Source organism: Amphiura filiformis, chromosome 17 (genome assembly GCF_039555335.1).
Source record: "Amphiura filiformis chromosome 17, Afil_fr2py, whole genome shotgun sequence".
In the NCBI taxonomy this organism is placed as follows: domain Eukaryota; kingdom Metazoa; phylum Echinodermata; class Ophiuroidea; order Amphilepidida; family Amphiuridae; genus Amphiura; species Amphiura filiformis.
Window position 1 is genome coordinate 43,600,845 of NC_092644.1, and position 144,179 is coordinate 43,745,023.

Genomic DNA, 144,179 nt, shown 5'->3' on the forward strand with positions numbered 1-144,179 from the left:
GTTTGCTAGTACCCTAACCATATATACTTGACCCTAATCATCGTCATAACCACCACCCTAAAATCTACCCTAACCCTTACCCTTACCCTAACCCCTTACCCTATAATCATAACTCTGACCCCTACCCTGTAGCGAACCTTATTTTTGGATTAGCAAACCTTATAGCACTCAACGCCTGCACACCGATGTAATACATCATGTTATATGCTATCTTCAATATAGACAGCAATATCAATCATGCAAAGACGCCCGGTTATATATATATCTACAGAGCATAAATGAAACTTGAAAGAAGTACAGTTCTGTACACCTTGGTATGTATTATGTATAGCCTAGGGGAAAGTGGGGTAATACCGGACTGTGGGGAATCCCGGACACACCGATTGCAACTAAACGGAGAAGGGTGGCACTATTATACTACCTTAGGGTATTAGCTACCTCAAGGTGTACCTCACGTGTACTACTACCAGCGCTTTGGGTCTCGTCTTTCTTTGTGAAAATTACGAAAAAACAGAAATTGTCATTTTTGACTTTTTATCTGAAAAGTGATTTATTAGCTGAGTGACAGTTAATGCGACAAGGGACACAGATGAAGTATGGATGAGAATTATGTTTGATACTTGATTGTTAGCTGGATGTATGAATTTTGGTATCTTAAAAATGGATTAGTAGAACAAGCACTGAAAAATTAAGTCGGGACCGTGAGGGGTAATCCCGGACACACATGCGTCTCTATACAGATGGGGTAATGCCGGACACTTGCTATTTCGAAAATATAGACAACAACGACAGCCCCCATAGTTGTATGCTTGAGGTAACAGAAGTACCTAATACATTCTAGGGGATTATCATCCTACTCCACTTTCCCTCTTAGCAGCAATCATTAGTCCGGGATTACCCCGTGTCCGGCATTACCCCATCATTTTTTACCATTTTGTTTTTTTTAATTATAACTTATGAACTATAGATGTTGAGTTATTAAAAACTCGTTACTAGTTAGAGCATTACTCCTACTTTGCATTGATATGATTTTCACTGATGAACTTTATTTAATCTTGTACCTGTGTAGCCTTAACGAAAGGTGCCCGGGATTACCCCACTTTCCCCTATTCTTGTTTACTGACATGTGTGATTTTATCTAGAAATTACACATTTCATTACATTGCATTTTAACACATCAAAATACAAAAAATGTATAATTTCTATCAAATTTGGCCGTGTAACATGGTATATGGGGTTCTGTGGGGTACTTAAATACGTGAATTATGACATCATGTGAAAATTGCCCTGTTGACCTGACAAATATAACGAATTTTGGTTGATTCCATTTAGGTGTAAGTTGGGACATGAAAAACATAACTATGATGTGAAAGCTAAATGAGCCTGATGTCGATCAAAATCAAAATTCAGTTTTCAATTTCATTACATGAGCCATTTTCAGAGCTTTATTTTGCTGAAAACCACATCATAATTAGACTTACAGGTCCAGAGATGTTGCAGGACAATAGTATACAAAAGAAGTTGAACATACGTATTATTGGCAATATCTCAAAATAAACATTCCCGACATCCAAATCATTTTGTGGGATCACATCACAATAGCAAAAAATCAGGTTTTGAAAAATTAACAATTTTATATTATAAGATCGTACATTATGGCTTAAAAGTCCCAATCATTATCTGTTATCTTCAGAAGATAGCAATATTCTTTATTAGATCATCTTGTTGGGCGCAGGGGTGTCTATGAGGTATCGTACATTATGGCTTTAAGTCCCAATCATTATCTGCTATCTTCAGAAGATAGCAATATTCTTTATTAGATATGTTCTTGTTGGGGCGTAGGGGTGTCTGTGAGGTATCGTACATTATGATTTAAGTCCCAATCATTATCTGCTATCTTCAGAAGATAGCAATATTCTTTATTAGATCATCTTGTTGGGCGCAGGGGTGTCTGTGAGGTATCGTACATTATGGCTTTAAGTCCCAACTATTATCTGCTATCTTCAGAAGATAGCAATATTCTTTTAGATATGTTCTTGTTGGGGCAGGGGTGTCTCTGAGGTATCGTACATTATGACTTTAAGTCCCAATCATTATCTGCTATCTTCAGAAGATAGCAATCATCTTGTTGGGCGTAGGGGTGTCTGTGAGGTGTATAACGTGTATGTGGTGGGTGTTGTGTGGGGTTGTAAGGGGTGGGTAGTACGTGTGTGGAAAGGTGTGACTGGTTGTTTTGTATAATTTTATTTTTATTATATCCTCGGTTGCTATTTGTACAGGGTGTATCAAAAATATTGGTAACCATCAGTTTTCAGTGATTATGGACAAGACTGCCACCTCAACATGCAGCATAAAATCTACAAATTTTTGTTAGATTTAATATATCTATTTTGGCCATTCAAAGAGGATCCTAAGAAGCGGCCCTTTCAATAAACGCCAACACCAATGACTACCAATCATTTTGATACAGCCTGTAGTTGCCTTTTACCAACAAATCGGGTTTTTTTCTTCAAATAGTATTATGTTCAGCTGTTAGAAGTTTCTCCTAGTTTTCAACCGAAGTGTTTAACACGTGGGAGCGATTATAAATTATCAATGCATTAGGTATCAGAAATTTACATCAAATTGTAATAACATTTTTATTTATGATTTTATAAAAGTACAATGAATTTATCTGTTATAACAGGAGTAAAATTGCTTCTGTTAGTTCTGACCGCTGATGCTACTGGGCTACAATACTTGCTTGACGATAAAACTGAATGCAAATTCAGAAACCCGTTTAGCTTGTTTTGTATTATTGAAATTGCAGGAATAGCATTATGAATGTTTAAATATAGACATCCCTAGCCCTGCGAATAGATATAAAAAGTACTAAACCGTGCAAAATATTTAAAAAGGTATAAGCGCGCGTCAGTCGGAATGTAAAATGTCGGTACAAATCACAGAGGATGATATGGAATCGGACACGAACCAGAGCAATATGAGTGAAATGGAATCTTTGTTAGAGATAAAGGAAGAAAATAAAGAGAGAGAAGACCAAAAGACAGGATTTAATTTTTTGGATGCGATAAGTGGACTTATGGATCGTGCAGTTGGTAAAAAGGTAAGAGGACCAAAATTGAAATCATGCAAGCATGAAGTCATTGTGCAATCTATTGTGCAATAGATGTTAATTCATCATGGAACTTATTTTCTGAAATATTCACCAAGGTTTTAGACGATTACATACCAAAAATTAAGATCAAAGACTCTTCGGCCCCAGCGTGGATTGACGCAGAAGTTAGGCATCTCCAAAACAAAAAGGAAACTGCGTGGAGGCGTCCTAAAAAATCAAATCTCTCTAGCCACTGGGCCAATTTTCGGAAGTTACGCAATCGTTTGAAAAATTTGCTCTCTATCAAGTTTAATGAGTATATTGATATAGTCTTGGTGAAAGTGTTGTTGATAACACCAAGAGATTCTGGTCATTTCTTAGATCAAAAACAAAATCCAAATCTCTCCCAAAAGTTATCAGCTGGGATAACATCACAGCTACAACAGCTAGAGAAAAAGCTTCTCTTTTTAACAACTACTATTTTTATTCTGTTTTTACTCAACCAACTTCCAACACACAGTTGCCAAAGATACATGGGTTTCAACATCCTTCACTAGGTAATATTCAGATCAACGAATGTGATGTCCTCAAGATCTTGTGCAATTTAAATGTATCCAAAAACCCAGGGTCTTGAAAGAATGCGCTCATGAAATTGTTTTTCCTTTGTGCCACATTTTTAACTTATCTTTGAGTTCAGGTGTTATATGCCTGAGGCCTGGTTAAAAGCCAATGTTGTTCCTGTTTTTAAAAAATCTGACAGGCAACGGGCTGAAAATTATAGACCTGTGTCATTATTGTGTATATGTGGTAAAGTGATGGAGAGAGCTATTTTTGATCAAGTGTTCCCCGCAATTAAAGACCAATTATATCATCTGCAACACAGTTTTATCAAGGGTCGCTCCACTGTGACACAGCTTTTATCCGTTTTTCATGAAGTCAGTTCTACTCTGGACAACGCTGGGCAAGTTGATATGATCTATCTTGATTTCTCGAAAGCTTTTGACAGTGTTTGTCATAGCTTGTTGCTTCACAAATTGCAATCTTTTGGCTTTCATTCTGACCTCCTCAGTTGGTTTCGCGCTTATTGAACAGGGAGGAGGCAGAGGGTTGTTATTGATGGGGTTAATTCCGACTGGCTTCCTGTTGTTTCAGGGGTACCCCAAGGATCAATATTGGGGCCTATGGTTTTTCTTTTATACATTAATGACATGCCCAGTGTTGCCCAGAATTCTTCTTTAGCTTTGTTTGCAGATGACTCTAAATGTTATAAAAACATCTCTGATGTCTCTGATTGTCACATGCTCCAAAGTGATATTGATGCATTATTTAATTGGAGCAAAACTTGGGATCTCCATTTTCATCCCTCTAAATGCCAAATCATATCAATCACCAGACGTAGGAATGCAATTCGTCATGATTATAAAATGAATGGTGCCGTACTAGACCGTGTTAATTCCATCAAAGATCTTGGTCTTGATATTTCCTCATCTTTCACTTGGGATGATCACATTAAGGGATCTAGAATGAGCGTTTATTGCGTTTCGACAGTATTTTTGTGGAACATGAGAGCACCTCAGACCTATCGAATTGCATTCTGAATACGAAGCATGTCTTTCTGATATCAAATAATTTTCATTTTTTGAAAATCACAATATAATACAAATTTTAGGACAAATTATAAAAATTTGATATTTTTCAAATTTTGATATATAACAGTCCTCGAAGTAAATTATATAAATCTAATGATATATTCTTAAAGTGTATGTAGCTGGGAGGAAAAGCCGACGGTCAATTGAAAATTTTGACCTTTCATATTGAAGATATGGATTTTTTTCCCAAAAAGACCTTTTTTATGTGTGTGTTTTTGGAAAAACAATCCATATATTCAATACGAAAGGTCAAAATTTTCAATTGATCGTCGGCTTTTCATCCCACCTACATACACTTTAAGTATAAATCATCAGATTTATAAAGTTTACTTCGAGTACTGTTAAATATCAAAAATATCAATTTTAATGATTTGCCATAAAATGTGTATTAAATTGCGAATTTCAAAAATCAAAATTATTTGATATCAGAAGGACATTCTTCGTATTCAGAATGCAATTCGATATGTCTGATGTGCTCTAATGTCCCACAATAAATACTGCCCAAACGTTCATACCCCAGCCCTTAACAGGGTTGTTAAAAAGTGTAACAAAAAACTTGGTATGATTAAACGCACCATTGGCTTCAATGCCCCTCGTAATGTATCCAGGACTTTGTACTCAGCCTTGGTTCGTAGTGACTTGGAGTATTGCAGTCCCCTCTGGAGTGGTACCTCAAAGCGCAACATCCAGAAAGTTGAGGGGGTCCAGAGAAGGGCAACTAAATTCATTTTAGATTACCCCGAGGCTGAGTACAAAGAAAGGTTAACTGAGCTAACTCTTCTTCCATTAAGTTTTAGAAGAGAATATGTTGATCTCAATATATTTTTCAAGTGCAATCTGGGATTATATGACATCAATCAAGATGATTATGTAGTTTTTAATGGTATTAACAAAGACCGTCCCACCACCAGATTTTCCTCTGATCCTTTGTTGCTGGTAAATCAGCTTTCTAAAACTGAGTGCCACAAGATGGGCTTTTTTCAGCGTATGGTGCCCATTTGGAACCAGCTCCCTAGTATTATCAGATGTACAAATTCTGTTGCTTCATTTAAGCAACAAGTTTTGGAGTTTTACCAGTCCAAATTTGCTCGCACCTTTGATGCAACTTCTGTTTGCACTTGGACCTCATTTTGTAATTGTCCAAATTGCAGGCAAATGTAACTTAACCTGCATTTTTCCCCCCCCCCTTAATTTATATTTCCCTTCCCTTCTTTTTTGGATTTGGTGGGGCGGTCTTAGAGGTGCCTGGCACCTGTTCGCTCCAGCCATTCACTGGACTTTTTAAAACAAATATTGTTCCTTTCATAATATTGTGTAATTTTTGATGTAACTTATGTGCAATATTATATATTTTTGTGTAATTCTGTGCCAGTGATAAAGTGTAAAATAATAAAATAAATAAATAAATAAATAAATAAATAAGTAAATGAAGCGTATGGTAATTTTTTTTTTAAACTATCATTATTGCCATAATAATTATAATTGTAGCATAAAATTGTCATTGTTGTATAAATTTGTTACGTATACACGTTAAATGTAAGATTCCATCTATTCGACTTTTCATAATGATGAAGTCATATCTTAATGGTTGTTGATCCCGGCAATGGTAAACGTACATATCGCATACTGAATATTGGCTCTATAACAAAGGTCAGTGCATTTGGGTCGCCGAATTTCCCGGCCAAAGCTGATGAACAAAAAAATGATGTGAAGATGCTACAAAAGTTTCTCATCAATCTCACTCACATCGGCTCCATGCACGAGCAAAACTTTCATTGATTTATATTTTATACTCGTAAAATGATTTTATCAAAATGAGAGATTGAGATTTTCAAGTGATTTATTTTTCAAATAAGTGATGCGAAACCTCAAAAAAAAATGCGAATTGAAATCGCTTGAAATCAGCCAAAAGAAGTGTGATTTTGTGAATAAAGATTTCAATTAGTCAGTAATGTTCGCGATGAAATCGTAATCTCTACAATTATATTACCAGCGCATGTTACAAAATGTTTGTTTGGGCATTTCTGTACGTTCCAACAAACCAGTATCATGTCGAACGTTGGCACATGCACCTAATCTTAAAAGAACCTAACATTTTTTTGGGAAACATGTATATCTTCAATACGAAAGGTCAACATTTTCAAATGATGAACGTCTTTTCCTCACAGCTCCACACACTTTGAGGTTACCAACTTTTTAAACTGTTGCGATGCGGTAGTTCACATCATCTTGCGAATGTATATAGTGAGCTTTGGCAAAAAATGCATTGATCATTTCATAGTGAGTGTGTAGAAGAATTAAAGTATCGCAAAGTATACTTGTGTAGGTCTTGCGGTTCTTGATTTATGTTGTAAAGAGGACTGGACAGCAACACTTTTGTAAAACGTACATAACTCATTAAAAATTAACAATAAATCAAGCAAGTTTTCAAAGTGCATGATTTGTAGAATGAACTTTTGCACAAAATCAAAGTATTATTTTTCAATAATTTATTGATTTAGATATTAAAAATTTATATTTTGGCTGCTTCGACCAACAATACCGCGTTTACCCTAAAATATAGATTTTTAATAATTTGCCATAAAATGTGTATCTTTTAAGATACACATTACTCCTCTCGGCAAACCAAATAGGTAAATAACCTCAGAATCGGATGAAAGTATGGATCAAATGTTATGCTTGTACAAAATGTACATATTTCTATTGCTGTATGAACTCTGTCGTGGGACATGACAATACAAAAATGCACTTACATTGTGAATTATAAGTATCTGTTTCCCGATCTGTTTGCGATTTCTTATGTTAAGGGGAGTAATTTGAGACCAGTTTCGATGAAATCGGACCATTATTTAATTTTGACCTCTGTGTGTGAAATTTTTGACATTTGACCTATTCGACCTTATAACTCCTGAACTAAAGCACCATAGAAAAATATGACAATTGTGTTTTTTTTATTCTGTGTGATAAGAGGAACAATTTGAGAAACATTACAACATGATGGTTCTATTTTTAAGTTTTTCCCCCTCGTGGGAACCACAGGGGGCATAGAAAAATGGAATCAATCAAATTATTATCATTTCTGGATGCAAAAGAAACGTTGGCTTTACTAATGTAGGAATATAAAATCCCAAACCCATAGCGCCCTGTACTATAAAAGCGAGTGAGTGTTTTTAAAGTAATTAGCGTAATGAAATGTTTTATCGTATGTAGGCCAGCATTATATATATGCTGGCATATATACATCAATGGATTTATCGCAAATAATGAACGCGTGACATACATTTAACCCGAGGTCAATATATAAAAAAATAAATAAATATATAAAAATTGCAGCAAAGTATTAAGATCACCGTGTCGGTCGCTCCTCCAGGAAACATGACCTCGATACCAACTGTTCATTGAAGAAATATTTCCAAATTTGCCGAATTTTGGGGCTACTTTATATAGCAATATAATTAGCAAATTATAGATTGTGTTTTTAACTTTAACATGTGAATCATCATCATGAAGGGACGGAGCAGAAAGAAAATATTATGCACAGTTCAAGAAATCACAATTGATTATATTGATGAGGTGGTGGTTCATCAGGTGAGTTGGAATTATGAAAACTTTTGGGTCTCATAACTGCTAAATTGTTGGTATAACCAGTCTGGTATAACGTAGACCTATATAAAAGTAGGCCTATAGAAATTTATATAGAATGGCAAAATGACGACTCTATAACTGTGACGTCAAATTTTGGTATACAAATGTTGATTGCGTTGGCGAGAAATTGTTAGGCCCTAAACTTCATTTTCATTATATCTTTTAAGTAACCAAGTTACACACTATTGATCTATAGCCAAAAAATTCAGTTACTACTTCCTAAAATTTTATAATGTATATACTTATTTTGTCAACATATGGACTTTAATTTGTGCAAATTTGCATGTACTTTTCATTTTTATTTTGAAGTGTAAGCCGTGAGCGTAGCTATGGTGTTTTAACAATTTGGGTGGAGAAATCCATTTTTTACATTTGTCAAAAAAGAATCATTGTTTACAGATTCCAAAGATTCTGTTAAATTTCTTTTAAACACTGTAATTTTTTGTTTCGATGTTTTGAGTGTTGAGGGAGAAAAATGTAATGTTTGTGCGTATATAGGACCTATCGTTTAGAAGTTATGGGGCACAAAAGGTCACAGGTCGATTTGCTTGTTGTGTGTGGGTCAAAAGTCAAAGTTGCTCCAAATTTTCGTAGAAATTGAAGCATATTGTTCGCCTAGTTTCAGTTTGCACTATCTGTTTAATTAGCATGTTACACAACAAAGAGTCAAAAGATATGTAGGATTTCAAGGCATTCAGTGGAATTTATTTATTTATTTAATTTTATTCATTTGGCAACAAACATCAAAAGCAGAAAATAACATAAAGGAGGCCTCCTAAGCTGCCAGGGAGCACTGAAAAGCACAGGAAAGCACTGTCGCCAAATGGCGCCGCAGTGCCCCCTACTCAGCAAACCTCAAAATAAGTTTATACATAAGTTATATACAATTTAACACAATAGACACTTTTACGCGAGCTTGCCGCTTGATGCTTTTAAGCACATAGTATTTCCAAATAGAACCAGTCTTAAGGGGGTACTACACCCCTGTGGTAAATTTGTGACTATTTTTGCAGTTTTCTCAAAAAATAATAACACACTGGTAACAAAAGTTATGTATATTATTCGGGCAAGGAATCCAATTACTACACTGAAATTTCAGTGACTCAAGACAAGCGGTTCAGTATAAATTATATGATACGAAATGAGGTACATCCTAGCTGTACCTTATTTCTTATCATAAATAACGAACCGCTTGTTTTAGGTCACTGAAATTCCAGTAGTAATTGGATTCCTTGCCCCTAAAATATACATAACTTTTGGTACCAGTGTGTTATTAGTTTTTGAGAAAAATGCAAAAAATAGTCACAAAAGTGTATGGACGTGCTTTCAAAAATTCTTCTTGAAATATATTTTTGCAAGGAAGCCCGGTGAAAGGAAAGCATAGGCCTACATTGCTATCACACTTTTGCTTTACACTCACACCCATCATGACGTATGCGCACCATTATGTGAAAAATGATTGTAATTGTGCTTGTGTGTGACTGTGAGGGCCGGGGGGGGTTGTGTGTGAGGTCGATGTGTGGGATGTGGTGGTGGGATTCAATGGCGTACCGCCCGTCCCGGGAATGTAGGTCTGAATGTAGGGGTGTTGTATGTTTGTTGTGTGTTTGGGTGAATTATTTTGTGAGGAAATCCGGAGAAAGGAAAGACTACATTGCTATCACATTTGCTATACGCTCATCAGTATGATGTAGTAGAAAGTGAATGATGATTAATGCAGGGGGCGTGTGTGTGAAGGAGTGAGTGTGAGTGTTTTGGGTCATGTGTTTCTTATCATAAGACCTATTTTCTGATAAAAATCCCAAAGAAGGAAAGACTACATTAATATCACATTTGCTTTATTCGACTGCTTGGAGCACAAACATGTCAAGTACTTTTACAAATCAGTCACTTGTACACTCTGGACTGTGAACATTAGGAACATGTGCAAATCCAAGGACATTTCTGAAATGTTCCTTCACATCAGACTTTATGTGTACTATATACACAGATGCTTATATAGTGCCAGTATACTACATTTCTGAAATTGGCTTTATATCATGAACATTACAATGCTCACAATGGTTTATGAACATTGTAATGTACAAGTAACTAATTTGAAAAAGCACTTACCCGGTTTGTGCTCCAAGTTGTCGATATATAATTATACAGACATCAGCTAAGGGGTAAGGTGTATTGGTGGTGGTGGTGGTGGGGGGGGCAGGGGCTATTTTAACGTGCCTCACGGTCACGTACGTGACGAGATAAAATATTTGTGCAGTGACAATTAACCATCCGTGTAGATATGCTTTAATAGTAGACAATGGTAGAGCCTTTCTTACGGTCACATTCAGGTAAAAATGTCAATTTTTTATTTTTGAAACGCACTCTACTTCATCAACACTTTTATCTCATTGCACGAACGTGACAGTGAGACACGTTAAATAGCCCTGGGGGGGGCTTTTGTAAATTTGGGACCCCTCTTCCGAAGAAAGTGCCAAGCCCCCTTAGTCCAGGTATAGACCATATTTTACCCTTAACTTGAAATGACAAACACATCATGGATCCTTCAAATTACTTGAAATATAACATCTGTGTTGTTTTCTGTGTAATATAAATAATGAATAAATTAATAAGGAACAACGCGCCGGGAATGCTCCACAACGGAACCTATAAAATTTCTTATTTCAGCAATGTTCTCATAAAGGTGTCAAATACTAGTCAATATTGTTTATAACCTTCATTTTGGAAAACAAAATGCAAATCAATTCAGTTGAGATGGACAGAGAATTACTGTAGTGTACTTGACAGTATCCAGTTTGGTTTAATTAACTATAAGCCTTCTGGATATGGGTCATGTATTAGGTCACTCAATATGAATATATGAGACCGGTCGAGTGCAGATCCGTCGAAACACACTTTTCAATACGGAATAAATGCTAACCTCATCGTGACATCATCCAAGCAGCAAAGTTCATTTCCCATTGAAAAAGCGTTATCAGACGGATCTGCAATCGACTATTCTGATATGCAGGTGGGAAAGATACTTTATTGCACATACGACTCTAAAGAATACTTCAAATCCGAAGCACAAAATTAAAGTCACATATTTCTTACATTTCTTGTATAATAGTCATTTAAGCGCCAATCTGGTTTGAAATGTGTGTGTGTGTGTGGGGTGGGGGTCAAAAGGTGGCTGAAATGAACAAAAAATGGATAATTTTGCCCAAAGGTGGGGGAGACACGTCCCCCTTGCCCCCCTCCCAGAGATTGACGCCCATGATAATAGCCTACATATACCCGCTATTATAGTAATAAGGTTTGCTTGTCAAGTACCCTAACCCTATACTTTACCCTAATCATGGTCATAACCACCACCCTAAAATCTACCTAACCCCTTACCCTAACCATAACTTTGACCCCTACCCTATTGTGAACCTTATTTTTTTCGGATTAGCAAGCCTTAAAGCATTCAGCGCCTGCACACCTATGTATTATTATTATGCTATCTTCAGTAGACAGCAATATAGCGACATGTGGGGTTTTAGCTGTAGTTTAAAGCCATAATGTACCAAATAACAAGGTAACGTGAAAAAAATCACGGGCTCTTTTGGCCGTTTAACATGGGGTTCTACGGGGTACTTAAATAATTATGTAAATTATGACATCGTGTTCAAATTGCCATGTTGACCTGATAAACACAACGTATTTGGCTGGTTCCATTTAGGTGTAAGTTGGTACATGTGTAAACAATGATGTGATAGCTAAATGAGTCTGATGTCGATTAATTTCATTACATGAGCCATTTTCAGAGCTTTATTCTGCTGAAAACCCCATCATAATTAGACGTGCAGATATGCTGAAGGACAATAGTATACAAAAAAGTTGAATATACTATTGTTGGCAATATCTCAAAATAAATATTCCCGACATCCAAATCATTTTGTTTGATCACATCACAATAGCAACAAATCAGGTTTTGAAAAATTAACATATTTAATATAAGATCGTACATTATGGCTTCAAATGAAATCATTATCTGCTATCTTCAGAAGATAGCAATAGTCTTTGGATATGTTCTTGTTGTGGCGTAGGGATGTGTGTGAGGTTATTATGTATGTGGTGGGTGTAGGGATACGTATGTGGAACAGTGGAACTGGTTGTTTTGTATATTACATCTTTGGTTGCTATTTGTACAGGGTGTATCAAATACCCATCAGTTTTCAGTAATTATGGACAAGACTGCCTCATCAACATGAAACATAAGATCAACAATTTTTTGTTAGATTTAAAAATTGATATAAGGTTATAAATCATCAATTTTGGCCATTATAATTTGGAAGAAGCGGGCTTTTCAATAAACACTAAAACCAATAGGTTCCAATCATTTTGATATAGACTGTAGTTGCTTATACCAACAAATCGTTGTTTTTTTTCTTCAAATATTATTATTTTCAGCTGTTAGAAGTTTCTGCTAGTTTTCAACCGGAGTGTTTAACACGTGAGAGCGATTATAAATTATCAATACATTAGGTATCAGAAATTTACATCAAATTGTATTAACGTTTTTGATTTATAATTCTATAATCACAGTGAACTTAAGGTGGTACTACACCTCCTGATAAATTTTGTGACTAATTTTGCATTTTTCTCAAAAATAACTATACACACTGGTAACAAAAGTTCTGTATATGATAGGGGCAAGGAATCCAATTACTTCACTGAAATTTCAGTGATTCAAAACAAGTGGTTCACAATATATGTTAAGAAATGAGGTACATTCTAGCAGTACCTCGTTTCTTATCATAAATAAGGTACCGCATGTCTTGAGTCACTGAAATTCCAGTGTAGTTACTGGGTTCCTTGCCCCTATAATATACATAACCTTTGTTACCAGTGTGGTATTATTTTTTTGAGAAAATGCAAAAAATAGTCACAAATTTATCAAGGGGTGTGGTACCCCCTTAACTATCATTACAGGAGCAAAATTGCTTCTGTTAGTTTTGATCGCTGTAGCCCCGCTGTAGGCTACTGGGCTATAGGATATTTGCTTGACAATAAACTTAATGCAAATGTAAATTACAGAAACCCGCTTAGTTTGTTTTGTATAATTGCAGGTACATCATTATGAATGTTTAATATAGGCATAATACAACCCTAGCCTTGTGAATAGACATAAAAAGTATTATGCATCTTTCAGAATTTTATCACAAGCTAAACCATGCAAAATATTTAAAAGGGTAGTAAAATTTATTATTCAAGCGCGCATCAGTCGGAATGCAAAATGTCGGTACAAAACACAAAGGATGATATGGAATCGGAAACGAACCAGAGCAATATGAATGGAATGGAATCTTTGTTAGAGATAAAGGAAGAAAACAAAGAGAACGAAGACAAAAAGACAGAATTTAATTTTTTGGATGCGATAAGTACTCTTATGGAACGTGCAGTCGGTAAAAAGGTAAGAGGACCAAAAACAAAATCATGCAAGCGTGAAGTAAATGAAGTGTATATGGTAATTATTGTTCTATCATTGCCATAATAATTATAATTGTAGCATAAAATAATAATTTCATATCGTATAATTTTTACGTTGTATTAAGTGTAAGATTCCACCCAAGGATTTCCATTCGTTGTGGCTTTACATAATGATCAAGTCATATCTTATTCGTGGATCCCGGCAATAGTATAAAGTATACACATATCGTAACTTCAGTACTGGATATTGGCTCTAACAAAGGCTATAGTTTGGGTCGCCAAAGTTGATGAAAAATGATTTGAAGATGCTGCAAAGTAAGGTTTCTCGGGAATCTCACTCACATCGGCTCCATACACCGGTAAAACTGTCATTTCACTTTATAAGATAATACCATTTAAGGTTGGATTTTGAAAGATCGGAGATTTTCAAGTGATGCGAAACCTCAACAAAAATGCGAATTGAAATCGTTTGAAATCAGCCAAAAGTAGAGTAATTTTGAATAATGATTTCAATCATTATAATATAATTATATTACTGGTTTTAACACGAATGCTATATTATAGCATTCGTGTTAAAACCAGTAATGTTCGCGATGAAATCGCAAGTATATCTCTACAATTATGTTACAAGCGCGTAGATACGAAAATGTTTGTCTAGGTACGTATGCATGGGCGTATTTTTTTTTTTGGGGGGGCTTTGAGGCGCCAGCCCCCCTGGGGTAAAAGCATGGGGCGGCCAAAATGAAGGGGCGGCGGAAGAAGAAGGGGCGGCAAAAACAGGGGCGGCAAAAACTAAGGGGTGGCAGAAAGAATTAGTAATAAAAAAGGGCGGAAAATTTTGATGAAGCATAGAGTAATTTGAAAAAATGGTACTATACATCAAAATGTGCTGCTTTTTTTGCTCTTCACTTCTGCAAACGAACGAGAAAAAAATTGGGTCAACCTTTTCGGGCTGTTGAGGAAGGGGCGGCAAAATTGAATTTTCTTCAGCCCCCGGGGTTGGGGCGGCCACGGTACGCCACTGGTATGTAACACTTTGAAACAAAACCAGTGAGATATTTTTTATGAGTCATTGGTTAGAACTTTCAGTCAAGTGAGCTCAATCGATAAGGCGTTCGACTATGGTGCGAGCCTGGTTGCGGGTTCGAAACCTGGCGGTGGTTTAGTACGAGCTTGTGGAAAAATTGAGTTAGCTTGAAATTCCCATGGACAAGGAACTTACTGCTAATCGTCTCGTTGTAACCCGTACGAAACTCGGGGCTGATCCTGGTTGCGATGGTCATTTGTGGAATGCCTACGGTGTGCGCCATTGAAGCTGCAAAGTCCATGTGTTGTTGTTAAATGGTTTATGGAATGATATGGGGCCGTAGTGGTCAGCGAAAACCTGTAAAGTATGCTGAGGCTTGTGGATCAACGTAATATATATTTACTGATTTTAATATTGTTGCCGTGTAATTTAAGAAAATTTACTATCACCCAAAGAGCTCCTAGCAAATTGGATTATATCTTCAAGTTCAACATGCCTGCGCGCCAAAACAAACGGGGTGTTAGTTTAAAACTAATAATAGCTAGGCCTATATCAAATCAAAATCTCAAAATGTACAATTTTTACATATTCCGGGTTTTATGGACCGTGTCGCATGTATCTCTGCAGTATGAGCTTTACCATGACATGTGTTGTGAATTCATCGTTGTATCAGCGTTGAAACAACATTAAAGTTCAACCCAAGCTGATATCAACATGTAAATTAGTTGAAATAAGAGCTAATAATCTTGGACAAATAAGGTTGAAATTTTGAAGCTGAAACAACATAATATATCTACGTTGATATTTTGCCGATGAAGTTTCAACCTGATTTCAACCAAATCTGAGTGCGTGCTGGCCCAGTCCGGGCCTTCATTACTCGTTGACTGCCGATAAACGTCCCAATAAATCGGACTTAGTCACCGGTCAGTTCTCATGATAGATTTCCATGGCTAACGATGGTTAACTATGAAAACATGTTAAAGGACATCAAGAAAATTTTCTAAGTTATTTATTTTGAGCTCTTTCGAGTATCGACGAGTAATGGATATATTCTGTAGATTTAGGTTTTGTCTGTGACTGCTAATGTGAGGCCGTCGTAGGTCGTACGGGGCTCAAACTCGGTGGGTGGGTGTAGCTCTGTCCTGGCAAGAAGAAGTTTATGTTCGTTAAGTCATCCGACCCCGGGGCCCCCCCTCCAGGGGTCATTTGAGGTCAAATGACTAAAAACTGTCATATGGGCATGAAACTAGGTCGTACGAGGCTCAAACTCGGTGGGTGGGTGTAGTTCTGTCCTGGCAAGAAGAAGTTTATGTTCGTTAAGTCATCCGACCCCGGGGCCCCCCCCCAGGGGTCATTTGAGGTCAAATGACTAAAAACTGTCATATGGGCATGAAACTAGGTCGTACGGGGCTCAAACTCGGTGGGTGGGTGTAGTTCTGTCCTGGCAAGAAGATGTTTATGTTCGTTAAGTCATCCGACCCCGGAGCCCCCTCCCAGGGGTCATTTGAGGTCAAATGACTAAAAACTGTCATATGGGCATGAAACTAGGTCGTACAGGGGCTCAAACTCGGTGGGTGGGTATAGTTCTGTGCTGGCAAGAAGATGTTTATGTTCGTTAAGTCATCTGACCACGGGTCCCCTCCCAGGGGTCATCTAAGGTAAAATTACTAAAAAGTGTCGTATGGGCATGAAACTTGGTAGGTACAGTCAACATTTAAAGCAACATTTTTTGAAGGTCATTTTGGGGTCATCCAAGGTCATCACGGGTCATCTGAGGTCAAATTAGTAAAAACTCATATATGGGCATGAAACTTGGTAGGTACAGTCAACATTTAGAGTTATAAGTTTAGGTCATTTTGGGGTCATCCAATGTCACCCTGGGGTCATCTGAGGTCAAATTACTAAAAACTGTCATATGGGCATGAAACTTGGTGGGTACAGTCAACATTTAGAGACAAATGTTTGGAAGGTCATTTTGGGGTCGCCAGGGGTCATCTGGGGTCAAATTAGTAAAAATTGTCATATGGGCATGTCACCATCAGCCTGGTAATCGCGCCCAGCCGAGAACCGCCAAATATGGGTAACCGCCTAGTCTATTTTAAAACTGATGCATCAATGACTCACATAGATATAGAAATACTAAATTCGTTCACTATCTATATTTTTACTTCTAGTAGAGCTCCAATCTAAGGGTTAAAGTTATGTTTTAGGTTAGGTTAGGATTTTTTAAAAGTACCCAGTACAGTGAACCTTATGGTACAAATGCGCGCGAAAATTTTAGCATAGGCCTATTGAAACTAAACTGGTGAAATATGGGACAAAAGTGGAATAAATTCGCGCAAAGCGCTAAAAATGGCATTTTGTAGCTATATTATAATGGCCAAATATGAGGTTAATTTTGACACAAACCAATACACAGGCGTCAATATTGGGGGGTGATTATATTGACCATCCCCCTGGCAAAATATTGTGGCATTTATCCCCCCCGATCTACGCCTATGTAATTTAGAGCCCTGTGACTCCATCGGTCTCCCTCTCCTCTCTCCCTCTCCCCCCCTTCCTTCCTTTTTTCTTCCTCCCTTGGCGGAAACTCTAATAGGCACAAAGGACCAATATGCGATACGTAATCTATTTCCTCTTCTTTCTATATCTAACCGCCTACATATTAGTACTGATATATATACGCTGGCGAAATTACGTAATTAATCGGATTAATTAACATACTGAGCAATAGGTGAAAACAATTTTGAACAAATCGTGCTGCACTACAAGCAGGTTACACTCATCACCTGTGTATGTCTGCAATCATAAATTGAATACAATCCTTGTCAATTTGTAGACATGTACTTTTGATTATTTACATAGCTTCTTCTCCAATCACTGTGTAAACATCCATCCAAAAATCTGATTGCTATTATTATATGGATGAATGGACATATCACAAAAGGATTGCTTATCTCAATAGGGCATGTACTTAAGCATTTTTTTTTAACTGACCGGCGTTATTGGGCGTTTTATCGGAGGTCACCGAGTAATGCCGAAGATCAAAATCGATTTTATGTATTGTGTATGTATCATAGGACGCTCGTATTAATTGTCTCTATGCGCTTAAGAATTCAACAATATAAGTAATGGTAGCTCTATTATAATACACATTAATGTTTTAAGCAGATAAAATTCCAAAATATAATACGTTTTCTCCCTTTGCTTGTCACGTGGTAGGCCTATGTTGAAGTTGCGATTATATTTTTAAATACGTTTCAGATGAATAACAACAAGACAAGTGGTCGAGTGGTCTAAGGCGCTAGGCTCATAGAGTACTAAGCGTTGCGCCGTGAGTTCGAACCCCGCCTCTGCCAAACTTTAAAAGAACTAAATTAAAATTTGACTTTTTTAAATTTCATATTTGGGAAATGTGACTTGGAGAATTAATTTATGTATGGTGTGGAGTGGTGTGATAGGGCATGTACTTTAACTGGCCGGCGCGGTCCGGTGACTAAGTCTTTATTGGGCGTTTTATCGGCAGTCAACGAGTAATGTTAATAATAAAATGATAATAAATAATTGAGGCTCGAAAAACGAGGCTCGAAAATTAGTAAAACGAGGCTCGAAAACTGAGGCTCGAAAATTTTACTAACACCCGTCTTAATCCCTTAATTTCTCGAGTCTGCATGCGATTACGTCAAAAATACAATGACGTTTTCTTAATATACCGTATTCTATCATTTTGACATGTTAGCATTCCTGTACAGTATCGGAATGACGAAAAGAGAGCAGATATTTTCCAATCGATATTATAACTCTGGGTATACTGGTAACCCCAGCTGTAGCATATATCGACTCCTTACCCCAGGCTCATCTTATTGACATCAAAGAGAGTACATAATGTATAATTCTCCCAATAACGTGGAATGTGACTTGTTTGTTTGATATCAGTTATTACATATCAATGTTTTTTAATTGAAAATATGCCTAATATAATATAATATAATATAATATAATATAATATAATATAATATAATATAATATAATATAATATAATATAATATAATAAAATATAATATACTGTAATGTATTAGGTAATATCATTATCAGCTAACATTATTCCATTTTCACATCAAAACATCGTCTTGATTTGTTTTATGTTTTTGTGTGTCAAAGCATTGTCTTGTATAAACGTTTTCTTTTCTTGTACCAATGCTATATATACAAAAATATTTACCCAAACAGAAATTTAGATTTTACGACTAATATATAACTATGCTCACTGCATGTTATTAATATTATGTACAATTTTATATACAAAAAATAAACATATTGCTAGATTTTAGTACCTTATAATGTTACTAAGCTAACAGATTGAGATACTGTATGCCTTCCCATTAAAAAAATCATGACATGCATACAATATATACTGTCGACTCAAAGATATGGACGTTGATATGTAGGGCATAAATCGGGGGGGCTACTTTATTTATCGAAACTATTATATTTCCGTCAAGTCAGTCAGAAAGAAAAAAAATGATAGCTTAATTGTATTATGTGATTTGAAAATGCTATCTACTGAAGATAGCACGAGCTTTGTGTGATATAAAAAATGCAATATCTACTAAAGACAGCCCGTGTATGCGTGACTGACACGTTAGTGAATTAATGCTATCTACTGAAGATAGCACGGCTATATCATGATATGGAGGTATACATGATCTATGATAAGGCATGCCGTCTAATGATTGAAATTAACAACAATTCTCGGGAAGCACCTGTCGGCTGTCCCTTTTGAAAAAGTCGGCGAAGCAAATAAATGCTGAAGATTAACGGCTATGGATCTCTAGATGCGTAAAATCGAGTGAGTGTTTTTAAAGCAATTAGTGTAATGAAAAACTTTATCATATGTAAATCAGTATGCTTTGCTTATATCAGTGAATTTATTGCAAATAAATGAACGCGTGACATAAACAGTGAAATTAATACATTTAACCTGAGGTCAATATAAGATAAAAAAATTGTAGCAAATGTATTAAGATCGCCGTGTCTGCCAAGTGTTGGTCGCTTCTGCAGGAAACATAACTTCGATTCCAACCATTGGAAAAAAAAACTTGGCCTAGTTTTGGAGCTAGTTTAGATAGCGAAAGTACTAATTAGCAAATTAGATTGTGCTTTTAACTTTAACCTGCGAATCATTATCATGAAGGGACGGAGCAGAAAGAAAATATTATGCGCAGTTCAAGAAATCACCATTGATCGTATTAATGAGGTGGCTCAGGTGAGTTGTTAATACACTAATACCCATTCGTTTCTGAAATTATTTTAACCAATCAATGAACAAAGAATCTATTTAGATGAAAGCAAATAAACAATATATATAAATTATACTGTGAAGTATATAGATATGCTTTCTTATAATTGCTTTCATACATTTATTTGAGTCTTAAGTTTAACTATACTGATTACTGTCCCTCGGAGATCTAGAGGCAAAACATAAAGTCGCTTACTTTCATGGCCACATGACACCCAACCGGCAAAGACCGATATAAGTCGCGACAGGGCCGGATTTAACTTTTTTTGGGCGTCGGGCCAGTCCAAAATTGGAGGCCCCAAATTCGTGGCCAAGGTTTGGTTTACAAATAGGAGGCCTCACTCTAAAGATCGACAGTGGAGGCGGAAGCATTACAATTCATTTAGAGGGAGAGACAAGCATGTTTGGTTCCGATTTAACTGGGACATTTGTGGCGCGGCGCTTCGCCCAGTTCCGGAGCCCCCCCCACAGTTCCGGAGCCACTGAAGAGCTTTTTTTTTTTTAAAGTAGAACGGAAAGCATATTGTTTATTTTACTTTTTTAGAGCATACAAATGTTTAACTTTATTTTCATCATATCTTTTAACTGCAGCATAGCGCCACCTCCAACAAATCCAGATGTCACATTATCTGATTGAATATCAATTACATGCATGTGTAATTATTGTAGACCAGTGTCAATGGTTAACAAATAATAAATGAACAGGTCCACAGCACGGATTTTGTTCATAGAGGTGCATCAATGAAAACTGTTCAATTGAGTTTTCAAGAAAAATGTTAAAAGCTACAAATGTTATAAACGATTATGTTTCCTTTGTCATAGTTATGAGATTCGCCACGTGGTCACAGAACCGCGCGTCACGTCGAAGAAGAAAGTATCAACTGATACCAAACCGAACTATGTTAAAGTTTAGAATCGAAAGACAAAAACATCTTCTTTTATCCTTTATGAACTGCTGAATGCTGTCTTCAGTAGAAAGTAATAACATGATATGCTATCATCAGTAGAAAGTAATTATATAATATGCTATCTTCAGTAGAAAGTAATAATATAATATGCTATCTTCAATAGAAAGTAATGATAATATAATATGCTATCTTCAATAGAAAGTAATAATATAATATGCTATCTTCAGTAGAAAGTAATAATATAATATGCTATCTTCAATAGAAAGTAATAATATAATAGCTATGCTATCTTCAATAGAAAGTAATAATATAATATGCTATCTTCAGTAGAAAGTAATAATATAATATGCTATCTTCAGTAGAAAGTAATAATATAATATGCTATCTTCAGTAGAAAGTAATAATATAATATGCTATCTTCAATAGAAAGTAATAATATAATATGCTATCTTCAATAGAAAGTAATAATATAATATGCTATCTTCAATAGAAAGTAATAATATAATATGATAATAATAATAATAATAAATAAGCATTTATAATGCGCCATTTATCTAGAAAAATTAAATCTAATCCAAGGCGCAGAAAACAAGATACACGTACAAGTAAACATGAAAACAGAGTTTACAAAAAGTATAGCTGATTAAAACAAATCAGCTATCCAAATTGTTAGCTCAATACAATTTCATACAAAATACATGTACAATCAACATGAAACCAAAGAATCCATAAATACATGTAAAACAAAAATACAGAGCAGTATAAAAGCATGATAAATCAAACACTGACATTATACGCAGCATTGAATAAGAAAGTCTTGAGTCCAGATTTGAACTGATCAACAGAAATTGATTGTCTCAGATTATAGAGAAGCGAGTTCAAAAGTTTTGGTGCAACAGTAGAAAAAGCACGGTCTCCCAGAGAATAATTAGATCGTGGAATTTTTAATAGACATTTGTCTGACGATCTGAGAGTGCGTACAGGTGTGTATGGAACAAGAAGGTCCGTGATGTAAGAAGGTGTAATGTTGTTTAATCCTTTCCATGTGAGAAGAAGAGTTTTAAATACAATTCTTTCACGTACGGGAAGCCAGTGCAGATTCATAAGAATGGGTGTGATGTGATCATATTTGCGAGTGTTTGTCAAAACGCGTGCGGCAGAGTTCTGTACAAGTTGAAGTTTCCTAAGCTGTTGTTCAGTAATTCCATTTAGTAGAACATTTCCATTGTCTAAGCGCGAGGTAATGAAGGCGTGAAGAAGTATTTCGGCAGTATCCTTTGACAGAAGTTTCCTAATACTACATAGGTTGCGGATTTGAAAATAAGCAGATTGACACACTTTTTTAATATGATTATCCATTGACAGTGTAGAATCAAAACACACGCCTAAATTTCGCACACTGGTTGAAGCAGATATAGTTGAGGATCCGATTTGAATACTGTTACGATGAATCTTACTTTGAGAGTTTTTGGAAGATACTATGAGCAATTCAGTTGTGTCATCATTAAGTTTTAGTTTATTTTTGTCATCCATGATCGTATATCAGAAATACAGTTTTCAATACGCTGACGAGCTAAGTCTTCATCTTTGGGTTTGTTATCTTCAATAGAAAGTAATAATATAATATGCTATCTTCAATAGAAAGTAATAACATAATATGCTATCTTCAATAGAAAGTAATAATATAATAAGCTATCTTCAGTAGAAAGTAATAATATAAAATGCTATTTTCAGTAGAAAGTAATAATATAATATGCTATCTTCAATAGAAAGTAATAATATAATATGCTATATTCAGTAGAAAGTAATAATATAATATGCTATATTCAGTAGAAAGTAATAATATAATATGCTATATTCAGTAGAAAGTAATAATATAATATGCTATCTTCAGTAGAAAGTAATAATATAATATGCTATCTTCAGTAGAAAGTAATAATATAATATGCTATCTTCAGTAGAAAGTAATAATATAATATGCTATCTTCAGTAGAAAGTAATAATATAATATGCTATCTTCAGTAGAAAGTAATAATATAATATGCTATATTCAGTAGAAAGTAATAATATAATATGCTATCTTCAATAGAAAGTAATAATATAATATGCTATCTTCAGTAGAAAGTAATAATATAATATGCTATCTTCAGTAGAAAGTAATAATATAATATGCTATCTTCAGTAGAAAGTAATAATATAATATGCTATCTTCAGTAGAAAGTAATAATATAATATGCTATCTTCAGTAGAAAGTAATAATATAATGCTATCTTCAGTAGAAAGTAATAATATAATATGCTATCTTCAGTAGAAAGTAATAATATAATATGCTATCTTCAGTAGAAAGTAATAATATAATGCTATCTTCAGTAGAAAGTAATAATATAATATGCTATCTTCAGTAGAAAGTAATAATATAATATGCTATCTTCAGTAGAAAGTAATAACATAATATGCTATCTTCAGTAGAAAGTAATAATATAATGCTATCTTCAGTAGAAAGTAATAATATAATATGCTATATTCAGTAGAAAGTAATAATATAATATGCTATCTTCAGTAGAAAGTAATAACATAATATGCTATCTTCAGTAGAAAGTAATAATATAATATGCTATCTTCAGTAGAAAGTAATAATATAATATGCTATCTTCAGTAGAAAGTAATAATATAATATGCTATATTCAGTAGAAATTAATAATATAATATGCTATCTTCAGTAGAAAGTAATAATATAATATGCTATATACAGTAGGAAGTAATAACATAATATGCTATCTTCAGTAGAAAGTAATAACATAGTATGCTATATTCAGTAGAAAGTAATAATATAATATGCTATCTTCAGCAGAAAGCAATAATATAATATGCTATCTTCAGTAGAAAGTAATAATATAATATGCTATATACAGTAGGAAGTAATAACATAATATGCTATCTTCAGTAGAAAGTAATAACATAATATGCTATCTTCAGTAGAAAGTAATAATATAATATGCTATCTTCAGCAGAAAGCAATAATATAATATGCTATCTTCAGTAGAAAGTAATAATATAATATGCTATCTTCAGTAGAAAGTAATAATATAATATGATATCTTCAGTAGAAAGTAATAATATAATATGTTATCTTCAGTAAAAAGTAATAATATAATAAGCAATCTTCAATAGAAAGTAATAATATAATATGATATCTTCAGTAGAAAGTAAAAATATAATATGCTATCTTCAGTAGAATGTAATAATATAATATGCTATCTTCAGTAGAAATATAATGCTATCTTCAGTAGAAAGTAATAATATAATATGCTATCTTCAGTAGAAAGTAATAATATAATATGCTATCTTCAGTAGAAAGTAATAATATAATACTCTCTTCAGTAGAAAGTAATAATATAATATGCTATCTTCAGTAGAAAGTAATAATATAATATGCTATAAGATTTTGTCACTTGACCAAAACCAATCAATACCTGGAAGTCAAGTGGAATAATCTCTTCAGTGGCTAAAGAAGACCTGTAGATGCAGGTCGCAAGCTATAGTCTTACTATCTTCAGTAGAAAGTAATAACATAATATGCTATCTTCAGTAGAAAGTAATAACATAATATGCTATCTTCAGTAGAAAGTAATAACATAATATGCTATCTTCGGTAGAAAGTAATAATATAATGCTATCTTCAATAGAAAGTAATAATATAATATGCTATCTTCAATAGAAAGTAATAATATAATATGCTATCTTCAATAGAAAGTAATAATATAATGCTATCTTTGGTATAGAGTAATGATATCTGCATAGACTGCATACAGTATAGAAAGTAATATAAATAATATAACAGTATAAGTATATAGCTTCAGTAGATAGCAATATTGAACATGAATGCTATCTTCAGTTGATATAAGATTGCTATCTTCAGACCCCTTTTCAAGGTCCGGAATGTTAACGCATTCAGTATCTATAGTTGACAAGATATGCTCTGATTTGCTTAATTCTTTAAAAAGCTGCTATCTTTAGTAGATGACAGTAAAAACTACAAAAATGTTGAACACTATCTTCAGCATAAAGCATTTTTATTAGAGAAAATGCATGTTCATATCTCCATAGACAGAGTGCATTAATGTGTTATCTTCAGTAGACATCAGTATACATGTAGGGGGCCTATATGTGCTATCTTCATACAGGAAATATATATAATAATAATAATAATTTTCAACAATTTTCGTTATGAATTTGATGAGTTGGTGATAAATTGATTTCACCTTGAAAATTCCAAATTATAAGCTCTTGTACTAATTTCCCGGAAACACCACAGCCACAAAATAATAATAACCTTATAAACATGAACATTATAATCATATGTTATGCGAGCTGGTGTTTTAGTCATGTTTTATGCCTAATTAAACCATTACCAAATTGATTGACCAAAACCCGTCTAGACTGTCCGTTGAAACTTCAGGTTTCTTTTTACACTGTAAATCAAACACGTTAGGCGTTTGGCCAAATTGTTATTATTATCTTCATATTCATGTACCTTTTTTAAAAAGGTTTCATATTTTGAAACCTATTATTTTACACATCACAATCAAAATTAACACCGTCCCTTTGGTTTAAATTACAAGTTATCACATTTTAAATTTGTATCTAAACGCATCTTAAACATAATGGGTATATGAAGGGTATAAAACGTTTTAATAACATTCAGAAAACATTGTTGAAAACTTGATGCAAAACATTCTAACATAATTGTAAAATATTGTTCAAAAATGTTTTCATGATGTTTACATGACCATTTTATATAACCCGACATCTAAATGTTATTAATACATTCTAATCAAAACCAAAACACGTTTATAACATTTTAAAAACATTTGTGTGTATGTTGGGTTATAACTAGTATTTCATTTTATTACATGACGTCCTTTAGCTATAGCTATAATGAGATTTTTAGTGTACGGTGGTGCCATAATGCAATTGACATCTGATAGTATAATTGACGAGAGATGAGACAAAATATATCACCACCAGTATTTCCATATTGTGGAATTATACATGGCATAGGCCTATTATAATGCTATGCTCTATCATACTTTTGTGTGACATATAAGCGTGGGATTTTATATCTTCGTGTCTGTCATGGATATATTGGTAAGAGTTATTTGTTAATTCTATCACACTGATATTTTAAACTAGGAATGGACAGTTTGTATAATTATATAGGGATTTCGGTAGATTGTACTATTCAGAGATTGTAACGGTTTGAAGGTTATTGTTTGGAAAGTGTTCAAATATAAATATATATGACCTATATAAAGATAATTAAAATACCATGTGAAATGACACTCAATATAGCCAACTCATGGACAACATAAAGTATGTATTATATAATGTGGGGCATATTGTTTTCCTTAATATTAAAATGGCTTTGTATTATATTAGCCCGGGAATATGAGTTATGTTAATTTCGCAACCCGCAAAGCGTGTCACCAATCCGACCAATTGTTGTTATTCATGTATTATATACATCAATTTTAGAACTTTGATCCGTAGTCATGGTAGTGGTGGATGGAGTCCAAATGATTATCTGCAAAAACTTGATACAAACTGATGCAAAATTGCAAATTGCTATCAAGCTGCCCTGGTTGTCAGGTCCATTTGACTTCGTGAAGTGTATACAAAGGGGTATACAACCTGATCTTTTCAGTAACATTAATAAATTACATTTATAAAGCGCATAAAAGAAGTTTCAATGCGCTGCAAATAAAAAGCATAAACATAATTTTTGTTGCCTTTTGGGTTATTCCTTCATGTAATTTTACACGAAATTAGGGTTAGGGTTAAGTTTAGGGTTAGTTTATAGTGTTGGGATTAGGGTTATGATTAGGGCTAGGATTAGGGTTATGATTAGGGTTAGGGTTAGGGTTAGGATTATGATTAGGGTTAGGATTAGCTTACACGAAATAATTACATGAATGATCGACCGCCTTTTGCAAACAAAATTAAAATTAAATGAAAAACATTATAAATAGTGTATTGGGGTTCTAGGTTATGCATATAATTATACAGAAACCCGTGATGTTGATAGCATACAGGGTGTCCCAGATACCGGGCGAATAAGTTTGGATGTAAGACGAGAAATAGACATCAGAATCCAAAACTCAGAACATTAGCGTGTAGCCCATCTTATTCTGCATCTTATACGCCAATTTTACTGGAATCGGTCAGAGGGAATCGGTTGACGGATTGCGAAGAAATGAGCGATTACATAACGCATGTGTCAATTCACTTCATTCCAAGTTTGAAAGAAAGATAATTCAACATAATGCGCATAATTCTTGCAAAACATTTAATTAGGTTTTGTTCAAATTTGAAAACCTGCACGATATTGAAAATGAAAGCTTGCATGTAAGATAATGCTCGGTACTTGTAAATATCTCTTTTCGTTAATGTTGATAAATGTTGCATAAAGAATTAAAGAATTCCAGCGGGCATAAAAAATTTCTCAAGAAATTGTAATGTGCAATATTTTGCAATTTCAAAACAGGTTACTTAACAAACATTATTTTTAAATGCAATTCATCTCAATATAATTATGTTTTATGTTTTAACTATATTTGTGCAATTGTTTTTGGTGTTATTATTTTGAAAAATTGAAAATTTAACTTTGAATTATTCAAAGATTTATGTATATTTTCTTAATGTTCTTTACATCTGTAAGATAATTGTTTTTAAAACGATCTCTTATCATGTTTTGTAATAACCTGTATTGTTCTTTTATATATCTATCTTTTGATCTTGTTTTCATGTTTATTGAAAGTATAGCCGTGTATAAATAAAGTGAATACATAAAGTGAATGAATGAATGAATGAATGAATGAATGAATGAATGAATGAATGAATGAATGAATGAATGAATGAATGAATGAATTCTGTTGTTTTAAAGTTTAGAATACATACTGATTATGCATCAAGTGAGCGGGTTTTTTGTTGCCATCTTTTGCCATTTGTCAGTTACCTTAAGAAATACAGCCATTTATGAATTTCAGGGCAAAAGAGTTGCATTTTTCTTCATTATAGACTTTTTATGCATCTGTGTTTGACAACATTTTTGAAAACTTGATACAAAATATTTTATTAAGTGGATATAAATCGTGTAGTATTGTATTATTGTTATTATTATTAAACGGCATTTATCATGTTTATAAAGCGCCTTTATACTAAGCACTGTACAAAACAAAAATACCTTAAAATTAAAAAAAATATAGAAACACTTAAAACAATCAAAACCACGTAGTATAAAGAGTCATAAACATGTACCAGCATAATGCACTTTTATTAATATTTCAATTAAAATTATTTATATTGTTACAGTACTATTATTGTTGAAGCCAATTATCAAATAATATAATGACTAGAATCTTCTGGGAATTAGTTATGTTTCTCGATGATCTTTGTATGGTGATCTAATCATCTATCCTTATATGATTTTATATTTCTAGAAAAAAATTCTACCGATAGATATCGAGGATGAAAAGGACAGCGGAACAGTGACAGGAGCCATTGGCATGATGGGTTTTGGCTCCATGATGCAGGAACTAGCGAAACCAGCACCAGAAAAAGAGGCAGAAAACCCAGAGAGGCCGAAATTCAAGACAGTAGATGTAGTGGTTGTCGGAGCAGGGTTAGCCGGGCTGAGTGCTGCGTATTATATACACAATGCAGATAGAGGCATTGATATGGTCGTTTTGGAGGCGAAAGGTAATTATAAAGTGGTTAGAGCGTTCGCTGAGCAAGCGAAAGGTCCAGGGTTCAAGTCTCCGTATAGGAAGAGGCAGGTATGTCCGGAGTTTTTTCTCTGGCATGATGCAGTCATGTCTACAGTAGAATTCATCTCGACCTTTGCAGGACTTAAACCCCATTAAAAGCTATTAAACCAAGATAATACTCATTGAAGCAGCTCAACTGATTAAATCAGATCTTCTCTGGTTGTGCACAAGTGTCTGTTTTACATGTGCGACATCGCAATAAAGCTGGTATTATAGCTTCAGTTGGGTAACCGATTATAAAGGAAACGAAAGGAAACAATGGTATGTGTACCTTTGTTCACGAAATGAGACAATGACCTGCTTTTGTTAACCAGCATTCTTCAAAATGAGCAACATAATGATTGTTGACTTAACACGGTTTGGAAATAATTTCTTCATATTTTTGGTGTTATCTGTCGTTTACATATCCTTCCTAAAACACAAAAGTGCGACCTCTCCAAACATCTAAATTAGCTAAAATTTAGGACATGTTACAAAACTATATTTTCTAGAACGTAGCTTGTACCGTTTTTTTGTGGCATCCTTCAGAACGGAGCGGTCCGTTACCAATATAGCTCAATATTTTCGGTCAAATCTCCATTCAATTAACACGGGGAGTTGGCTAGCTATGAGCTAGCTATGCTTTGCCCTCACTCATATTTTACAAAAGTGCGACCATTTCTGAACATCTAACCTAGCTGTAATTTTAGGTCATGTTAGAGAAACATATTTGCTAGAAGTTTGGAGAATAAATTAAATATTGGCTGGTTATTTTTCACACAGTGATGTTAACTAGGCAAGTGTCCATTCTTCCAACATACATCATTTGTACAGGTCGCGCGTCAATGGTGAGAGCACTGTGTATTGTGTATAGGAAAACGGACAGTAACTGCAGTATGGTTTATCTGCATGTTTGTAATTTCATGTTTAATTGTGCTATATATCATTATGCGTGGTTCTTCTTTTCTCTATATAGATATATTATTAAGAATTACGATCAAACATCATTAATTTGATCCTGTACCCTAGCTGGTAATATTTGAATGTTTCTATGTTCCGGTGTTTGTGATTAAATTAGGTTTGTTTCCAAAATACAATTTTCAATTAATCTCAATGAACTTACAATAATCATTCAACGAATTGTCACGTTTTGTCTATAAAATGGCATGATTTAATTGTTTTTTGTTTTCAATTTTCTAACATTTAACTCAATTTGGACCACTTAAAAAAAATCAGCAGTCAGAACTGTTATGACCACATCAAAATTCAATGCAAAATTGGTGTCCTTCTCACTGCACCCAACAACCCCATTTCTATTGTTCCAAACATCATCGATGTATCAGATATGTCGGCTAAATTATTGCTAATCACAAATGGAAGCAAAACAAGCTTTATTGGGCTCAAATTTCATGTAGTCCGTCGAGAAAGTCCAACAACCGGAGGTTTAAAGCGACAAGCATGCGACGCCATCAACTCTTTTACGTCGCTGCTTGTCGCACAGGGATAATTTGGCATTATGTAATTTTTGTAAATCCCGTTTTTTAAAAGTGAAATGAAACTAGGTCAACTATCACGTATCTTTCACGTATACATTACGTAATACAACTCATTAAGAACGCGTTCCACTCCTGTTACAAAGTTAATGGAAGCACCGTATGTTTGGTGATCACATTATAATGAGCTGTGCAATAATTATTACAATTTCTGAACGACGTGACAAAAATGCTTCCCCCCTCTAGGCAGCCTAGACTAGGCTGCCAAAATCGCTTGCCCCCGGCCCCCTCTCGACCTACCAACAAATCTTTGCTCCGGCTTTGCATATGTAAAATTCATCAAACTATGAACGTCAATAGTAAATAAACTAAAATAAATAAATAAATAAATAAATAAATAAATAAATAAATAAATAAATAAATAAATAAATAAATAAATAAATAAATAAATAAATAAATAAATAAATAAATAAATAAATAAATAAATAAATAAATAAATAAATAAATAAATAAATAAATAAATAAATCAATCAATCAATCAATCAATCAGAGCGAAATTAGCTCAATGAAAGATGATAATAATGTTCTCATACGACTGAAAGCAATGCAATAACACATCTCAAACGTATATCAAGTAGCATGGATCATATTAAAAGTATCATATTTTCAAGTTGTTATTATTATGGTGAAATATTATTGCACGATAATCAATCTTTCGTGATCCACAGCCTCATCCCCCCACTTTTTCCAAAAAAAGTTGAGATTTTACACCACTGGATACCTCTGGCTACATAATGTTTATGTACCAAATATTTCTTGCAGATTAATTCGTTTAGCAAAAATATCGCCAAATTTGAATTTCGTTCTGGTGCACCAGAACGAAATTACAACACATTGTCTATGGAGCAGTGAATACACATAATCATGCATAACTCGCAAACGCAAAATCAGAATCCACTGAAATTTTGGGAATAAGCTTTTTTCGTGGCTATCTACCGAAAAATGTCATAAAAAGAGGATGCTAGGATCACGAAATACTCCTTTAACTAGATTGTCAACGAGCTCTCAAGATGTTTATGAAATTGAAATTAAGCCATATCAAACGTATTACATCATGCATTCAATTGATATCAGATTTATTACCAACTGATCAAGTTGATTCATTTCATCATTGTGCAAAATATGATAAACAACATGAAAAAGTAAGCCAGTCAAAGAGTCCTTGATACTTCGAGAATAATATAAATTATAATACTTCGATTTCAGGTCCTACCATGTACCAAACGTGTTAAAGTATGATGCTGGCTCTCTTTAAACACATGATTTAAATATGAAATTTAACGTTGAAGAAGACTGATAAAAATGCAGCATATGAACACACTTTTACCATGATTTTACAAACATACATATTACATTTTTTTTGTACTGCATTGATGAACGGTACGTGGGCCATAACTGTATTGTATGATGTGTATGCACGCAACACTGCAAGTAGAGTACGCTTACCGTTCCTGGGTTAACCGAGATTTTTATTTTTTTAAATTTTATTCATCTGGCAATTAACAACAAAATTGAGACAAAACAACAAATTGGGTCTACTGAGCTGCCGGGGAACACTGAAAGCACAAAAGAGCACTGTCACCACAAGGTGCAGCGCTCCCAACTCAGCAGACCACACACGTACAAATCATATTGGAAAAAAAATACAACAAAAGGCATCAATACAAATTAATCATCATGCTCCATATAGTGAGATTTGAGTTGAGATTTAAAAGTAGACTTGTTACAGGTGAGATATGAGTCTCTGATATCGGATGGAATTGAAGACCATAACACTGGGAAATTAACTAAAAGACAGTTTTTGTAAGCATCTGTTTTAGGAGTGATTGATTGTTTAAAAATTAAAGCTTCATGTCTCGTATTAACACACCACCTGGAAAAAAGAAACGGGATTGGCATTAGTAAGACATGAACAAGCGAATGAAACAGACAAATAAGTCCTTCTAGTTTTCAAAGTTGTGAGATTTAGAGTTCTGAGTCTGTCCTCGTATGATTGATCCCCCCTACATTGACAAAGAATTGACCTAGTAGCACGATGCTGTATTTGTTCCAATTTATCAATATTACATTTCTTGTAAACATTCCAAACAGGCGAGCAGTAATCTAATATTGGCAAAATGAGCGACTGGTAAAGTTTGAGTAGAACATAGGAGTTCTTACTTCCCGCGACAATTCTGGTAAAACCAAGTAATTTATTGCACTTTTTGACAATGTTGTTGACGTGAGAATTCCACGAAAGATCACTGGAGACTGTTACACCCAGGAGACGAAGGTTATCAGTAGTAGCAAGACTAGTATTATTGACGTGGTAGGCAGGAACAGGTTTGTTTTTGCGCCTGCTAATGCACATGACTTGGCATTTAGATGGATTTAATTGAAGAGCGTTATTGTTTGACCACCAGTTTAATTTATCCAGATCAGATTGCAATATAGTAATATCCGTGTCATCTTTAATGATCCTAAAAATGAACGTGTCATCAGCATAAGCGTACATGGGAGACTGAAGATGAAGATGAAGATCAAAAGTGGGCCCAAAGATGGACAACTTTAGTTTATTCGACAAAAATGCTGTGGAGTTAAAATTGGCAAGAAACGCACATTTACTTGTTATCTTTGCCCTAGCTACTAAACTTCATTAATATATTAAATATTATTACAAAATAAGTCATACTACGTACAATATTATACTAATGTATTTTTACGATAAGAGGAACAGCATATTTGGAATTCTTTGAGTGATACCAAATTTGCGTTGTATTGAGAAATTGGTGCTATACGATACTAAGAGAACAGATATTATCTGTGTACTCGAGGGCGCTAATTATTTAAGTAGGTTATTGTGCTAGGTGCTTTTGCATCTATATAGAAGAAATAGAAAATTGTTATGAACATATTTGAAGTTAGTAAATAAAGGATGCGTGAAGACCGTGTTATCTCTAAGATTCCGTAAGAGAGTTGTTGCACTCTTTTTGGAAGTTGCAACTTGAGAATACTGTTCGGCGTCCTACACCTGAATGTCATAGGGATAACTTACTGGGAGAGTTGCTACATGTAAATGTCATCCACAAAAGCTCAAGTTTAACATGTCTTTCAGATCACATTTAGGCCTAGTCAATGATAACTGCATAACATTTTGGAAGATTTATTTACGCGAAACAATTCAAATAAACAGACCAACCCTGCAATTGAAACACACAAAATATATAATAACGTAACTATTTTATATGAAATGGCCGAGTTGATATAGGCCTATACAAAAGGCATCGATATCTAAAACAGTGGCAATTATTATAACATTCATCGCAAGCACCTGTTTATCTTCAAAAATTAATATAAGACCATTAACGTCATCATGACTTTGTGCTTGAAATTGTTTTACCATGTTTACGATAGTTGCATTTTGGATGTTTGTTTGAAAGGAAACAATTCCGGGGAAACAATGCTCACACTTCTTAATTCAGAATTAATCATGAATCACAATTTTAATATACATTAAGAATAAGAATTAGAGTAAGCCAATTGAAAATCTGCAAAAAGTGTTGAAAATTATCACAAAAACCTGAAACTAACATTCTTTTTAAATGATACTCTTGACTGTAGACAGAGTTGGAGGAAGATTACACACAAAAGAAATGAAAGCCAAAGATGGGGTCGAATTCTACGATTTTGGATGGCAATGGGTTAGCAGGTAAATTAACATATACTGAAATTATTGTAATTATTCCACTTCTATTATATATCGTGTTAATTTGTTTAAGATTAAAGATATTGTTGGTTAAAGGATCGGACAGACACTTCTGCACAGTATTTTGTGGGATTTGGGAGACACGCCAAATTGCATTCTGAATACGAGGAATGCCCTTCAGATATCAAATAATTTTGATTTTCGCGATATAATACAAAATTTATGGCAAAATATTAAAAATTGTAGACATTTAACAGTCCTCAGAGTAAACTTAATAAATCTAATGATACATACCACCCCATAAGACCTAAAATTGTATTCTGGGAAAAACTATGTATATCTTCAATACGGAAGGTCAATATTCTCATATCATGGTCGGCTTTGCCTCCCAACTCCCCAGATAAGATAAAATAAGATCAGGTCAGATCAGATCAGATAATAAGATATTAAGATGAAGATAAAGATGAAGATAAGATAAGATCATCAGAGCCATAACATCCGGATGAGGACGCAGTTAGTACTGTGAAAGCGCTCCCGGTAAGCGATCAAATTTTAAGTATAGTGTTGAAGTCAAAGATTCTTCTAATTTAATTTTATACGCGTCTTCATTTTCCTTTACAGCTCACATAAACACATTTGGCAGTTAATTGACAAACTAGAACTGCAAACCTACGAACAAAAAAGAAGGGGCAAAACATTCTTCCAACAAGGTGAAGAAAAAATGGTGCTATTGCCAAGGGACACAAAACCGTTTGGAATGGTCGATAACTATGACTTCAATTCACTGGTGCAAAAAGTAAGATATGGCCTACGAGGTTGCTATTTTATTGCATTAATTGTGACGTGTCATGTCAAAAGGAGACACTTGGGCAGGTTATCAATTTCGAGGTTTTTACATATCTTAAATATATAGAGATATTTTGCTCCACAACGCCGTTTTCTCCAATGAAATGGGACATTCCTAAGCGAAGATATTGAGTTCGTAAGTTATGGTATTATAAAATTGGAATTTGAGATATCGGCCTTTCAAATATTATTGCCAATGTTGAGAGTAGGAATTACCTTGAAAAATGTCTCAAAAAATACAAGATGCCAGTTATATTCCGGTCTGAAACTATCAGACAATATTTTGAACATTAATAACACCATAAATTCGCAACTAAAACCCCAAATAAAAACCCAATAAAAACCCAATAAAAACCCAAATTGTGAACAAATCACCCCGGGCAGATTTTTGGCTATTTCTCCATTTACGATCCTGCCCAAAAGTGTCTCCTTTTGACATGACACGTCACAATTATCTTCATGCACAAAGAGACACAAATAAATCTGTTTTGACATGTAATCATGAAAGAGGTATATGATTTTAATGTTTAAAATATACACTTTATTGTTGCACATCAGTAGGGGTTCATGCAAAGTTTATGTGTTTCTTATCATTAGAATTATTTTGCGGGGAAATCCTGAGAAAGGAAAGACTACATTGCTACAACATTTGCTTTATTGTGACAAACATATCAGTAGGCCTATAGCCTATCACTAGAGTAAATGATGATTGACGTATGTGGGGAGGGGGGGTGAGAGTGTGCGGTAGGCCTATGTGAGGGAGGGTGGGTGCCCAATAACAGGGTTGGGCATATCGTGTTTTTTTTTCATTAGAATGATTTTGTGGGAAATCCCGAAAAAAAAGTACATTACTATCACATTTGTACCATATACATATCAGCATATTAGTACAGAATGGGGGTGTAGGGGTGTGTGTTTTGTGAGTGTGGGTGTTGTCATGATGGTGGGGTTTGTGGTGGGCGTGTGGTAACGTTGGGGTGAACGTATCTCACTCATGTACAAATACATTGTTTAAATGTATGATAACTTTTTACCGCGGGCTTTTGTCGATGTTTACAGCTTGAAGCTCTTCGAAAATCAATCCCTCTTCAAGACCCAACACAGTGTAAAAATGCCAAAGAATTAGACACCATTACACTTCAACACTTTGTTGATGAAAACACGTGGTTTGAAGGTAGGTTTGTTGCAGCAGAAACTGGCGCCATTTTAAGATTAAATTTCTTTTTCTTGCTCACGCAACTTCTTCTTTTTTGCCACAGATGGGAATAAAATAGATTATAGAATTAAAATTCGCAAGCAAGAAGAATACCGTATTCACTCGATAGTTAGCACATGTGCTTACTATCGAGGGCTTTTGAAAACGTGCAAAAACGAAAAAAAATGAACAGCGCCATCCACAAAAGTGACAAAAGTGTAAAGGGTTTGAGCAAATCATCGATACACATAGCTATATACGAACAATTAAACCTACGAATTTGTGTGTGAACTACATTAGCTCAGTTGGTAAAGCGACAGACTTTGAATCATCTTAAGAAGAGCGAACTGAGCAGGAGTTCGAGGCTCGTTATAAACTTTTCTGTTGCTTTATTTTTATTTTGGGGTTTGAGCTTTTCTTGATAAATTTAATCTTTGTTTCTTTATTGTTTTTTATTTGCTTTATTTTGTTTTGTTTTTCTTTTCTTTTCTTTTTCTCCCTTCTTTCTTTTTTATTATTTATTCAAAACATACCTATATACGAACAATTCAAACTGCAAATGTATGTCTGAACCCCATTAGCTCAGTTTGGAAAACGCCGGACTTCGAGACTCGATGAAGTTCAAATCTGTTCAGTATTTCACTATTTAGATTTTTTTTCTCTGCCATGTTTGTTTTACATGTCTTTTTTTTTAAACTACGAATATAGGCCTACATTTGACAATTCTTGAAAGTTTTTTTGTGGGCTTTTTATTTATTTATTTATTTATTTTTACCAAAGGAACAATTAGAGATCAGTTGGATTAAAAGTGGAGTGGTTACATAACTCCTTGGTAACTGGATCACGCACCTTTTTGAAGGCAAATAAATACGCTCATTTCGTTCTAATAGACAAAGTGATAATCGGATTACACGTAACACTTCGCTGGCGAATAATTTCACCCCTACATCCAATTTCATGCATTTCTACACCCATGCATGCTACACCTCAATGGCAGACATAGCTGCTGGGACACAATAGAACAATAAATGGCGTTGAATGCCATAGACTTTGTGTTGCGATCATATCGATCGTGGTGCAGAACTCAAAAGCGTGATCCAGCTGACAGTGATAATCGGATTACACGTAACATTTCCCTTGCGAATTGTTACGCATAGTCGTGCTAAAAGTCGGTCGATACATGTTGAACTCAGCACAGTTCAGAAATACGCTTTGAAAATTCTCGGTCAAATAAAAAACTTTTTTTTTTCAGTAATGTTGAATAAAAAATGTTGAATAAAAACATAGTTCTTGGATATACATTTGAAAAAAATCCCGGTGTTAAAATTAGGCACGAAATTGTTTCCTGTTTGATTTTGATAGGACTCAGCTTTACCTAGACTGCGGAACTTAGTCCTCAATGATAGTCAGTCATTTATCTTTTGGTCGTTATATGACTATCATGATACATCTCCGAGGAGCAATTTCAGACAATTGCTTGGGATTACTGGGGCAGAGGTTAATTGAATCCTTTCATGACCACTGACGCATAGTCAAGTCTGACAAGGACACTCGGCACGAATTGAAAGACCATGTCACTCTCGACAAAAGAATGCATGCATGTCAAAGGTCATACGACACCAATTGGTGTTTGTTATGCTCATCGAAATATGTACAGTAGGTCTATGTCTGGTTCCCTTCATTGTAATGTCCTTCCATACTTCTCCAACCCACTTGGAGCGTGTTTATAGTGAGCCAGATTATGCGTTATTGAGCTGAACTGCCACGCAGTCTATATTTGTTTATGTTTTACTAACCATTGCAAATCTAGACTACGCGGTAGTTTAGCTAAATAACGGAAAGATTGTCTCACTATAAACACGCTCTTGGTGATCAGAATTCGTCTTTGGCTTGCTGTTATGTCATTGTTGGCGTATTTTTGGCCATTTAATCAGGGACTGGAAACAGATTATTGTCAAGCTATTGTTATCAGATTATCTTTTCGACCTTCGATTGTGTGCGAGTTGCCCTGAGTGCGCTATGTTTGAATTTTATTATTTACTCATGTTGCCCTACTAAATATTAAAAAAACATCAAAATATTCCAATATCTTTTTCAAGTTATGTAAAATTGTGTAAAATGTCTATCCTTTGTCGAACACAATTTCTGTGTAGCATGGAAAATCATTTACAACGGATTTTGAAGACAAAATGTGATAATTTTGTGGAGATACAGAATGCTAGAACAAACAAAATCATATTTTTTCTGGAATGTGTACACCGTACGCTTGGTATTCCTACTGATTTCGATACTGAAATAATTCTTAAGATGATGTTCTTTGAAGATTTATGTTGGCAATTCTAGAGTCTGTCATTATAGGCAAACATGTAGGCTCATTTCGCAATGTACAAGACAAACCACGCGCTGTGTTGTAACTGTGCTTGGATTCGTACCAGGGTCTATTGATCAACGTATTATTCATGATTGCTCAACTGAGGATAATTTGTAAACCAGCAACTCGCATGGTACAATGGGTGGAAGCCGTTTACAGTCCCTCCATTATAGAGGCCTTGCATGTGACGTATCATCCCGTAAATATGGCGGACTACTCAAATGCATTCAATAAAAGCATGATTGCAATCTACCGTGACAGTTCGTCTCACACACATAACCCTGCACTACGATCAAATAGGTTGATGACAACATTTGATTGAATGGACTGCACTCCGCTATAACTACGGTGAAGGACACCGGTTCAAATCCTTTGTCTGGAGCCAATCGATAATTTCATGCAGGGCCTCTATACAAGGTCCCTGATTCAATAAAGCACACAATGTAACAGGCACAATTGAATCGGAGCGGGATTTTACTTATTACACAATGAGCGTGTTTATAGTGAGACAATCTTTCCGTTATTTAGCTAAACTACCGCGCAGTCTAGATTTGCAATGGTTAGTAAAACATAAACAAATATAGACTGCGTGGCAGTCCAACTAAATACCGCATAATCTGGCTCACTATAAACACGCTCTTTGTTTTTTATTTTCGTATTGCACAAAATCATAAAAGTATAATGGATAAGGTTAAAATTATAAAATGCAAAAGATTTCTTTGCGGTTAAAAAGCATGTCCATATCACGTTTAAGTCGCAGTTATTGTGTCCTTCTTGATGTAAAACGAAGTCAGTATTTTGAAATAGACTGCGGAACTCAGTCTTCAATGATAGTCATTTGATAGAAGGAACCATCATCAGAGCCTTTGAAAAATATGGAATTTCTGTAGCGTGTAATGGCAAAGAGGACCATGACCACCTCATTTTAACCTTGAGGGCATACCCAACTACATTGTTGAATAAACAGCCCATGACCCCAGTATGAATAGAACAAAAAAAAAAAAGAAGAAAAAGAAAAGAAAAGAAAAACAAAACAAAATAAAGCAAATAAGAAACAATAAAGAAACAAAATGAAAAAAAAAAAAAAAAAAGATAAAATTTATCAAGAAAAGCTCAAACCCCAAAATAAAAATTAATCAACGGAAAAGTTTATAACGAGCCTCGAACTCCTGCTCAGTTCGCTCTTCTTAAGATGATTCAAATTCTGTCGCTTTACCAACTGAGCTAATGTAGTTAACACACAAATTTGTAGGTTTAATTGTTCGTATATAGCTATGTGTATCGATGATTTGCTCAAAACCCTTTACACTTTTGTCACTTTTGTGGATGGCGCTGTTCATTTTTTTTTCGTTTTTGCACGTTTTCAAAAGCCCTCGATAGTAAGCACATGTGCTAACTATCGAGTGAATACGGTATGTTTCTTTAACTCTAAACAATCAATTTAATCCAAGCCTATGTTCTTGATGAATATAAAACAAAATCTTAACCATTTTTGATCAATCAATCTTTCAGATTACAAACTCATAACTCGGCTAGATGCACTATTTCTTGCATTACGTTTTTCTCCCATTTTTAATTGCAGCTCCTCGTCGCTACTTCGAAACGTTAGTATTAATTGCCATGGGTGTATCACCCAGGGAAATGTCATTGTTATTCTTCCTATTTGCTTTGTGTACTGCTGGGGGCTGGGATGCTTTGTTTGGAACAGAGGAAGGATGTGTTAAACAACATAGAATCAAGGTAGGACATGTAATTTACACACGACATATTCCCCCTCCACACCCACTTAGCATCCACTTACCCCAATATCCGCATTCAACGTAACGCATAAAAGAGCACCCCACACTTTTACACACCCAGTCACTCACACACCCCACCCCACGCCTACACATAGCCTAATACTATATATCCAGCAGACACGAATGATAGCACACCACACCAACACACACCACCCCACCCCACCCGTATACACGCATCACAAACGTCTTAACACAGACGCATAAAACAGGCTCATGTCATGCTATTGTAAAGAATCTGAACCAGATAATGTAGTTTTCACATTTCCCGTACTGATATCACATGCATTATGCATTGTAGGAACACACAAACAATAGCACCAATTAATATCATTGTCTATTATAATAATGAATTTAACTAGGCAGTCTGTAACTTTATACCTCAGGGTGGTAGCCAGAGAATCTGTGATATCCTAGCAGGCCATGTTGATCACTCTAAAGTGAAAACTAAAGACCCAGTAGTTAGCATAGACCAAACAGATGAACACTTGGTTAGTGTGAAAACTAGCAGTGGATTTATATACAAGGCGAGTAGAGTAGTTGTCACAATACCTCCAAAATATGCAAGTAAGTATGATATTGAGATATAAAAATATATGTAAAATGTTATTTTAACATTACTATCAAAAAGATGGTATAAAGCATTACCCTCCAAGAATAGTCCTTCAAGGAGGACCACGCTCCATTTAGTACGATAGTCCACGCCGTCAGGCGTGGGTCCTTCTACATTCGACAAATCCTTCCCGGAAAGTCGGGGGAAATGTCAAACTGATTAACCACGCCTACTGACAGCTACTAATGATATTCAGCCAATCCGATATACTGAATATCATCAATAGCTGTCAGTAGGTGTGGCGTGCCTACCTGCTACCAGAACACTAGCTTCTAGCTTGGTATTGACACAAGTATTGCGTAACAAAATTGATTATTAATCCTCTTTAGTTGCATATGTGTTAATGCTATTATAATACTCGGTTTTCTTCTTACCCTCAGTTCACTGACCTGTAGGTTGCACACAATCAGTTCCTTTTGTCATCACTACATTTAATATTGTCCTGGTTAACCACGATTCGTTACTATTTTTGTAGAGGTTGTGCTTGAAATTACTGATTGGCTACAAACAAAGGATTTGAACCGATGTTCTTCACCGTAATCATTGGGCAGTCATGAGTGCAGTACATTCAATCAAATTAATTGTCATCAACCTATTTGATCGTAGTGCATTTGTTATGTGTGTGAGACGAACTGTCTCGGTAGATTGCAATCATGCTTTTGTTTAATGGATTTGAGTAGTCCGCCATATTTACGGTATACGTCATATGCTCAACCTCTATTAATTGTGATAGTTGGCCTATTCGTTTAACATGTTTAAGAAAAATATATAATTGGAGGACACACGCTTCATAAAAACTTTGGGTTTCATTCATTTATTTACTTTAAGGGGTATAATACCATGATTTTCATCCCAATGACATAGTTCAATAACCTCAATTAAATATTCAATAGTGCAAATTTGACCTCAAGTTGCAGAGTACGAGTTTGTGTACCCATATTTTCAAAGGTCATTCAATGAATATACAAATGTATTGGGGTTAAAGAATTGTGTCCTTATTAGATGAGAATGTTGTGGATCCTAGTGTAAGACCATGAAGACCTACCAATTGAGAGACTGATTATAAATTGAGTAGTTGCTTGACTCGATTACTTGATTGATATTTTAACACCAAGATACGGTACATTTAATTACGACACTACAATCATGTAATTTGTTAATAATCATAATTGATCAATTGATCAAACGAATGATTATTAATTGATGCTTGATGAGTAGTTTAATGATTGACTGACTATTAATTCATATCAATCTAATAAGTTATTGTGATTCTATTATATTATTATATTATATTGATTGATAGGATGACCATATCAATTAATTGATTAATCAATTCATTAAATGATTCTGATTGTTTTCTTGATTGTTTGTTGAATACTTTATTGATTGGTTGAATGAACCAACGATTGAGTGATTAATCTAAGAACCCTTGAACTTGAAGAACAGTTTGCATCCATTTTTCGAAAATTGGAGTAACTTTTAATTTTTCACCCCTAGCATGCAAATTGACCTTGGACCTGTCGAGCCTCAAAACTTGGTAACTATATGTCCTACATGCAAATATGTTACACTGTGATCCTTAGACCCAGACAAATAATTTGACATGTTTTTCGTGAATTTGGAGCATGTTTAATTTTTGCCCCCTATATGACTATGAGTATGTAGGGTGTTTGAGGGTCTTTTTTGAGGGTCACGGAGTTCCAAATTGCCGCTTGATGCTTATATCCAAAATGATGCACATTTCCAAAATAGAGCCAGACTAATACATAACACTGATTTTACAAAATAAATCAATATGATATCACGATTTAGGCCTACTCTGGTCTATCGAAACCCAGCTACTTCAAAAGTGTGAAGTGTTTTGATCCATGCAATCTCAAAATCAATCGATTGAGATGACTAGTCCCAGTTACATAACGGATGCGGTTAAATGATGGGCGGGGTTACCAACCATATTTGGAGTTATTACGTTGTCATTAACTGAGTTGGTTCAGGTCACTGCTTATGGTAATTCGAGTGCGCTGCTGGGGGTAGCGAACGAATTTATAAGGACCAACGCCTGACGGCGTTGATTATAGTGCTAAATATTGCGTTGGTCCTGTATGGACTATCCAAGAAGGAAGCTATAGAAATCTAAATCTGTAGACCATGAATGGCTAGCAAACGCTGGTTGTATGTCTCTCATGGTTATCCAGTAAATGGCAAACACACACTAGCTGCAGGTCTGTTGTGGTTAACCAGTGAATGGTAAACACATGCTAATTGCAGGTCTGTTGTGGTTAACCAGTAAATGGTAAGCACATGATAGTTGCAGGTCTATCATGGTTAGACATGCAACTGACATGTACTTACTATATTACTGGTTAACCATGATAGACCTTCAATTAGCATGTGTTTACCATTCACTGGTTAACAGACCTGTAACTTACGTGTGCATACAATTCTCTGCTTAACCGTGATAGACCTGCAACTAACATGTGTTTACCATTCACTGGTTAACCATGATAGACCTGCAATCAGCGTGTGTTTACCGTTATCTGGTTAAGCATGAAAGATTTGCAACTAGCGTGTGTTTACTATTCATTCTTAGTCAGTGGGAGTGGTCTAGTTCGTAGACACATTTCTGATTGGACAATCGCATGATTTCGGGTGCCGTCTATCAGGCCGTAGACGACCCCACGTCATCATGCGTCTTGATAATGCGTAACACGCGTGTCAGAGGTGCGAGTATATATCGCGCTGGTATGCGGAATACGCGAACGCGCTAGCAGTACGCGCAACAGAATACGTGAAGTTGTAAACAAGTTTTGTTCATTTTATAATGAGGGGAGTTTTTATGACGGTAACTTAGTTTTTGCTTAAAAAAATTGTTTACAGTTATTAAAATAATATTTAACTGACTAAGAATGAGAATAAACGATAGGAATTTTTATTTTGCCTATCCTCTACCTATGATAGACGACAGGCAGGTCCAATATTTTTATCGTAGTGGATACCGGCTGCGCCGGCATCCACTACTCAAAATATTGGACCTGCCTGTCGTCTATCACACGGTAGAGGATAGGCAAAATAAAAATTCCTATCGTTTATTCTCTAATTGGTTAACCACAACAGACCTGTAACTAACTTGTGCTTACCATTGCTCTGTTAACATTGATAGACCTGCAACTAATGTACCATTCACTGGTTAACCGTGATAGACGTACAATTAATGTGTGCTTACCATTTTCTGGTTAACCGTGATAGACATGCAACTGGCATGTGCTTACCAGTTTCTGATTAACCATGATAGACCTGCAACTAACGCGTGGTTATCATTTTCTGGTTAACCGTGAGAGACCTACAACTAACGTGTGCTTGCCATTTTCTGGTTAACCATAACAGACTTGCAACTAACGTGTGCTTACCATTCACTGGTTAACCACAACAGACCTAAATTAGCGTGTGCTTACCATTCTCTGGTTAACCATGGCAGACCTGCAACTAACGTGTGCTTACCATTCTCGAACCGTGATAGACCTGCCGCTAGCGTGTGCTTACCATTCACTGGTTAACCACAACAGACCTGCAACTAACGTGTGCTTACCATTCACTGGTTAACCATGACAGACCTGCAACTAACGTGTGCTTACCATTCTCTGGTTAACCGTGATAGACCTGCAACGCTTAAAAACTAAAAGTAATTTAAATTGTTTCATTGTTGTCTCTTTCTTGTTTTTGCACATAACCATTAACATAGGTCGAATTGAGTTTACTCCTCCTATGCCACCAGAACGACAGAACATCCTAGAAAGAATGCCAGCCGGAGGTTGTATGATATTTGTCATCACCTATGAAGAGGTATATCTACAATCAATCAATCAAATCAATCAATCAATCAACTCAATCAGTCAATACAATTTGTTCGTATCGCTAGGCGCTTGTGCTATGAGAAAAAGGATTCGTTCACATGCAACTTTCTGCATAATTATTACTAAATATAGCATTTGAATATAAATCAGCATAAAGACAGTAAAGAAAACAAAATGTTTGTTTGCAGATAAATAATTATTAGGATTGAAGCGGAAACATTAGTGCCATACTTATTTTTCTTCAGTTAAAAACATGAAAACAAAATTGACAAAGACTTGATTCTGTAAATTCATCAAAATTGAATGGAAATGGTGTTCCTGCATACTGTTTTCTCTTACTTCATGAGTTCAAGAAAGTATTTTCATTTCTTTTTGATTGGAAAGGCGTTTTGGAGACGGAAGGGTAAATCGGGTGAGATATTACGAGTTGTTGATGAAGACTTGGCCAAAACAGACAGAAATTCGATACCATTTAGTGCCATTACTGATGCAACGAGTATGGACAACAACCCAGCTATTATGGGATATGTACACGCTCCATTCTGGCTTACAGAACCCGTGAGTAATGGGCAAAGGGGGGGGGGGGGTATCAGTAAAACTTGAAATTTATAGTAATGTGATAAAGATTTCAGTCAAAATTGGCTGAAATACGGTACCACAAGATAGTTACTGAACCAATAGTAGTGATGATGGCCGTTGGGAAGGGGAAGGGAAGTGCAGTAGTGAACGACCTTTGCAGGCTTTTTGAAGTAAAAGGAAAGCTTTTTTTTGGTAAAAATAAGTATTGTTAGGTATGAGAATGATAACACCTTTAAACTGGAAGCAAAAAGGCAATGATTACAACTATCAGCTTTGATTGAATCTTAAGTAGTGAAGTGATGACAGAATTAAAAGTTTAAAATATATCAACAAATGAAAGTCAATGCTGAAAACAAATTTGAATGCCCTTGTTAGAAATGTCATTGAAACATTGAGAAAAGACTTGTATTAATACCTATTAAACAAATTCGGTGCACCTACAACATGAAATTTGACAAGGAGAAGAAGGAGAAGTGTAACTAATCTTTAATAAGCACAGCTCTTTCCAGAGCCATCAGCTGCTTTGTAATTGTAAACAATTGTGTCTATTAACACATGGATTTCTCCTCGAATTCGAAGTATTATAAGGTTACTCAGGTTGAAGTTTTTCTGTATGCAGCCCCTTTAAACCAGTTTGAATGAAATGACAAAATAAAATCATTTAATTTCTGCAGGAATCGGACAGAAGAGATGCCATCCTTGTAGGACTGAAATCGTACTATGGGATCGAAGCTTTGGATTATGTAGAATACAAGGAAGTGGTAAGCACTTTTCTGTTTTAATAATAATTTAGGTGACGTGAACCAGTGAACATAACAAGGTGTAAATCTTATCCAACTGCCGGCTGCCCTGCATTACAGAATAAGCAATCATACAGCAGTTTTGAGAGAGAAGGGAAAGGAATGAAGAATAGGAAGGAAAGCGAGAATAGATGGAGTGCATATGCGCAGATCCTTGGGGATGTGTGATAACTCCCCCGCATATGTTGACAGGGGGATGGTCTATACAATCATCCCCCAATGTGATGCCTCATCATGCCTGTATCATTATGTGGGTTTCTGACCAAACTTATCTCATATTTGGCCATTCTGGCCTCAAAAGTGCCAATTTTTGTGAGCTTTGCGCGAATTTATTCCACTTTTGGATCACATTTTACGTGCGCATTTCTACCATAAACTTATTCTGTTGCCAAAAGGTGCTGGATTCACTATACTTCAAGAATTTTTTTCAACCCATCCCCCCAATGGCAAAAAGAAATCTAAGTCACTGATGGAATGAAAAGAAAGGAGTGAAGTATGTACAGAAGGAACGGGAGGATTGATGAAGGAAGGGATGATGGAAGAGGGAGGAAGGAAGGAGGGTTAGCCACTGGAATTATGTGGAATACCACGAAATAACAACCTCTACCAAGATGTAACTTGTAAAATAAAAAAACAAACACAGTAATGTTAAACTTGCAACATATCATGATCTTGTTTCTTTTCCTTAGGATTGGAGTAACGAACCCTACATCAGTTGCCATCCCAGCTGTGCAATGACTCCTGGTGCCATCACTAATTATTTCCACTCCTTACTGAAAACATTTGACAGGTACGCTAGCCTAAACAGGCTCTCTAACACTTCATACCTCTACTCTCTGCGTAATCCTCATCAAAGGTAAGAGATTGAGTCTATAATGGTTGGCATGACAACCCACATCAACCATGGCAACCAGCACTCATCATCATGAGGCACATCACTTTGTGATCCTTCCATGTGCCTGCAAGGTTTGGATCAATTTTCTCCAGTTTTGTTTTTTCTTCTGTTTTTTTTTCTTCAATTTTTCTTCAGTCCTTAGTTGAACATGTGGTCTGAAGGCAAATTAGATAACATGGAAGAGCACTCTCCATGAATGCTTCAAAAAATTTTGCACTTTTGTAGCAAACTCTGCAGATTCTGTAAGAGTTTTTTTTAAAGGTTGGATGGGAATTTATTTGCTTTTTAATTTTGTGTATTATATAACTCCAGAATATCCTCCTTTGACCTTACATTAGTTATCCCAAACCCCGTCCCAAACCCAAAACTAACCTTAATCCTACCATAAACTTTAACCCTACAACCCTTAAATATAGGGGGCAGAGGGTATTTTGGAGTTATCAATTTGGTTACTGGTACTAAATTGTGGAAATATTTCCTTAACTATTATCATGATTATCACAGCTAAGAGTAACAAACAAGATGTAATGCTAAAATTGACCATTTTTGCAAGCATTAAAATGAACTTGGAACACAAAATTAAAAAGTATGGTATTGAGAGATTTCCCCTTGCATGTTAAAAAATTTATATGATTTGGTTAATTGCAAATAAAAATTTTTATCTCAGTAGTGTACATTTAATCCTGGATGGGTTTTTAAGCCATTTTCTTTTATTCAATTGAATTTCAATCTCTCTTTGAATTTCTCTTGGTATATGGTGAGAATTTTCATTTGGCTCAAAATATTGGTATCACAAAGGCTATACTTTAACAGTTCAATATTGAAACTTCTTTCCCCCATCAGTTTACTCTTTTCCTGAACGACAATCAAATGGTGATGATGTACCATGAGTACTGACTGGTCACCAACATCCCCTGTTTAGTTACACCACTGATTGCACTCTCATGTTAGTCCAAATACTCATTCTGTTAATGATACATACCAACAAAAACATAAATGGGCATACATTTGATTTGAATCTTGCACCTATTCAAACTTCATCAAAACACTACTACCTATTGCAGAAAAATACAGCACTGCTTTTTTGAGATTAAAAAAATATTATCAACTTCTGCTAAATGAAACACAGCTCAATAATAATTAGTCATTTAGTACTAACTGGCAAGAAGTTAAATTTCACTATTTGGTCTTATTTAATACCGGACCCTTCAAAGGGTCAAAAACATGCATTTCTAGGGTGTTTTTCACATGCTGTGGCAATCAGGTCTAAAGACTTGTACAAAGTCTAATTTCAATTTATGCATTCTAAATGCTGGAAAAGATGTGTTTCATTCTTATAACCAATCATTTAATTAAAATAACATACAAAATGAAAATTAGGCCATCTTAATTAAATCCTGTGTCTCAAAGCTTGTGAGAAATTGAAAACCCAATGTGGAATGCGGTGTTTTTTAATGTATTTTTTTTTAAATTTTAATATTTTTATGTGTCAGTACAGGATTTCAGACAAGCATTTTGTGCAAAAAATACCCAATGTTGCAAATGTTGGAATAGCAGATAAAAAAAGTCACTGCTACAAACTATTATTCCTCTCTTTTATTATTTTCGTGTCCAAATTTTGCGGAAAAAAAATAGAAAATTTGAAATCAAATACGAATTTTTAGTTTTATTTTCGCATTTTTGTTAAACAAAATAAAAAGAGATTAAAAAATTGAATTTTCTGATTTTCAAAGAGGACTACGCACATGATTTTACTAATGCGCACGGCAGCTTTGAGACACAGGATTTAATTTAGAGGAAAATTTTAACATATTCTCAAAATTTTGAATGCTTAGACTTATTCCAATGCACTGATTTTTCTGACCCAATTGTCAGAAAACATGCCAAAAATGCATGTTTTTGATTCTTTTTTCAAGAAATTAATAAAATAGTGAACTTTTTCATTTATCTCCAGTTAGTACTAAGTGAACGATTAGGATTGGACTGTTTCATTTGGCAGAACTAGATAATATTTTGTTTAATCCATAAAAATTAGTGCTGTAATTTTTCTGGAATTAGGGTGCAAGGAAGATTTACTTTGTACAATAGTTTTGGTCTAACATCTCTGTTGCATGAATGAACACAAACATTTTCTTTTATTATTATCATCATCTTTTAACCCGGTTTTAACCTCTTCATTTTGCTCCGATTTTGCTGTATTTATCCCTTGATTTTTTCTTTATAGAAATCAGTTTAATATAAAGCAAATACTAATATTTGCTAAAAGTACTAAAATTAAAGAAATTTATAATTGTGCAAGTACATAAAGCATGTGTTTAAAAAAATATATATAACTCAGTTTTCCAGAATACCTTATTATGAGTAAGACATGCAGGCTACACTTTAGTTCTTCCTACAACAAAATATTAGAACTAACTGCAACTCAATGCTTTGATGTCATTAACTCGTATTCTCCCCCTTTTAAAAAAATACAACACGGCCCCTGAAAGAGGGCGCTTGCACAGATGTAAGTTAGAAAAGTGCACCTGTGAAGGCTTATTAGAGGGGGGAACTAATAAGGTTGGATATGGTAGATCTTTTGTGCTGGAAAATTGTCTCTGAAGTATATTGCACTTTGAAAATCAAAATTTTAATTTCAAGCTAAAAACTGAGTCATATTTGTCAGAGCCAATTTGCTGACATCCTGAATGTTGTTATCAAAGCTGACTATTTGATGGTTATTCAAAGTACCTTCTTTCTTTTCCACTTTCAGAGTGCACTGGGCTGGTGCTGAGACTGCATCCATATGGTATGGTCACATGGAAGGGGCGGTATTGTCAGGAAAGAGAGCTGCTAAGGAGGTGATGTCTCATATTAGACCAGACATAGGCATGGACTACATCGACAACATCTAACATGGCTGTCCATTTGACGTCGTAGTGAATGTCATACTTTAGTTACTGGTTCACGCTTGGTTTGCACACCTGTCAGCAAACCATTGACTTTGTGTTGTGATCATTTTGATTGTGGTTCCGAACACAGATAGCGTGAACCAGTTGATCTGGCAATGATCGATTATGACATCATGGCAAATAAAGCTTCAGTGGATGTGTTCATGTTGTGCACACAGGAGGTGTGTAAATATCAGAGGTCCACACCCATTAGAGAAGCAGTGTACAAGTGATTACAGACTTGTGTTGTAAGTCCAATAGAAGGTCCCATTATGAAGACAGATTCTGATCCTTCCAAAACTTGGGAGTCAGTGCTGTTGGATGGAAGGTACTTTACCGTACTTACACATAAATATTATTGTATGTCTTGTGATTGGGGAGAAGGGAGAGTATAATGTGTACAATTTGAGAACTATTTTGCAGTGTTGTTATTAAATATAGCTTCTTCGGTTCAAACATTATTTTTGTATAATATCATATATTTATCTCAGTCTAATTTAAAGGACAGGAGATGGTGGAGGACAAATCACCCATAAATGCCAAAAAGTTTTTTTAGCATTTTGAGACTCCCTAGGTTTATATTGCTTTTCAGCACCTGTTGTTGTTGTTTGTGAAAAAGACCGATGCTGTTACTCTAGATTACACAAAATGGGGTATTCCAATTGAAATCCATACACCCTCTATGGAAGATATGACCTTAATATCCTACACAGGGGATGGAGGATGTAGATTTCAAATGGAGTCATGCATTCATCAGGTAATTCCATTTGAAATTCACACTCCCTGTGTGGAATAGCCCCAACCCAATTTGATGATCTGCCTTAAGAGTGTAACATATATCCATATTTGTATGAAACTCTAATTTAGTACATGTTTAATACCTTAAAAGCTATCTACAAAGAAAGTTTTTATATCTCACCCCACAATTTACTATATTGACATGAAAACTAGACGTTGTTAGAGAAGAGCATAACACAAGATAGTTTGGGTCATCAGGTCACATTCTTCACACTGCATTATTGATTCATCCTAACAAATGTATTTTAAGGGGGCACACAGGATCACTCAAAGTCAGAAATTCTAGACATTGTTTTGTATTGTATCTTTAAAAGTAATGAGGACAAGTACATAAAAGTATACATTTTCAGAAAGGATATAACACAAGGAATCCAACTAGCATGGCAGACTTCTGCAAAATTGAGCACTTTTTGAGAAAAGCGCCAAAATTGATTTTCCATGCCAATTTTTTTCGGTCCGCCATAACAACTTACCCTAAATATCAAAATTGATGAAAATTGCATATTTGTGTTCTAAAGACACAGATCTAGAAAGTGTTTTCTTAATTTTTTTAATTTTTCCTTCGTTTTAAAAATATGGGTCAAAAAAGATCAAAATTTGACTTTTTTTTCAATTTTGACCAAAATTTGGGATATTTTAAGCTATATTTTCAAAACGAAGAAAAAAATCAAAATTTGAGGAACACTTTCTAGATTTGTGTCTTTAGAACACAAATATCTTATTTTCGTCAATTTTGATATTTAGGGTAAGTTGTTATGGCGGACCGAAAAAATTGGCATGGAAAATCAATTTTGGCGCTTTTCTCAAAAAATGCTAATTTTTGCAGAAATCTGCCATGCTAGTTGGATTCCTTGCATCATTTCCTTTCTGAAAATGTATACTTTTATGGCATTATCTTCTTTACTTTTAAAGATACAATACAAAACAATGTCTAAAATTTCCCACTTTGAGTGATGCTGTGTGCCACCTTAATAATATAAAGCAAGTGGTCAGAATCAAAAATCTATAATTGTTAAAATTGTTATTTTTTAACAGCCACCCAAAATTGTCATTTTGTTACACTATTGCTGAAACAGTTACATTTAAAATACTATTTCAAATTGTTACTGCTGTTCACTCTCAAATTTCTGCGGCTGTAAGCTGCTATTTTGGTGCACACAATATCAGATTGCATGGCCACAAGAAAATTGTAAATTTTTGCCAAAATTGGGCCATTTTCTGATCAAAATACATTATTTGGTGCACAAAATGAACACTAATTTCTACATGTATTTGCTATTCAATCACTCACTGGTGTATGTATTTCAGGGGCTATTTTAACGTGCCTCACTGTCACGTTCGTGCAATGAGATAAAAGTGTTGATGAAATAGAGTGCGTTTCAAAAATAAAAAAATTGACATTTTTACCTGAATGTGACTGTAAGAAAGGCTCTACCATTGTCTACTATCAAAGCATATCTACATGGATTGTTAATTGCAACTGTACGAATATTTTATCTCGACACGTACGTGACAGTGAGGCACGTTAAAATAGCCCCTGATGTATTTGATTGTTTTATTCATTTATTTTATACTTTTATAGCCTAAAGCTGTATTAGGAGTGGTTATAAAAACTGATCTCAAATTGATGAGGTCAGTTCCTAGCTAACAAGTACAGTTCATTGCACTACGTGTGATATGACATCTGGACCAATACAATCTATTGGCAATTGTCATCTTATTGGGTGCATGTGTGTGGGTAGAGAGGAGACCAACATCTGAGAGAATGTGGATTGAAGCCATGTCTCATCAGACTACCTTTTTGCATGTTCAGAAATGATTTATGTGACTCACTATACGCCATAGAAGTGACGTCATAATCAGATTAACTACCATAACAATAGATGAATACAATTTTTGAATAGACTGCCCTGCACTACAAGCAGATTTGCACTAATCACCTGTTTATGCCAGCAAACATAGATTGAATACAATACCGCTCTTTTCAAAGATACTTATCTTACAGGTGCGAGTGATCAGCCTTTCTTTGACATCTATGGTTCAATGCATCGGTATCGTGTATTCATTGTATTCATCTATTGCTATGGTAGTTAATCCGATTAACTATGTCACTTCTACGGCGTATATGATCAGTTCGTAACAGACAGGACTCATAACATTGTGGATTGCTATAGAATGGTGAACACACCACTGGGCGCAGTGCCTACGTGAACTGTGCTTTGCGTATTGTGTGACAGACGCATGCTTTTGTGTAATGACACAAAAGTTCAGACTTTATTGACTTATGCAGTAACAAAAACCAAAAATTATTGCCTATTACGAGCTGATCAAAGTATAGCTGAAAATAATAGCCATAAGGCCAAAATAAAAAGGATTGTTTGTTTGTCCTCCACCGACCGACCCTAATCTTTCACTCAGAGGGAGGTTGTGGAATAACCACGGAATAGCCAATATATGACAACACTCAGACCGACAAATTAGCCCTGCGCGTAATACTAGGAGATATTCACCATATTTGATTTTATCACATGGCGACCAAAAACAAAGGTAGCTCCACAGCTTTACTCGACAAAAGCCAAACATCAAACCAAGACTTTGTATCTTAACAAGCACACTTTATCGCATCAATGCATATAAGATTGCAAATATCACACATTAAGAGGTACACTATAATTGCCCTCCATGAGCAGCTCACACACATGACGGAGTATGGACTGTCTTAGTCTATCCACTTTTGTAATATCATGTACCTGCTGTATTAGTAAAAGTGACAAGTTCACCATTTTGGGGTTTCTTTAGATATACATAAAAGAGCACTTCTTTTTTTAAATTTTTGTGGTAGCCGCGGCAAGTGTCAAAAGCACTAAAATGAATGTTCTGTTAAATTGTCACTTTTACAGTAATATTGTATAATTATTTAAAGGTATAAAGAATTTATAAAACTTTCTTTTGCACAAATGTATTTTCACTTTCATAAATATATATTATTACAAACACAAATTATATTAACATTTGTACAATATGTTACATCAGATAATCACATTCAATTATGTTTACAGTACATATATTATTTGTAATATTATTGTAATTATTTGTAATATTTATTCAAATTTGTATGCATTTTTTAAACAAAACTATTATTCACAAGACTGGTGTTTTTTCAAATGGGTTTCATCAAAATTGCTTCCACAAAGAGTACCTTGTAATTGAAATGATACCAATCAAAGAAAAAAGATAACAATCAAAGAAGAGTTTTGAGTTTGCATAGAAAGTAACAGGTACATTCTTAGTCAGTGGGAGTGGTCTAGTTCGTAGACACACAATTTGATTGGACAACCGCATGATTTTGGGTGCCATCTATCAGGCCGTAGACGACCCCACGTCATCATGAGTGTTGATAACGCATAACACGCTTGTAGAGGTGCGCGTAAGTATTACGTTGTATGCGTAGACTATTGCGGAATACCCGCACGCACTAGCAGTACGCGCAACAGAATATGTGAAGTTGTAAACAAGTTTTGTTCATTTTATAAAAAGGGGAGTTTTTATGATGGTGACTTAGTTTTTGATAAAAAAAAAAAAAAAAAAAAACTGATTAAGAATGAGAATAAACGACAGGAATTTTTGTTTTTACTATCATCTACCTATGATAGATGACAGGCAAGTCAAATATTTTTATTGTAGTTGCGCCGGCATCCACTACTCACACGGTAGAGGAGAGTAAAAACAAAAATTCCTATCGTTTATTCTCAACTTGTACATTGGAATTAAGTATAAAACCTTTTTTTTTATAAAGAATGCAACAAATATACTTTCAAATTATTTAAATTAAGGGAATATGTATTCACGTAAAATTAATATTATAGCACACTTTCAGAATTATTCTATCAAGTTATTTCAAATAAAAAATAATTTACTGCCTGGTATATCCATAACTACATTTCATTTACAGCATATGCATAAATTTACATTTTTATGGGGAATTTATGTATGACTTCTACATTTATGCACAACTACAACTGAATGGATAAATGACACAGCTGTGTTACCATGGCAATTTAAAAAGGAATCAGCAGACAGACTCAAATCATAATTTGAGTGCAAGAACACTGTAAATGCACAAATGACCAGTAGCTGCTATCTGCATTATTACAACAAACCAATTTTTTATTCAGAAAAGAAATACATATAAGAGTCACATTTTCCTGTTGCATTTATGCCAAACTTGTGATTCATTGAATGGAATGCAGTTGAGAAAAACAATTTTTGACAAGTACCAAAAACTGAGTATCCTTTGTGCATTTTTGTTTCCCAAAGTAAGGATTTAGAGCACTGTATCTTACTGTTATGAGCATATGCACATTTATTTTACTTGATTCATAGATTAACACCCTTTTTTAATCAATTTAGCTAATTAGTTTTGAAAAATGTTCCCTTTTTTGCATTTCCTGAACCATGTTTCTTCAGCAGAAATTGCCCCATAATTCGTAAAATTTCCGACGAACATGAGTACCCACAAATAGACAGAGTGTGGGGCAGGAGCTATTCCACATACAATGTTCTTGTTCCCACAATGCAAAATGGAAGTGAGGGGTCGTTTATTTGGTCAAAATGTTGCCCAGACCTACATCCAGAACATAAAAACAATGGGCTATTCCAGTTGACATCCATACACCCCCCCGTGGAAGACATGACTTGAATCTTCCACACAAAGGGTGTAGAATTCAAATGGAGTCAACCATTCAGGTAACCCCATTTGAAATCTACACTCCCTGTGTGGAAGATTAAGGTCATGTCTTCCATGGGGGAGTAAATGGAATAACCCAATGCTGAGCCACCATTATGGTATCCTAGTCATTAACTAAAATATTGCACTTTTTAAATAAAATTTTAAAATGTATCCTGTAAAATTATGTTGCCATCTCTCTACAATGAATAACCAAGGGTTACTTGGCATTGTTGACCAAAGTACACAGTCTGCCTATTTATTGTACTTGTATGATAAATTAAAGTAATATTTATTCATTATTAAAGTGCTTACTTGGTCCAGTGTCATCATTACCATTTCTCAAACAAGCTACATGCAAGTGTTAAAACATCATTTTTAGTTCTTGTTGTAAAAATAGTAACAATTATGGGATTTTTTCTTGTGTATGAAATAGGTTAACAAATGCGTATCACTTGTTGCTCGAGAAATTTTACAAAATAATGCACTTGTACTGAGATGTTGATATGTCTAATGCACTCCCCCCTGCAAGGGTTCGTGCATTATTTTTTTACAATTTCACTCACAACAAGTGATACGTATTTATTAACCTATATGTCATGTCTATTTCATAGACATTGCAAATAGCTTGGTAATGTGTAAATTGCTATTTAGCATCAACTGCTTGCATTATGTAGCTTACCTAAATTGGACAAGCTCAGTCATGCAATAATATAAACACATCAAAAGAAATAAGTCCCCCTCTGAACATTTCGTCATAACATTGTAAGGTTTTGTTTTGTACCAATAAAACTACCTTTGAAATAATTTTATGACTGTTTACTAAGTGCTGTGTGAAAATGAGAGATTTCCATGACTTCAGGGCTGAATGAGCCTAAATTGAAGGCAAAAACTGCCCTTTTCAAAAGTCACAAAGTAGGCCTATGCTTGTCACAAAAGTTGATTCATGGCTTGTTACTAATGGAAAACCCCATGTGTTTGAGTGCAGTTTAAAATCCTCATCAAGTGAACATTTACTGTAATGTGTATTGATTCTTGATCATTCAGCCATGCAAATCCCCTTGGTGCAGAGTTCAGCAAAGTGAATTGTAAGATGGCCAGTTCCATTCCTTGTCCCAATACACCTTGCAGTTAACAAGCATAGGCCTACTTTGTGACTTTTGGAAAGGGCAGTTTTTGTCTTCAATTTGGGTTCATTCAGCCATGAAGTCATGGACATCTTTCATTTTCACAAAACACTTAGTAAACAATCATATAATTATTTCTAAGTAAGTTTTATTGGTACAAAGTTTTACTTTACGATGTTATGACAACATTTTCAGAGGGGGACTTATTTCTTTTGATGTGTTTATATACTGACACATTTTTATCCTAAAAATACATTGGTATTGAATCAGCACATCTATTTTGCACAAATCTGAATTTGGATGAATTTATGGTTTTGGTTTGGCAAATCCCTTTAAATACATTTTAATTGGTACATTTTGACCAGGTTTAATACACCCAGTCATGTAGTAAAATTGGAATTGCTATCATTCAAAGATATAATGTTAAGGGATTCTCATGACCAATTTTGATTTCACTATGCATTGGGCTAATTCCATTTAAAATCCACACTACCCCTGTGAAAGATTTTGGAAATAACTCAAACAGGGGGAGTATGATTTGTAAAATAGAATGAACACATTTGGCAGCTCCATTTGAATTTCATACACCCTCTGAAAAAGATTCAACCTGAATCTTCCACTGAGGGAGGGCGAGCTTCAAATGGAGCTGCTAATATGTTCATTCCATTCATTCATTTATTTCCATATATAAAAATATACAACTACATCAAAAATAAAGAAACACAATATGGCGGAAAAGGCAGGAAGGCCAATAAGGAAATTTGAAATTCATACTCCCCTGTTGAAGCTATTTCCAAAATCTTCCACAGGGGTAGTAGGGATTTTAAATGGAATAGCCCATTTTGTTCTATTCACTTGGTATACTTGCTTGTATATGTGGTATTAAATGTAACATAATCTGATCATCAAGCCAAAGGTAGCAATGAAATTGAAATACGAAAAACGCCCAAAAATATTTTGCATTATAGACCATTCCTATGATTGGCACCTCCCTGCCTTTGATGGGGTGAACATTGATATCACATACTATAGGAAAAATATCTAATTCTTGATCACGAGAGCCAACTTGAGTACGCAAAGGTATTTGCGCCAAGCATACTATACGCAAAGACCGACCGGTGCTTATGGAGCAAACACAACTTTTAAGACTTGACCAATCACACGGTCGTTGCTAGGCAAGGTTAAGGTTCTGTCATGTAAGTCGCACGATCGTGTTATTCTATGAAAAGTACACAGACTCAGAAGGTACATCCTCTCATGATTGAGAATTACTTATTTTGCCTGTATAAAACAACAGAAGCGAGGTCAAGAAGGGCATCATGTGATTACAAAATAACCAAATACTCATACGATACCCTTCTTGATCTCATTTTCGCTATCTTATATCATGCGATATTGATGATTAATGTTTACCCCATCAAAGGCAGGAAGGTACCTATTATAGGCATGGTCTATAAGGCTCGGCACATTGCAACCAAGTACGATATACCATTTTCCACCCTGATGTGGCAGTGACGTAAATGCGTTGAAGCAGCAGTTTTGATCCCGCATCTATGCGGCGTCTTTGTACGCCAACGCATTGAGTGAACCCTAGCAATTTGAGGCTGCACTCAATGAAATGCGCAGTGATGTCACTGCCATATCAGGGTGAAAAATGGTATTGAGATGTTTCAGCAATAATATGCTTGAGCTACTGGGCATACTGATCGATATAAATCAATTATCAAAGTTGCTTTCTTTAGCCTGATGGAATCAGATCATGTCACAACTATTTTGCATAATGGAAATTCTTCATATGTGATATGGGGTCCATTTCACTAAGCTTTACGAAGCTTCGTAAGTCTCGAAATCGTTTGTAACTTACGACGAGTCCTAAGTTCCATTTTACTAAACTTACTTATGAATGGTACCCTTTGTAAGTAATAGGCATTTACTACAGGGACCCTTCGTAAAGTTAGGTCTTGTATTGGGTATTTGTAACTTTACAAACTGTTACTTGAGTTACGAAGGGTTAAAAGTTGAGTGAAATGGACACCTGATCAAGCAAAATCCATCAGTATTAGAAATTTTTGATTTTCAGATACAGCCAAACAAAAGAAATAATTTCTTTTGCTGTCTTGTTTTGGAAATACTTCAACTGTTCATATCTTTGGAACTAAATGTTTAACTCCTATGGGGTTTTCTGCAAAATGTAGCTTTGCAAATGCCTTATACAATCACATAGAAAACTGAAAATTAAATATGCTCGACTTCAGACTGATTTTGCTTGATCACTTAATATTGAAATTCATTAACTCAAATTGTATTCTGTTGAAAAATAACCCATTTTCTTTTCAATAAAAGGAGTATCAGTTGCTGATTACAATATTGCATACTGCTTTATTATAAACATTTAAGACTAGATCTGATTCACTAAGGCTATTGTCACAAATCATTTCTTTAAGTTCCATTACGCCAAAAGAAATAATTTTTGATTGTCGTCCATAGCTTTACTAGTGAATGAAAGCTTTATCTGCAGAAATAACATGAAATAGCTGCCAAATGTCCTTTTTTCATCAAGAAAATAATATACTTCCTTGTCCGCCACCACTTTTTCTGGGGTATAGGCACAGACTACTACAGACCATGTATCAACAGTCAAAGTCCCTGTGCATTGTATGCTGTGAATTCTCGAATATTCATGAGGGCCGATTGTTTGATCGTGCCGTGTCTAACAATCATGCGTTGCATGTCAGTTTGCAAATACACGATAGAGCATTGCGTGCCTCCGTAATAGACTTTACAAATATATGGTAATTTCGTAGCAGTTTGCCTGTCGCATTTCATGGAACAATCGGCCCTCATTATTGGGTGATGCTGAGACATTTGACTGTTTATATGTGATGCGATCAAGCAAAATGAGTCTGATGTTGATTAAAATCAAAATTCAGTTTTCAATTTCATTATATGAGCCAATCTCATAGCTTTATTTTGCTGAAACCTCATCATAATTAGACTTATGGTTCCAGAGATATAGCCATTTTAGTGTTGCTCAGAACAATAAAATACAAAGGAAGTTGAATACTATTATTGATTATATCTCAAAATCAATATTCCCACCATCCGACTCATTTTGCTTGATCGCATCACATATATGGTCTGTTATCTTTTTCATCCATGGGTATACGCAGTGGATCGGAATTTGATTGAATACTTCAATTATTGAAGGCAACTTTTGAAAGCTTGTAATATCTTTCTTGCAAATGCCTTATGACCTTTCTTTAATTTACAAAATATTGGAAGAGATATTATATTGCATATTTGAGGACGGACGGATGTATTGGTAATAAATAAATAAGAACAAATGGAATGTATGGTTGTCTTTCGAACAGCTTCCACTCACCACAAATTTGAAGTAAGTAAAATCAAGGCATATACATATCATTGGACGGCATTTTCAAAGTATGAAGAAAGTATTGAACTTTCCAGGCAAGATTTGCATAGTTAAAATGATGAGATGATGGAATATCAGTGCATCTCATGAAAAAGGATTCCAGAGTTCGCCACTCTTGTGTTGTTCATAAGGCGAAAAATAGAGAATCACCAGATTATTTGTCATGTGCCTGACACACTTCCATTTAAAGTAATTGCTTATTTGCACTGCACTGTTACAAATTACATGAGTACACCTTCATAAACCTAAACCTTAACCATAAAGAGGCCAATTATCACTTTGATTTCAGGCATTTGCCAATAAATGTAGGTGGTACTCTAATTTGGTCTCCGAATCAGGACTCTTTGGTCCGTATCCACAATGCAAGTTAGACCAGGACTAAGGTTAGACCTCGTCTGACCATGGAGGTTGGATTCAGGGAGGAATACTTTTACTCTTTTATTTTCCTCCTTTATTCCTAGCAAAGTCCAAAGTTAATATGGAGCCATCTAATAAAATTAAGATGTATTTGCCCTTAGAGTTCCTTCTCCCAAAGTCTAATCTCCATGGTTAGATCAGGTCTAAAGTTAGACCTGGTCTAATTTGTTTTGTGCATACAGACTGTTTAGTCTAATGTCTTTGGTCTCAAGTCATCATTTATTCATGACACCCATTCCAAGACTAAATGTCCTCCATCCTTGTGGCTTGTCATCATCTCCCTTCTTCCATCCTCCTCCTTTGACAGCGTATGGTCTAGCTGGTGGCTGGGGAGCTAATGTAACAGGGGTGCCATTGGAAAGGCTCTTTCTGTCATGGAGAAGTGTCTTGACATGATCAGAAACCTGAAAAGACGAGTGGAATATGGGAAATAAGTCACAGGTTAAAGGGACAATGAGTCATATATTAAAGGATAACACCCTAAATTTATCAAAATTCAGGTTTTGAAATTTTTTGGAACAATCATACATAAGTGGGCAAATCAAACTGAAACCCATACAGTAGGAGTATGAATTTCAAATGGAATGAGCACATTCATTAGGCAGCTCCATTTGAATTTCATACACCCTCTGAGAGAAGATTGAACCCGAATCTTCCACTGAGGGAGGGTGAGTTTCAAATGAAGCTGCTAATGTGTTCATTCTATTTGAAATTCATACTCCCCCTGTGGATGATATTTCCAAAATCTTCTACAAGGGTAGTGTGGATTTTAAATGGAATAGTTTTTTTTTGGAATTTTCAATGGAATCTTATTGATTTCAGAAAGTCCTGACAGTTGTAAATGCTTATGCTATTACACTATCCAACCTATTATTGTTCAGTTATGCTGGTTATTATTCAAGAACCTCTCACCTTTTTCTTGTTTTTTGTGAGCACCTTGTTAAACTGTGTTTCACTCATACACTCCCTTATATCAGGCATGGATGGGTCACGATGGGGAGGAACTCCATCTGAGGCAAAAGCTACATGTTTGGCTGTGCCATTCACCTTTTCATCTCGTTGACCCTCTGTCATTTTGACTCCACCATCCCTATGATATGAAAATTAGATTTTTACTTGAGTTATAAACAATTATTACCATCATCCTGTTTCAATCACAACACACATTGATGCAATTTGGTATATTAAAGCATGTGATGAGTCTTAGAAAATGATTTTTACCTTGCTTAAACTTATTGGGCCAAAATGACACAGACTGACGAACTGGCAACCATGCTCGGGTAACACATGTTTTCTGTGCGGGTGAGAAAATCATCTTTTGGAGATGTCTTATGGCCGTTTTTGGAGAAAATTTCTTTAATTTGACGATGGTATAGTTGAATGGTGGTGTTCAGGAACGCTTTGGGTCGATTTTAGGGTGATGAGTGCTGACACTAAACGGAAAAGAAGGAGAAGAGCCTCGTCGGCGAATGGACATACTCATGATACTGTGAACGCTGCATACCCTAGTGTGCATGTACATGCAAAACAGCTGCAGGACAAGATGGCCGGAGGAAATGAGCTGAGAGAAATAAATCATAAACTGGACAAACTTGACGGCATTATGAAAAAGTTAGATAACATGGATGACAAACTGGACAGTATGGATAAAAGACTGACAGCGCAAGAACAAGAGATAAAAAGAATGCAAGCCCAAGTGGCAGATAAAATTGAAAAACTGTTCAATTTGGAAGACAAAGTTGACAACGCGAGCCCAACATCTGAAATGATAAAAAATCTGACTGATCAAACTGAGGATTTGGCTAACAGACTTAGACGGAATAATATTGTAATGCACAATGTTCCAGAAGGAGCAGAAGGAGAAAATGTATATGACTGTTCTTCGTTTGTTAAGAAATTTCTTGTGGAGCACATGAAAATAGAAGATGCTGGGCAGTGGGAAATTGAAAGAGCCCACAGATCGCCAACAGGTCCCCCAGAATGGGCCGTGATTCGACCAGTGACGGTGAAGTTTCTGAGATACAGGGATAGACTAACAACGCTGAAAGAAGCCCCTCTAGCCCTGAAAGACAACCCTTTTCGTATGGAGGGAAGGCCGGGTGACTTCAATATATATATCTCCGACGATGTGACATTCAAGGTCAGAAAGCAAAGGAGTATACTGGTGAAACTCAAGAAGCAATTGAAGAGCAAGTACCCCAAGAGACGAGCGTTTATCCCAGATGTTGTGCCGCCCGATTCTCCTGCTTGCGAGGACGAGAGCGGAGCCTTAGTACGGATGAGTCCCGGAGACACGCTAGCAGCATCATCATCATCAGATTCAGAATAACTTTGGATTATTTGGAAGGATTTTAAACTTCGCAGTGTTAATTTTTCCAAAGCTGGATTATAATTATAGTTTTTGTTCGATGGATCATACTGACAAGATGCTGTATTTTTGAGAGGAGTCACGGACAAAAGAGACATCTGGATCGCTGGTATGTTAGTGTATTTAAATATTAAATTAAAAGAAATTGACTTTTAAGCGACAATCAGTGTCTTCACTTCGCTTTATTATCTCATTTATAATATGAGATGAGTTACCAGTTATTAATGAACATTATATGGACTCAGTGGAACATATAAACTCTTTTTTGTCATGTGAGTGACATCTGCATATTGTCAGTTGTGTAAAAATTGCATAATGTATGGTAAATGTTGACAATGTTTAAAAGTTGTTCGTTGAAAGCTTTGGTGGAATTTTTCGCCTTGTAATTGAGATTATCACTTGTATGCTATCATCACCAATATCTGAGACCATGGCAAAATGCTCTTTTTAAATTATTGTTTCCTCCAATTTTGGTTTTCTCATTAAGCCCGATATAATACATTTTCTTTTAATTTGAAACGTGTTTGAGGTGAAATCTGATTTCGCCGGTGAGTTTTTATTTCAGCCTTTTTTGCGAGGGTGGTTAGCGAGACTCGCTTTCGAAATTCAGCGAGTCTAATTATCATAAGGATTTGAATTTGGAATTTGAAACGACAATGGACTTGGAAAATATTATGTATACATGTTGTTATCAAAAAGACGTTGCGTGTTGGTTGTTTTTAATTTGGTTGTATATGAATGTGCAGTTGTGTTTATACAGATTACCCAGAGGTTGTAGTGAATGTACATGTACTGGTTTCACCATCAAGTTGATGGGCTGTACAATACTGTGGAATGTAAACAAGGGTGCGAGTGCGCATACGGACACCTGAGTTTGGTATCCAAAATTAACATATTATAATTATGATGTCAACAATGTCTGGAATAACTGATTTGAAAGTTAATTTGATGTCATTAAATGTTAAAGGCATCAGAGGTATAAACAAGCGCAGGAAAGTGCTTCATTGGTTAAGTAAAAAGCAGTCTGATATCATTTTACTACAAGAAACTTATAGTACAAGAGAGTTGGAAAAATACTTTAAAAACAATTGGAATGGTGATGTGTTTCTATCACATGGGACAAATCATAGCAAAGGCGTTGCAATTTTGATAAAGAACAATGTGGAGTTTGAAATTATTTCAATTATACTGACACCGAAGGAAGATACATTATTTTAGACATGAAGGTGAACAATAACCCCATACTTTTGGTTAATGTGTATGCTCCGTGTAGAAATTCTCAGGAGCAAATGCCATTTTATAATAAATTAAAAGACATTCTCTCTGATTTGTACAGTGTTGATAAATGTATTATCTGTGGCGGGATTTTAATGTGATGTTGAATTATCATCTTGACAGAAGCGGGGTAACCTGCACCAAAAAGCCTGTGTTGTTGATGCCGTTTTGAATTTAATGGATCAGTTAAACCTTATTGATATCTGGCGGGTTCGAAACCCAAATCTTAGAAAATATACTTGGCGCCAACGAAATCCTTTAATGCAGAGTAGACTTGATTACTGGTTTATTTCCGAGAACTTACAAGATTGGGTTAAAAAGTGTGATATTTGCCCTGCAATTAATACTGATCATTCTTCAATTCATCTTAATTTGGAACCTAATGATAATAATAATCATGGCCCTTCGTACTGGAAATTTAATGATTCTTTATGTGATGATGTTAAGTTTATTGGTGAGTTAAGAGATAAAAGATCAGAATGGATTGAAAAGTATACTGATGTGACTGATCAAAGAATCCTTTGGGAGTTAATGAAGTATGAGATTCGCTGTTATACACAGTTGTACAGTAAAATTAAAGTTAAAGAAAGAAATTGTAAGGTTAATGACTTGGAAAAGAAGCTCAAACAGGCTGAAGATATACTTAATACCAATCCTAGTGATGAAGCAAATACTAATTGGGAGAAGTTGAAATCTGATCTTGATGATCATTATGAGTATGTAACCCAAGGAGTAGTTAAGATCTAGAGCAGACTGGTTGGAAAAAGGGGAGAAAAATAGTAAGTTCTTTCTCAATCTGGAAAAGTCAAATAAAAGCAAAAGCACCATCAGATGCGTGCTAAGTGAAGACGGTACAGAATGTGTTGATGAAAAGAATATTTTGAATGAGATTAAACATTTTTACTCTACTTTATACTCATCTAAAGAAGTCGATCTTGACTCGCCATCATCTCAACGTTTTTTTAATGATTCAATTCCCAAATTGTCAAATGATGACCAAAAGAGCTGTGAAGGTGAGCTCACGATCGAGGAATGTTATAAAATACTTAGCAGTATGAAAAATGGCAAGTCACCTGGTAATGATGGTCTCACAGTTCTATTTTATAAAACTTTTTGGGTTGAATTTGGATGTTTCCTAGTTGACTGCTTGAATGCAAGTTATAATTTGGGTGAATTAACAAATTCTCAAAAACAAGGTGTCATAACATTAATTTTGAAAAAAAATAAAGACAAACGTAAGGTGGAGAATTATAGACCCATTACTTTGCTTAATGTGGATTTGAAAATTGGGTCAAAAGTCATTGCCGAAAGGATTGCTAAGGTTTCTCCAAAATTAATCGGCTGTAACCAATCTGCTTTTGTCCCTGGTAGATATATTGGGGATGCTGTAAGAACTGTGGCTGATATTTTATATTTTACTAAAGAAAGAGACAGCCATGGAATTTTACTGTGTATAGATTTTGAAAAGGCATATGATTCAATAGATCATAAATTTATGCAACATGTAATGAAAAAGTTTAATTTTGGAAGTTCTATTCAGAAATGGATTGATACTTTTTATAATAATATCACAAGTTGTGTTATGAATAATGGTGTATCGACCGGGTACTTTCCCATTAATCGTGGTCTAAGACAGGGTGATCCCCTGAGCTGTCAGCTCATTAATTTAGCCATTGAAGTCCTCTGTATTCAGATGAATAATAATGAGGACATTGTGGGCATTCAAATCGATCCTAGCGATCGAGGTACACAGGTGAAAATGTCTTGTTATGCAGATGATATGTGTCTATTTGTTAAGGATATTGATTCAGTTAAATGTACTATGAAAGTGTTAAGGGAGTTTCAGTCATGTTCTGGTTTAAAAGTAAATAATAATAAGACGGAAGCAATGTGGATCGGAAGTGTCAGGGATAATAAAAACAAACCGCTGGATGTACAGTGGACTAAGACTGTAAAAATCTTAGGAATTTACTTTGCATATGGCTCAAAATATGCTAAGGTGTCATATTATAGCCATATATTTTGACATCTTTTTTTTAAAATAATAATTATAGAAATGGAATATTTGCTAGTTTAGTGGCAAGTTTAGGTAGTAAAGACATAGCATACACAATTTAAGTAAAATCCTTTCACTCTAAATAATAAAAATAATAAAAATAGCTGTAAAATGCCTATTTTTACACTTTTGTTTGTAACATGCCAAGAGACGCCTTTTTTCAACAGCTTTTAATTTTTTTATGGATCCTTATAGAAATTCATGTGACCTGTTTCCCAAAATGGTGCAGTAAACCAATCAAAAAAACAGAAAGAGGCATTATGAATTATAAGTTAACAGATCAAGAAAAGGATTTAAAAGTTTGCCTTGCGTATGTTACTATTGTCTGTCAAACTTTTGATTGATTTTGAAGTCCCTCAGTTTTTATAAACAAAGACTTGAAGCATAAACTAAAGGGTAAATCTATTGTAAATAACTTCATTTCTCCATATTATAATCAATTTGTAAGTGGCTGCCATCTTTTTTGAACATATAACAATTTTAAAATTTTTCTTGAAATGTCTGTCAAAATATAACATACGCAAGACGGTGCTGTAATTCCTGCTAAACTAGGGTGATACAGCTAATTATGCTACATGACATAGCATTTAGCTCCACCTAGCTTTGTGGCACTATCACTTTGTGAGGAGAAGCTTTTTTTTGACACAATCCATTGTTAAGTGTTGTCTGTCAAACATTTGTACGAAAGTAACATACGCAAGATTTGTATGTGTCTGTCAAAAATAACATACGCCAATTTGTTTAAAAAAATTAAAAATCACTTGATGTTCACATTATGATGATAGTTTAGAGTTTATAAAAGTGTTTTAAAACATGTGATTTATAAACTGCATGTGATCTTTATTCAATTTCCCATCTTGAACTACTGTTTTTGCCAAATTATTATTCTGTATGTTACATTTGACAGACATCTTGCGTATGTTATGGCTTGACAGACACACATATTTTATTTATAACAATTTATCCTCCTTATTGTAATATTTGGACACATTTTTTCCACAATCAGTTGCTGTAGGTCCTACACCTAAATAACCACAAAATACCTTATGTAATACTTTATAAATTTTTATTTGATTGCAGAAAATCATCAAAATTGTGTCTGTCAAATATAACGTGACGCAAGGGCTAGAAAATTAAATTTGTGAAGTAAATGGTCTATAACTTATCTTTCTTTTAGTGTATTATGAACGATATATGTGCATACTATAATTTAAACCTGGTTGGAGACCAAAAGAAAAGAGCTGGAAAAATAATTGTGTGTTACACTTTTATGACACCTTAGCTTATTTTGAGCCATATGAGGAAAAAGAGGTGATAAATCTGAACTACAATGATAGAATAAGATCTCTGGAATGTACATTAAATTTATGGAAACAGAGAGATTTAACAGCAATTGGCAAAATCTTGGTGATTAAAACATTTGGTTTATCAAAACTTCTCTATACTTCAGCAATGATTGGTATGCCATTAAGTATTCAAAAGAAGGTTAATGATATTATTTACAAGTTCATCTGGAATGGCCCAGATAAAATAAAACGGTCTGTTTTGTGTAGAGCATTAGATGAAGGTGGTTTGAAAATGGTTGACTTACAAGCAAAAATCAAAACACAATCTGTTATGTGGCTTAAGAGACTAATTATGCCAAACAAATCTGGTTGGAAAAGTATCTTAATATTTTATCTAAGAAACCTGGGTGGCACAGGTATTCTGGAGTGTAATTTTGATTTTCTAACACTATCAGGAATTATTCCCCATTCTATTTGAATGCATTCAAATTATGGTCAAAGTTTAATTCAGGTGAGCCAAAAAATGCTATCGAGGTTTGCAAACAAGTGATTTGGAATAATAAGCGTATTCTGATTGGTAAAAAGTCGGTGTTTGAGGAAGCAGGCTTCCATACAATTTACGATTTCATTGATGACAAAGGCAATTTTAAGAATTTTGCTAACAGGATGGGTGATAACTATAATAGAATTGATGTGCTTAAATGGTTTGGACTGATTAATGCAATTCCAAAAAGTTGGCGTGACGTGATTCGTAAGGAGGGGACGACCCTTCCAGAGGACTTAGGCATAGTGATCAACTTATCGAGAGGAAGTGTTCCACTTCTGAAACTGAAGTCCAGGGATGTTTATAAGTCATATATTGATAGCATTAAAACTGATCCTGTTAGCCAATTTTCATTAAAAAGAGTTTATAATATGACCGAAGCCGAATGTTGCGAGTTGTATTTAATGCCTTTCAGAGCTACGCTAGATGTGAAATTAAGATGGCTTCAGTACAGAATTACTCATAACATTTTGCCAACTAATGACTGGCTGTGCAAAGTTGGTTTGGTTGACAATGATAAATGTGTCTTTTGTAAAACAGAGAAGGAAACCATTGTACATCTTTTTGGTAGTTGTAATATTGTGAACTCTTTCTGGCAAAGTATTCAGACTTATTTTGATTTCATACCTGAGTTCGATGAATTTAGTAAAGTATTTGGTTTACTGGATACAAATGTTAATTACTGGGCAGGTATTAATCAAATTATGCTCATTGCTAGAAGATATATTTACAAGTGTAGATGTGAGCAGTCTAAGCTATCTTTTAATGGTTTCAAAAATATTGTTGTTGATACCTTGAAGCTTGAACATTTTTGTGCACAAAGAAAATTGAAGTTGGATTTACATTTTAAAAAGTGGGATCCCTTTCTCAGCTTGTTGATAGTGCATGATATCTGGGATATCTCAGTTTGCCCTTATTGCATTTTATGTATACGGTTGAGGTGGTACTGCACCACTGGCCAATTTGATGCCTATTCTTGCATTTTTCTACAAATTTGTTGAGAGGAATGCAAGGATGGTCACGGTTTTGTCAGAAGGTGTGGTACCGCCTTAAATCCTTTATTCCATAAAAGTGTACTAGAATTTGTTTGTTGAAAATTCATATTAATTTCATGACCCCATTTATATGCTTGTCTGGAACTTGTTGTGATGCATTATATCTTGGATATTTTAGTAGCCTTTATTGTATTGTATATTATGTATACCGTTAAGGTGGTGCTGCACCCTGGCTAATTTTGTGCCTATTTTTGCATTTTTTCTACAAATATATTAAGAGGAATGCAAGGCGGGTCACCGGTTTGTAAGGGAGTGTGGTGCCGACTTAAATCCTTAACTCCATAAAAGTGTACTGAATAGAATATTGTATTGTTTTATATTACCCCCTGGAACTTATCTGTATTGTATATTCTTTTGTATATTCTTTTTGTGCTTGTATTATTATTGTACTGTTTTTATTTGCAACGCATGAAATGATTTACAAAAAAAAAAAATGACACAGACATTATAATATAAATGACCCGTTGTTGACGTGTGATTCATCATCAGTATTCGACACGGAATACCCTATGTCGAGAGATCGGTGATCGAAAATGGGATTTACAGGATTAATTTGAAAAAAAGGAACTAAATGGAAGTTAATCCGCATTGTTATCATGATGTTTGTTGATGAATTGGCTGTGGTAAACTTAGACTATGCCATAGTCGAATTTTGATAAAAAATATGTCATTATTAATCATGATGAATGCATTCTGATGTTTATTAGAATTAAATTGTTCAATAGTAAAATGGTCATAAAGAGTTTATATAATTAGATGATCAGTGACAATAAAAGTTATATTGAATGCAACATATCTTGCATAATTATAATTGCTCACTTAATATTGAACAATTCTGATTTTCGAATCTACCAGTTTATTGATCGCGAAAGCCCGAGTAAAAAATCTGACTATGTACTTTGACTTTTAAGCAGAACTTTACCCCAGGACTTTGGTCTCTAAAACACACAATCCAATTTAACCGCAAGTACAAGCATGGTAGTAAGACATGCTAAATGTACGTCCATATACACCACTGAGAGTTTAACTTTCGCGCCAGATCAAACGTGCCGCAAGATTGCTGTGTATGATGTAGTTAATGGTAATATACGTGCCCGGAGGATTTAAACCATAGCGAGATCTGGGCAACCAATCACAAGCCAGATCCATTTAAAGATGCATTACATCATGACCAATTTTAGTTAGGCCAGAAATTGGCCTAACTCTCCATAGAGTCCCGTGTTAAAAATGTTAACCGCATGTCAAAGTAGTCCACTTGGGAAGCTAACAAACAGAGGGAGCCCGGTGACTGAACATATCAGATGTGAAAATCTATCAATTGCACACAAATTAATGCAAATCAGCATTTTATACTTTTTCTATGGTTGTCCATCGGACAACTGCCTTCTTAACTTTTACTTGTCCGATCATTATTTTGGTTGTCCCGGACAATCGGACAACTGCTTAATTCGAACGCTGGACATCATCAAACTTTTGGTTTTCCCCTTAGTTTAACATGTTAGAAAAAAATTCTCGCAATGACATTATTTTTTTGCCTAAGGGTGAAAATTCATGACATTTCTTCTCCTCTTGGTGTTTTTTGTATCCTGTATCTGGGCAATAATTTCTTTTCTTTTTCCAATTGCTTTATTTCGCCATGTGGCAACATTTAAGAGGCAACATGTTTGACAATTAAGGTCTTTTTCTTTCAAAATAAAATAGTTACCTCTGTATTTCTGGCAGTTTGATGGGTGATGCCGTAACTACAGCATTATCTACAGCAATTTTAGCGGTCCTAGCAGCCTTGCTTCTCATGACATCACCTACAGATTTACCAGGGAATAATCTAGGCATCAGAGACAGGATGTCATCATTGGATGGATCAAGATGAAGGGCCATCAGGAGGTCATGTCTTGCATCTGCTTGATTCTGTAGAAGAGATAACATAGGCAATGTTGTAATTGAGCTGAGACTTATCCAAAGTGGTTTATCTACCGAGTCCACAACATTTTGACAGCAATGTCAACCTTTGGACTACCTCAAAACAATATGATAGATTTATAATAGTATATTGTCTTTATAAGGTCCTACAGTGAGAATTCCAATTGAGTGAACACAGCTTTCAACAGCTGTACTCGATCCAAACGCACAACCTTGGATAAAATACTAACCAATCTCAAGAGCGTTGGCATGGTTGGATTCACTTTCCGTGTCACTCACGCACAGTCGCACACGCTGATATGCATCACGCAGTGTACTCAAGTTCTTTAACCCTGATATGCCTATAAACTCATAGAATGACCTTTTTAAGGTCAGTAACTATTTTCATCTATTGCAATTTGGTCGTTCACAGCATCCTGCAAATGGTAGTGAGCTTTAGCAAAAATTGCATTAATTGTTTCATAATGAGGTGTAGAAGGATTCAAACATCACAGATATACATTTGTAGGTATTGTGGTTCTTGAGTTATGTTTGTAAAGAGGGCTGAAACCACATCACTTTTGTAAAATAAAGCAAGTTTTCAAAGTATATGATTTGTAGACCAAACTTCTGCAAAACATCAAGGTGTTATTTTTCAATAATATATTGATTTAGACAATAAAATTTGATCTTTTTGGCTGACACAACGAACAATACTTAGTCGACCTTTAATGTGCGGGTGTTGGTTAGGGGGCTGGCATTTTCTTTGGAAGGGGGATCCCAATATTAACAAAAACTCGGTGTCAATAAAACTGCGACCCCTCCTAATACAACTGCGACCCCTCCCTATTTCGGCAACAAAATTTTTTGCCCCCCCCCCCCCCCCACCACCGATACACCCTACCCTAAACAGGCTAAAATTGTATTGAAAACAGTCTTTTTGAATAAAATAAACACACTATCTGTGGTCATCCTGTGACTCCCTACATTTTGGTCATCAAAAATTTTATGACCTCCCCTATTTTTCTTTCAAAAATTTATGACCCCCTCCCAGTATATTTGGGACCCACCCCCTTCCGAAGAAAATACCAGCCCCCTTAAAACTATTCATTCCACAACAAGAGGTAAACTTTTGAGCCATGATTACTGAATGTGTGTTAATAAACTGCACATTTGGAAATGTTCCAAAATTGCGCATCCAAGTGAGTACCTACCTCTAACATAAATCTCACTTTAGCCCTGTAAATATAGTAAGATCCCTTGCGAGGATTATGTTGTATTGCCACAGTAAACCGAGCCTCAGCTTCCTGGTAACTATGGTCTTCATAATCCAATAAACCAAACTCGCTATGAATAGATGCGATACGTGAACGAATCATCCAATCAGTGGCGTCGATTTCCAAGGCTTGGTGGTAGTCCGCTAACGCGAAGTGTAGCTCGTTAAGACGGAAGAAGCAGTCTGAGTATGAGGCAAGGTAAAGATTAGTGGATTATTTATACATGAATATGTTAAGTTTGTCATGCTTGCAATAAAAAAAAATCTGGTATTTTGTACTAATTAATGCATGGTGTGTAGAATATGGTTTGATTTTCTATATTTGCATTTATACAAATCTTTGCCCCAATCAAGTTGTTAATTTTTTTTTGAAGTTGTTCTTTACTAGGTAAATTGTTATTTCAGTGCATGCTGCATTATTTTCATGTCCTCGTTGCATTTTTGATTTTGTAGTTATTATCCGATTATAGATTTATATTGTCTGATCTGGACCTCTTGGGAGATCAGTACTTATGTATTCAACAAGCTTACTAGAATAAAGAATGAATGAATGAATAAATGAATGAATGAATGAATGATCCCTGCCTAATTGAACTCTCTTATTCAATAAAATAGGCTTAACTGCACAATCCACAGCTTCAAAATAAGAATTGAGACTAAAAGCTGTGATCAAAGATTTTGTTACTGCGTGAGTCAATAAAGTCCCAACTCAGGTTCGCGTAAATTCACATAAGCGTTTGCCAGTCACACATTATGCAACGCACAACTAGCGTGAGCATTGCGACCAACTGTGTGCATGCCATTCTATATCAATACACGGTGTTATGAGTCTTATTTTTTCCGCCTTATATAAACTGAACAAACTTTAGGAGATCAGACTTTGATTTTGATTGGGGAAAGTAGGTCTCTTGGTTACAAATTTAGCACTGAATATAAACAATAGATGGTACAGTGTTTCTTAAAATCAGATATATTTAGTGGTGTAGTAACGGATGCAGAGTAAAATTAAAAATAGAATATTGAAGATTGCTTTTCATTGATTTTCATGATGCCAGTACATATAATTTGTTGAAATGTTTATCTCTGGTCATTTCTTGCAAGATTGTATCTTTTTTCTTTGGGACTTCTCAAACAAAAAGAAAAAAATTTCGGCAAAAAATACTGCCGTTAGATGTACAGAGTTTATTTAGGCGACAAAAAAACCACCATGTTCTACGGGCGAACAGACCTTTCAAACAGGGTCTGCCGGTCAGGTTTTTTTTTCTTCTGGAGGCTAAAATTACCCAAAATTTTACCAAAATCTGACAAATTTGAATATTTTTTGCAAACATATATTCTAAAAATGTTCAAAATGGTTTTACATGATTTTACCAAAATGTAAAAAAAAGTTGAAATAAGTTTTCTTACCTCCCCTATTTATATACAATCCTTTCTCTCTCTTCTCTCCCTTCAATGCCTTATTCAGCAAAATAATAGCTTCCTCATAATGCTTGCCTAGGAAGCATTCCACAGCAAAGTCATTGTATGTAAGCAAGAGTTGACGTTGAGATTCAGTATAGATGTGATCTTGCTCATTATGTTCTGTTTTGTCCAGAGCAAGGAGGTAGTCATCAATGGCTGCATTGTAATCTTGCAGTCTTCGATGTAAGGCTCCTCTGTGTTACAAAAGACAGAAGCAAAACAATGAGACATTTGTACATATTTGAAGTGGTTACATTGTATTTTAGAGAATATTCATTTTCATTTCATTGATACAAAAACTGCTTTTGTATTGTGGAGATACCGACACATCCTCCTATGCATGCATGGATGGACCCTCATTGCTCATTTTCAAAGCTAATCTGACAATAAGGTATATTGCTGATAGCAATTGTTAGGCAAACATGATGCTTGTTGGGAATGAAAAGGGCTCAAAAGCCATCGAATTCATTACCCATAACGGTGAATTTGAGCCCTTTTCATTTTTGACTATCACTAGCTATCACTATATCAGCAATATACCTTATTAACTTATGTTATACATTGTATACATGTTGATAGCATCAAATTGCACTCGCTCATACAATGTGCAGTGCCTTTGGACATGTCACATAGGATTGATTCATTTTCCTTTGAGGTTGATGCATTTATATAATTTTGTTCATAAAAAATGTTATAAAAACAGCAAATAGCACAGGATTTTCCTTGTGTATGAAATTGGGTAAAAACTGCATCTTACTTGTTGCTCAAGATATTGGACAAAATAATATGTACTTGCACTGATATGTTCATGCATCCAATGCACTCACTTCCCTTGCTGGGCTCGTACATAAGATGCATCAATATCTCGACATGCATGCATTGTTTTGTCCAATTTTACTGTAATATGCAGTTTATTAACCTGTAAACAACTGTATTTACTCCTGTCACCAAATTTCTATTTCCTCCACAGAATATCTGACACCCTTAATTCTTATATCTGGTTGACACATAAGCAAGTTAGCCTTTCCCACAGCACATACCTTAACAAATGGTATTCAGCTACAGATGGGTTAGTCTCTATCGCAGTTGTGATTTTATTAAGCGCTTCTTTAAGTTTCCCTTGTAATTGTAGTGAGACACAGTTATTCCTACTTTCTTGAGCTCTTTCCTCCAGTCGTTTCATCAACATCTGTGCTTCCTCTTGGTCTGGGTTGAGGGAGAGGGCATCTTTGAGGTCGTAATAGCACAGTGAAGTCTGCAAGAAAGAATTGATGTTTTCAAATCAAAGTTTTCCAAAGATAGATACCATTTCTTTATGATGACCAGCTTATATTAATATTCCAGGTCATCACACTGCACTGTTGGGTGCACAGCACTTGTGCTACTTGTACGTTGCATAATGTATGTCACTGGTAAGCGCTTATGTGAATTTATGCGTAAGGACGCTTGTGTATGCTTTACTATGCTGCATACACACCTGGTGCATGTTTATTTGATAAACATGTCATTAACGTGATACATTAAGCAGAATTAAAAATAACACAGAAATTTCATCCTGCTTTGCAAGAATCAAGGTTGATTTCTCACAATCATGTTTTGACTGAAATCAAAGGAATCTCAAACTAGCTGTACACTACCCATAAATGTGTTAAATTAAAAAAAAAGTGTCTATGTATCTGTTTCACAAGTCAAAGGCAGCTGTATACCAGGGAGCTACTGATGGTAATAACTGAATTGTCAAAATGTCCTACTTTGATCTGAGCACTTTCTCTTTTGGGTCTGTGATTATCAGATAACATGATTTCCTTGATCATATCCAATACAGCCATCAGCTCTAATGACCATGCCATATAAAAGGTCATTTTCACATTATATAGGCCTGCAATGTGTAAGACTAACTCTTGCTCTTCTTTCATTCTGGCAGCAAAATCTATATACTGACCTACTTTAATGTTCTATTCCAGTTGAAATCCATACACCCCTATGGGACACATAACCTTAATCTCCCAGGGGGGTGTAGATTTCAAATGGAATCACCTGTTCAGGTAACCCCATTTGAAATGCACACTCCCTATGTATGTGACATTAAGGGAATGTCTCCCCCGAGGGTGTATGAATTTCAACAGGAATAGCCCAAATGGTCTAAATATATTTTCTGTATTAAAACCATAGTTTGCTATGAAATACAAGCTGCATAGATACACACAGAATCAAGTTTACAAATACATAAAATATAAACATTACAGCAGCTGTGGCCTACTTTTGTTAATAAATTGGTTCTATATATTTTTATGCTATTAAATGTTCATGTTTGTGTAAAATTTGAGACTAGTTTACTAATCTTGGTGCTAAATGGAATTGTATTTAAAATGTTGAAATAATGTACCATGAAACTGACAGAAATATAAAAATGTTGCAACATTTTCTCATTCTAAACAGAAGGGACCCAGGGTCAGGATTTTGTTTCACAGTGCGAGAATCAATCTTGATTCTTGCAGAATAAATCGCGGGAATCATTTGATTCTCGCAAATCAACTTCTGTGTAAATTACAAACGTTTGCGGGAATCAACTTTGATTCACGCAAATCTGTTTATGTGAATCTTTGCGAGAATCGATTCTCTGATTCGCGCCGAAATTCTGACCCTGGGACCAACTAAAATGTATGACATTGGAGACAGGGATGGCGTTAACTCAGGTTTGGGGTGAATCACTCACCAAAATCACATTTTCCAAGCTTTTTCACTCATTGTGAGAGAAAATCTGTGGGTGATTGGCAAAATATGTTCATTCACTGAGTAGCAGTTAAAATGATAAAAAATTGGTCACTCCATCTCAAAAATATTTTTCACCTCCAAAATTTCATTTTCACCCCCGATATTTGGTTTTCATGCGAGTTTGGTGCCGACTTACATTCCTTAATGCTAACCCTGCTTGGAGGAATAAGTCCTTCCTTAAGGTTCACAAATCGTATACATTCTGAATAAATTCTTCCATTCTCCCATGTTTAAATGTTGGCTGGTCCCTAAGTTGCTACCAACAAGCTCAACAATAAATGTTCAAACACTTTAAAGGCCTAATTAGAAATAGTCCCCCTCCTACCCCTGTCCACTGTTGGAGTGCACTATATGCTCAGCATCACCATCATGTTCTCCGAACATTGATTGGTGGGTAAAGGAGAGAATATGTGGAAGAGGAACAATGAGGTAACACTATTATAATTCTTAGTTTCAAGAGACTCAAATAGTATGTGCAATGTGGTAAGAAGACTGTGCAAATTAAGTTTATAGGTTTTTTTTCTGAAATTACAGGTTCCCTGAAAGTATGCCAATAGAGATCAATTGGGATCAACTTGGAAGACTTTTTTACTTTTACAATTTTTTTTATCTGTGGGATGAGCATTTTAACAAGAATATACCATCTTTTCATCTCTCAAGGAGGTTTCACTTTGGTCAAGATGAAGAATTTTATGAAGATTTACGATTTTGATGTCTGGCGATGACAGATGTGAGATTTTTGTGTGGTGGATTTGGAAAAAAATAGCGGAAAAAGTGAATAATGCGCTAAAAGCGCTCGGTTTACAAATGTTTACTAATGTATGTGGGGGCTTTGAGATGAACTATTAAATTAAGTTGGCTTTAGGTCATTAAAAACACAAGAAATCAAATGGACAATGGGCTGTTGTGAAATCCATGCACCCCTATGGACTATGGATGAAATGACTTCAGGGGGTGTAAATTTCAAATGGAGTCATCCATTCAGGTAAGCCCATTTGAAATTCATGTCCTCCACAGGGGGTGTATGGATTTCAACTGGAATAACCCATTTTGTGGCTACATTATAATACCCATCAACCATCTGAATTACTAGTCGCAACAAAGAGATTAGACCCACCCAAAAGATGAAGGACTCTGCCATGTTTTTGTATCACTCATGGAGGGCAAAAAAAAACCACTACATGCTTAAACCTAAATGTATCACTCAAGTTCAAGATGCATATTATCGTCAGATCATGGCTTTGCAATAAATTGCCAGAGGTACACTATTTTGGTCTCCATGTATGACAAGCCAATGTGGCAGATTGACCATAGCATTACACACGTACAACATTCTGAATCTGTTCTCTTTGGGTCTAATCTCTTTTGAATGGTCCCATGTAATGCCACATCCTGAATAAGCAGTGGTCCCTGGGTTTGTTTACTTACATTCCTGAAGAGTTCATGTAATCTAGCTCTCATGATGTATAAATCAGGATTATCACGTTCCATCTCTAATCTCTTGTTGACTAATGCTAGACATTCACCATGTCTCTGTAAGGCTGCTAAACAGGCAACACTAAGAGCAAAAATAATGTAAATGCAAATGTTAATGTCATTTTGAACTGCTTTGGAATGTTGCAGGTGAAATCGCCACCAAAAATCCAAAATGGTTAGCGGCACAAGGTTTAAGCTTGGAATGGTCCAACAAATGGGCATTCGGTAACATGTCCCACTTTGGTAAAATATACATGAGTCCCTGTGATACAGGCAAACATTAAAAGTACCAACATTGAGCTCTTGTAGGACTGGTTCTTGAATTGAAGCATGGCTACAGGCTTCCTTAGCCATCAGGCTTAAGCCATAATCAGTCCCATACCAGTGCTTACAATTACAAATCGTACATCATCTAAAATAAAAAGATAAATCAATAAAATGGATCCACATTAGTAAAGCTAGTCTGCTGGCTTAGGAAGCCTGACCACTAGCCAAGCTTTGAGAAATTGGACCTTAGTGTATTTTTCAGGAATCAGGAGTAAGCAAAGACACTGGCTGTAACCTGCCATCACCATAGCAAGGGTTTACAGACAAAACTCAAACAAATTGTAACTAAAGGCAAATTGATTTCCAAGAAATCAGACAATCCTTGATCAATTTACAACTCTATCAATTGATCAAGGGTTTCAATGTCAGATTACTCAAGCTTATCCCGAATGTAATTTGAGGTGTATTAACCCGTTCTGTGAGTTACACAAATAAATCTGACATTCACATACAATCCTTTAAATATATTCAAAGAAATGAAATCTGTGTTAAATCTAGTGATTGGTTCAGCAACTATTGAATTACGTTCCTAAATCGTATACTTTTGATTATGCTAACAAGTTGAAATGATTTGAATCTATCGGTGTGTGTACAGTGTCTGAACTTCTTTTTTTTAAATTGAGAATTTTATGATTATATAATGATAAATTAACATCTAAATTAAAAGCATTAAAACAAGTTCATATATGCAAATATTCCCTATATTGTCTTAGTGATCTTAGGATACATTTCTTGTGCTTTTAAATTCTTGGAAAGATTTACCTGATGCACTGCATGAATGCATTACAATGTTATCATAAATGTTTAATGAATGGTTGACTAATCCAATGCTAGTACTCGGGCATTACAAATACTTAACCCCATGAGGACTACCTGCCAATTGGCCAAAATGATATATCAAGGAGGGTATTAATAAGATCATCTGTAAATGCAAGTTTTACCATCAATAGTTTGAAGCCAAGTCATAATTGGCAATTGAAATGAGCATTTCAAGTTATCAACCAATCAGAAATGATGTTAGATGACTAGTAGTGTCCAGTGGGTTAACTTACCTTAAACTTTTGCATTTTGTATACATTTGATGTCAATATGATAGTATGAATGTATTATAACACTCTTTGGAATACTAATGATCTCAAGAACTACTGTACTAACTGTGACATGATCCGGTCCATGGGGGCCAAAGGCGGCAAATTTGAAACTGAGATAAAGGCAAAACTATGGAGTAAAAACAATAGAATACATAAGAAAATACACATCACAAAACCTCATAACTTTAGAACTAAGTATGCTAGATCTTTGGTGTTTTCAGTATATGATAGCCTAATGTTACTACAAATTAATGATTATAGTAACTCAGTTTTCAAAAATGCCTCTTTTGGCCCCCATGGAGCAATCGTGTCACAATTAGACTAGGCATGTTTGCACTGTATTCTCATTTGAGTGTTGATCCTCATGAATACTGTTTTCAAATATTGCTATAATAAGAGCCAAATTTCAACAGTCAACTCATAAAGGGTTAATGATGGGAATAAAGAGATTACGTTTCACATGTCACAATAACTGGTGTCAACTGCTTGATGAATTATTTTTGAGGACAGCATTTTTGAAACAGGATCTACTTTGATACAGCTCAATGGTAAAAGCATCAACAGATAACCTGTTACTATCAGATGTGTGTTAGCAATACTGGTATCCCCTTGGATTTAATACACTACATACTGGATGGTTATATACACTTATATTATAGGTAAGCAAAATTATATTTGATTATTATTATGTTACTAAGTTTACCTTAGAGTTATCCATTTATTGATGAAATTATTTTAACTGATGGGGTTTTCTGTATTTTTGTTACTATGATAATACTTGATAAAATTGTTGAAGCAGCCGACTGTTGTTTTTCTTTCTAAAAAATGCCTAACTGAGAAAATAAGGGGACTTTGGATGAAAGTGTCCTGAATATGAGAAACTTGTAGGAAAATGAGATGTCTTTTAGCAACATTGCATAAACATTTGTGCGCTAAATATTCTACAATATGCCAGTCTAGTCACACTTACTTGCTTACTTTTAAAAATAGTGAGTAACATTTATCACAAGGCACTTTGCAATGAAGACAACTCGCAAGTAACACACTACTTGTAATAAAATCCTACTTGTAAATCATCATTGATAACTCACAAGTAGCTTAAAACCAACCTTGTTCACATGGGCATTACTCACAAGTTTACCAAACTAGTAGACTGACCAATGAGCTTACTATCAAGTTAGCAACATCGTCTGAATGTGCCTAATGTTTATATCAATGTGCAATTTGAATCATTCCCCTGACAACAGCTCTCCTAAACATATAACCCAGGAGAGTAATGTTTAGCACACTTGCAATGTTTAAAACTCAATGATGTTGAATGTATAGGAGAGTTTTCAGGGGAGCAATATAATAGATATCCCTGACAGCTCTCCTAAACACACCCAGGAGAGCAATGAGTAGCTTGCCTGCAAGTTTCAACAGTCCCAGCCTGATGCCTTACCTTCTTGTGTGGTATCCAACTACCTCTGGTCTCATCTCAGAAGCCCTTGAGAACGCTTCCAAAGCCTCCGCAAACAGATTCTGATCAAATAAAGTCTGCCCGTAGAAGTAGTACACAAACGCCAACTTGCTGTAATACTTATCGTTATTAGGATCTAGAACACACGCCCTCTTGAGGTTGAGGATGGCTGATTGAAAATCGCAGATCTGCAGGTAGGATTCTCCGCGAGCTAGATAGTAGGTGACAATTTTTGGGCATAGGTTGATGGCTTTGTCGAAGGCTAAGATGGCTTGGCAATGGTCACCTTGGTCCGCTAGCTTGCAACCTTTCTCAAAGCTGAGGATTAAGGAGTTGGAAAGAAATGATTTAGAAAGGTTAGCATACCACAGATTATAGATGACGCGATGTTATACTTCATTATTGTACAACTCATTTGTACTTCCCGACTTTGGTCAAAATCATGTGGCATGCTAGCAACTGATCTTCATATGTGTGTAGCACCAAATAATTCTGTAGTATATAGATAAAGTGACAGCAATGACTATAAATAATAGTACAGGGTTGCCACAATTCTCTTTTTTTTTAGAAAAGGGCTATTTTATCAGCCTTTTGTGGCCTTCCAGATCTATGCTCCATTGTATTGTTTTGATATAAAAAAATTAAAATTCTTTTTTAATGCTTTTGTTTGTAAGAGTTTGAATTATGGGAATTAAGTGCAAGGTTAAAACATTATGACCTCTTCAATAGTTGTTTACTTGATTCAGAACAAGTCTTTAAAACCTCAGTTCCTCAAATAATCATGATGCACACACATAGATCTACTGGATAAACAACAATGGCAACTACTGTACCAACTGTTTCTTGTCACTTCATCTATTGTTATTTTTTACTATACTAATTACTTACTGTTCTGTAGCCTTTTTAGTTATGACATCTCCCATCGATTCTAGCTCATATGTTGCTTGTCCCCATAAGTCTACAGCTACACTCTGTTTGTTTGATATACTTTTCTTAGCCCTGGCTGTTGCTTCTTCTATCTTCTCTTCACTGACTGCTGTTGTAAATACACTCTCTGCTTCTTCCTCTGCCTTGTCCTGTGTCTGGTAAGAAGATGCATATCAATTCACTTGAAATTAATTAATTAGAGGTATAAAAACAGCAGCATCTAATTTGAGTACAAGCAGATCATGTGTTTTGAATACTTGGGAGTATACAGATTCAAACACATTAAAAAATACATGTCATTACTCGTTGACTGCCGATAAAACGCCCAATAAAGACTTAGTCACCGGACCGCGCCGGCCAGTTAAAGTACATGCCCTATCACACCACTCCACACCATACATAAATTCTCCCAGTCACATTTCCCAGATATGAAATTAAAAAAGCGCCTTAGACCACTCGGCCAGTCGGCCACTTGTCTTGTTGTTATTCATTTGAAACTTATTTAAAAATATAATCGCTACCACGTGACAAGCAAAGACAAAAAACGTATTATATTTTGGAATTTTATCATTAATGTGTATTATAATAGAGCTACCATTATTTATATTGTTGAATTCTCAAGCGCATCATTTCTAATTGGGTTTTTATTCCTAAAGCCCGATACTGACTCCACCTGTACATTTTAATTTCATCGCGGGATGCTGAGATGTTTGAAAAGCATCGCAGCATCGCATACCGCCATGGTGGAGTCAGGATCGGGCTTAATTCAACCACCAGCATCCATGGTTCGATGTAGAGAGTCTTTCCTATTCAGAGGAAATATTGCAATTACACACCTTATTGCCTTTTAACAATAACCAATGACACTAGCACGTAATTCCAGTCAAGCACCAATCTTTAATCCTATTGTTGAAGAGGATAATAAGCTTATACTTATGTATAGCATTCGTAAAAAGCTTAAGTCTTTGTTTGCTTTGGTTAAGTCCTGTTCAAGTGGTGGATTAACCAACAATTAACAATGAGAGTACATTCCTGAACCTCGCTCAGTTGGCGATGATTTGAAGTGACCGCCAATTATGACCATTTGATATTTAATAGGGGCCTACCAGCAATGTTGAAAAAAAGAAATAATGTAGTGCCAAAATAATGTACCCTTTTACGGAAGGAGCAAAGTTTAACAAGTTACAACTCCGCTTCTGCAGTACGAATGTCAGCGGCGAATGTCAGGTTATTATTTCCCAGTCTTGAAAAAAATGCAGGCAGAGGTGGGAATCGATCTCGGTACCTCCCGGTTAAAAAGCACTGTGCAAAACCACTAAGCCAACTAAATATCGCGGAATTAAATCAGTAATAAAAGAAGTAGATTCTTATTTAGCGGCCAAATTGGATAAAAGGGGAAATATTTGTCCCTGCTCTAAAGAAAATATAGGTTAGAAAATTATCAAATAAATTTAAATTAAAAATTGAGACTTTATATTTATTTATTTCACAAGGCGGCATTTTCACAGACAAACACTGTATACGCTAAAAACTTGACCCTCATTACTAGATGATGGCATAGCTCAGTGTTAGAGCATCAGACTGGTAATGTCAATATCGTTGGTTCAAATCCGCCTGCCAGCAATGATTATTATGATTTTAATGCTACGCTACAATTTGTTCAATTTTTTTCATTCATTCATTCATTCATTCATTCATTCATTCATTCATTCATTCATTCATTCATTCATTTTCATTCATTCATTCATTCATTCATTCATTTATTTATTTATTTATTTATTTATTTATTTATTTATTTATTTATTCATTCATTCATTCATTCATTCATTCATTCATTCATTCATTCATTCATTCATTCATTTATTTATTTAAATAATTTGATATATTTGAAAGGGTATTTGAGCAATTTGAACCCACCTAGCTCGAGATACTCTAGCTAAAATACAGGTTTACATTTACTATCTTCCATTATCTTGCTGTATTTCAGCTAGAGCTCCAAACGACAAGCTTCCGGTTTTTTTTGGAGAACAATACTGTTACGTAAGATGAAGAAGAAACCCGCCTCGGAGCCCGCCTCTACTCATTATTTCATTGTACTTATTGCAATTTGCCTGCACACATTACGTAATCAACACAAAGCTTTTGTGAGGATTAGTGAGTGGATAAGAAATTGACAGTGGAGGATACGAAGGACACGCCGATTGTTAGTTGTCAATCATGAATTGCCGCAACGTATTAATATTTTACTGCATGGCATTCCCCAAACACCAAGACAAATTATGCCGTATTTTTCCAAAGATCACCTCATATAAAGTAAGCTGAATGCGATCTGTACTTTTGTAACATTCCGATCGCTTTTGATCACCTATTATCGGCGAATTTGCTTGAAAACACGTGAGTTCATGTTGTGTAAACATAATTAGCATAGACACAAATGAAATTACGATGCAATACAATGCAATTTGAATGCGCAGCAGATCTATAGAAATAACGCTGCCGGTTTTATGCAGAATTAGACCCTGTCTGAACCCACCCCTCCCAAATTGCCAAAACCTATGAGTTTAAATCATACATAATGATCAGTACGTCAATCATGAGTGAACACCGGTTGGTCACTGCATTTATTTGGGAATGGGTAGGCACTGCAGCTTGATTCACCATCCACAACATGATAATGTGTGCACATGCTACATTATATACACTTGTAGGCCTATGTTGTTGTTGGTGTATAAGTAATGGGCCTTGCAATTGAAATGCCTCAAGCTTTTAATCCGATATGCAGATTATCTATTTGTTTTCATGAATTGGAAGACATTCTTTGATGTATTAATGTACTGAGCTCAATGATCTGAAATTACTGGAGTGTGAGGTCAGCATAGTATTTTATTAACAGAAAGTATAGAGGCCCTGCATGAAATTATCGATTGGCTCCAAACAAAGGATTTGAGCCGGTGTCCTTCACCGTAGTTATGGCGGAGTGCAGTCCATTCAATCAAATGTTGTCATCAACCTATTTGATTGCAATCATGCTTTTGTTGAATGCATTTGAGTAGTCCGCCATATTTACGGGATGATATGTCAGATCACATGCAAGGCCTCTATTCTCCAAATTCATTTCCTAATGTATGTGAGAATGATACAATAATGACATGATGAACATAGTCATTGATGCATCAGTTTTAAAATAGACTAGGCGGTTACCATATTTGGCGGTTCTCGGCTGGGCGCGATTACCAAGCTGATGCTTACATGTCTATATGACAGTTTTTACTAATTTGACCTCAGATGACCCCTGGCGACCCCAAAATGACCTTCCAAAAATTTGGCTCTAAATGTTGACTGTACCCACCAAGTTTCATGCCCATACGACAGTTTTTAGTCATTTGACCTCAGATGACCCCTGGGTGACCTTGGATGACCCAAAAATGATCTAAACTTATAACTCTAAATGTTGACTGTACCCACCAAGTTTCATGCCCATATATGAGTTTTTACTAATTTGACTTCAGATGACCCGTGGTGACCTTGGATGACCCCAAAATGACCTTCAAAAAATGTTGTTTTAAATGTTGACTGTACCTACCAAGTTTCATGCCCATACGACACTTTTTAGTAATTTGACCTCAGATGACCCCTGGGAGCGGACCCCGTGTCAGATGACTTTAAAACGAACATAAACATCTTCTTGACAGGACAGAACTACACCCACCCACCGAGTTTGAGCCCCGTCGACCTAGTTTCATGCCCATATGACAGTTTTTAGTCATTTTACCTCAAATGACCCCTGGGAGGGTTCCCCGTTTTCTGATGACTTAACGAACATGAACATCTTCTTACCAGGACAGAACTACACCCACCCACCGAGTTTGAGTCCCGTAGTACCTAGTTTCATGCCCATATGGCAGTTTTTAGTCATTTGACCTCAAATGACCCCTTGGAGGGGGCCCCGGGTCGGATGACTTAACGAACATAAACTTCTTCTTGCCAGGACAGAACTACACCCACCCACCGAGTTTGAGCCCGTGCATTTACCTCGACGGCCTCACATTAGCAGTCACAGACAAAACCTAAATCTACAGAATATATCCATTACTCGTCTCGAAAGAGCTCAAAATAAATAACTTAGACAATTTTCTTGATGTCCTTTAACATGTTTCCATAGTTAACCATCGTTAGCCATGGATATCTATGCTGTAGTACTGACCGGTGACTAAGTCCGATTTATTGGGACGTTTATCGACCATCAACGAGTAATGTAAATGTTGCATATGTGTTGGTCACCAGCATGAATGAACTTACATTCCAATATCTGCTACTGCTACCTTTTTCCCTTACGTTGACTGTGTAAGAATACTACATGTTTAAAGGGGAAAGAGGGCAATGATTTTCCCCTTGAATCTGGGGATTTCTTTGTTATTCTTTTCATAAACATAGACCTGTGTGTGTGTTTTTCCCTTTTTCCCCAACATCTGTGTTGGTCACCAGCACGTGTGAACTTACATTCCAATAAATATTACATACGAAAGTGACTTATTGTATTGTCATGTAGTGTTGGTTATCAAGCTGTATCGATTGCCAACTATATCAGCCATGTTATAATATAACGCACATATGGTGCATGTAGTACTAAGTATTAGGTTGCCATGTCTTGTGACTACTACATCATAATTTAGTGAAGGTTTAATTAAGGTGAACAAAATGGGCTATTCCAGTTGAAATCCATACAACATACAGAAGACATGACCTTAATCTCCCACACAGGAGGTGTAGATATCAAATGGAGTCACAATTTAGGCAGTCCTATTTGAAATTCACACTTCATGTATGGAAGATTAAGGGTATGTCTTTCATATAACAATGTAGGGGGTGTATGGATTTCAATTGGAATAGCCAATGTATACAAAGAGCAGGGCAAGTAAAATATCAAGCTGGGCAAGTGGATTTCTATGTTGACTTGCCCGATGGGTAAGTGGACATTTAAAATTCTGTCAGGCCTGGTCAGGCTAAACTAAGGATGTACAGATTTCAAGGACAAGTTGCTGATGATAAGAATATTGGCTCCTTTGACCTATGGCCCATTTCACAAAGACTTACAATCTATCTTATCATTGATTTAATTGGAGATTACGCTTGTAAGGCTTTGTGAAACAGGGCCCTGGTTGGATCAGATTGTGTCACATCTACCTGTGTCTTACCTTGTTTCCTTCTATGGCCTCCATTTTGATTTCAACTTCTTCCGTGCAATCATCATCATCATCATCTTTATTAATTTCATCTGCAAATGTCACACTCTTATTACTTTCTCCTCGACTCAACAGATTCCTTCTGGATCCCGATTCCTGTCTACTGATCTTCCCACTTTCTGTAACAGACGGAGTAACTGAACGCTGCAAAGCTTTATCATAAAAATCAGGAGTTGGGAAATCACCTGATTCATCGTACACAAATTCTGAAGTTCTTTCACTTTGCCTTGATGTTGCCAGTTCTCTTATGGTAGAAGTTGGGGACTTTGGAAGATCTGTGTCACAATTTGTGTCACCTGATTCTGATTTAACATCATCATCAAAAGTGACAACTTTGTCAGAACCTTTTGTAACGCTTGTTTCAGACTTGGCAGTAATGTCCTCCAAAACGTTATCAGCTTCTGCCTCTACAAGAGTAGTTTCAGTTGGTGGTTCATTTTCAGTTGGCTGTTCATCAGCAGAGTCTTGGACAGCACCCTCTGAGGGTTCTACTGCTTCTGATGGACCACTTCTTTCATTATCTCCAGTGTTCCCTGAAACATTACCCTCGCCAGAGTCTTTTAGTACATTACCTATTGCACCATCTTGTTTAGAATAATTTTCATCGTTCTTACTGGATTGACTAGCATCATTATCATCTGTTTTATCAATGGATTGTCTTACATCATATTCATTTTCATCCTTTCCAGATGTTGATAATCCACTTTGGTCTGGCCTAGGCTCATGTGTCATGTTATTATCAATCACAGATTCAGCCTCAGCACCAGTATGTGTTACACTACCATCTTGTTCAACAGCTGACACTTCTGTTGTATCTTCACCTGATTTCCTAACAGGTTCATTGTCAATACCATCTTGTGACTGTTCACAAGTGGGATCTGTTGTGTCTTTTTCTGCTTCAACAGAGTTTTGCTCTAGCTCATTTTCATTTTTATCACTTGTTTCTACACTTTGTGACATGTCTAATTTGTGAGTGTCTTTGACTATATCTGTTTCTCCCAATGTGGGTGTGGTCACTTGCTCCTGTGTAGCTGGTTCCCTTGCTGTCACTGAAATATCCCCAGATGTCTCTGCTTCATTGGAAGATTCATCTGTTGCCTCTGCTTTACTGAAAGATTCATCTCTTGTCTCTGGTTTATTAGAAGATTCATCTATTGCCTCTGGTTTATTGACAGATCCATCTGTTGTCTCTGGTTTATTAGAAGATTCATCTATTGCCTCTGGTTTATTGACAGATTCATCTGTTGTGTCTGGTTTATTAGAATATTCATTTGTTGCCTCTTGTTTATTGGCAGATTCATCTGTTGTCTCTGGTTTATTGACAGATTCATCTGTTGCCTCTGGTTTATTGGAAGATTCATTTGTTGCCTCTGGTTTATTGGAAGATTCATCTCTTGTCTCTGGTTTATTAGAAGATTCATCTGTTGTCTCTGGTTTATTAGAAGATTCATCTGTTGCCTCTGGTTTATTAGTAGATTCGTCTGTTGTCTCTGGTTTATTGGAAGATTCATTTGTTGCCTCTGGTTTATTGGAAGATTCATTTGTTGCCTCTGGTTTATTGACAGATTCATCTGTTGCCTCTGGTTTATTGACAGATTCATCTGTTGCCTCTAGTTTATTGACAGATTCATCTGTTGCCTCTGGTTTATTAGAAGATTCATCTATTGCCTCTGGTTTATTGACAGATTCATCTGTTGCCTCTGGTTTATTGACAGATTCATCTGTTGCCTCTGGTTCATTGGAAGATTCATTTGTTGCCTCTTGTTTATTGGAAGATTCATCTGTTGCCTCTGGTATATTAGAAGATTCAGCTGGATCTTGAGTTGCTGAAGTTGACAGATCTTTAGAAATGGTCTGGTCTTCCATATCATTTGATGGTACATTGGTAATTTCCGGTTCAGCCATGCTTGTTTTGTTGACAGCATTCCCTGCAATGAAAGCGATATATCAAAGTTTACAATGCAATACAACATTTAAGATTGATTTTGAAGCAGCGCTTTTCCGCCCTGCCCAATTGGGCAGTTACAACACCAGTTTAGTGTGGATGGCCCCCAGTATGAATTCTGACCATCACTTAGCTCGTCAGATTAGTGTATACATAATATGTACAATAATTGTACATGCCTGGCTATTAAGTTTTGAGCTCAAATCAGCATATAACCATTATAGCCACGTGTATCTTATACCGTACTGTATACAAATGATAGTGCATTGAAAATTCTGGGTACACTATATGATAAATCAGATATTTGTGTCGTGCTTGTGAATTGATTCTTTCGGTTTTATGACATATATGTCTAATTCTGGTTCTATTCTGGTGACATGTAACATTGTGTGATGGACAAAACGTGGCAATTTTTACATCATTTTCACTGCTCAAAATGCTTAAATTTATTATAGACCATACATATCTTATCATTAAGTATTATTCTTCCAAATGCAGAGAGGTATACTGTTGCCTGCCAACCTTGCTTATGTCTGTATTAAAAAGGGAATGGGTATTTAATATAGGCTCCTAATGTATAGGGTAATCTACATTCACTGTATATAGCGCCGGAGCTGAACCGAGTGGTATTTTATGGCTCTACGGGAACTTTACGGACATAGGCAGGTAACTGGTATAGAGAATCTACAGTGTCAGAGCTGAGCTGAGCAATTTGGAATACACGCTCCACTTAATATGGATTACCAAGTTGCAGTAACTACATATTCGAACGTTTGAGGACTTGTTCTCATGTTGTGTGAACATTCTGTTTGGCATTTTTTATTGCATTAGGCCAAGTAAAATAATTAACGCGTATAACGTACCCACCTTCACTGATTTTTGGAGATTTTCAAATATTTTTGTTATTTTTCTTATTTGCTCCCTTACTTTAATTCAAATTTGTTTCTAAAATTGTTGTGATAAAAAGACATGTTACTTAAGACTGAAGTTCTTGGTTATCATTTATAAACACATTTCAAACACTTTCTTCAAGCTAGGGGTAAGGCTTTAATATAACATTCAATATTTGTTTATAACTCATAAATAAGTTACCTTGCTTCCACTTACGGTAATTTTATAAATCACCAGAAAAACAAAATAAATTAAAAGATATCTAAATGCATATTTATTTTAGAAGCAAGTACCGCACCTACCAAGCTCGTGCTATACGCTCGCGCGTCTGTCAGCATTGCTATGGTAGCTCCGCGTCTGTGCAATGGAAAAATAAATATTGCACGGACGCGGAGTGCAATAGCCCTTTTTAAATTGCAGCTGGTCGCTAAAAATAGCAGAAATAATCAATAGTAGTTGGCCAATCAAATGACAAGAAATGTTGTACGAGTTATGCAACAATTTAAAAACAAAACAGTATAGTCTCATGATAGTGCAGCTTTTCCATGTGGAAACTGCTGGAACTGCTATCATAATCCCTCTAAAATTCCATGTGCAATTGTCTCACCACAAAAATAAATCTAGTCAAGTGAAGTACATGTAGAGACGACATATTTATGAAGGTTTCCTAGACAAATCATTTAATGTCTATGTAAATATGTAGGGCCTATTGTATTTGGGTCCCATTTTAGGCCAATTTGGTCGACTAGCAAATGTGTCAAAGGCCAATCCAGTACGTTGACCAGGCAAACTTTCAAGGGCAACCCAATTAAGTAGGCTTAAAATATAACCAAGCCAATGTTCAGATTGTTCACCTCTATACCAACAAACTTTACACAGCTCCTAACTTTTAAGTTAAAATATGTTTTCCAGATATTTGGAGCGGCCTTTAACTCAGGTTTGCCTTTCATACTTATTAAATTATGACGATGTTGAGGTATATAGGGTCCTGTCTTTTGGAATTTGCAGGAGAGCTGGAGCCTTCAATCAGGAACCTTTTAGAACATAAATTACAATAGAATGCAAGAAAAGATTAAAGAATGGTCAACTAAAGGATAGAGCTCTAAAATCAATCTCTGCGTAATGTACATGAATCGAATCCATGGGTTCCCTGACTGGGCCTATGACACACATTCGATGGGTGTAGTATATGCACGACAGTCTGTCCTGTAAGCTGCAGTAGTCTCCTCTGCTGTCATTGTGATTCCAGTCACTCCACATAGCATGAGACTGAGTGAAATCAAACCAGCATGACTAGCGTGTTGCGAAGCTGAAGGCGAATGAGAAGTATAAAAAGCAGTGCTTCATGGTTTTTGGTCTTGGATTTTTACACGCATGAGTTAAAAAATTATCTTTGGGTTTTGGTGTAAACTGGCCGGGATTATGAACTTTCAGTTTCCCACACGTTTGAATGAGAATTGGATTGCATAGTTTCCCAATGTTTGGTGAGCATATTTCTCCAATATTTTGAGAAGTTGACGTTGAGTGTTCTTAATTTGTTTGGCAGTAATGTCTTTTGCCGACAGTAAGTTTAAAGTTGTAATTTTGTGTTTTGATCGCAAAGATTGGATATTTTTATTCCCGATTCAAATTCTGAACCCTTTGCAAGGGTGCAGAATTCGGCAGAACTTTGACGATAATTTTGCCTTTTATACATTCGATCCTTAATTTTGTTTCAACCGAGTCTTAAAATTAGCAAGCGCAAAAAATTGGGTACCAATTTTATATACATTGATGATTGATGACAGTTTAAAGAAATTTCTGACTGCGCAAATCATTAAGTGTGTATTTCCCATTGACATCCAAAAATGGCGTATATAAAGCCAGTCCTATACACAGGCACGGCGTATAGGACTAGCTCAAATGTAGGTATCCCAGGTGAATTCAAATTTGCCATCAAACTGCATCATTTTATATATCAAATTAAAGCCCTTGAGTAAAGAAAGCCAACACTGAAAACCTTTTTGTCATAGCACTTTCCGTAGCAAAGTTACATCTTGTCAAAGATTGACTTTCATCAAAAAGATTCTGCTAGCAAAATTCCCCATTTCAGCATTACGGGGGTGTTTCTAGATCTTAGTCTCATGACGATAGCACCTTTTTTAATGGAACTGCTATCAAAATCTCTCTGAAATTCCATGTGCGTAGTCTCTCATCACCAAAAAAATCATATATTTGGGTCAAGTGAAGTATAGACAACATATTTATGAAGGTTTCCTTCTTAAAAAGCTTCTTTTTAATTTCAATGTAAATTTGTATTGCCGGTTTAGGCCATTTTGACTGACTAACAAATGTGTTAACTGAGGTTTCCCTGTGATACCTATCAAATGGCAAGCGAGTCTAGCTATAAACCACTCGACACGACACTGCCCTTATCATCCTTATGAACTATCACCCTCCTGTCTGAGTATTTATAAATTATTAAACTGTGACTGTGTTCAAAATGAAAGTCAAAGTGTAAAGCCTAAAGGTCTGTTCATACCATGCCGCAATTGCATTGCCATTAAGGTGCGTTGCCGACATATCAATTACTTTTTGCTGCAACTCACATGACTCAATCAGACAATGCAAGTTAAAATGTATTTAACTTTTTTGCGTATTGCGATATCGCAATGCAGTATTTGTACTTGTAGTACGATGCAGTGCGGCAACGCACCGCATTGCAAAGCAATTGCTGCGTAGTACTAGCATGAACGGACCTTAACACTACATGTATCACACAGAGTGTAGGCCTATTTAACATTCGTTAAAGTAAGCTTATAAATTTTGTCCATCATGCCATGCCGTGTCATGTCAGTACATTTAAGAGAGATTATTCCACTCACCTCACTGTTACAAATTCACTTGTAAACAGTGTCAGTCTTATACTTTGTTTTCCTATTTCATCAAATGAATGAACTCACTGTGCCCGGTATGCTAAAAAGTAATCAACCTGAAAATCAACCTGAATATCAATTTGGTACTCTGGACGCCGCCATATTTGTTGTCAATTTCCCAGGCAACGCATAGCGCCCTCAAAGACTTATCTCTGACTATTCCCTGCATTTAGTTGTGAAGCAAATACATGCAGCATAATATCATGATTATTAATTTTGATTTTTTTTAACGAGGATAGGCCTACTGTCATTTCGTTAATTTTAGTGGAGAAGTGAAAAATTCCTCATGCAAAATTGTATCACTCTTAAATATAGAGGGTGATGGTGATACCGGACTCTCGCATGTGAATTTTAAAAAAATCGAAGTTTTTGCTAAATGGCAAACCGTAAAATGGTATAACTTTGAGCACTTTTCAGAGTTTTTAAACCACTGCTTCTAAAAAAACCACCCAATTATATTTCTAATTAACTCTTTTTTTATGACATTAGGTTTCCATTCTACAAATGTAAGTTGAAAAAGAATTTTTATTAATTTTGTAAGGGTGCCCTAGAGGTTAAAAATAGCCTGACCAAAGTTACCCCGCATTTGGGGGCAACTTTGGTCAGAGTATTACATTCCATGAATTAAAAAAAAAAGATCTTCGCTGTAGGCCTATTATAGGCCTATGGGCAAGTTGTTGTTTTTTGTGACATTTGACTCCTTGCAAAATTAATCACGCACACATTCTTGCTCACAAATATCGATTTTTATTTTTTCTGAAAAAATGTTAAAAAATGCCCATTTTTGGTCAAAAATCATGAGCGACTATTATTTCTTCCAAACATATTTCTTAACAAATTGACACCAAATATGACTAAAAACAATATTGCTATAGCCTACAAAAATTTGACCATTTAAAAAATATATTTGACCGACCAAAGTTACCCCGCTGACCGAAGTTACCCCATTTTACGGTATGTTCTCATTTCGTTATTATTTCACCATAAACTCGACACGAGAAGATAGATTTAGAGGCTTTGAATGCAATACTAATAGTAAATACAATAACGAAAGACTATAATATACATTGTTTGTAACTAGGCCCATGTCAATATTTTTTAAAGAGCTACACTCCGTCTGCAAGGATTTGCACTCTTTTCATGTCATTTGAAGACAATCTTAAAAGTGGGCTATATATAAACTCTCTTCACGTCCCCATCTTGAAAGTGAGGAAGACGGATGTTTTGTTTTCTTGTTTTTTCAGCAGATTTCACGTAAAATTGACATTGCTAGAAGTTTTCAGTATCTGCCAGGAAAACGACAAGGCCCTTTTAATGATTATAAAATGAACATTCGATTCTGCCCCGCGGCCCGGGATTCAATCCTGATGAGGCCGGGACTGGACACACCACTGCCACAGATTCCAGAATAGGCTTAATGCAGATCATAGGGCCTAAATTTGATTAAAAAAACCCCAAAAGGTATGTTTTGCGATAGTTAAGTTTCAAACTAAATCCTTTAGTTCGACTTGAAGCCTCTTAACAAAAGGACTGTTGTTTATATTACGCCACTGAACTTGGTTTATTCCCTTATCGTAAAACTGTTCGATACCGTAGGCTAAGCTTAGGCCTATAAAGATAGTGGCATGTAGGTCTAGGCTAAACTGGAATACTGCGATTTAGAGGAATATTGTGCTTTGGTTTATATAAATCGTTTTAAAACAATATAAAACAATCATTATTAGGCCTATTATAATAATCATACCAGTTCGTTGAATTCATACCGCAGAGATATTAATGTGATGGTATTCCGCAAGGATCAATATTAGGACCACTATTCTTTACATTTAAGATAGAACACGAATACAACTATATCACTTTTTATTCAGATATTATTCATTCTTATTCAAAGTATATACATATCCATTTTACCACTGAAAATATTCTTACACTTGATGACAGTTTTTTTTGTTATGCTTTATACTATTACCACTACATCGTATGAAAAAGTGTTTTTTTTACCAATGTTTGTTTATGCATGGAGTAGTTTTTCATATATCTATTATAAAAATCTAATCGGGACTTAACCAGTGAAGTCAATTAATCAACAGAGATTTTACCAATAAAGACAATTAGTCAACAGGAATTTAACCAATGAAGACAATTAGTCAACAGGGACTTAACCAATCAAGACAGTTAGTCAACAGGGACGACAATGACGACAATTAGTTATCAGGGACTTAAAAGGGCATTTCGTGATCCACAGCCTCATCCCCCACTTTTCTCAAAAAAAGTTGAGATTTTTATATCACTGGAAACCTCTGGCTACATAATGTTTATGTACAAAATATTTCTTGCAGATTAATTCGTTTAGGAAAGATATCGTGAAATTTGAATTTCGTTCTGGTGCACCAGAACGAAATTACAACGCATTGTCTATGGAGCAGTGTAATACACATAATCATGCATAACTCGCGAACGCAAAATCGGAATCAACTGAAATTTTGGGAATAGCTTTTTTTCGTGGATATCTAATGAAAAATGACATAAATAGAGGATGCTAGGATCACAAAATACTCCTTTAACCGATGAAGACAATTAGTCAACATGGACTTAACCAATGAAGACAATTAGTCAACAGGGAGTTAACCAATTAAGACAGTTAGTCAACAGGGACTTAACCAATGAAGACAATTAGTCATCAGAGACTTAACCGATGAAGACAATTAGTCAGCATAGACTTAACCAATGAAGACAATTAGTCAACATGGACTTAACCAATATCGAAACAAATGTTTATATTGGTGTCAGGCCTTTCAAATTGATACAATAATTAGCCCCCCCCCCAATAATGGCTTTCATTTTAACCGTTATTTGTTAAACTGCGTTTTTTACTTTTTTAGAAATCAAAGAACGTATCAAAAAACTTTTTGTAGATCGCTTTAAAATGGCCCCATCCCTTAAGAAGTAAAAAGATTAAGACTTTCAACTGCACTCACCAGGTTATTTTCCCAAATATTTCAGAACCAACTGGTTCCTTCCTCAGTGGGTGATGGTGTGTGAGATGCTGCTGAAATCAGTGTTTCTAGAAGATCTTCTACTAGAGTTGCCAGTTGGTTTCACTGATTTCAGCAAGCCTAAACTGGAGATATTTCGTACCCCTGCGAGGTGTTGATTTTGGGCTGCGGGTCTCTCCTAATGTGGATCGCATCGCGAATTTTCCTTGTATCGTTCCTGCTGTCCTTTTCCAAAATAGTAACTCCGTCCCAGTCAATATTGTGACCGGACTTGGTATGAGCAGATACAGGAGAATTGGTACTTGGAGCAACTGATTTATGCTCATTAAGTCTGAACTTGAGTTTCCTTCCGGTTTCACCAATGTAAACAGAGCTATACAATCTGTGCGTGGAATGTGGTATATAACTCCTGTTTGATCTTCTTTTTCAGTACGGTCCTTAGGTGCTACCATATTCTTACGCAGCGTGGAGAGGGGTCTAAAGGAGGCAAAAACCTTTTTGTATTTTTTTCATTAATTCCAATGACACTAATCATTCAATGCCAATAAAGAAACATTCTCGTTTCATAGCCAAAATTAGTGGAAAATAATACTATATCCAAAAAAAAAACTGCAGCCCTAGCCACGAATCACTTCGTACCCTAGCAAATATACCCTAGATACCCTGTATAGTACACAAATTCTGAACCCCATTTGCCAACAAATCAAGTTTTTCGTAATTCTTATATACTTTCCGGACGACAGCGTTCATTCATATAATAGTAAATACCATGAATACTGTACTTTCACACATTTTTTAAAATATCACTGTTTTCCGTGTCACAGAGGATAGAGCTATCAGGTTATCCGGGGTTCCGATTTTGTGGCCCAGTTCAAAACCAGGTACCATCTGATTTTGTTTTCAGGATAACATTTTTATTTTATTATTTTTATCAACGGCATCTTTATCATGTTTATAGAGGGTAGCCCAGATCAGCACTGCTTTCCACTGGATGGGGGCCCTCTTTACATATCAAAATACACAGATATTATAGAAATAACATAATTTTACACATTCATTGCAGTATATTGAGATATAATTTGTTTTATCACAGCAAGGTGTTTGATTATCAGGCATGAATGTCCTGTTTATTTAGTATAAATACAGGCCTGTATTATTCAGCACATTCACTTTCATCATCACAGTCGGTTAGGCCTACTATAACTTTCACATTTACATTTACAACTACATCAACATTTACGCCCCGACAAAGGTTTCTTCTTCATGGCACTATAGAAAATTGGGTATTGTTGTTGCTATTTGCATGTTCTTAGTTGCCTTCATTCATGATATTTAGGTCTATTCATTTATAAAATGAATATATTTTCATTGATGTTTTAGTTTTCATTTTCTTTCCCCATAGCTTCAGACGTCAGACGTATTATAATTTTTAGAATAGGGACCTTATGTTAATATTGTGCGTTTATTAATTATATTTTTCGTTTTATTCGTTTTATTCATGGACTACTCCGTAACATGCATGATGACTTCATGAAAGTTTTAAAAAGCCCACACCGCTGCTCACTTTTCGAAACTTGGTCCCTGTTTGAACATCGCGTACAATAAATAAGTATTACGTTTTCAGTAAGATAAAACGTTTTAACATTAGCATCACTGACATTATAGGAGTATCGTTTTCAATCATTAATCAATCAATTAATATTATAAAACATGTATAAGACAATATAGGCCTGTCATGCAAGAGCAAGCAAAATCTATACCCTTGGTTCATTGAAGCATGCAAATTAATATCGCATCTGCACAAAGATAAATAAAACTTCTGCAAATGTTTTTAATTGATTATGATATGCCCCTAAAGTTAAATCATTGCCTTTTACAAATGGGACCAAGTTTCAAAAAGTGAGCAGAGGTGGGGCTTTTTAAAACTTGCTGCTTTCTTCATGTTGTCAACATTTTTGGTGGATTTCAGTATGCTAGTTTTGTTACAATAAGAAAGTAACACGCCAGAGGCGAGCTGTACTTTACTGAAGAGAGAGATAAAATTAGAGATCCCCTAATTTCTTTTCAATGAAATCTAATGTCCGTTTGCGTAAGTTTTCGAGAAGATTTGGTCGCTTTTCTATATCAGCAAACAGAGCACAGAAATCTTCGTGTCCCTCGATACTGGCGTAATCCAAATACGTAAGCCCAGCCTAAAAATAAACAAAATGTAAGCAAAAACAGTCATTATTTCTACACATTGGTTTGTTTTTCTCTGGGCTGTATAAGCTTGTGTATCTTGTTCACTTTGGTTTTTGTAGCACGTAAATTTGCGTCTTGGCAAGCCTTTGGCAATAGTAAATCTTTGAAAAGGTTCATCAGTATTTCTTAGATTCATTAGAAAAGTTCTCATATAAAATCCAAACTTACTATATTTTATAACAGTGATGTTTCACATATTTTCAGGATGTGTTCCCAGTTAAACTGGTCTTAACAGCTGGTCTATCATGTGTATGGTCTTGACTGAACGACGCTATCACCTGATGGCGCCGGCCTTCTAGACCAGCTGATCATAAAGGTGAATGAGTATAGCCCTTCGTCTGCATTTATGGCATTCATGAGTGTCTGTTTAGTGTTGCTGCTTCCTTTAATTCATAATCCCAATTAATCCCAATTAAATAGCAGACGATCTCATCGAAGAAGATCAGATCTTCAATTTACATGACGTGTGTCGTTATTTACAAATGTTCCCATTCAACAAGCATGGGAAAATAGCATGCAACAGATTGGAAGAGGTTATACCTTGAAGACTCGCATTCTGCTTTCGGTTAAGGACATTATGGACTTGCTGGAGTTCGTTCTTACTACCACATATTTTGTATTTAGAGGTCAAATTTACCAACAACGAGGCCAAATCCCATTCTTGGACACTCTGTCAGGAAAGAGAATGGAAGTTTAAAGGTTTACAGAAAAAGACGTACACGGACTAATACCTCAATTATTCCAGTCGCACCATCCAGTGCATCACAAACTCGAAGTAGTGCGAACATTGTTGGATAGAATGTAGAGAGTAGTAACGGAAGAGGAGATAGAAAGATTGTTGCGGACAAAATCAGGAAAGCGTTACAACAATGCGCATATCCCGAATGGGCAGTCAAGAAAGTCAACCGAGATAAAATTACAAAAGCAACGCAGCCTAAACCAAAGAAAAGCAAAGACAAGGCCACCAGCCGAGCATTTACCACTATCCCTACATCCAAGGGGTGATGGGGAAAGTTCAGCAAATCTTTCGCAACCAGAATATCTCAACTAATAGTAAGACCGCATCTTATGCTTGAGAAAGTTGCTGGTCCATCCTAAAGATACAACTGATATTGACAATACAACCGGCTGTGTTTATCAAATCCCTTGTCACAACTGTGATACAACTTAAAGTGGTGAAACGGGAAGACTTTTGGCACTCGACAGAAAGAACACAAAGACGAAGCGGAAAGACTAAACGACAAGATATTAGAAAATAATTAGAATCAAAACAAGCAAAATCCGCCATTGGTTGAAGATGCCGAAACAGTAAGTTTGGATTTAATATGAGGACTTTAGTGACTTGCAAATAGACGGGTCTTCAACAATAGAAAACCTAGCAAGTCATGCCTAACTATAAGATACAAAATCAAAACCGGCTTCAATTGAATAAATGTGGCTTGCATGGAGACATTTATATACTTTGTGTCTTAAAATTTTACGCATATGAGTTTCTGTCTTACTGAGAGGTGTCTCAAACCAGCTTCACAGGACGTGTGTTAGGTAATGTTTTCAGGCAAGACACATGTTCTTAGAGCCAGCACTGGTTATGCCCAAAATCGATGTTTGATATCATACTAATAAACTGCGTATAAAACATTTATGCAAGTGACCTTGAGGACGCAAGGTCACATAAATATCCATGCAAAATTGGTTCTCGGACGTAGCCATATGTTCTATTTTATCGAAGACTTATTCCAAGATACTATGCTAAACTCAATTTTGAACAGTGTATCGTTAGCTTATTATGATTTATGTCCGGGTTTCAATGAAATAATAGGGCCTTTTACTGGACTGCCAATATGATAATCATTCAGGCACTAAATGTATGTATTATTTATCTATCCATACCGCAGACTTCAGGTTCCTCTTTGCACCACCACGAATAAGTTCACAGGAAACTCCACTGAATCCCTTAGAAGCCGCTTCATGCAACGGTGTTCGTCCCTTGAATGGGGTAAAATAAAATGTAATCTTAATTTTGTTTTGTGTACCTGGTACACTCATAGAAATTGTTCGTTGGCATTACTCAGTAAGTTGATGTAAGTCGTTGCGGCAACTTTCCGAGTAATGCCAACGCGTACAATTTTGAGTAGCGCTGGCTCGATATCATTATGTTGGTCTTACTTACTTTATTGAGTTGTTACTACTCAGAAAATGAAACTAGGTTAGCATAATTTTCTAGAGGTGTGCTATAGTATACAAAATTTTGCACTGATTACAAAAATAAATATTTGAATACTGCTAATTGTGCAGAAAATGACCCAATTACGTGAATTAAGTAACAAAGTACCAAATTGGAATAACTCAAAACAATAAGTACCAGTAACTTAATATGAACGAGTTACATCAACTTACATGTTGAGTTACTATAACTCAACTAATTGGTTCTTTGAGCCTTGTTTATTTTTCTAAGTTCCCTGAAGTTGAATTCAGAAGTTGGCATTCCTTAAAAAGTTGACGCAAAGACTTACATCAACTTTTTAAGTAATGCCAACAAAGTTGATTAGTTGACGGAACTTTTGAGCTTCTTCAGCATTTTTTAAGTTCGGATAACTAAAATGAATTTTGTTTTGGCAACTTTTACACTATTTTTGAGTTGTCCAAACTTACTCCTTTTGAATTGCGCCAACAAGGCGAACAAGTCATTTCTATGAGTGTAGTAACCAACATAAGGGAGTGAAAATTAAGAGAGGCGCTACTTCGATCGCAAAAGTGAGGAGAGTGTGTGCTCGGTACCTGCGTAAGAGTCTGTTCGACAAAGTTGATTGTGAATATGTGATGATATGAATGAGCTATAATGTGACGTAGCTACGAAAAGGATGATTGACAGCGACGTATATGGTTCATTGGGCGGAGCCATTATGCCCATATTAGGCTTTATATACTTCATTAATATATTCTTGTTCATTGATTGGTTAAAAGTGGATCACATGACCAAAAATAGTTCTACCATCAGTACTCCTATCCGTAAATAGTACCTCTAAGCCGTAAATAGTATTTTCAATGTCCCGGATGAGCCGTAAATAGTACCTCCAAGCCGTAAATAGTACTTTTGACCATGCCATCCGCGTGCGCGCATTCGATGCGACGGAACAGTTCACGCACGCGAAACTGCCATAGCGTCATTTCGCGCTGCTGTAATTGGTTAGCCCGATTTTAGGCTATTCGATTTTTGAAGGGTAGGTTGTGCTTAAATTAGCCGTGCTGTTCACTCAGGATAGAAGCGGGAGAGTCAAAACGTCAAATAATTTTCTTTTATCAAATCAATGAACAAAGAACATATTAATGAAGTATATAAAACAAATATATACTGCCTTTATTCGAAGTTCTGGTTAAAACTATGGTCCCTCGTTGAGATCAATTAATACTATTTTCCTTCGGGGCTGCGCCCCTCAGGAAAATAGTACTATTGATCTCACCTCGGGCCCATAGTTTTAACCAGAACCTCTCATGGCAGTATATATTTGTATAATGTTATGCAGTCGTCTCGCTCTGCGAACGGTATAACAAAGTGACTGTCAGATCTATTACGGGATGGCAGCAGACAGATTGCAACTGCCCTCTGACCCTCTATGTATGTCACGTACACAGACCGTGACCTGGGTCGACGCGTACAAAGCAGGGGATGCGACTGTGCCACAGGTCTTGTCCTCGGGATCAGTATAGGCAATTTGTACAAAGTACCACTAGCCTGCCTACATGGGCTATATTACGCTACAGATCGATTACAGTTTGGTTCACCTCAAGTTTGGTAGTGACGTATGTGTGTATTTCGCTGGCCGCAGTAGTATCGAATCGGGCGCGTAAAGTTAATCGCGCAAAGCGTACATTCACGCGTACAAGGCCGGGTTGTCGGTACGCTTATGGCGCAACCGCGAAAAAGTATTGACGTCACTACCGAACTTGAAGCGAACCAATGTATAAAGAATAAAAGATAGGATTTTGTCTTTTGCCTATCCAATAAGCTCCAATACCGTGTCATAATTTTTGATAGGTAAATCTGCTTTTTCCAGAAACAAAAATAAAAGTTACTTTTGTGAGGACATCCCCTTGTTTTAAAATGAACGAAACCGTCACGAACATCTAAGACGCTGAATCATTGAAGATCAACAAGCGTGCCGCCGTTGCATGGCGGCGCGGGCACTGTCTTATATCTATTAAGTATCCACTATCGTGTCATATGAAAACCAATCAAATTGCGTGTTTTCTTAACAATACACACCAACTGAATAAGAATTTGGAATATTTTACCTTCGTTTTTGCTGAAGGGGGGGGGGGTGGTTGGTAATAATACATTAAATCATTTTGACGAATAGCAGACAACCGTCTACGACTGACTGCAGAAGACGAGTTACCGATATTTTGCATAATGCCCCAGCATACTTTCCTGCCGCTTGCCGCTGCGGCAAGCGGCAGGGCGTTTCAACCAATGACACGCCTTGATTGTGTCAGTTTGTCTGCAATGCGCGTGCGCCACGCCGCTCAGCGGCAAGCGGCAGGGTAGTATAAAACCAGCTTTAGTCACTAACACCGCGCTCGGTGAATCGGTTAATGTAGGCCTTGTCCTACAGGGGTGTAGTTACGATTATTTATCAATCATGTGTAAATTACCTCCCGGTCTGTCACATTGGCATCGGCACCTCCTTCCAGAAGCACTGCACAGACCTCTTCATGTCCTTCAAAAGCTGCTTCTCTCAAAGGTGTGTAATTATCCTGTGTTCAGAGAAATGAAGCAAAAGCAAGAGTTAGTGTGATCATGGTGATAGAAAGCTATAAAAAAAATTGACGTATTGGACCACTGATATTTCAGAAGTTGTTGAAATACTTTATAGTTTGTGTTTAATTCAGTGAAGAATTTGAAAACTATCATCTTTATTTATTACAGAGGTATTATTGTAGAAAAATGGTCGTATTTGGAAACTTAAGGTCAACCATTAGGAGCCTAGCAGGAGGGAACAAAACATGTGGTTTCTCATTTCTTGCAATACCACAAACATTTAAAGCAATAATGCGTGATTTGCATAAAGAATAGATTCCTATTTGTGTGCATCCATATCAAAACGATGCACTTGTCGGCTGCTACATGTGTCTCATTTCACATAATAACTAGGAATAAATACAAGGCTCATCTCAAGTGGAGGTCACTTCAAATCATCCCCAAGTCACACGGGCTAGGAATACAGAGAATATTCTTTAACCATGTGACTTGGTGATTATAGGAAGTGACCTCCAATTGAGATAAGCCTGGTATTTATTCCTAGCTAATATGTGAAATGAGACACATGTAGCAGTTGACAAGTGCATCGTTTTGATATGGATGTACACATTTAAATGTTAGTTTTCACTGATAGTTACTGATCACATTGTCCCCTTTTAATTTCGAGCCAAACAAATGAGGTAAAACGAAGAAAATTGCTATTTCATTCCAGCACCTACAATGCGTGTATCAGTTCGCTAAACGTAATATTGTCATGAATTTTGGCGTAGTTTACACAACTAGGGGTATAAAACAAATGGTTTTTTTTTATAATTCTAACAATGTGTGTCTCCATTGGTCACTTAACATGATGAAACAATTCCAAAAGTTCGATTTCTTATCAGGGAAATCAACTTTAAATAATTATCAAAGACAAGGCAAATTGGTATTTTCGTATGAAAATTGACTTGAACTCAAAGCCCCTGTACAAACCAATAGGAATTTTACGAGCATGTCCCCTTTGGCAGACGTGAGAAGTGCAATAGATGGAATTGCTCCGATCGAGAGAACTTCGCCGAATTGTTGACCCAACTTTTTTCGCCAGGCTGCTCAAGAAGGGGGGGGGGTCGCTATTAAATAATAAATACTATTTATTACTACTGACTCGCGCCTCCACGAGCTACGCCCATAGTCTACGGCCACAATAATATCAGGTTTTCTATAATGATCGATCAAATCATTGAATATAATGAACAATGAATCAAGTGGTACGGAAGTACAGCGAATGTTGATCGATGCAAGTGGGTTGGGCGATAGTGTGTTGGTCAAAATCACCTTTTACCCGAATGCACAACACAAATACACAGTTTGATTAAGCTAACAAAATCTAAGTCTTGAATTGAAAACAAAGTATGATTGGTACATAACAACAATTGCATAAACATGATAAATACAATAAAATCACACAATCACAGTTTTATCTTAACCAGCGGTTTTCTTGTTGGGGATCCTAGACACACCACTGCCACAGATTCCAGAATAGGCTTAATGCAGATCATAGGGCCTAAATTTGATAAAAAAAAACCCCAAAAGTTATGTTTTGCGATAGTTAAGTTTCAAACTAAATCCTTTAGTTCGACTTGAAGCCTCTTAACAAAAAGACTGTTGTTTATATTACGCCACTGAACTTGGTTTATTCCCTTATCGAAAAACTGTTCGATACCGTAGGCTAAGCCTAGGCCTATAAAGATAGTGGCATGTAGGTCTAGGCTAAACTGGAATACTGCGATTTAGAGGAATATTGTGCTTTGGTTTATATAAATCGTTTTAAAACAATATAAAACAATCATTATTAGGCCAAGTAACAAAAATAACATGTATATCGTCCGGACTTTTTCAAAAATCGGTGAGGGAGGTCCTTATTATTTGTTATTGTGTTATTTTTTTACCATTCATTTCTGTCTAAAATTGCAATTGCAAAGTGTTTGTCAACACATCATCAAATTGGGGAGGCCCCCAGATATTTTTGTTATTTCCCCAAAGCCCTACCCCTAGCTTGAAGAAAGTGTTTGCAATGTGTTTATAAATGATAACCAAGAACTTTTGAACATGTCTTTTCATCACAACAATTTTAGAAATAAAGTAAGGGAGCAAATAGGAAAAATAACAAAAATATTTGAAAATCTCCAAAAATCGGTGAGGGCGGGGACGATATACATGTTATTTTTGTTACTTGGCCTTAGGCCTATTATAATAATCATACCAGTTCGTTGAATTCATACCGCAGAGATATTAATGTGATGGTATTCCGCAAGGATCAATATTAGGACCACTATTCTTTACATTTAAGATAGAACACGAATACAACTATATCACTTTTTATTCAGATATTATTCATTCTTATTCAAAGTATATACATATCTATTTTACCACTGAAAATATTCTTACACTTTTAGATGATGACAGTTTTTTTGTTATGCTTTATACTATTACCACTACATCGTATGAAAAAGTGTTTTTTTTACCAATGTTTGTTTATGCATGGAGTAGTTTTTCATATATCTATAAAAAAATCTAATCGGGACTTAACCAGTGAAGTCAATTAATCAACAGAGATTTTACCAATAAAGACAATTAGTCAACAGGAATTTAACCAATGAAGACAATTAGTCAACAGGGACTTAACCAATCAAGACAGTTAGTCAACAGGGACGACAATGACGACAATTAGTTATCAGGGACTTAAAAGGGCATTTCGTGATCCACAGCCTCATCCCCCCACTTTTCTCAAAACAAGTTGAGATTTTTATATCACTGGAAACCTCTGGCTACATAATGTTTATGTACAAAATATTTCTTGCAGATTAATTCGTTTAGGAAAGATATCGTGAAATTTGAATTTCGTTCTGGTGCACCAGAACGAAATTACAACGCATTGTCTATGGAGCAGTGTAATACACATAATCATGCATAACTCGCGAACGCAAAATCGGAATCAACTGAAATTTTGGGAATAGCTTTTTTCGTGGATATCTAATGAAAATGACATAAATAGAGGATGCTAGGATCACAAAATACTCCTTTAACCGATGAAGACAATTAGTCAACATGGACTTAACCAATGAAGACAATTAGTCAACAGGGAGTTAACCAATTAAGACAGTTAGTCAACAGGGACTTCAGATCTCACACCACCAAATCAGAGTCCCATAGAGATATGTGCTAAATGTGCCTTAAGAAAACGTCATTTTTTCTTCACAGGAGCGACTCAGTTTTAAGCGGCAGCTATGATGGTTGAAATCAGCCCTTGCCTGATCCCTCTGGCTGGGAAAAAATATAGGTTGACCGTCATTATTTTTTACGACTGACCCTCGAAGTCTACGATGTCTAGGAATTGCCTATTTTACAGGCAAAACCATGCCAGTGTTTCTGTAAAGAAAAGGCTGCTTAAAATCATTAAAAGTTATTTGATCTTGCCCATCTGTGGTACACATGCAGGAAATAATATTACTAATCATGACCAATCCAAATTTGGCTAAAATTATGCAAATTTCTGTTCATTTTAATGCTTAAATTGAGAATGCATGGGTTTTTCTAAGAAGTGAAATTAAGGGCGCACAACGATATAATTCTATTTGGTGGTGTGAAATCTGAACCAATGAAGACAATTAGTCATCAGGGACTTAACCGATGAAGACAATTAGTCAGCATAGACTTAACCAATGAAGACAATTAGTCAACATGGACTTAACCAATATCGAAACAAATGTTTATATTGGTGTCAGGCCTTTCAAATTGATACAATAATTAGCCCCCCCCCCAATAATGGCTTTCATTTTAACCGTTATTTGTTAAACTGCGTTTTTTACTTTTTTAGAAATCAAAGAACGTATCAAAAACCTTTTTGTAGATCGCTTTAAAATGGCCCCATCCCTTAAGAAGTAAAAAGATTGAGACTTTCAACTGCACTCACCAGGTTATTTTCCCAAATATTTCAGAACCAACTGGTTCCTTCCTCAGTGGGTGATGGTGTGTGAGATGCTGCTGAAATCAGTGTTTCTAGAAGATCTTCTACTAGAGTTGCCAGTTGGTTTCACTGATTTCAGCAAGCCTAAACTGGAGATAGTTCGTACCCCTGCGAGGTGTTGATTTTGGGCTGCGGGTCTCTCCTAATGTGGATCGCTTCGCGAATTTTCCTTGTATCGTTCCTGCTGTCCTTTTCCAAAATAGTAACTCCGTCCCAGTCAATATTGTGACCGGACTTGGTATGAGCAGATACAGGAGAATTGGCACTTGGAGCAACTGATTTATGCTCATTAAGTCTGAACTTGAGTTTCCTTCCGGTTTCACCAATGTAAACAGAGCTATACAATCTGTGCGTGGAATGTGGTATATAACTCCTGTTTGATCTTCTTTTTCAGTACGGTCCTTAGGTGCTACCATATTCTTACGCAGCGTGGAGAGGGGTCTAAAGGTGGCAAAAACCTTTTTGTATTTTTTTCATTAATTCCAATGACACTAATCATTCAATGCCAATAAAGAAACATTCTCGTTTCATGTCACCCGGTATTTCATAGCCAAAATTAGTGGAAAATAATACTATATCCAAAAATGTTATGACTGCTGCAGCCCTAGCCACGAATCACTTCGTACCCTAGCAAATATACCCTAGATACCCTGTATAGTACACAAATTCTGAACCCCATTTGCCAACAAATCAAGTTTTTCGTAATTCTTATATACTTTCCGGACGACAGCGTCCATTCATATAATAGTAAATACTGTACTTTCACACATTTTTTAAAATATCACAGTTTTCCGTGTCACAGAGGATAGAGCTATCAGGTTATCCGGGGTTCCGATTTTGTGGCCCAGTTCAAAACCAGGTACCATCTGATTTTGTTTTCAGGATAACATTTTTATTTTATTATTTTTATCAACGGCATCTTTATCATGTTTATAGAGGGTAGCCCAGATCAGCACTGCTTTCCCGGACTGCTTTCCACTGGATGGGGGCCCTCGTTACATATCAAAATACACAGATATAGAAATAACATAATTTTACACATTCATTGCAGTATATTGAGATATAATTTGTTTTATCACAGCAAGGTGTTTGATTATCAGGCATGAATGTCCTGTTTATTTAGTATAAATACAGGCCTGTATTATTCAGCACATTCACTTTCATCATCACAGTCGGTTAGGCCTACTATAGCCTAACTTTCACATTTACATTTACAACTACATCAACATTTACGCCCCGACAAAGGTTTCTTCTTCATGGCACTATAGAAAATTGGGTATTGTTGTTGCTATTTGCATGTTCTTAGTTGCCTTCATGATATGTATATTCATGATATTTAGGTCTATTCATTTATAAAATGAATATATTTTCATTGATGTTTTAGTTTTCATTTTCTTTCCCCATAGCTTCAGACGTCAGACGTATTATAATTTTTAGAATAGGGACCTTATGTTAATATTGTGCGTTTATTAATTATATTTTTCGTTTTATTCGTTTTATTCATGGACTACTCCGTAACATGCATGATGACTTCATGAAAGTTTTAAAAGCCCACACCGCTGCTCACTTTTCGAAACTTGGTCCCTGTTTGAACATCGCGTACAATAAATAAGTATTACGTTTTCAGTAAGATAAAACGTTTTAACATTAGCATCACTGACATTATAGGAGTATCGTTTTCAATCATTAATCAATCAATTAATATTATAAAACATGTATAAGACAATATAGGCCTGTCATGCAAGAGCAAGCAAAATCTATACCCTTGGTTCATTGAAGCATGCAAATTAATATCGCATCTGCACAAAGATAAATAAAACTTCTGCAAATGTTTTTAATTGATTATGATATGCCCCTAAAGTTAAATCATTGCCTTTTACAAATGGGACCAAGTTTCAAAAAGTGAGCAGAGGTGGGGCTTTTTAAAACTTGCTGCTTTCTTCATGTTGTCAACGTTTTTTGGTGGATTTCAGTATGCTAGTTTTGTTACAATAAGAAAGTAACACGCCAGAGGCGAGCTGTACTTTACTGAAGAGAGAGATAAAATTAGAGATCCCCTAATTTCTTTTCAATGAAATCTAATGTCCGTTTGCGTAAGTTTTCGAGAAGATTTGGTCGCTTTTCTATATCAGCAAACAGAGCACAGAAATCTTCGTGTCCCTCGATACTGGCGTAATCCAAATACGTAAGCCCATCCTAAAAATAAACAAAATGTAAGCAAAAACAGTCATTATTTCTACACATTGGTTTGTTTTTCTCTGGGCTGTATAAGCTTGTGTATCTTGTTCACTTTGGTTTTTGTAGCACGTAAATTTGCGTCTTGGCAAGCCTTTGGCAATAGTAAATCTTTGAAAAGGTTCATCAGTATTTCTTAGATTCATTAGAAAAGTTCTCATATAAAATCCAAACTTACTATATTTTATAACAGTGATGTTTCACATATTTTCAGGATGTGTTCCCAGTTAAACTGGTCTTAACAGCTGGTCTATCATGTGTATGGTCTTGACTGAACGACGCTATCACCTGATGGCGCCGGCCTTCTAGACCAGCTGATCATAAAGGTGAATGAGTATAGCCCTTCGTCTGCATTTATGGCATTCATGAGTGTCTGTTTAGTGTTGCTGCTTCCTTTAATTCATAATCCCAATTAATCCCAATTAAATAGCAGACGATCTCATCGAAGAAGATCAGATCTTCAATTTACATGACGTGTGTCGTTATTTACAAATGTTCCCATTCAACAAGCATGGGAAAATAGCATGCAACAGATTGGAAGAGGTTATACCTTGAAGACTCGCATTCTGCTTTCGGTTAAGGACATTATGGACTTGCTGGAGTTCGTTCTTACTACCACATATTTTGTATTTAGAGGTCAAATTTACCAACAACGAGGCCAAATCCCATTCTTGGACACTCTGTCAGGAAAGAGAATGGAAGTTTAAAGGTTTACAGAAAAAAGACGTACACGGACTAATACCTCAATTATTCCAGTCGCACCATCCAGTGCATCACAAACTCGAAGTAGTGCGAACATTGTTGGATAGAATGTAGAGAGTAGTAACGGAAGAGGAGATAGAAAGATTGTTGCGGACAAAATCAGGAAAGCGTTACAACAATGCGCATATCCCGAATGGGCAGTCAAGAAAGTCAACCGAGATAAAATTAAAAAAGCAACGCAGCCTAAACCAAAGAAAAGCAAAGACAAGGCCACCAGCCGAGCATTTACCACTATCCCTACATCCAAGGGGTGATGGGGAAAGTTCAGCAAATCTTTCGCAACCAGAATATCTCAACTAATAGTAAGACCGCATCTTATGCTTGAGAAAGTTGCTGGTCCATCCTAAAGATACAACTGATATTGACAATACAACCGGCTGTGTTTATCAAATCCCTTGTCACAACTGTGATACAACTTAAAGTGGTGAAACGGGAAGACTTTTGGCACTCGACAGAAAGAACACAAAGACGAAGCGGAAAGACTAAACGACAAGATATTAGAAAATAATTAGAATCAAAACAAGCAAAATCCGCCATTGGTTGAAGATGCCGAAACAGTAAGTTTGGATTTAATATGAGGACTTTAGTGACTTGCAAATAGACGGGTCTTCAACAATAGAAAACCTAGCAAGTCATGCCTAACTATAAGATACAAAATCAAAACCGGCTTCAATTGAATAAATGTGGCTTGCATGGAGACATTTATATACTTTGTGTCTTAAAATTTTACGCATATGAGTTTCTGTCTTACTGAGAGGTGTCTCAAACCAGCTTCACAGGACGTGTGTTAGGTAATGTTTTCAGGCAAGACACATGTTCTTAGAGCCAGCACTGGTTATGCCCAAAATCGATGTTTGATATCATACTAATAAACTGCGTATAAAACATTTATGCAAGTGACCTTGAGGACGCAAGGTCACATAAATATCCATGCAAAATTGGTTCTCGGACGTAGCCATATGTTCTATTTTATCGAAGACTTATTCCAAGATACTATGCTAAACTCAATTTTGAACAGTGTATCGTTAGCTTATTATGATTTATGTCCGGGTTTCAATGAAATAATAGGGCCTTTTACTGGACTGCCAATATGATAATCATTCAGGCACTAAATGTATGTATTATTTATCTATCCATACCGCAGACTTCAGGTTCCTCTTTGCACCACCACGAATAAGTTCACAGGAAACTCCACTGAATCCCTTAGAAGCCGCTTCATGCAACGGTGTTCGTCCCTTGAATGGGGTAAAATAAAATGTAATCTTAATTTTGTTTTGTGTACCTGGTACACTCATAGAAATTGTTCGTTGGCATTACTCAGTAAGTTGATGTAAGTCGTTGCGGCAACTTTCCGAGTAATGCCAACGCGTACAATTTTGAGTAACGCTGACTCGATATCATTATGTTGGTCGCACTCATTTGCACTTACTTTATTGAGTTGTTACAACTCAGAAAATGAAACTAGGTTAGCATAATTTTCTAGAGGTGTGCTATAGTATACAAAATTTTGCACTGATTACAAAAATAAATATTTGAATACTGCTAATTGTGCAGAAAATGACCCAATTACGTGAATTAAGTAACAAAGTACCAAATTGGAATAACTCAAAACAATAAGTACCAGTAACTTAATATGAACGAGTTACATCAACTTACATGTTGAGTTACTATAACTCAACTAATTGGTTCTTTGAGCCTTGTTTATTTTTCTAAGTTCCCTGAAGTTGAATTCAGAAGTTGGCATTCCTTAAAAAGTTGACGCAAAGACTTACATCAACTTTTTAAGTAATGCCAACAAAGTTGATTAGTTGACGGAACTTTTTGAGCTTCTTCAGCATTTTTAAGTTCGGATAACTAAAATGAATTTTGTTTTGGCAACTTTTACACTATTTTGAGTTGTCCAAACTTACTCCTTTTGAATTGCGCCAACAAGGCGAACAAGTCATTTCTATGAGTGTAGTAACCAACATAAGGGAGTGAAAATTAAGAGAGCGCTACTTCGATCGCAAAAAGTGAGGAGAGTGTGTGCTCGGTACCTGCGTAAGAGTCTGTTCGACAAAGTTGATTGTGAATATGTGATGATATGAATGAGCTATAATGTGACGTAGCTACGAAAAGGATGATTGACAGCGACGTATATGGTTCATTGGGCGGAGCCATTATGCCCATATTAGGCTTTATATACTTCATTAATATATTCTTGTTCATTGATTGGTTAAAAGTGGATCACATGACCAAAAATAGTTCTACCATCAGTACTCCTATCCGTAAATAGTACCTCTAAGCCGTAAATAGTATTTATTTCAATGTCCCGGATGAGCCGTAAATAGTACCTCCAAGCCGTAAATAGTACTTTTGACCATGCCATCCGCGTGCGCGCATTCGATGCGACGGAACAGTTCACGCACGCGAAACTGCCATAGCGTCATTTCGCGCTGCTGTAATTGGTTAGCCCGATTTTAGGCTATTCGATTTTTTGAAGGGTAGGTTGTGCTTAAATTAGCCGTGCTGTTCACTCAGGATAGAAGCGGGAGAGTCAAAACGTCAAATAATTTTCTTTTAACAAATCAATGAACAAAGAACATATTAATGAAGTATATAAAACAAATATATACTGCCTTTATTCGAAGTTCTGGTTAAAACTATGGTCCCTCGTTGAGATCAATTAATACTATTTTCCTTCGGGGCTGCGCCCCTCAGGAAAATAGTACTATTGATCTCACCTCGGGCCCATAGTTTTAACCAGAACCTCTCATGGCAGTATATATTTGTATAATGTTATGCAGTCGTCTCGCTCTGCGAACGGTATAACAAAGTGACTGTCAGATCTATTACGGGATGGCAGCAGACAGATTGCAACTGCCCTCTGACCCTCTATGTATGTCACGTACACAGACCGTGACCTGGGTCGACGCGTACAAAGCAGGGGATGCGACTGTGCCACAGGTCTTGTCCTCGGGATCAGTATAGGCAATTTGTACAAAGTACCACTAGCCTGCCTACATGGGCTATATTACGCTACAGATCGATTACAGTTTGGTTCACCTCAAGTTTGGTAGTGACGTATGTGTGTATTTCGCTGGCCGCAGTAGTATCGAATCGGGCGCGTAAAGTTAATCGCGCAAAGCGTACATTCACGCGTACAAGGCCGGGTTGTCGGTACGCTTATGGCGCAACCGCGAAAAAGTATTGACGTCACTACCGAACTTGAAGCGAACCAATGTATAAAGAATAAAAGATAGGATTTTGTCTTTTGCCTATCCAATAAGCTCCAATACCGTGTCATAATTTTTGATAGGTAAATCTGCTTTTTCCAGAAACAAAAATAAAAGTTACTTTTGTGAGGACATCCCCTTGTTTTAAAATGAACGAAACCGTCACGAACATCTAAGACGCTGAATCATTGAAGATCAACAAGCGTGCCGCCGTTGCATGGCGGCGCGGGCACTGTCTTATATCTATTAAGTATCCACTATCGTGTCATATGAAAACCAATCAAATTGCGTGTTTTCTTAACAATACACACCAACTGAATAAGAATTTGGAATATTTTACCTTCGTTTTTGCTGAAGGGGGGGGGGGTGGTTGGTAATAATACATTAAATCATTTTGACGAATAGCAGACAACCGTCTACGACTGACTGCAGAAGACGAGTTACCGATATTTTGCATAATGCCCCCAGCATACTTTCCTGCCGCTTGCCGCTGCGGCAAGCGGCAGGGCGTTTCAACCAATGACACGCCTTGATTGTGTCAGTTTGTCTGCAATGCGCGTGCGCCACGCCGCTCAGCGGCAAGCGGCAGGGTAGTATAAAACCAGCTTTAGTCACTAACACCGCGCTCGGTGAATCGGTTAATGTAGGCCTTGTCCTACAGGGGTGTAGTTACGATTATTTATCAATCATGTAAAATTACCTCCCGGTCTGTCACATTGGCATCGGCACCTCCTTCCAGAAGCACTGCACAGACCTCTTCATGTCCTTCAAAAGCTGCTTCTCTCAAAGGTGTGTAATTATCCTGTGTTCAGAGAAATGAAGCAAAAGCAAGAGATAGTGTGATCATGGTGATAGAAAGCTATAGAAAAAAATTGACGTATTGGACCACTGATATTTCAGAAGTTGTTGAAATACTTTATAGTTTGTGTTTAATTCAGTGAAGAATTTGAAAACTATCATCTTTATTTATTACAGAGGTATTATTGTAGAAAAATGGTCGTATTTGGAAACTTAAGGTCAACCATTAGGAGCCTAGCAGGAGGGAACAAAACATGTGGTTTCTCATTTCTTGCAATACCACAAACATTTAAAGCAATAATGTGTGATTTGCATAAAGAATAGATTCCTATTTAAATGTTAGTTTTCACTGATAGTTACTGATCACATTGTCCCCTTTTAATTTCGAGCCAAACAAATGAGGTAAAACGAAGAAAATCGCTATTTCATTCCAGCACCTACAATGCGTGTATCAGTTCGCTAAACGTAATATTGTCATGAATTTTGGCGTAGTTTACACAACTAGGGGTATAAAACAAATGGGTATTTTTTTAAATTCTAACAATGTGTGTCTCCATTGGTCACTTAACATGATGAAACAATTCCAAAAGTTCGATTTCTTATCAGGGAAATCAACTTTAAATAATTATCAAAGACAAGGCAAATTGGTATTTTCTGTGCTAAGAAAATTGACTTGAACTCAAAGCCCCTGTACAAACCAATAGGAATTTTACGAGCATGTCCCCTTTGGCAGACGTGAGAAGTGCAATAGATGGAATTGCTCCGATCGAGAGAACTTCGCCGAATTGTTGACCCAACTGTTTTTCGCCATGCTGCTCAAGAAGGGGGGGTTCGCTATTAAATAATAAATACTATTTATTACTACTGACTCGCGCCTCCACGAGCTACGCCCATAGTCTACGGCCACAATAATATCAGGTTTTCTATAATGATCGATCAAATCATTGAATATAATGAACAATGAATCAAGTGGTACGGAAGTACAGCGAATGTTGATCGATGCAAGTGGGTTGGGCGATAGTGTGTTGGTCAAAATCACCTTTTACCCGAATGCACAACACAAATACACTGTTTGATTAAGCTAACAAAATCTAAGTCTTGAATTGAAAACAAAGTATGATTGGTACATAACAACAATTGCATAAATACAATAAAATCACACAATCACAGTTTTATCTTAACCAGCGGTTTTCTTGTTGGGGATCCTAGAGTTCTTGCAATGTTTTGAATGACTGATGTAATAATCCTTATTCACTTGTCCTGCGAAAATCAGCGAAGTCCAGTTTACACTTGCGTTTATAAATATCGTTGTGTATGAAATCCTCACACGAAAATGATGCTGCTTTCTCCAATCGCCTATCTTCTTGCGCTGCTTTCTCCAAAAATATACCTCCTTGCGCTGCTTTTTCCAAATATTTATCTCCTTGCGCTGCTTTCTCCAAAATGGTGTTTCTTTCACAAATCACTCTTTCTCCAGGGAACAGGCTTCTTTAACACTGCTACGCTGTATTTGACAGATGTGTGGTTTTCATAAACCCAGCAAACTCCAGCAATTCGATGGATGAGGAAGAGCACATTAGTGTACTCGAAATCGCTTTCGTTGCTGTATTAAAAATAGCTCAATTTTATTATGTAAACTGGTTAAAATGTACTTCTTTTTTGAAGCACGAAGACCAACACACACATGTGGATTTTTACAATCTCCCATGACATTCTGTCATAATAAAGGCTATTGTAGCCTGTCAGATCTGTATCCAGATGATAATAATTGTAACATTTTCATTAAGTCCGTTTCAATCCGCAGTAGACCCTATATGTCTTACTTTGGTCCATTTTCGTAACTTTGAAATAACCATACTTCCAGCTTGTCGGTGAAAACATCAATCTATCTTCATCGCTCAGAGGCTGTTTTAAATAACACTGTAGGAAACTCATGATCTCCATGGCCACACTCAGTAATAATCTTTGAGTATCCTGATTTTAACTGCTTAACATTATTCATTCTCCTACATCCATTCACATTACAATCATATCGATACAGGTCTGCCAAGATTTACTACCATCATGATGTTTTGTAGCAAATCTTGGATTTCCCAATGTTTTTATAATATAAATTAACATTTCACCTTACATCACTTTCTGTGGGTTTTTCCCGTGATGTCATTCTTTCTTTACAGTCTTGTTATTTCCATCATAGGGGTTTTCCAAAAAATTCTTAATAAACAAACTATTGCATGATTATTATAAATGATTTCATTTGAACAAAACCAAAATGTAACTCACTATTGACGGTTTCGCCTATCATCATGATCATGGTCGGTAGGCATCATCAGAATGATGGTTGCAGATTCTTACTTCCGGTTGAACGTATCCCAGCCGACGAGGGTGTTTTATCAGCCAGGAGAGGATCATACACGTGACTAAGAAAGTGGGCCCCTCGTCTCTGTTTATGACATTCGGGCCTCTTCTCCTGATCCAAATGGATTCTTTGATTCTTCTTGTACTTTCACCGCACTCTTTGCACAAGATCTTAGCATTGTCCCATTGTCCCGCATGGGTATAGTTGGTTTTGGTCTTTGACATCCTAGCCGTTTCTTTTTGGTGCTCATTCAGTCTAGTTTCAAATTTGCGACCCGTCTCCCCCACGTAGGAGTGTTTTTACAGTTAGTGCATGGAATCTCATATACGAAATCGGTGGTGCACTAGTATTTGCTCCCCCAACTTAACTGAGCCACCCGCTTTCCGAACTATTAAAGTGTCTAAAATGGGATTATGCTTTCTTGGTCTTTCTCATATGTGAACTTTATGCTTCCCGTGGGGTCGCTTTGATTGAGGTGGTCGGTGAGATTGTCTACCTGGTCTTTTTTTAACAATCAATTTTTGTCACCGTCATATCTCTTCCAAAGGGTAGGTCTATAATCCAATGGCGCCGAGGCCAGTGCTTGTTGCTCAAGGAATTCTAAATACAGGTTAACCACCGGGGAGACGGGGCTTTCCATAGCTGCACCGAACCGCTGTTTGTATATCTTTCCGCGGATCAAGAAATATGTCGTAATAATTCTATCACATCGGTAGCCGTTAGCATAGTTCTATCTTTCAGAGTCTTATCATCCTCCAGCCGAGATTTAATCACTTCATGCGATTTGTCTATGGGTGTGTTCGCGAATAACGAGACAACATTATGGGGGCCACTAGCCTGGCTGATAAAACACCCTCGTCGGCCGGGATACGTCCAACCGGAAGTAAGGATCAACAACCATCATTCTATTGATATCTACCGACCATGATAGGCGAAACCGTCAATAGTGAGTTACATTTTGGTTTTGTTCAAATGAAATCATTTATAATGTTTAACAACAAATCTGATGAATCTATTTAGTGTATTGCATGATTAGAAAGGTAACTTCCCCTATTTCATGACATAGGATTATACAGGGTACATCACAGTGTGGGATGCGTTGTGTGTTCATCTTCTTATTATTATAAAAATTATTTTGTGAAAAAAATCTCGAAGAAGGAAAGACTAGGCCCTACTTAACAATCATAGTCATCACATTTGCTTTATACTCACATCAGTATAGTTACGTGTAATATAAAAGGAATGATGCTTGATGTACAGGGTGTAATAAAGTATACAGTTTTATAAATGCCACTAGATTAACAAGTATAAGGTAGTTGGTCAAAATGCTATAGTCGACAGCTGACATCTTGTCCTCCCATAACTGTAACCATTAATAATGACTCAGTGGCTATTTTTGCCAGCCGAGTAAAAATGCAGTTGCGGGAAGTCAATTAAAATAAAAGCAATATGAAAATCACATGTTTAACCACTTTCTTTACTGCAGTAATTGACAGTTTTAGTCTTCTACACGGCCACCAGGGCATGGCCACAAATCCTCTGTATGCAAATTTCAGCTCTCCTCAACATGGCATTCACAGGCCACGTCTTATGAGAGACCTCCTGCCTGGGGATGTCAACTTGTGCAATTACGTGTTTTTGGAGTTCATCACGGTCTGCAGTAGGACTTGCAGGTGAACCTTTGATTTCAGATAGCTCCACATCATGAAATCAAGAGGTGTATAAAGATCAGAGATCGTAGGGGCCATTCCACTTGGTGCTTCAAAGCAATCACACGATTTCCAAACAATTCTGCAAGGCGTTCTGTCCATTACTGTAGATAAAAATTCCCTTTAAAAGGGAAGGCCAGCCTCAATGCAGAAGAGGTCTTGTAAATAGCTTGGGTCACCGTGAAAGGCATTTTTAGGATCACGCTTACATCCATGTTACATGACAATCCACCAAACCATTAATGATGAGAACATGCACACTGAAACATGCAGCAACATTAACTCCTATTACTCCTATCAACTCTTTAATTCATTACTCCAATTTGTTCTGTATTTTTGTCTTTTCTGCTTTTTACCCATGCTTATTATTAAAATCAAGAAATACACTGCAGTTGTTAGTTAATTCGCTATGTAAACTCACCTTACATGCACATTTTATTTTAAAATGACTTTATATTAATTCGCAATGTATAGTTTACTATAAAGTAGATAGTGGCAAGCACATGATAAAGGACTGATCACTCACTACAATCTTTACTTTAACACTGTATTTTTCTGAATGTGTTGATTGTTAGTCCGAAACTCCTGCAAAGCTATGGACATGGCATATTACCTACTCTATTCTGTAATAGTCTGTATTGTGTGTTTTCCCAGTCTTCAATCATTTTGTTGAATGTAATTTATGAATCAAATAAAAAGATAGAAAGTGACCTCACTTTAGTTATGTGTCATTTTACAGTATTTATAATTTATAAATAAGTAAGACAATAATTTATTTATTTTCTAAGTGCATGTCAAAATATGGGATATATTGTTCAATACTATAGGCTTGTGCCCAAATATTATAGCTAGCCCCTAAAAACTTTATTTTCCATCGGATTTTTCCCGTTGAAAAGACAAAACTGATGTTTAAGATAGCAATAATATCATCAATAACATTTTGAGTCATTTTATCCATAAAACGACACAGGATATGATAGATAATTACTTTGACTTCAATGTGGTCCATATAATGAAGATTTTGATTCTACAACATTATTAGATCTGTTATCAACATATATCAATTATGCACTCACATGCAACCAAACATGCTATGCTCAGTAGTACACTGATATGAGATATGACCTCGTTGATCACCCCGCTAATTACCTTGTTGACCATGTCATTTTTTTTATATGCTGATTGCTGAACAAGTTTATGTTTATATGTGTAGGCCTAACCTATGATAACTTTTAAGTCATAATTAATTCAAACATAACTTTGGCAATACTCAATCGTTTTCGTTCATTGAAACGGCAAAACATACTTTCGTTTCCTTACAAATCGAATTAGCAGACATCAAAAACATTTCCACCACAAGAAGTAAAAAAAAAAATTAAAAAAGTCATTCCAATACCAATAAAATTAATCTCTTGAGCATACAAACACGATCCCAGAAATAGGTACCAGCCCGATGGGCTGGCGAAAAGTGGTGAAACTATGATTTTCATGTTATTTTAATTGACTTCGTGCAACTGCATTTTGACACGGCTGGCAAAAATAGCCACCGAGTCATTATTAATGGTCACACACCAGTGATGTTACATTTGCGGGATGACAACCTGTTGATTCAGACCAAATACCCCATACTTTTTTTAATCTAGTGGCATTTTTCAAACTGTATACTTTATTTTGATACATCCTGTATAGGAGGGGGTGTGTTGTGTGAGTTTGATGTGGGAAGTGTGTGGGTGTGTCTTGTGCGTTCGTGTTCATGCTTTTCAGTCATAAGAATTTTTTTGTGCAGAAATTACGATCGCATTCATGACATTTCTTTATACAACCAGTATAATCAAGGCAGCGAGTGGGACTCGGGAGTGAATGATGTTTGGTGTGGGAGGGCGTTGGGCAGTGGCGGCGCTACGGGGGGGGCAGTGGGGATTTGCCACGCAAAAATATTTTTCTCCCCCAGTGGCGTAGATTTCTTTTTGACATTGGGGGGATGAATTTGGAAAAAAATCTTGAAGTATAGTCAATCCAGCACCCTTTGGTGAGAGAATTAGTTTGTGATATAAATGCGAAAATTTTGCACTTTTGGGGCTAAAATGGGCAAATATGAGGTTAATTTGGTCAGAAACCCATTATCAGGCGTCAACATTGGGGGGGGGGGGATGATTGTATGGACCCCCATCCCCCGGGATCTACGCCTATGTTCTCCCCCCCCCACTTTTGAGGCAACCCCCCCCCCAAATCACGTAAATTTCCGCTTTTTGCTATTCACGCAAAATTGGCAAATTTTGCCCCCTGAAATTCACTTTGCCCTCCCAATGCCCCTCCCCGAAAAAATATTCCTGGCGCCGCCACTGGGGTTGGGGTCACCTACCTTGGATTTAATATTGAAGCCGGCGCCACCTTTCAGAAGTACACGACATACACCGACAAGTCCTTTGGAGGCTGCGTGATGTAGCGGTGTCCGTCCCTTAATAACAGTTCATATTATCAAGAATACTCTTTGTAAGAATTGTTAGTTTATTAATATCGAGTGTTTTATGGCATTAAATAAACACGTAAATGGCATACCAACCCCCACTCCGGGTACGAGCTTCATAGCGAATTTGGCGTTAACACCATTACCATTTTAAAACTATTACTCTTCTATCAATGTTTTATTCAGAAGTATTATAGAAATTGGTTAAAAAAGGTTCCTGTCCGGCTTAAGTGACTGACAATTATTGGGAAATAGAAGATTTAAGACATGTCTCCATGGTCTGAAACCTGAACTCAAAGTACATTGTGCGATTTTTCCCTTTCATTCTCATACATTTCAATCATGTATCAAGCTTGACTATAAATGTGAATAATAACAGTATGATCAAAATAGTAAAAACAAGCTATTCAACTTAGAAAGGATAGATTTTGATAGCACAGGTCCTTTAAATCGACCTCAATAGTATTTAGAATAAGCAGTATCGGCAAAAGCAGACAAATAAAAGTAAAACAATAGAATGGCACCAACAAAAGTGAAATGACGGAATTACCGACAGTTTTATAGTGCGGAAAGAATACCTCATTATCAACTGCGTTTGGATTTGCTCCGGCATCTAAAAGCACTGAGCACACCTTTTCATGTCCTTCCTGAGCAGCTATGAAAAGCGGGGTGAACTGATTCTGAACAAATCAAAACAAAGAAATATAAATAATATGATATAGTCCTCAGTATAATTGTAAAAATAATTAAATAAAGATACCCAATGATGTATATACTTAAACACCTTGTGAAAGACTATGCTTTAATTACAGTAAATTTTTTTTAATTTTTATAATAGCCTATGCAATGACTCGACAGGACTTATGAAGGTCATTCAAAAAGTTCAACCTCCATCATCACATCTCTGTCATCTTACGTGCCAGAATATTGAAATTACCCATGATTATTTTCTGAAATCTTGATTACACAATAAAAGTTATTTGATTAAAATCTGATTTTTGGTTGTTAAGATGTGTCGGTTAAAGTGAATACAGATTTGGTGCATCGGAAACGGTCTGAAAAGAAAGGCTAATTTTGATTAAAAAGGTTGTCAACGTCTATGTGGAAATCATTACAGATTTATTTTTGAATATGATTAGATTGTTTTGTTTTCGATCAAATAATTAATCAATATCTCATCCTTGCAGATAATACAGTTTTACTGGGTATCATGTCTTTTGTACAGCAAAACCGATACACTGATGACCCTCGTATCTCGACAGTTTGAAATGACTCAACATTCAGAACAAAAGACTCGACTTGACTCAAATATCGAGCTCCAGATGACACTACTCGACTCGAGAATCGAACGCTTGATGGATCGCCTCGAGACTCGAGTTTAATGATTCGACTACAATTGTGGAATAAAAGTAGGCATACTTACACATTTCTTAGCTTCAGTGTTGGCCTTCACTTTGGCTGTAAGAAGCATCGAACAAACGCTATCGAAACCCTTGCAAGCTGCGATATACAAAGGTGTTTCTCCGTCCTGAAATTGTTAATGTAAACTTTAATGTGCATTACATTTTAATCTATTGTCATTTGAAACCAAGGACGTGCTTCAATTTCAATAAATTCATTCAAATTTTGGAAGGATGATTCCTTTGTGTCAAAACCAATGACGTAGAAAAACATAGATCGCTGAGCTCGAGCTGGTACGTTGCCGTTTCATTGACAATCACACACTGAATAAGCCATTATGAAATGAAGGGACCTAACAAAATCAGCATCAAATACAACTAAAATGGAAACTGAATTTACTCTAGCATGTATGGATTAATAAAATTAAATAAATTACTTGTTTTAGCATATTCAACTTTACTGTGTACCATTTTTTTATCAAAAAATTGCTGAATAATAAAGGCAAGCACGCTCCTAAATCTAGTTCATTCGCCCGTTGCCATGCAGCGCTACAGGAACGGCGACTGAAGGCGAAATTTCGTAAAGTGGTAGAGTTGTTTAGCGTGACAACACTGATGAAATACCAGATTCAGGCGTGTTTGCCTTTATAATTCAGCAATTTTTTGATAACGACAATGGTATACTGGGAAATTTAATGCGTTTTAATACATGATTTGTTCAGCTTTGTGATCTATACAGCACCCAAACCGGGACCCAAACCTGCTTCACAGATTCGGCGAGCAGGGCACTCTATCCTTTCTACCTCATTGGTCAAAACAAAATATTTGACATCTGCCATACTTGTGAACTACACGTTGACGTGCATTGTTTTAATAGGTATTCACGTGCTCAAGTTTCATACACCTACAGGAGCTTACAAGGTTATTCTAATATGAGAGAGAAAATAGTGTAGTCTGTACGTTATCAAATATTCTTATTCAATGGGTGCGTCTTGTAAAGAATTCACGTAATTTGATTGGTTTTCTGGTGTATAATTAGAGGTTAATAACTGCGCATCGGTTATTTGGAGGGCATTGTGAAAAATCTAAACATTTTGCCTTTGAACCGAGGAATATCCCGAGGGCGCAGCCCCGAGGGATATTCCGAGGTCCAAAGCAAAATGTTTAGATTTTTCACAATGCCCGACATATAACCGATGCAAAGTTATTAACCTCATTCATAACCGTCACTTTGATCTTTTAACTTTACAAAATAATACAAAATTTTCCTCAAAAGTTTGTAAAAATAAACAATTTTTACATCTTCCCTTTCCCAAAATCGATCAGGCTAAAACAAAACGACCAATAACAAAAGTGCGTATCAGAATCTGTGCAAATATGGTAGCGCGCAATCCAAATACGGCAGCCAGCGCGCGCGCAGTTCGTTGGACGCACAATACGGCGCACGCAGAAATCAATTGTGTGCGACATTGGAACAATTACGCATTTTGCGGTCAATTGTGAGATATTAATGACCTCGATTTGCGTTCGCGTTTTCACAAATAATAAAATATGATTGGATCGCACGCATCGCGTTTATTAATGAGGTTATGAATTAGAGGTTAATAACTGCGCATCGGTTATTTGGAGGGCAAAGTGAAAAATCTAAACATTTTGCCTTTGGAACCGAGGAATATCCCGAGGGGCGCAGCCCCGAGGGATATTCCGAGGTCCAAAGCAAAATGTTTAGATTTTTCACAATGCCCGACATATAACCGATGCAAAGTTATTAACCTCATTCATAACCGTCACTTTGATCTTTTAACTTTACAAAATAACACAACATTTTCCTCAAAAGTTTGTAAAAATAAACAACTCTTACATCTTCCCTTTCCCAAAATCGATCAGGCTAAAACAAAACGACCAATAACAAAAGTGCGTATCAGAATCTGTGCAAATATGGTAGCGCGCAATCCAAATACGGCAGCCAGCACGCGCGCAGTTCGTTGGACGCACAATACGGCGCACGCAGAAGTCAATTGTGTGCGACATTGGAACAATTACGCATTTTGCGGTCAATTGTGAGATATTAATGACCTCGATTTGCGTTCGCGCTGGTTCGCGTTTTCACAGATAATAAAATATGATTGGATCGCACGCATCGCGTTTATTAATGAGGTTATGAATATCTCACAATAGTTGATAGTGATATTAGTCAGGGCGCGCGCCGCCACGCAACGGCGGCACGCTTGTTGCTCCTCAAAGATCTCGCGATAATGCGTTCGCGTAATACACGTGCGAGAACTAAGAACGCGATTCGGCGGTTTAGATGTTCGTGATGGTTTCGTTCATTTAAAACAACGGGGATGTCCTCACAAAAGTAACTTAATTTTGTTTCGAAAAAAGGCAGTTTTTCTCGCAAAAATTACATTAAAACTGAATAAGAATGAGAATAAATGATAGATTTTGTCTTTTGCCTGTCATATCGTGTCATAATGGATGGGCTGGCCAATATTTTTATCGTAGTGGATACCGGCTGCGCCGGCATCCACTACTCAAAATATTGGCCAGCCCATCCATTATGACACGATATTGGATAGGCTGGACAAAATCCTATCATTTATTCTCTAAATTAGAGTAGTGGATGCCGGCGCAGCCGGTATCCACTACGATAAAAATATTGGACCTGCCTGTCGTCTATCATAGGTAGAGGATAGGCAAAATAAAAATTCCTATCGTTTATTCTCATTCTTAGTCAGTTAAATATTATTTTAATAACTGTAAACAATTTTTTAAAGCAAAACTAAGTTACCGTCATAAAACTCCCTCATTATAAAATGAACGAAACTTGTTTACAACTTTACGTATTCTGTTGCGCGTATTGCTAGCGCGTTCGCGTATTCCGCACTAGTCAACGCATCCAGCGCGATACATACGCGCACCTCTACACACGTGTTACGCATTATCAAGACGCATGATGACGTGGGGTCGTCTACGGCCTGATAGACGGCACCCGAAATCATGCGATTGTCCAATCAGAAATGTGTCTACGAACTAGACCACTCCCACTGACTAAGAATGAGCTCTCATTACCGTAAGTTGAGCTTCGATATCTGCACCTTGTTCAAGCAATACCCTACACACAGAGGTGAAGCCATTGCCAGCCGCAATATGCAGTGGTGTCTTATTATTTGTTCTCTTTGTTGCGTTTATGTTGGCATCTGCTTTAAGAAGCATTTCACATATATCAGGGTGGTCATAATCCGCAGCTTGATGAAGTGCTGTTGTTCTATCAACCTCATCACCTGCTTCTGCGTTAACCTCAGCTCTTGCTTTCAGTAAGACCTTGCACACATTGAGGTGACCAGTTTGGCTGGCTATCACCAATGGAGTTGCTTCCTGGCCTGGGCGTGTTCTTGCATTGATGTTAGCTCTTCTTTCAATCAGCACTTGACAAACCTCTGCGTGACCTTTCTGACTGGCGTGGAATAATGGAGTTGCGTCAGCAAAATGTGATTTTGCCTCGATGTCAGCCCCTTCATCAAGTAGCACTTCGCACACTGCTGAATGGCCATTGAAAGATGCTTTGTGTAGCGGAGTCTCACACTTCAAGAATGAAATAATAGCTCATATTTTATGTTTCATAAGTATGTGATAAATGATGTAATCAATGTTGAACTTGATTCAACAGAGTAGTTTATCTAATGAAGAATTTATTTATGAAGAATTTCTTTGTAAATTTTTAAAGTAACTGTAATTGTTATTTTATTCATTCTTATCAGAACGCTACTGACCATCCTCTATTGTTGTGCATAGTCGATACATGTTGAAATCAGCATAATTCAAAAATACACCTATTTGCTTCGAAATTAATTTTCTCGGACAAATAAAAAAAAAATTGATTATTTTCAGTAATGTCGGATAAAAACACGGTGCTTGGATATACCTTTTTAAAAATCCTGGTGTTAAAAATAAGCCATACAAATTGTGTCTTTTAGTGTAAGATTTTTGATTTTTATAGGTCTCAACTTCGCCCGTCAGCTTTTGTGTAGAATTAACTTTTTAGCGTTTCAAACCACTACAGTATATAGTTCGCTAAAGAAAGATTTCCTCACCTCTATAAGTATCAGGCACATCGTGTGCGTCTATTTATTATAGTTTTGTTAGAATATCCAGTTTGATTTCACCATTTTTCACTTGCGACTGCCAAAATGTCCAACTCAGTATTTCATTTCTAATAGAGGTTATCCACTTTACTCATGTGTGACCTCTAACAAAAGGCGCTGTTTCCCGTAGTATACGCTTGCGAATCGGATTAACTACCATAGCAATAGGTGAAAACAATTTTTGAATATACCGCGCTGCACTGATACGTTTATGCGGTACCTCTACATTGAACCATATCATGCTGATCACTTGCACCTGTAAGATTATTATCTTTGAAAAGACCAGTATAATAGTATTCAACCTATGATTGCAGACATGCACAGGTGATGAGAGCAACCTCCTTGTAGTGCAATGCGATATGTTCAAAATTGTTTTCACCTATTGCTATGGTAATTAATCCGATTAATTACGTAACATCGCCAGCGTATTCCTCATTCAAGTCAATTCAACGCACGACCTCGGAGCTACCTGCATGACTTTGGTGGGCTATTTTGAAACAGTCATGGTGGCACATGCAGGTACTGCTTTTGAAAGTCCTAAACAACGAACAACGAACGAGGCCGAATGACTATCGGCTTCGCCTCGCTATATATTTTTAAACTTCTGTCAGCCGAGAGTCATTCTTGAAGGACTACTTATACATGTAGAACACGGATAAATATAACCAGCAGAAATAATCGATATTTCAATTGTGGCTTGAAAAATCATCCATCAATGGGTACATTCGTGAGTTGATTTTGACAAAATTGGTAGTCAAAATTGAAAAAATGGTACAATCAAAACCGAAATTCTGACAAAACTATGATATGACACAACATCCAATGGGGGAGTAACTCAAAACATATAAACAAAGTTAAAAACCCGACGTTTCGGAAAGACAAAACTTTTCTTTCTCAAGGGATAAGATAATTTTTTTATCCCTTGAGAAAGAAAAGTCGGTTTATATGTTTTGTGTTACTCCGCTCCCCCATTGGACGTTGTGTCATATTTTCCCTGTTTTTAATATTATCCATTGCTAGTGTGACACTGTTGTACCCTTTTGGATCCATCGTTTGGTTCCCCGCTGGTCAGTTGGAACGGATTTTCCCTGTGAATTAAAGTTTTAACTTCAACACTACACTATTTTTCGCTCACCTGGAATGTTTCACTAGTCCGACTAGCGTCTTCAGCAGATGGTGATGCTGTGTTGATATCTTGTCTTCAATCGGGATATCTCTCACTGATGACGTCATATGATTGACAGAATGACGTCATAGGATGTTACGATGGGCATCAGCAGGGCGGCGCTACACTCAATCGTTTGTGGAAAATATTCGCGATTTGAAGTTGGAATCGGATGAATCACTTGGATCATTTGATGTGTCAGCGCTTTTCACTTCCATCCCTGTTGACAAGACACTTGAAGTCGTCGGTGAACTTTTAAGGAGTGATACCAGCTGGAAGAAAGGTGAGCAGTGAGGCTGAAAATCTTGAGCCTGAGAAAGTCCTTGACTGTTTAAGCTTTTGTCTTGACACTTCGTATTGCGTGTTTCGTGAGACCTTTTATCTTCAGCGCTATGGATGTGCCATGGGAAGTTCTTGCAGTTCGCTTTCCGCTGATGCGTATATGGAATATTTCGAAAGCCAGGCACTAACATCTGCCCCCCCCCCACTCAACCCGCCGCGTGTTTGGAAGAGATATGTGGATGATACCTTCGCGGTCATAAAAACTGTGCATATCGAGGAATTTACCGATCATATCAATAACATTGATCCTAACATCAAATTTACGCGGGAGGAAGAGGAAGACGGTAAACTTCCGTTCCTTGATACTTTGGTTTGTCGCCAGCCAGACGGAACTCTTAAACTTAAGTAAAGGTTTATAGAAAACCTACTCACACAGAGCAATATTTGAATTTTCCTCTCATCATCCATTGGAGCATAAGCTCGGTGTTGTTAGAACGCTACTCCGCCGTGCGAAAACCGTCGTCACAGACCCGGCAGACAAAGCAGATAGCAGGAGATAGCTCATGTGAAGAATGCGCTAAAGAACTGCGGTTACCAAGACTGGACTTTCTTTTGTGGTTTGCCCAAAGAAAAAGACCCGAGACACAGAAACAGCTAACAAAGGATTTGTCACCCTACCTTAGTCCTTACATAGAAGGTCTTTCTGAGAAGCTACGCAGAGCGTTCAGGACTGCGGGAGTTTCTATCACCTTCAATACACTGGGGAGTGCGCTTGTAGCCCCTAAAGACAAGACAGAACCCTTTAAACAATCTGGGATTGTGTATCAAATCGACTGTGCTGATTGTGACGCGAGTTATATCGGCAAGTCTGCCAGGAAGCTGGAGAAAAGGCTTAGTGAACACAAGTCTACCGCTGGCAGCTCTAAATCAGCGGTCAGAGAACATTGTAGTGAGATCTTAAGGTCACCAGATTGATTGGGAAAACGTCAAGGTGCTTGAACGGGAGCAAAAAGAATTCTCCCGGAGAGTTCTTGAAGTCATAAGGACTCAAAAACCAAGTCTAAATCGTTACCAAGGACTAGAAATAGATCCTATTTGGGATAACCCTAATCATATGACGTCATCAGTGAGAGATATCCCGATTGTAGACAACACAGCATCACCATCTGCTGAAGACGCTAGTCAGACTAGTGAAAACGTTCCAGGTGAGCGAAAAATAGTGTAGTGTTGAAGTTAAAACTTTAATTCATTTTATATACCACTACGTATGAATATCCACTCGTAGATTTCCCTGTTTTTATAAAACTATGATATAATTATAGCTTATATGACGTGCTTTAGAAAGTTGGGAAATGTCTATTTTTAGCGAATTATGTTACTTTGAAAAGCTCATGGGGCATGAAGCCTGTGAAAATCGAAAATCTAATGCCTAAATTATACATCTTAGTTTAACACCAGGGTTTGAAAAAAAAACAGTACATGTATTAAGCGTTATAGTTTCTTCTGACATTTACCGAAGAAATTTGACCGAGAAAATTAATTATGAAGGTGTAACTAAAAATTGTGCTACTTTCAACACCGAATTCGATCGTTTCCAGTGGTTAATTAAGTGACAGGATGGGTCTTGTATAACAATAGCCATCGACTGACTAGCGTATAGCGTTTTGAGTGTACGATGTATTTCAACAAAATAAGCTCCGAGGGAACAATGATTGTTAATTTGCAATTTCTATACGCAATAATTTGACCCTGTTGATGGTAATGACTAACATGACTAATTCGGCTATTTATTTTGATAATAGTTACATTTTGGATGTCAGGTTGATTCACGTTGGCCCCAGATTGCAAAAGCACTTCACAGACACACGGATGACCTTGTGTTGCAGCAAAATGAAGAGCCGTCTGACCAATCTGTAAACGTAATCAGGGTAATTGCGAACAGCAATTTAAATCGCGATTCTTTATTATGTTCATGAATTTTTCATGCAGTTTTGTTAGAGTATACATGCTGGGCCCCTTTTGAAAGAAAGGGGCGAGGAAGAAATATACCAGGAAACCAATTCGAGAAACATTTCAAAGAAAAGGGGAAAGTAGGTGTTGATGATGATTAATTCGAAGAAAAAGAAGAAGAAAAAAGGACAGAGGAAAAGAAGAAGCTAACGATACAGATGATGACGATGATGAGGATGTGGAGGAAGAACCGGATGAGAGAAGGATGAGAAGGAAGATGAGGAAGAACATGAGGAATAGACTATTTCAAATCAAGATCGGAAAAGTTCGGAAAACCGCGGTATTTAATTAGTAAGCTAGAAGGTCAAATTGGCGGACAAGAAATGTGGAAAGTGTCACGAATCACGTACCCTTTTGAGTGCAATTACAACTTACTTAGCCAAAATCAACATGTGTCATCGCCAGAAATATTTTCAAAGGTATTTAAGTAACACTTTCGCTATTTGGCACTTCACAATATGACAGTAATGGAAAGAAAAGTGCAAATGTTCATAATTTTACGGCCCTTAAAATTGAGTAATATCGACAATATAAACAACAATCAGTGAGTGGAATTATTCAGTAGGGGGTCAAACTGGCTGACAGGATATGTCAAGAACCAAATCACGGCACCCTTTTGCGTGAAAATACAGCTTTGTATGCCAATGTGAACATGGGGACACCAGTCGGTTTGAATATTTTCCTAGCATATTGAGCTAACACCTCAGCTACTTGGTTTTTCACAATAGGATACTAATGGAAATAAATGATAAAATGTTCGTCATTTTTCGTCAGTTAGATTCTTTTTTACAGAACGACAAAATAAAATCACCTCTTACACAAGTCAGTCTCTTGCAGAAGACATACCACCACATTGTGTCCTTGGCAAAAGTGCCTCTCTCATCCATAATTGATCGTACGAAAGTTCATCTTGGTTATGATATCTGTTGCACAATGGAACTTCGCACTGTACATGATGCTGAAGAGGGACTTTTTTTATGCGAGCGCGATCGGGGGAAATTATTTCATGCTTCGGGTTTAACCGGAATGACTCGGTTTGAAAAGGTCTATAGCCTAAAGGAGAGCAGCATTACCAATGACAAAATATAAAAAAACACGCAATTGTGTTAAAAATAACAACAAGAAAGGTGAAGAAAGAGTAGGAGAAAGAAGAGAAGCACGACAGAAAGGGACGAGGAGGAGGAATAGTTATCGTCGTTATTTATCAGCTTTCATATTCATCTCAAAACTCACGTCGTCTGTGCAATGTACATTTACTCCAGCCGCAATCAAAGTCGTGCATACAATGTCAAAGCCACTTTCAGCAGCAATAAATAGTGGTGAGTATTGTCCCTTGAGAAATAAACAGAATGATCACATATCGTAATTAAACAGAATGATAATTAACGTAACACGGGAATCATTGTAAATTAATTGAATTTTATTAATTCATCGCAGCCCGACTTGTAGTGTTTGGATGCAGGACTTAAAGACATACCGTAGTGGTATTAACAGGGAAATGTTGACCTGTCAGGTCTTCTATCGATTCCGCACTATACTGCTTCAGCCTAGAAGTACAAACCAAATCTGTTGCATCGGGAGTCGATGCTTTGCGTCACACGCACTGCGTGTTAAAAAGTGCGACGCATAAGGAGCGAAGTGCGCTCGGCAAGTACAAATCGCGCATTATTCTTATACCTCCAATTTACGAGGTCTATTTACTTTGTATTTCCGAGTTGACGGACTTTTATACAGCCAACTGTGTGGAAGGTTCGCTATATGCTTGATAGTCCGCTATGTTTCGCTGTATCGAAGGTTTGCTATGTCGAATAGAAATAAGGTTTGCTGTATCGAATATGAAATAACCTAACCTGCCTGAACCTAACTCCAACCCAAACCATAGCTATAACCCTATTTCATAATTATTTGACAATGGACATTTAACATAGCGTACCTTTACCAGTGTACTTCGGTTATATTTATTAATGCACTTTTATAGATACGCACGTGACCCATGGGCACGACATACCAAGACCAGCAAACGTGACCGAATCCTCATGCATTGACCAATATACAGAAAAGGATAGATAAATATCATCAAATTTAAATATTAATTGAATAGCAAACTTATTACACATGGGGTGATTCCGAATTTATAATATGTTATCAAAAACATCATTTTGAAAGTATTTGACGATGGAAAAAAATATTCAACGACGGAAACGTTTACAATATAATCACAAAGTTGAACAAAATAGACAGTTTTGCTACACAGTTAGTGTCATGTTGTTCCGCCTTTGCATTCATATGTATAGAAAGACCACCCGCCATGTATAGAAGATCACTTCGAGACTAGCTATTACAAGCTGTTATGTACACTGCTTACATAGCGAACCTTAATTTATATTCGACATAGTGAACCCTCGGGTAAAATACTGATTCGACATAGCGAACCTTCGACATAGCGAACCTTCGATATAGTTGGCCGATCGTGTATGATGTATCTATTGACCCGAGTTCTCTTAACATAAGACGAATCTTTGGCCCAGGTCACCAGGTCAAGTATCGCGATATTGGCTGTGTCGATATCTCAGTGCGCCAAAATCTCAGGTGAACATGGTCAAACGAAAGTTGTGTCCACACAGCACGAATATGTGAGATCCGCTCTATATAGTCTCGGAGATTTAGCTGCCGTTTATATGGGGATTATCACTTTAATACTGACACCTCAAATTTACCTCGGGGACCGTCACGGGCACGACACGTCACACGGGCAGAAACACCAAATGACACCTTCAAGTTTCCTAGACGGGATATGACCCCATGACTACAGAGATACATTTAGTATCTAGTTATAAATACTCATGCGGATTTGAAAAAACCTACCTTGAACTTTCTGTGGATATCTGCGCCAGCATCCAATAACATCTGGCAAATGCTTGCAAATCCGTATTGAGAGGCAACGTATAGAGGTAAGAAGTCATCCTTTGCTCATGGTAATAACATAATAGAAACGGAGAAACGAAATGTTATTCAGGATGTTTCATTTATCACGGAGCTATTGGACCTGTATCTTAAAGGTTAGGTTAAACTGAGTACCATGTGAAAAAAGGTACATATTTATACTTGGCAAAGAATTTCAATGTTTTTTATTAGTTATAATAGAGGCTTCGTGGAACTTCTTCAGATAAAGTGAGGAAATTTCGGGTAAAGAATAAGGTCACCCAGTGACCAAGAATATTGCTACATGACATGCACTTTTACCGTCATCGGGACAACACTTTCTTCAGCACCTTGATGGAACTATCTATGGTCCTGGGATTGCGACGCCTTTGAGTAGCAAGCTCAAACCCGATAGACTCTGTGTCATGTCAGGCAAAGTTGCCATAATGGCATGGTTGGTCAGACTGCACTGAGCCAGTGGTTTGGCTTGACTACTGATGCTGTCCGGAAATAGGCGTATACACTATACTCAAAATAATTAACCATATGATATGATCAGGAATGGACAATCCTAAATTTCCTTCTTTCTTTTCTGTTCTCATTGTGCTGAGCAAAGTGTTTTTCGGTTTCATGAGACTTCACTACTCCGTGATTCAAGTGTTAAGTTGCCGAAATATTGAATGAAATTACACTCACCTGATTACAATGTTACTGCTGTTTTTGAAAAATGCTAATTATTAAGTTTGATCCTATTGACTATTTGGAGTTGTGAATATCGTCCACTTTCGTAATTTATATACACCTCATATTCCTCTCATCTGATTGGTTAAAAGTGGAGTCATTAATATAGCGGTGCCCCCTTTTTCTATCAAGATGACGTCATAAGCAACAGCTGTGCCCCGAGCATAGATTCAACTGCGCCCGCTAAATAATTGGATATTCGCAACCCCGAATACATAGATCGCTCGTATACATTACGCACCCACTATACGGCTGGCATAGATTACAGTGTTGTAAAAGAGACTATAGCGGTCACAGTTCGCGATGAATTTGACCTCTCCTTGCAGACGACGACCTTTCACTGCCGTAGTGAGTGCATGCAGTGATTTGTTTACAATCTGTTACATGTCAAGGATTTATACCGGCCAAATGTAACTTTTTAGACAAATTACTACGACCTGAAGACTTGGCATTGTGTGACGTTAGCACAGAAACGGCAGGGTTTTAGATATGTTATCGGTAGATATCGGTCCAAATTCTGCACCCTTGCTCTTGCATGCACTGTGCATTTAAGCCTATTAAGGCCTAGGGGCCGTCCATAATTTTCGCCATTTTCACTTACGTACAAAGCGTACGTAAGAGGGGGGAGGGGGTAAAAATCCTGGACAAGTGTACGTAAGAAAAATGGCGATTTGTTTGAGCAACAAAAAAAATGAAAGTGAAAAATTATGGTATTTTCCAATATCTTATTCATAAGTTATAACGAATTGACCTAAAATTGTTCAATTCGTTTTAACAATTTCTATAACATGCCATGCAAACAATTATTTTTCTCTAATTTTTAGTCTAATATGCACAGCGGTCCTATTTTACATTATGCTTAATTTCTTTCATACCAAAATGCTTAAAAAGTATTTTCTATCTGCGCTAGGATCAATGGCAGCAAAGGCTATAGTGCTGATTGTCACTGTTGCGACAAAATACATGAAACCAATAGTTTACTTGCAAGAACATACACCAAACATGCAAAAGGGCATGTTTCCCTACCCTGGCCTATGATGTGATCCCGGGGGTACTTAGTGGAAAAGAGAGTATAGGATGTTCAGCAGATTTTGGAGTGCATTAGTCATTTAGTTTTTCAGCATTTCTCAACCTATCTGCAAAAATATTAATCCATAACCAACTGTCCTCCTGGAACACTAATATAACCCCTTAACCTAAACTCTAACCTCAACCTCAACCCCAACCTCAACCCCAACATCTCAATTTTGCTATTAGTATAGCCCTACTCGTGGAAATTTTTCGCCATTTTATTTGTACGTAACCCGAGGGAGGGAGGGGGGTAAAAAGTTACGAACGCTTTGTACGTAAGTGAAAATGACGAAAATTATGGACGGCCCCCTATGCAGTTAAAAGCATGTAGGCCTTGTCAGTTCAGGAAATCTTTTAACCAATCAAATGAGAAGAATCTATATTATTCGGTATATAAAACAAATATTGACTGCTTAATATTCGGGGCATAGTTTAAAATTATAGGCCCTCGGTGATGTCAAAACCATGACTATGCCCGAAGCGAAGCTGAGGGTCTATAATTTTAACTGTGCCCCTCATAGCAGTCAATATTTGTATAATATGTATGAATAAAACATGACTAGAAAAGATTTGAAAGAGAAACTTAGCTCTATTATATAATCGTACCTCTGTGTTAGGATCTACCACTGCTTGTTTATCTAGCAGCATTCTGCACATCTCCTCTTGTCCAGTTCTCGCTGCTGTATGCAATGGAGTGAAACCATCCTGAAATACAATAGAACGAACGTTAAAGGGATATGCCGTGATATTCTGTAGAAAATGCTTGCCTATTTGATCAAAGAATGAAAAGCACTATCGGCGATTAGCTAAGTCAGAAAAAGATTTCACAAACAATGCGATGGCACCAAGTTTTGAATCTCATAGAAAGTATATAGATGCTGCATTTGGAAATGTTGACATCAAGTGCAGAGATGGGCGACGCATCCAGAAACTCTAAGAGGTCATCAGTGTTATCAATAATCATTTGAAGTAAGATCATGGAAATTGTCATCAAGAAAAGAACTCAAGCTCATCTGTCAACACACAGAATGAATTCTATTTCCAAGCCCATTCGGTTTCCAGTCTAACATACAACCTATGTATCTTTTCCTGGACATCACAACGCTTTAAAAATATAATTGATCAGGCAGGGATAGTCCGACGGGTAGGACCTTTTTTTCTAAGTTATCAGACTATACACATTTCACACTATGATCACTATCTCACATGGCCCAAGAAAGACGAATCGCGAAAGTCCAGTGACCGTTAGTGGATTTTTGTGGTTAATCTTTCTTGAGCGATCAGAGTTAGAGTATAGTTGGTAAACTAAAGAAAAAAAAAACAGGTCCTACTCGTCGGACTAGGTAGGGAGGTCAGAGTTGTTGCTTGGACATTAGTGTGTGATAACACCTTTATGTCTATAACTTAAGAACTGTAGATTTGAGCAAGGTATAACTATACTTTTTCTGTATCCTAATAATGAGAGGAATACACTGGTAAAGTTACCCAGAATCGACCAAATTTGAGCCCTAAATAAGTGGCCATTTTTGTTTTATGCATGCAAATTAGCATTTCCCCTATTCCCTTTTTTGCCTTTTTGTCATATTGTTTGGGATGTTTTTAGCTTACATATACTAACCACAAAAAAAACACATTGATGTTCTAATTTTGCCTAGCTCAAATCAAGGATTATTAAATCAGGATGTGACACTTAGTAATTTGCATGTGTCCAATTCTTATGTTAATAGCATATTGTTATTAAAATGATTGTTTGACCTTGCTAGAGGGCGCTCATAATATCCACAGACAGAGCTTGGAGTCGAATTCTATATTGAGGTAAATGCGCAATTAAATAGCTGTCAAATAATCGGTTTTCCATAGTATACCATTTTGTATTAAAATAAATGTAACTGTTCAAGTTATTGTGTGTAAACGTAAAGTTTGTACATCATGTATTTTTAGCATCTAAAGTGCCGAACTCGGGTGAAATCTAGCTAAATCTAGTAATGCCATAGATTGTTGTCATATATTGTACCATATTTTACCTTCAATTAAAGACTTAGATTTTGTTAGCTTAATCAAACATTGTATTTGTGTTGTACATTTGTGTGAATTTGGGTAAAATGTGATTTTGGCCTTATGTCAGTACGACTCGTAACAATGATTGAACAAGATGAATAATCGAGTATACACATGACAATGAACTACATGTAAACCAGTCAATCTTAAAATATACTGCAGACTGGCCCACGTGCTTTTCTGTCCCCGAAACATCACTTTGCGACCTCAGTCAATCATTTTGGTTCATTTGTGCTTTAATATAACCCCGCGGTCACTATTGTGTGATTTTCTTTATATCTAATTAGTGATCATTGATATTTTTTCACAGGACAATAAGGAGGACATGATTACGAACAAACAGACAAATACGGCGCCATGATGCATGGTCACGTGAGGTATCACATGTTTTTGTGTCTTCAAATACTCGCTTGCATTCATATTTTATATACCTGTCATGCATTTCTTTCGTATGTTTGACAGTAAGGGTCTTTTTATCTTTTCAGTTTCCGTAACTCTATTGTTCAGATACGAAAACGCAAGGGATTCAGTAAGTTTACTGTAATCTGACTTCATTGTTGACTCTGAAGTACCAATCAGCTTATTTCAATAGAGGTAATTGCCTGTGTCAATAAAGCCCATAAAGGCTGGAGATATAGTATTGAACACCGGTGTCCGACCGCTGTTTTAATGGTCTAGCGCCCTCTCGTGTTTGACAGTGATAAATTGATTCACATTATTATGACAAAATGCAAATCCGAATGAAAAGGTCCACTTTTTTCTGTAAAAAACGTTGAAAATAAGCCCTTCAATCACAAAAGGTCCGCTTATGAGCCTGTCACGCCCCATTGCACTTGTGCAGGGCCACAGTGTCGCCCTTCACTCGTATCAATGTCAATCTCCTATTTTGCTTCCTCCTGCCCCCCCCATATGATCAGTCTCCCCACTCCCTCCCCGTCCCCCGGTCCCTACTCTCTCCTCTCGAGTTCTTCTCTTTCTAGTCTTTCCGTCTCTCCTCTCCTCTCTTTCTTCCTCACCCCCTCCCACTCTCGCTTGTTCAGTCTCAACTTAAGTATCTCCCTCCCTCCCTCCCTCCCCCTCGCAAAATTTATCAGTATGATCCATGACTGAAAATAAGCTTTGCAAAAATAAACATTTAAAATAAACCCGAGTCTTGCATATAGGCCCAACCAATTATCAGATTAGCTTGCCATGAATAGAATACATTATCTTTGCTCCAATGCAAATTCTTTTGTATTGCATTTCAATATAAAACATGATTACCAAATCACCACTTGTACGCGCCTCATTGGGAGATTTTAGACGCTCGTTTCATCGCCAATATGAAAGACTTTTGCTTATAACTTGGCAACATGGTTAGTATATATTTCAATGCAAGACTTTTTTTAAGAGCCACTTTTTTAAGTGCATATACACCAAACACAAGTCAATTGAAGCCGTACAATTTACCGCGAATTTAGGACCGTAAAATTTAGACTCTTCTTTTGTCTAGATTGGCACCCAACCGCACATCTCAAGGTTTTATGTAAAAATCAATATAACTTACCAAAACGAAAACTGAAATTCACGAGCTTCAAATTTTCAGTAACTAACAAAAGGCTAGAATAAAAGATTGGTCATACCTGGGAGACTACCACTTCAGAATAACAATGACTTACAAAAACTATTACGGATACGGAAACAGAAACTGAAGGGATAAAACGACGGTAAGTCCTAATTTCGACATTACTTTTGCATAAAGACATTCGCTTATCAAATTAGAGGACTTTCTTGGAAAAACAAATCACTGCTGCCTGATTTTAATCATAGTAGTTGACCCACTTCCGCCCGGTCTGACCGCGATTGAGGGCGTTTTTACTCACTTACGACACCTTTATGTGGTGACCTCTATCACATGGGCCGGGTAAGAATTTATGTGCATTATTCATAACCGATCGATATCTTGCCTCACTTTTTTAAGGGCAAGCCAGCAAAATTCTTCAGAGGTTTGCGTTGCTAATACAAAAACCGTGAATTTAGTGTCACTCCCTGACAATGCTTCGAACCACGAAAAAAGTAAACTTTTAGGAAATAATTTGAAGCTAATTCTGATCATTAAAAATACCTCATCTCTGGCTTCAATGTTGGCGTTGATAAAGAGCAGTTGACATACTCTTCCTTGTCCTCCCAGTACGCAAGCATGCAGAGCTGTTGTGTTGAACTGCACAGCAAGAAAAATTATGAGGTCTTAAAAAGAGTAGAATTGGTCCTTTGTGAGAAAGACAAAATCTGCTTCAACCAACACCACCACAGTAACAACGATTTCAACATTAAAATAGTAATAAGAAAGAGTACCAAACAACAAAAGGAACGAACTGAAAGATGCGACAGGTCACCAAAATTACCTTTCCTCTGCAATTGATGTCCACACCACCTTCCCAATAGATCTTACAGGTCTCATAGTTACCGGCCAAAGCTGCCAGATGAAAATCTGTAATCTGTACAATAAATCAGAAACAAGAAAAACAAATGAACACATTTTTCCAAATATTTGAACAAGGTGTGCGTAAATAAACAAATCTTAGACAAAACAGCGAAGTTTACATATCGGCATGAACTCTGCATAGCGACGAATATGGTCGAATCCAACCAAAAGTGTCCACGGGCCCAAAATAAAAGTCCGAAATAAAAATGTCTCCACAATTTTTTCCTTTTGCCCATTGATTGATGACATATTGGTCTTATAGGAACCAAAAGTGCCATTACTAATCTTGAAAAATAAATCCAGGACGTGTGTTAGTAAATGTGATATCAAAACCCAATGTTACCTACGAATACCACTAGGATGCTTTCACTATTGCAATACTAATCAACCTAAAACAAATGGAATATTCCCATTAACGCTTTTTTCGTGTAATGTAGACCACAGGGTGTCAGGAAAATGCTGACTCAACCAGAAAATATTTGTTTTTATTTTTATAACGCGATCAATGTGATCTTAGTCAATTTATGCTAGTTTATTTTTGAAAATGAAGTTTAGGTCAGTTTCTGTATTTTATTTATCAAATGAGTATGAATAAATTTACACATTGTATAAGAACGAGTATGATATATGTTTTCAAGAATATTAAGAATTATACGCATACACCTAACGCTTTATACAATGAAAAGGTAAAGAAACCCGGGTATTCGTAGGTAACATGAGCGATTTAACAATATCTATATTGAGTTTATAGGTTTAAATTTTGCTATTATGGTAATGAATTAATAAAATGGTAGTTTTTAGATCTCTTTCAGATGGCACGTCCAAATGAATAAATGCTATTACCTTAGATCAAAAAATTTTTGATGCTTTTAGCAAGATTTTGACCACTTCATTTTGATATACAAGTAGTTAATCAGCAATTTTACATAATAAATAATTGTTGAATGAATCCGTATATGGGTAATAATAGTGTCCTGGGGTACCGCTTAAAGTTTTTGACAATTAATTTCCATTGGTAGGGACACTTCATTACACATGTCATGTATTATGCTGTATTCGTAAGTAACATTTCAGTATTTGTAGGTAAGAATTAGACTTTTGGTGGATATCGCAATCAAAACTTCATTTTATAAAGCACTTTGAATATATTATTTTCTTTATGTGCGTTTATTGATACTTTAGACCCTATCATGTATTAATAATGTCAGTTCACAGCGGTTGACAGAGGATTGAAGTAAGAAACGAAGGCACTAAAGTGACTGTAATTTGCTTAATTGCACACAAATCGCTTAAAACCGTTATTGCAGACTTGTGAAGTCCATCTTGGAGTCAGTTACGTCTTGTGGCCTTTTGTTTGAAAGCAACTACAATTAGCTTTATACCAGGGTCCATCAATGTGTTGTCTAGATCATGAGACAATGAGAACAGTCGTTTTTTTCCATGGTATTCGTAGGTAACCTTAGCGAAAACGTCAAAAGTTACCTTCGAATAAATCAATTTGGACACAAATTACTCAGAAACCAGAAGGTCGGTAAACATTTAAAATGAAGCACACATGACAGTTGACAAATCCAAGTATTTATCCCTTCTAATCTTCTTTGAATCTGATTTTCTTTCAAATGAGCAGACCGTCGTCTATTTCAGTGCATATTTTTCACCAATTAAGCCGTATTCAGTTTTGCATGGTCGGCATGTATGTGAATTCGCAACTTTCATTGACATATGATTTGATAGCAAACATACAGGCCTTCGTTATGTACCAATATGGGCATTGGCATGAATGGCGGTGTTTCACAATACTGTCATGATGTCAAAGTGTATTCGTAGGTAACATTCGGTTACCGAAATTTACCTACGAATACTTGCTTTTATTGTTGACATCTCAGAAATATTTAAACGCAGGTTATTGAAACTTGGTAGAAATAAAGAGTGTATTACCCTGCACCTATTGCTTAACTATTGTTTACTATTCTCTCACTTTGTGGAAATGGCACAGCTTTTAACATGTATTCGGAGGTAATGCATATTTTTACCAAACCTACCTTTGTGCCATTTAGAATTTCTGGCAGCTAAACACAATAATAAAGATGTCCGAATGCAATGCATTTCAGTATTGGACATATCAAAGCTTGTATCAATTGCGCATTTATTAGTGGTTTCCATTTTTGAAGATATATCTAGTGCTATGAAAAATTGTATTCGTAGGTAATGTAAAAAAATACCACTCAAAAAATTATCACAAAAAATTCATAATTATGTACAAATATGTGAAAAATTGAACAGGCAATCTTTGAATACACACCTTTCAGGAAATCAATTTAGATTCAATCCAATGACTTCTTTTCATAACTGATTTAGATGTTTTTAAAAATACTTTAAGAAATATTTTGAAAAAATGGGTAAAAATAGCATGTTTTGGGGTCTCTGTGTCTAAGTTTTTCACAGAAGGGGTCTTATTATATATGGCGCGAAGCGTATGATCAAGGCGAATAAACACAATACCAAAACGAATGCCAATTGATTAATACTTTTAAGTTATGGCCCTGAACATGCCGTGTACACTTTTCGTTGGATTCGACCATATACATAAATTGAACACTGTCTCTTGAATTAGAGAATAGGGATCACACGGCACTGTCAGGAAACTTGTTTGCCGTCTCTATAATAGCTCACTTATAATACTGAAACTAATCGATATGCTGGTCTCAGTATACTGCCTTTAAAAAAGGGATAATTCAGTTTCTCAAAACATTTGCATATCTTATTGGTCATTTTGCAGAGTTCATGGTATTCTTTGAAATGCAAACCTCTCGTTTTTTCACTTCTTTTCCCTTTGTTAAGGGCTGGGGTATGAACGTTTGGACAGTATTTATTTTGGGACATTAGAGCACATCAGACATATCGAATTGCATTCTGAATACGAAGAATGTCATTCTGATATCAAATAATTTTGATTTTTGAAATTCGCAATTTGGTACACATTTTATGGCAAATCATTAAAAATTGATATTTTTGATATTTAACAGTACTTGAAGTAAACTTTATAAATCTGATGATTTATACTTAAGGTGTATGTAGGTGGGATGAAAAGCTGACGATCAATTGAAAATTTTGACCTTTCGTATTGAAGATATGGATTTTTTTCCCCAAAACACCAAAACAAATTTGGTCTTTTTGGGAAAAAAATCCATATCTTCAATATGAAAGGTCACAATTTTCAATTGACCGTCGGCTTTTCCTCCCTGCTACACACACTTTAAGAATATATCATTAGATTTATATAATTTACTTAAATTTTTATAACTTGTCATAAAATTTGTATTATATTGTGATTTAAAAAAAAAAGAAAATTATTTGATATCATAAAGACATGCTTCGTATTCAGAATGCAATTCGATAGGTCTGAGGTGCTCTCATGTCCCACAAAAAATACTGTCGAAACGCAATAAACGCTCATTTTGGATCCCTTAAGGTGGGTGGTCAGATTTTGTCAATCTGTTTTCAATTTTTGAGTTGCATTGCTCGACAGTTTTGAAATCAAAAGAGTGTTATAAATGCCCCCACAGGATAGTACATACTTCCGGTGATGACTTTTTACTACGTTTTTTGTTTACACCATCTAAACGACACATACCTCGGGATTAAATTTTTATTGGGATAATGATAATGACAATATCAGCTTTTATCTGATACCTCATTTTTAATAAGGAAATATGGGGATGAGGCTGTCGATCTGGTCACACTCCAATGGTATCAGATCAAAATGATTATATAAAAGTATAATTATTTGCAAATTAAGTACCACTTCATCCTCAATCTCAGCGCAGGGCTCCGTTTGCCTCTTCCTTTGAATTGTCCCTGTAAGAAAGAACAGAAAATCCGATCAGGCTAATACATATAGATAATCAAATAAATAAATACCCGACACTTATAATGCACCTTTGCCGGCGGAGTAAAAGCGAAGAAGAAAAAGAAGAAGAAGAACAACAACAACAACAAAAAAACATAAAAAAAAACTCAGCATAATAAACCAATTCAAATATATGTACACAGCAAAAGCAAATTAGGTAAATAAGTGAGTCTGTTAAACAAGTAAAAAAAGACTCAACAGTACATACTTCCGGTGATTGTTACCACTTTAAAACAAAGGGGCACTAAAATGGAAATTATATTACCCCCACGACCCATTATTCAAAATCGCGCACTGTGATTTGTTGAAACGCGTCACGTGACAGACCATTAATTAGCGATAAAGTGTCAAGGGCAACGAACTTTATGTTCTTCTATCATCACAGCGCACAGCAGAGCGCACAGCACACCTGCTTATGTAGGGGAGAATGGAATGTCAGGGGTGTGTTATTGTATGTGCATACCTGCTTATAGGGGAGAATGGAATGTTAGGTTGTGTTATTGGAATGTGCATACGCTTTGGCTACACGTATGCGCTCCACCTAGAGGTAAACAACTTGAAATATTTGGGCAAAAATTTGATATTTTCTCTTTAAATCACACTATTTTGTGGTAATAGAATATAAATAAAGGGTGCAGCATTATCCTTTACACGCAAATAATGTGTCCTCGGCAGTAAAAACGTTTAAATAATGGGTTCGGCTGCGCCTCACACATTATTTACGTTTTTACTACCTCGGACACATTATTTTCGTATAAAGGATCATGCATTACCCTTTATTTCTTAAATATACCTTAACGTGTGTACAATGAGCACATATAGGTCAATGAGCCAGGACAGTACATACTTCCGGTGATTGTTACCACTTTAAAACAAAGGGGCACTAAAATGGAAAATATACCTTAACGTGTGTACAATGAGCCCATATAGGTCAATGAGCCAGGACAGTACATACTTCCGGTGATTGTTACCACTTTAAAACAAAGGGGCACTAAAATGGAAAATATACCTTAACGTGTGTACAATGAGCCCATATAGGTCAATGAGCCAGGACAGTACATACTTCCGGTGATTGTTACCACTTTAAAACAAAGGGGCACTAAAATGGAAAATATACCTTAACGTGTGTACAATGAGCCCATATAGGTCAATGAGCCAGGACAGTACATACTTCCGGTGATTGTTACCACTTTAAAACAAAGGGGCACTAAAATGGAAAATATACCTTAACGTGTGTACAATGAGCCCATATAGGTCAATGAGCCAGGATAGTACATACTTCCGGTGATTGTTACCACTTTAAAACAAAGGGGCACTAAAATGGAAAATATACCTTAACGTGTGTACAATGAGCCCATATAGGTCAATGAGCCAGGACAGTACATACTTCCGGTGATTGTTACCACTTTAAAACAAAGGGGCACTAAAATGGAAAATATACCTTAACGTGTGTACAATGAGCCCATATAGGTCAATGAGCCAGGATAGTACATACTTCCGGTGATTGTTACCACTTTAAAACAAAGGGGCACTAAAATGGAAAATATACCTTAACGTGTGTACAATGAGCCCATATAGGTCAATCCCTCCCTTCATGTGACCTGATATTTTATGTCTTCATTTACATTCGATGTATTTTGAGCTCCGATTAAGGATTTTGTCTAGATTCCTAGATTGCTAGGTTTTCAATGAAGCT

The 144,179-nt window shown here is 36.2% G+C and overlaps 2 protein-coding genes across 4 annotated transcripts; one reads left to right on the forward strand and one right to left on the reverse strand.

Annotated features, from left to right (window-relative positions):
• The first annotated feature begins 2,970 nt into the window (after positions 1 to 2,970).
• Positions 2,971 to 50,435, forward strand: LOC140137851 (probable flavin-containing monoamine oxidase A). Of its 3 annotated transcripts, none has more exons than XM_072159648.1 (12): positions 2,971 to 3,103; positions 28,579 to 28,837; positions 34,038 to 34,125; positions 34,744 to 34,918; positions 36,028 to 36,142; positions 40,117 to 40,274; positions 40,717 to 40,897; positions 44,683 to 44,783; positions 45,179 to 45,352; positions 46,048 to 46,134; positions 46,863 to 47,029; positions 49,821 to 50,435. In XM_072159648.1, the coding sequence occupies exons 1-12, from the start codon at positions 2,981 to 2,983 to the stop codon at positions 49,960 to 49,962; spliced, it is 1,770 nt and encodes a 589-aa protein (XP_072015749.1). In that variant the 5' UTR covers positions 2,971 to 2,980; the 3' UTR covers positions 49,963 to 50,435. The 3 variants fall into 3 exon arrangements, with proteins under 3 accessions (XP_072015749.1, XP_072015750.1, XP_072015751.1); XM_072159649.1 differs by having other exon boundaries at positions 46,863 to 46,963; positions 49,821 to 50,434; XM_072159650.1 differs by lacking the exon at positions 2,971 to 3,103 and adding an exon at positions 26,089 to 26,227 and having other exon boundaries at positions 49,821 to 50,434.
• Positions 50,436 to 58,928: 8,493 nt separating this feature from the next.
• Positions 58,929 to 92,856, reverse strand: LOC140137845 (uncharacterized). The gene is made up of 11 exons (XM_072159639.1): positions 92,718 to 92,856; positions 86,970 to 88,945; positions 81,736 to 81,929; positions 80,830 to 81,165; positions 77,923 to 78,052; positions 74,760 to 74,974; positions 73,666 to 73,913; positions 72,197 to 72,441; positions 70,789 to 70,991; positions 61,412 to 61,589; positions 58,929 to 60,903 (listed from the first exon to the last, which is right to left on the reverse strand). The coding sequence occupies exons 2-11, from the start codon at positions 88,920 to 88,922 to the stop codon at positions 60,715 to 60,717; spliced, it is 3,891 nt and encodes a 1,296-aa protein (XP_072015740.1). The 5' UTR covers positions 88,923 to 88,945; positions 92,718 to 92,856; the 3' UTR covers positions 58,929 to 60,714.
• Positions 92,857 to 144,179: the final 51,323 nt, after the last annotated feature.

Coding starts and splice junctions, on each gene's coding strand:
- LOC140137851 (XM_072159648.1), top strand. CDS start 2,981: ATGAGTGAAATGGAATCTTTGTTAGAGATAAAGGAAGAAAATAAAGAG. Junction 34,126..34,743: donor GGATGGCAATGGGTTAGCAG/GTAAATTAACAT, acceptor TTTCCTTTACAG/CTCACATAAACACATTTGGC. Junction 46,135..46,862: donor ATGTAGAATACAAGGAAGTG/GTAAGCACTTTT, acceptor TCTTTTCCTTAG/GATTGGAGTAACGAACCCTA.
- LOC140137845 (XM_072159639.1), bottom strand. CDS start 88,922: ATGGCTGAACCGGAAATTACCAATGTACCATCAAATGATATGGAAGAC. Junction 61,590..70,788: donor AAACTGCCAGAAATACAGAG/GTAACTATTTTA, acceptor TTCATATCATAG/GGATGGTGGAGTCAAAATGA. Junction 60,904..61,411: donor TCACAAAAAACAAGAAAAAG/GTGAGAGGTTCT, acceptor TCGTCTTTTCAG/GTTTCTGATCATGTCAAGAC.